General features: G+C 45.5%; 3 protein-coding genes across 7 annotated transcripts; all 3 read right to left on the reverse strand.

The window, feature by feature from the left end:
- Positions 1-22,144: 22,144 nt before the first annotated feature.
- GP2 (glycoprotein 2) lies at positions 22,145-40,386 on the reverse strand. 2 transcript variants are annotated; one of them, XM_057300044.2, is made up of 11 exons: positions 40,045-40,094; positions 38,916-39,045; positions 36,394-36,834; positions 35,447-35,557; positions 32,840-33,051; positions 32,198-32,346; positions 30,768-31,013; positions 29,794-29,956; positions 28,537-28,621; positions 27,237-27,281; positions 22,145-23,846 (listed from the first exon to the last, which is right to left on the reverse strand). In XM_057300044.2, exons 2-11 carry the CDS (start codon positions 39,007-39,009, stop codon positions 23,788-23,790), a joined length of 1,605 nt encoding a protein of 534 aa, XP_057156027.1. In that variant the 5' UTR covers positions 39,010-39,045; positions 40,045-40,094; the 3' UTR covers positions 22,145-23,787. The 2 variants fall into 2 exon arrangements, with proteins under 2 accessions (XP_057156027.1, XP_008954254.2); XM_008956006.5 differs by lacking the exon at positions 36,394-36,834 and having other exon boundaries at positions 40,045-40,386.
- A 3,221-nt stretch (positions 40,387-43,607) lies between these two features.
- Positions 43,608-63,364, reverse strand: UMOD (uromodulin). Of its 3 annotated transcripts, none has more exons than XM_055100230.3 (11): positions 63,175-63,301; positions 60,953-61,729; positions 60,740-60,847; positions 58,642-58,850; positions 56,626-56,774; positions 55,005-55,145; positions 53,687-53,932; positions 49,889-50,051; positions 49,244-49,325; positions 48,077-48,118; positions 43,608-45,959 (listed from the first exon to the last, which is right to left on the reverse strand). In XM_055100230.3, exons 1-11 carry the CDS (start codon positions 63,260-63,262, stop codon positions 45,898-45,900), a joined length of 2,067 nt encoding a protein of 688 aa, XP_054956205.2. In that variant the 5' UTR covers positions 63,263-63,301; the 3' UTR covers positions 43,608-45,897. The 3 variants fall into 3 exon arrangements, with proteins under 3 accessions (XP_054956205.2, XP_054956206.2, XP_003830593.4); XM_055100231.3 differs by lacking the exon at positions 55,005-55,145 and adding an exon at positions 62,306-62,404 and having other exon boundaries at positions 63,175-63,262; XM_003830545.5 differs by lacking the exon at positions 55,005-55,145 and having other exon boundaries at positions 63,175-63,364.
- Positions 63,365-70,774: 7,410 nt separating this feature from the next.
- Positions 70,775-117,649, reverse strand: PDILT (protein disulfide isomerase like, testis expressed). 2 transcript variants are annotated; one of them, XM_008956003.4, is made up of 12 exons: positions 117,393-117,649; positions 112,017-112,225; positions 97,372-97,578; positions 88,832-88,965; positions 87,578-87,715; positions 85,771-85,881; positions 85,561-85,686; positions 82,251-82,448; positions 78,235-78,355; positions 75,244-75,422; positions 73,379-73,468; positions 70,775-72,378 (listed from the first exon to the last, which is right to left on the reverse strand). In XM_008956003.4, exons 2-12 carry the CDS (start codon positions 112,216-112,218, stop codon positions 72,130-72,132), a joined length of 1,755 nt encoding a protein of 584 aa, XP_008954251.4. In that variant the 5' UTR covers positions 112,219-112,225; positions 117,393-117,649; the 3' UTR covers positions 70,775-72,129. The 2 variants fall into 2 exon arrangements, with proteins under 2 accessions (XP_008954251.4, XP_063454547.1); XM_063598477.1 differs by lacking the exon at positions 117,393-117,649 and having other exon boundaries at positions 112,017-112,275.
- Positions 117,650-121,896: the final 4,247 nt, after the last annotated feature.

The raw sequence follows: 121,896 nt of genomic DNA on the forward strand, positions 1-121,896 counted from the left end.
AAAAAAAAAAAAAAAAAGAGAGAAAGAAAAAAGTATAGGATCTTATGGCTGAATGCTACAGCCCAGGGGCCCTCAAACTTGAAGGCACATCAGAATCACTTGGGGACCTGGCATGGTGGCTCGCGCCTGTAATCTCAGCACTTTGGGAGGCTGAGAGAGGTGGATCATCCGAGGTCAGCAGTTTGAGACCAGTCTGGCCAACATGGCAAAACCCCGTCTCTACTAAAAATACAAAAATTAGCTGGGTATGATGGCATACATCTGTAGCTACTCGGGAGGCTGAGGCAAGAGAATCGCTTCAATCCTGGAGGTGGAGGTTGTAGTGAGCCGAGATCGCACCACTGCACTCCAGCCTGGGCAACAGAGCAAGACTGTCTGGAAAAAAAGAAGAATCGCGAGGGGAGCTTGTAAAAACAGATTACTGGGTCCATCTACCCTCTAAATCTCTAATTCTGTAGGTCCATGCAGAAGACTGGGTGGGGGCTAAGATGCTGAATTTCTCCCAAGTGTCTAGGTGATGCCATGTTGCTGGTTCAGGGATCACTCAGCATCACTGTTGCCATCTCAGTTGGTGGCATAATCAAAGCACCTGGAGGACTTAAAAGAATCCAATGTATAGGCGTAGTCCCAGACCAATTAAATCAGAATCTCCAGAACACACATTTGTGTGTTGCATTTCCCTGAGAATTCTAATGGTCTAAATCCCAGAGAAGCTGTGACTTGTCTAGGGTCACACAGCAACGTAAGGCAGAGGCAAGACTGGAGCCAGCATTCCAGGTTCTCAGAACAGCGTCTTCCCAAAACACCCTTGTGCACCTGAAATTACTAGGCTATCTTCTGTGTATAAGCTTATAGAATCCTCACTTTACAGATGAGGAAACTGAGGCTCAGGGAAATGAAATCCCTTGCCTAATGTGGCGAAGGCGGAACTGGCAACCAGGGCCACCTGCCTTCAAGTGCTGCTATCTCTGAGGACAGGGTGGAAAAGGCCTGGGCTTGGGAAGCAGAAACACTTGGACTTACATTCTGGTTCTAAAACTTGGTGGAACTTGGTGACCAGGTAAACTTGGCTAAGTATACACTTTATGGACTTCTCTCTAAGTGTTAGTCCCCTCATCTATAAAATGGGGCTAATGGTATGCCACCCTGTGGAAAGGAAATGCTCTGTTCTGTTCTTGCAGGACATCATGTCTACCCCCATCACCTTGCACAGTCTCTTCGCCACAACCTCAGCGATGTCCTTCTTCTTTTTTTGAGACAGGATCTCGCTCTGTCACCCAGGCTGGAGTGCAGTGGTGCGATCGTAGGTCACTGCAACCTCAAACTCCTGGGCTCAAGGCTCAAGGGATCCTCCTGCCTTGGCCTCCTAAGCAGCTGGGTCTACAGGTATGCACCGCCATGCCCAGCTAATTTTTTTATTTTTAGAGATGGGGTCTTGCTATGTTGCCCAGGCTGGTTTTAAACTCCTTGGCTCAAGCAGTCCTGATGTGTCCGGCTGCTTAGGCTCCTCAGAAACAACAACTTCTTCTTCTTCTTCTTCTTCTTCTTCTTCTTCTTCTTCTTCTTATTATTATTATTATTTTGAGATGGAGTCATGCTTTATAGCCCAGACTGGAGTGCAGTAGCACGATCTTGGCTCACTGCAACCTCTGCCTTCTGGGTTCCAGGTTCAAGTGATTCTCATGCCTCTGCTTCCCAAGTAGTTGAGATTACAGGAACACGACACCAGAACCAGCTAATTCTTGTAATTTTTTTAGAGACGGGGTTTTGCCATGTTGGCCAGGCTGGTCTCAAACTCCTAACCTCTGGTGATCTGCCCGCCTCTGTCTCTGAAAGTGCTGGTTTCATAGGTGTGAGCCACCATGCCCGGCTGGACCCAGGGATTTTAAGAGAAATCCTATGTAGCCCCTTTGCACATCAGAGTTGTAAAACAGACTTCGCTTTAAGCTATTGTTCACCTATCATCTCATTTAATCCGTGCAACCATCCTTTAACGTAGATGTCCCCACGCCCAGTTTTCCGATGGAGACACTAATACTTGGGGGGGTTGAACAGCTAACAAGGGGCTGGACCCAAGGAAGAGCCCAAGATTTCTCTTAACAGGCAAGTTTGACACCATGTGCAGGCAAATTTCATTTTCAAAATAAGACCAAAATGTACTCTTTTTTGAAAAACTTATTCAATTTCAAACTAAAGCAGACAGCAGAAGGCTGGCATCCACAGCGCTGTTAGCAGAGCTCGTTGCCTTCTCCTTTGTGCCAGCCCTCTCCCCAAAGCCCCCTTCTTCCTCTCTGCAGGGCCAGCTTGCACCCACAGCCTCCCACACACTGTGCTGGCTCCAGGCTGGAAGCTCAGGAGCTGCTGCCAGGCATTTAGCAGCTTTGAGTTTCTTGGAATCTCTGGGGTGCTTGGGGCACCTGTGTGGTTCATTCTGGTCTCTCCCTCCTTTTTTCAGAGTGAGGATGCTTTCTTTCTCCTCTCTAGAAAAGCCCCACTCTCTGTTTCAACTTCTTGCTTTGATCTGAAATGCATGCGCCTTCCACCCTGCACTCCCCAAGGAGGCCGGACTTTAAGGGAAGTTGGGGTTGACTGCGTGGGGCATCTCTAGATTGTCAAGGTAGGACCTTTGGGTGAAATCCTGTGGCCCTTGCACTAGAGAAAGGAGAGGTTCATTACAGTGGAGCCAGGATTTCTTACTTTTTCTTTTTTTTTTTTTTTGAGACGGAGTCTCGCTCTGTCGCCAGGCTGCAGTGCAGCAGCAGGGTCTCGGCACACTGTAAGCTCTGCCTTCCAGGTTCATGCCATTCTCCTGCCTCAGCCTCCCGAGTAGTTGGGACTACAGGCTCATCCCACCACGCCCAGCTAATTTTTGAATTTTTAGTAGAGACAGGGTTTCACCATGTTGGCCAGGATGGTCTCTATCTTTTGACCTCGTGATCCGCCCGCCTCGGCCTCCCAAAGTGCTGGGATTACAGGCGTGAGCCACCGCACCTGGCCTCACGACTTCTTGCTCACTGTTTTCCCTTCCTTCCTTCTTCCCTTCTTTCCTTTCTTCCCTCCTCAGCTGAAATCAATGGCTCACGGCTCACATCTATTTACCCTTGACGTGTCTGCTTGAACTTGGACTCATTGAGAAATTCTCCTTCTGGGACTCCCACAGTGGAGGTGGACAAAATTGATTTTCCATTTCTCACCAGTCTGCTCCCCACTGCTCCCTCACCCAGACCTCTCACATCTCATGCCAAGATGGTCCCACACCTGGCCGTCCTTGGACAGGAGACTGCTCTACAACTCTACTTGCAATGAAGATTTTGGAGTCAGAGAAACCTGAGTTAGAATACTAGCCTGGTTCCCAACATTTTCTGTGACCTTGGCAATGTATTTAACCTGTCTGAGACTTTGTTTCTTTATCTGGAAATTGGGGATACTATACCTACCAGCATTATTGAGGATATCAGATGGGATATATTAGTAAATTGTCTGGCACCCAGTAGGTGCTCAGGGCTTGTTCCCATCTCTTCGTGATCAGGAAAACCCCTTCCCTATCAGAGCTCATGGTCAGATTCACTCAGGTATGACTAATGATAATTTATAATATTTACATAATGATTTCTGCTTTTAAATATATATATATATTTGTTATCTCATTTAATACCCACAATGTCCCCTTGTAATAATATTCTTCCAAACCCTACCTTTTAAAGGAGGAAACTAAGGCCCAGAGAAGTTGCATAGCTTGCTAGGATCAAAGAGTGAGTCAGTAGAGGGCTCAGCATTTCAACCCTGGTCTCAGAAGTCTAGAGCCTCTGGCCCGTCACCTGGGTACTACGTTAACGCATTGACCTGCCCCTAGGGTATTTGCGTTTTTATGCAAAGCTCAAAGAAATGACTCTCAATAGAATTCTGGGCTTTTCGACTGGCCAGAGGGGACAGCTGTATTGAGGCAGGAAGAGATTCCATGGGGTCATGGCCCTGCAGTCATTCCAGAAGAGTGGCCCCCATCATAAGGCTAACAGGAAAAAAAAAAATCATTGCTTTCAGAGCTGGAAGGAATCTCAGAGAAAATCTATTCCCTGCTGCAGTTTTTCACATCATGAAGAGGGGACATAGAAAGGAATGAACTCACGCCTTGCACCCCCTTTGCAGATCTCTGCATGACGGAGGGGAGGGAGGTGACACTTGGCTCCTGTATCCTTGAGCCCTAGTGACAACAGCTGGGAGGTTTCCTGGGGTCTCCTGGGATCCCTGTTCTCCCTCCTTGTCCCATTTCTTCCAAGTCAAAGGGTCTGGAGGTGGCAGAAGGCTCCCATCTTACCCCCCGCCAAGGCCCATGATCTGGGAGGATGGGGAGACCCCTGTCATCACTCCAGGAGGCTCTAGGGAGAGAGGAATGACCCCTCCCCAGCCTCCCCCACCCTTACACACTCCTCACTTCAGGGGAGAGAGGAGGGGGAGGGAGCTGGCAGTGACTGAGAGCTTCATCCAGCGCCAAGCATCGATCTGGCTCTCCGTGTCACCATGGTAACAGCTCTTCCGCATGGAACTCAGCACCACGAGGCCTCATTCAGCCCCCTAGCTCCCTGCCCCCTACTGTCCCAGACACCTTTCCATCTGCTCTTGACAATTGTCCTATGCTGTCACTGCCGGTTCCCCTCTATCCTGCTCCCCGCTTTTCCCCTCCAAGTGTCCCTGCCTCCCTCCTCTCCCTGCACTTGACCCCAACCCCCCTTGCCCACTTCTTCCTGCCCCTGGCCAGCCATCAGGTCATCACCCCTCCAAGGCTTGGGGTCTCAAGCCAGCTCTGTCTTGGAATCCCACAGAGAAGCAGCAAATGGAAGAGGATAGGATTTCCTTCTGAGCCAAGAGGCTGGAGGCAGCTTCTTCCTTCCAGCAAGCCATTCTCTCCCCTGCTCCCCAGTCTGAACCCTCCCCTGCGGGAGGGATAAAAGTCACTGAACTGTTTTGTCTGCCTGAGAGAACCTGGAGAGAAAGGAGCTCAGACCCTAAGGTCAGATGGACCTGGGGGGGTTCTAGTTCCTGCCTTGCCACTGATGAGCCTTGCGACTTCCAGTAAATGGCAACTTCTGAGAATCAGTTTCCTCCAGTAAAAAAGAAAATACAAGCCTGAGCAACGTGGTGAAAACCCATCTCCACTAAAAATACAAAAATTAGCTGGGCATGGCGTTGGGTGCCTGTAGTCCCAGCTACTTGGGAGGCTGAGGCAGGAGAATCACTTGAACCCGGGAGGCAGAGGCTGCAGTGAACTGAGATTGGGTGACAGAGTGAGACCCTGTTTAAAAATAAATAAAAACTAAAATTAAAATTAAAAAACTAAAAAAGGCTGGGCATGGGGCTCATGCCTGTAATTCCAGCACTTTGGGGGGCCAAGGGAGGTGGATCACCTGAGGTCATGAGTTCGAGACCAGCCTGATCAACATGGTGAAACCCCATCTCTACTAAAAATACAAAATTTAACTGGGCATAGGGGCAGGTGCCTGTAATCTCAACTACTCGGGAAGCTGAGGCAGGACAATCTCTTGAACCCAGGAGGCAGAGGTTGTGGTGAGCAGAGATCGTGCCATTGAACTCCAGCCTGGGTGACAGAGTGTGACTCCATCTCAAAAACAAAACAAAACAAAACAAAACAAAACAAAACAAAAACCCAACAAATACAAGTATGGTAATAGCATCCACCTCACTGAGTAACTGTGAGGATAAAATGAGATGACAATAGTGGGTCCTATTTATTGAGCCCTCGTTGTGTTCCAGACACTGTGCTGAGTGTCTTGGTGCACAGCTCAGTCCTGTGAAGTCACCGCATGCATTGTGCCATTTGCAGCTGAGGAGCTGACTCTGAGAGAGGCTGCATGCTTGGTGAGGCCGCCGGTACTGGAGCCATTCGGATGGTCTTTAATCCTAGGGAGACTGCTTCCAGGGTTCTTGGGTCCAAACTACATTTTCTTGTCTCCAGCATTGGGAAAGTGGTAAGTCAATTGCCTGGCACACAGTAGGTGGTGAATATAGATCACACCTACCCTGACAAGTAATTAATTAAATCATTATTGTGTGCCTAATATGTCCCAGGTGTTAGGAATAGAATGATAAATTATACACAATCCTTGTCCTTGAAAATTGTAATGTACTTTAGCAGGAGACAGATCTGCTGACAGGTAAGAGTAGTGTGGTTTAGGGGGTAGATTCTGGAGCAGCTAGGGCTGAGTGCAAATATCACTTCCCCAACTTACCAGCTGGGAGATCTTAGGCATGTTACTGTGCCTTCACGAACCCTCATCTCCTCCTCTTCTGTATACAACGGAGCATTCAATGCTATCTGCCTTATGAAGTGGTTCTGTGGAGTACAAAAGAAAATGGGCTGGGAGCAGCTGTTCATGCCTGTAGTCGCAGCACTTTGGGAGGTTGAAGCAGGAGGATCTCTTGAGGCCAATAGTTTGAGACCAGCCTGGGCAACACAGCAAGACTCTATCTCTAAAAAAAATAAAAATAAAAAACTTAGCTGGGTGTGGCAGTGGAGTGCCTGTAGTCCTAGTTATTAATACTTGGGAGACTGAAGCAGGAGGATTTCTTAAACCCTGGAGTTTGAGGCTGCAGTGAGCTCTCATCACATCACTGCACTCCAGCCTCGGCAACAGACCCTGTCTCTAGAAAAAAAAAGAAAGAAAGAAAGAAAATGTACAGCATTATGCCCAGAAAAGATTAATACTTTGCAAAAAGGTAAAGTCAGTATTTTTTATTATCAGTTCAGTTACACTGGAACCTGGAGGAGAAAGTGGTCAGTTCTGTTTGGAGGAATCAGGGAAGGCTTCATGAGGGTGGTAAGTTTCATACAGAATCGAGGAAAAATGGCTGTTTGCCAGGCTGTCTGGGAGAGCCAGGTCATTTAAGGCAATCTCTAGGGCTGGAACAAAGGCCTGAGACAGTCTGGTGTGTGCGTGAGGAAGGGCACACAGTGTGCATAGCAATAGCTAGCATTTATGGAGCATTTACTATGTGCCTGGCATTACTTTAGGTCAGTGGCTCTCTGTCCTGGCTGCATGTTAGAAAAACCTACAGAGGTTTGTGCTTGATCTGTTTGAATATGAATGCTAGGCTCCATCCCTAGAGAGTCTTATGTAATTGGTTTGGGGTAGCCCAGTCATCAGTACTTTTTAAAAGCCCCTCAGGTGATGCTAATACAGATCCAGAATTCAGTAGCTCCAGGCTGGGTGTTTTAGAAGTATTAACTCATTTAATCTCCATGACAACTCTATGAAGTCAGTGCCAAGGCTCAGACTCAAAGATCACACAGCAAGAAGTTATAAGGTTGAATCAAGGCAAATCAAACTCCAGAATGCTCTCTTTTAACCACTAGGCTGCAGATGGAGAGGAGGGTGTTTGGGGGCAAAAAAAAGACAGCAAAATGGAGAAGGTGCAAGTAATAGGTGTCAGATGGCAGCTGCTCTGATAGTCGGTTTTGTGTCCGCATCTTCTTTGTCTGGCACCAGGTGTGGGTGCAATAGTCTCACAAGCACCTCATGCATGTCCTTGTAGGCATCAGGACTTAAACCATCTTGTTCCTATCCCCAGCTTCACTGAGTTGGGCACTCAAATTTAAATGTATGTATGAGTCATCTGGGGATTGTATCAAAATGCAGATTCTGATTCAGTAGGTCCAGAATGGGGCCTGAGACTATGCATTTCCAAGAAACTCCTAGGTGAAGTCAGTGCTGCTAATCTGCAGACCACACTCAGTAGAAGTGAATAAAAATGCAAGTATAATGCACCTATTCTGTCTGTGGGAGCCCGTGCATTCTTTTTTTTTTTTTTTTTGAGACAGAGTCTCGCTCTGTCGCCCAGGCTGGAGTGTGGTGGTGCCATCTCAGCTCACTGCAAGCTCCGCCTCCTGGGTTCATGCCATTCTCCTGCCTCAGCCTCCCGAGTAGCTGGGACTACAGACACCTGCCACCACGCCCGGCTAATTTTTTTTGTATTTTTAGTAGAGACGGGGTTTCACCATGTTAGCCAGGATGGTCTCTATCTCCTGACCTCTTGATCCTCCTGCCTCAGCCTCCCAAAATGCTGGGATTACAGTTGTGAGCCACCGTGCCCGGCCGTCTGTGCATTCTTGAACCTGGAGAGAGCTCCCTTCTTTCTGACCCAGGAGTGACTTCTGCACCTTCTGCATTTCGGAGAAGCCTCACCAGGCTGCAGAAATAACCTGCTTTATTTGTGCTTCCCTTAGGGGATACTACAGTATTATCTCAGTAGTGGTTTGCAAATTTTAGCTTGCATGGGAATCATCTGGAAAGCTTCTGAAAAATGGAGATTGCTGGACCCCATCCCAGAGTTTCTGATTCAGTAGGTCTGCATGAGGCTTGCAAATTTGCATGTCTACCGAGTTCCCAGGTAATGCTGATGCTGCTGTTCTGGGGACCACAATTTAAGAACACTTGTATCGGCTGGGCACGGTGGCTCACGCCTGTAATCCCAGCACTTTGGGAGGCCAAGGCACGTGGATCATGAGGTCAGGAGATCGAGACCATCCTGGCTAACACAGTGAAACCCTGTCTCTACTAAAAATACAAAAAATTAGCCGGTCATGGTGGTGGGCGCCTGTAGTCCCAGCTACTCGGGAGGCTGAGGCAGGAGAATGGCGTGAACCCGGGAGGCGGAGCTTGCAGTGAGCGGAGATTGCGCCACTGCACTCCAGCATGGGCAATAGAGTGAGATTCCATCTCAAAAAAAAAAAAAACAAAAGAACACTTGCATTACAGGAATGTCTCCAGGACAGCATTTCCTTAACCATGTCCATTGTGGTTAGACACACTAGCTTTCTTGCCGTCCCAGTGAAAGGTATGGAGTCCCTAGCTTCAAGTCCTGGCTGTGCCACTAATTCCATTAGTGACCATAACAGCTATGGATTGAGTTGGCTGCATATAAGCGGAAAACCCAAATAACAATGACTTATTCAAGAGATTTATTTTTGTTTCACATGACATAAAATGCAGAGGTAGGTGATCCAGGGTAATTGTGGTAGGTCCAAGATGTCAGCAATATTCCAGATTTTTAACTTTCTGGTCTACTGCCTTTAATTTGTGGCTTTCATCATCAAGACTGCCTCATAGGCATAGAATGGACAACTCTGGCCTTTGTGCTTGAATTCTAGAAAAAGAAAGGGGGAAAAAGCAAAGGTTTAGACCAAGCTTGTCTAACCCATGGGCTGCATGCAGCCTGACAGCTTTGAATGTGGCCCATCACAAATTCATAAACTTTCTTAAAACATTATGAGATTTTTTTAGGATTGTTTTCTCTTAGCTCATCAGTTATTGTTAGTGTTAATGTATTTTACGTGTGGCCCAAGACAATTCTTCTTCCACTATGGCCCAGGGAAGCCAAAAGATTGGACACTCTGGTTTAGACCTTCTTTTAAGGGGATTTTTCTGGAAGCCACACTTATATCTCCACTCTTACTTACATGTCATTAGCCAGAACTTAGTCCATGACCACCTTTCTCTCACAGGGAGGCTGGGAAATGTAGTTTTTCTAATTGAGCATATGACCACCACCAACAAAATTTGGGTTCTGATTATAAGTATCTATTCTTTACTACTAGTTAGAATGAAGAAGAGAATGGCTGTTGCTAATTCTAACTAGTAGTAACAAGTAGTTCCTATCACAATGACCCTGGGCAAATGTCTTCCACTTTTGGGCTCTATCTCTCCCAATGTAAAATAAAGTTGGTCTTAATGATCAAAGAGATCCTATCCAACTATAAGGCAGTTAGATTCCATGGTTCTGTCCCTAAATATGTTTATCAGTGATGCTCAGTGGAAAGGAAAACGACCTGGGTATTGTCCTCATGCAGTACCCCTAGTGTGCTCAGCCTGATGAGATGTCAGAACATATCCTGTACTTGTCTGTCTATTCATCCATCTACCTGTTAAAAATACATTTTTTTTGAGATGGAGTTTCACTTTTGTTGCCCAAGCTGGAGGGCAATGGCATGATCTCGGCTCACTGCAACTTCTGCCTCCTGGGTTCAAGCGATTCTCTTGTCTCAGCTCCTGGGTAGCTGGGATTACAGGCGCCCACTACCACACCTGGCTATTTTTTTTGTATTTTTAGTAGAGACAGGGTTTCACCATGTTGGCCAGGCTGGTCTCAAACTCCTGACCTCAGGTGATCCACCTGCCTCCACCTCCCAAAGTGCTGGGAATATAGGCATGAGCCACCACACCCGGCCCCTGTTAAAAATATTTCTGAGTACTACTACCTGATAAGTACTAAGGATACAGCTGTGAGTTTAAGCAGACATGGTCCCTGCTCTCCCTGTCCTCTTAGCAGTTTAGTAGGTAAGACAGATATAAACAAATAATGATGCAAATGTTCAACAAAGTGCTATGATGAATGTTGATGTACTACACAAGTGTTATAAAGAAAATGTGTGTTGGGGGGTGTAATTTAGGTGGGGTGGACAAGAAGATTTTCCCAAGAATTTATTTTGAAGCTGACACCTGAAGGAGGGGTCAGACATGCAAAGAGTCAGAGAAAGTGCACTCTAGGCAGAGAGAACAGCAAGTTCAGACACAGGCCCTGAGGCAGGAAAGAGCTGGGCTCATTCTAGGAAATGAAGGATGGCCAGGGTGTCCAGACATCATCAGAGAGGGGGAGGCTGATGTGTAATGAGGCTGGAGTAGTCACTGGATACCACAGCTTGCAGGGCCATGTAAGCTCTGGGAGGGAAATTGGATTTTATTCTAAGGGTAGTGGGAAGGCATTGGCGTGTTTCAGGCAGAGGTGGGGGCAAGGGTGACATGATGAGATGTGCATCTTCACAAAGATTTCTCTAGATGCTGAATAGGACCTGAACAGGTTTGGATGGGGGTGGTAGTGAGCAGTGGTCACATTGAGAGTTGTATGGGTTTCACCCATCCATTCACTCATCCATCAACCTATTCATCCACCCATCCATCTTTTCATCCAGTTATCTTTTCACCCATCCACACATCCATCCATCCACCCACTCGTCCATCCATTGAACCATCCACCTATCCATCCATCCATCCATCCATCCATCCATCCATCCATCCATCTATCCATCCATCCATCTGTCCGTCCATCTGCCCATCCATCCATCCATCCATCCGTCTGTCCGTCCATCTGTCCATCTGTCCATCCATCCATCCATCCATCCATCCATCCATCCATCTATTCATCCATCAATCTACCCATTCATTCATTCAACCATTCACCTATCCATCTATCCATCTACCCATTCATCCTTTCATCCATCCATCCAACCATCATCCACCTACCCATTCAACAAACATTCATAAAGCATCTTTAACTGCCAGCTTCTCTACTACATGTGTTGGGTGAATAAGATGGTTCATTTTCTCAAGGAGTTTACCAGTTAGAAAGGTAGAGAGACACACATAAACAAACCATCATGGTTGAGTGCAGGTCCTAACAGCAGTAAGCTCTAAGAAGGGTGGGAAGAGATTCTTAGCAGTGGTGAACTGTTTGCCTAGTGCCAATGGCAGGTGAAAAGCCACCATGTGATTTGCCACTCTGGCTGCCAAGAGTGAGGACTTTTCTGGGTCACAGGGAAATAAACACATTTTAAAGCAACAGCAAGACAAGGGGAAGTAACAGCCTTGGAATTTAGCTTAGGGTTAAACAAAAAATCTTGGGAGATGCTAGGATGTAGACACATCCAGAATGGATGGAATTATCCCATGAATCTATTCTATGGTGTCCTCAGCATGAGTTTGAAGATTCCTTGTTGGCATCTCATTGATTTATTGGCTGGATTCTGGCAGCTGTTGGTGAGAGCAAGATTGGCTGCTCCAGGCATGAAACAAACCATAGAGGAACAAGTTCAAACTCTTTTCAGCTGTATGCAAACAACTTAACCTCTCTGAGTCTTAGCTGCTTCAACTCTAAAATGGTAAATAGCATTGAGCTTGAGAAACCCTGGAATAAGATGGCTGAAGCCTAAGTTCAGTAACTGGTTCATTGTTAGTGGACCTGAGAAACTGACAGGATAGATGCAACTAGGGTTGAAAAGGCACATAATATAATGGTTAACGGTGTGGACAGTGGAACTTTGCCTCCTAGATTCAAATCTTCCAATTTTCTCTTCTTTCTGTTCCACTTGTATCTGTAAACCATGTGCCCAGTCATGGCCCCACAGCTGGGCAACGCCATTATGTACTCCTTTGACCACAGCTCCAAGACCTTCAGAGCATCTTGTGAGGCTCTTCTCTCCAGCAGATGAAGGGTTATTATCCTCCCTTAGATTTGGTAACTGAGGCCCAAAGGAATCAAGAACTTTGGCCAAGCACGAGTCCCCATTTTACAAAGGGAGAAACAGCCTCAGAGAGTTTCAGTAATGAATGCAAGTCCACAATGCTAGTAAGTGAATGAGCTGGGATTTGAACCCAGACCTATCTAGCTCCAGAATCCTTCTTTCATGGAGTTCAAGTCTACCAGAAGGAGGGGAGGAATTGAAACAGATGATAGATAAGTAGATGAGTAAGTAAGTCTAACGATTATAAAAATAATTATAAGATCTGCAAAGAAAGTAAACTGGCTGGTGTGATAGAGAGGAAATGGGAGAAGAGCAATCTTTTTCAATCGGGAGATCAGGGAAAGACTCCCAGAAGGGAGGTAATAAACCCTAAAACCATTCTTGGTAATGCATGTAGTGCATGCAGTATGATATTTGGCACCTAGAAAGTTCCAATAATTGGTAGTCATTATTAAGGAAAGTGAAATGCTTTCTCAAAGATAATTGTAAAATCAAAGGGATAGTGTGTGTTTTGTCCTACTTCCAACATCTAGAGCCTTTCTCTCACGGAATAGGAGGGAGGGAGGAGAAAACTGAGGGCAGTGATAGGCTTGGCAAACAGGGGCCTTGGCCGGCTCAAAGCTTCAGCACCTGGGGCCAGCTGCCTCATTCAGTGCTTGGCAACGCCCCCGCAGAGTGGAGAATGCCAAGAGGGTAAGAGTCATCTCCGCTCTCCACACAGTAGCTGTGTGACCTTGGGCAAGTCACATCTCCTGTCTGGGCATCTGTTTATTCATCTGTAAAATGAAGGTTTCGGTCTAGATGGGTTTTTCAGATCCCTTCCGGCTCTAATTCTGTGTCATCTGAACTCTGACCAACGCCTCCCTCCTTCCGCGGACGTGTTCCCACAGTGCCCTCTATTGGCTGTTTAGTAGAGAGCAGGTACCACACATGCAGCTCCGGGGACCGGGAGAAATGGGAACTGCCAGCTGCCCTTCTTCTGTGAGGGATTTAGAACCCTTGGGGCACATCAGGATCCGCACACAGGATAAGAGTTAGGCAGTCTGACTTCCTAGAGTCACAGAATTTTGGAAAGGGAGACTTAAAGACTATTTATTGCAACAACAGCAGTATTAGCTAACATTTGTTTAGGGCTAACCATTTACTGAACATGGGCTTGATACTGTGCATAAAGTCATGAGTATAACAGGCACAGGGCCATCCTGAGGGTGGTAACGTGTACACGGAGACCCAAAGAGTGAGGACTTGCCCATGTGAAGATCAGCTGGAAAGATTGTAACAGCCAAGAGAATAGCATGTGCAAAGGTCCTGGAGGAGAAACAGACAAGGGTGTGTTCGGAACCAAAGGAAGTAGAGTCAATTGTTACTAGATACTGGAGGCTAAAGAATCTTGGAATGTGAAAACCATGATGACTGGTGTAGTTACAATCACTTTGTAAAACTGCTTAGCAGTATTTACCAAAGCTGAATATATACACTTCAGGAAGATGAGCTTATGCGCTCACCAAAAAGGCATAAATAAGAAAGCAGCATGCTTACCGGTAGCTGAAAGCTGGAAACAGCCCACATGTCCATCAACAGTAGAATGGATCAATAAATTAGGCTTTATTCTTCCCATAGAATCATGTCAGCAATCAGAATGAGATCCAAGTATAATTAAACTCAACAATATGGATCAGGTTCACAAAGAGAATGTTGCACATGTTAGTAAGAAACTGAGTTCAAATGATATATATTCCTTTTATATAAAGTTCAAAACCACCGTATGGTGCTAGAAGTCAGGATAGCAGTTGCCTTTGGGAGATGTAGGAACTGGAGGGGCAAGAGGGGGCTTCTGGGAGCAGCCACTGTTGTATTTCATGAACGGGGTGATGGTTACACAGGAGCGTTCATTTTGTTAAAATTCATCAAGCTGTACTTGTGATGTATGTGCATGATCTGTATATTATATGCCAATAAAATATAGTAAAAGCATTATGTGGTTACCAGGTCACATCCACTTGTTCATCACAGTCTCATTTACTGTCACCACCAGTAGGAGCAACACAGACAGGAATATTTTGAGAACAAGATTCTAAGTGCTACTTTTCCGCCTGAGGAGCTCCAAGTAGAGGGTAACCCTTGACAAGATAGGCCAGTTCCTCGGAGTCCTTGAAGAGTGGAGAATGACTGGACAAGGAGCTGGCTCACTGGGCTCTTTAGAAAGAGCCAGAAAGAATCAAGGAAGGGAAAGTTTTCACTCCCAAGGCATCTCAGAGTCTGAATCAGCTTCCTGCTTAGCATTTCAGTACCAGAGAGGCACTCTCCCAGGTTCTGAATTTGCTGGAGGGTTCTGAGGACAAGTTTAGCAGTGGGGATTTGTCTTGAGACTGCCTCAGGCTGGGTAAAAGAGGGCGGTTTTAGGGCCAGAAGGTTTGACATCCATACCTTGTCAACAGCGAAGTCACAGGTCATCAAGTATAACAGAGGAGGTATCATTATCTTAATTTACAGATGACCTGAGGGAAGTTAAGTGCAGTTCTTGAACTGCTCACATCAGCAGAAGTCAGGCTGAAATATGAATTTCTTGATTCCTGGTTCAGTGCACTCTGAGTGTCAGTTTCGTCGTGGACACAAAGAGGGAGTTGAATTAGATCATCTGTAAAGCTCCTCTGTGTGTCCCAGGTCCAGTGACTCTTCTGAGTTCTTGCTGAAGATAAAAGGACCTTAACAATTTCTCAGGAAGAATGGATGCAGTATCATTTACCCTTGCCTGCGTTAACTAACAGCTGTCAGCACACGCATACACAAAGATGTGCACATATGGGCACACATGTACACACAGGCACATGTGCACACTCATGCACACATGCATACACACATACACACTATGCACGTTTGTATGCTGTCATGCACAGGCACACATGTACACACACATCTTGCCACAGTTCTGAGGTAGTTTTTTTTATTGTTGTTTTTCTTTTTTCTTTCTTTTTTTTTTTTTCTGAGGCAGAGTCTTACTCTGTCGCCCAGGGTGGAATGCAGTGGCGCGATCTCAGCTCACTGCAACCTCCACCTCCTGGGTTCAAGCAATTCTCCTGCCTCAGCCTCTCTATACTAGCTGAGATTACAGGTGCCTGCCACCTCGCCTGGCTAATTTTTGTATTTTAGTACATTCGGGGTTTCACCATATTGGCCAGGCTGGTCTCAAGCTCCTGACCTCAAGCTGTCCACCCGCCTCGGCCTCCCAAAGTGCTGGGATTACAGATGTGAGCCACCGCACCCAGCCTGAGGTAGATTTTATATTTGTCATTGCCCAGCATCAAGCGTCAGGCAGGGAGGCAGAAAGAGCACCTGTATTACATTTAAGCGAATCCAAGTTTGAATCTTGCATTCTGTCACTTCCTAACTGTGCAACCTAGAGCAAGTTCCCTAATGTTTGTCTCTTCCTTCCTTATCTGTGATTTGAAGTGCTGACTCATCTGTAGGCACTAAATAAATGGCAGGCAGGTGTTATCTGTATGATGTCAAGGAGTTCCTTAAACCTCTCTGTGCATGTATCTTCCTCTGTAAAATGGAATAACAGCCCCTATATCAAAGGAAGAGGCTGAAGCAAAGTATATGATGTAAAGAGTTTATTTGAGCCAGGATAAGGAAGATTCAGACATCAGTCACCTTGGATATGAGCTCCACTTGGCCTTTATTACAGGCAGATTTTTAAAGGCAAAAAAGGAGGGGGACAAGGATTGTACTGATACAAAGTTCTGCTGTGGATTCTCATTGATTTACAGAAATAACATTGATTAGTGATTGACTACCCATTGTTAAGCCTTAGAGTGTGGGATGTTGTGTCCAGTGAGGTGTTATTAGGTTAATTCATAGCTACTTGTGGCAATAGCAGGCAGTTTTGACAGATGAATACATAGCTCTAAAGGGGGAGAATAAGATGTGATTGCCGTATCATTTGAATGCTTCTCTGGGCCTAATAATTTGAAAGAGCCCACATTCCTCGATAAAAGTTCTTTTCTTTCCTTGGGATTAAGTTAGATGATAAATTTACAATGTTTAGCATGCCGATTTATATGTATTAAGTATTCATAAAGTGTTATTCCATGTGCTGAGCGAGGGGAACACCCTCCCACGTGCTCCCATGAGCCCTATTTCTGGCAGATGTAAAGATTTTTTTTAAATGGCTTTTTTTGGCCACATCTAGGAAGTAAGAGGGAAAATAAAGAGAAGTGAGAAACAGCTTAGTCCATGAAAATGGTAATAATGGTAGTAATGATGGTGATGAGAATGCTGCAGTTTTCTTCTGTATGATTTTTTTTTTTTTTTTTTTTTGAGACAGAGTCTCACTCTTGTCACCCGGGCTGGAGTGCAATGGCGCTATCTCAGCTCACCGCAACCTCCACCTCCCGGGTTCAAGTGATTCTCCTGCCTTAGCCTCCAGAGTAGCTGGGATTACAGCCACGCACCACCACTCCTGGTTAATTTTTATATTTATAGTAGAGATGGGGATTCACCATGTTGGCCAGGCTCGTCTCGAACTCCTGACCAGGTGTCAGGTGATCCACCTGCCTCAACCTCCCAAAGCATTGGGATTACAGGCATGATCCAGTACGATGTGTTTGTTTGTTTGTTTGTTTGTTTTTTTATACTTTAAGTTCTAGGGTACATGTGCACAATGTGCAGGTTTGTTACATATGTATACATGCGCCATGTTGGTGTGCTGTACCCATTAACTCATCATTTACATTAGGTGTATCTCCTAATGCTATCCCTCCCCCCTCCCCCCACCCCATGACAGGCCCCAGTGTGTGATGTTTCCCTTCCTGTGTCCAAATGTTCTCATTGTTCAATTCCCATCTATGAGTGAGAACATGCGGTGTTTGGTTTTTTGTCCTTGCGATAGTTTGCTGAGAATGATGGTTTCCAGCTTCATCCATGTCCCTACAAAGGACCTGAACTCATCCTTTTTTATAGCTGCATAGTATTCCATGGTGTATATGTGCCACATTTTCTTAATCCAGTCTATCATTGATGGACATTTGGGTTAGTTCCAAGTCTTTGCTATTGTGAATAGTGCCACAATAAACATACGTGTGCATGTGTCTTTATAGCAGCATGATTTATAATCCTTTGGGTATATACCCAGTAATGGGATGGCTGGGTCAAATGGTATTTCTAGTTCTAGATCCTTGAGGAATCACCACACTGTCTTCCACAATGGTTGAACTAGTTTTTATGCATTGCAAAGTGACTACACAAAGTGACCTATCCCTTGTCTCCTTTATCTCTCTAGCAACCCTCCGGTTATTAGGGCAGCTACTACTCTTATCTTCCATATAAGAAGTGGGAACACTTTCATGGATGTTCTGGGACCCACAGTCCAAGTCCTGGTTCTTAGCGAGTTGGATCCAGAGCCTGTGTCTTGTAGGTATATAGGTATATGTTTATGCATTGAAATGAAATATGTACAACTAGGTCCTTCCCCGTCTCCCCTATAAAGCCTATAAAGTCTTCTATGAAACAAAGTTAATTCCATTCTCAGACAGAGGCTCCCAGAATCCAGTGTTTTGGTTGGTCTCCGCTACAAATGCTTTTTCTGATATTTGTGTGTTTGCAAGTCCCTCTCTAAGACTTTCTAAAATTTGATTGTGAATTGGCTGTTATATGCATGAAGTTCTGGACTTGGTGTCCCAAGCTCTTTATAGATTTACTTTTTTTCTCCCCCTCCTGCCATTAAATAATCACCCTTGAGCTTCTCTCAACTTACTCTCCATCAATAACCATTGTATTCGTTCCATTACAGCCCTCCTTAATACAAAACAATGACGACAACAACAAACCATTCAAACTTCCAACCAACTTCCCCTGAAGGCACAGAAGGTGAGACCTAAGGGAAAAGAAATCCACCCTCTTTAACATCAGCTAACAGCATAGGAGTAAATGCCTGGTACAGAGCCCAGAATTCCTATTTCACATTCTGATTTGGCACTTTCACCATAATGGGAAAATCTCCTCTACTTTTCCTGTGAAGCTGTTTCTTCTCCTTCTGGAAGATAACAGCAGGATGATAGAGGAGGTAAAAGGATAAAGAGAAAGGATGCAGCCTATTTCTTCATTTATTTGACCAAAAATGTTTGAAAATGATGAAGTCCTTGTCCTCAAGAAACTAACAGCCTGGGGTGAAGGGTGCAGGTGGGACAGATGTAAAAACAATTTCAGATGCAGATGCTACATGTGATTATCAAAGTCCGTAGAGTGGCTTATGCCTGTAATCCCAGCACTTTAGGAGGCTAAGGCAGGCAAATCACCTGAGGTCAGGAGTTCGAGACCAGCCTGGCCAACATGGTAAAACCCCATCTCTACTAAAAATACAAAAAATAGCCAGGTGTGGTGGCAGCCACCTGTAATCCCAGCTACTCGGGAGGCTGAGGCAGGAGAATCACTTGAACCGGAGAGGCAGAGGTTGTGGTGAGCTGAGATCGCGCCACTACACTCCAGCCTGGGCAACAAGAGTGAGACTTCATCTCAAAAATAAAAAAAAAATTTGTAAAGAAGAGGTCATAAAGTAGGGTAGTAGTTTTTTAAAATATATATCTTCCTTTTCTCTACTTATCATGCTCATGCTTTTCTCTACTTTCTTGAAAAAAATGGAATGTATTTTTTAAACTGTGTTGACTTTCTGGTCTGCTGATTCTATTATTTGTCGTTTGTGGGTCTATTTTCTATTGATTGATTTGCCTACTCTACACTAGACAGGGGGATCCAGGAAGCCTTCATAGGAGAAATCACCCCAATAAGGGGAAGTGTCCTCCAGGCAGCAAAACAGCACACGAAAGTAGGGTAGAGTGCAATAGAACAGCTCAGGGAGCCTGAGAAATTCCGTGGCACTGGAAGCTGGGTTATGAAGGGGATATGTTTAAGGGCTAAGGCTGGAGAGGCAGGCAATGGCTCAGATGGTGAAGAATGTGATCTGTCAGGTAAGCAGGCAGAACTCATCCTATAGAAGGTAAAGCGCCTCTGGAGCAATCTAAAGGAGAAAGTGTCTTTTGTTTTAAATGTTCACTAGCTGCAGAGTAGAGAATGGATTGAGAGAGGTGAGCCTGAAGAAAGGCCACTTAAGAAGCTATTATGGTGGTTAAGGTGAGAGATGAAAGTAGCCCGGAAAAGATCAGATTCAATGGGGTTGAAGAAAAGTGGATGAATTTGATAGACTTTTAGAAGGGAGAATCTAATATGATAGAAAATATGAAGGTGATTTCTGGCCCTTCACAGGAGAAAGAGGCTGAAAGAGAGGAACGGAGTGAGGAGAGATTATGAAATGAGTTAGGACGGGTGGGGTGTATCCTCTGGGGTTCCCATGCCAAATTTCCTTCAGGTGACCAGTTTTACCTTTCTCCTTGCCCCCTTCATCCCTGCCTGGTCATTAAGGATGGACATGCCACTTGTCTTTGCTGGACCTTAATTTCCATCCATGAAATGAAGGGACTGGGATTGAGCCCTTCCCTCTTCTCCCAGGCTGGGCTGAGCTCTCCCTTCTCTGAGTCTTGCAATATCTGTCTCAGTCTTACACTACTAAGCTTTTGCTGCCTAGTATCTGCATTCTGTTTCCCCAAGAAGAGTTGAAGTTCTTGGAGGGGAGGGCACCTTAAGCCACTCGGTATCCTCTACCAGCTGCTTGCATAGGCTTCTTCAAACCTGAGAGGCCAGTCTTCCTGGGTATGGAAGACTAGTCTTCAGGTTGCTTCTGGCTATCCCCAACATCCTTACTCTCCAGAACTTTCAGATGCTGGGTCCAGGGCCCATTTTACTGAGCCCTCTGCAGCTGGAATTTATCTTGCCCCAGAGCCCAGCTGAACAGCACTGGGGGTGGGAGATGTAAGCTGATGGGAGAGAAACATGGCAGGAATCCTGGTTCTAGGAGAGTTGGATCCAGATCCTGTGTCTCGTAGGGATGTATGTGTGTGTTTATGTGTATATATGTATGCGTGCATGTGCAGACATATGTGTGTGCACATATGACACATTGGAGTGTCTCTGTGGGTTTTTTTTTTCTGTATTGTTATATGTGAAGTTCCATTGGTGTGTCTGCACTAAATCATGATGCATAAGTCAGTGCACACATGTCAACATCTACATGCCCATGAGTATTAATGCCTGTGTATGTGTGAGGGCCTTTGCTGGAAAATGCATGTGTCTGTCCACATACCTGTTTGCAAGTGGGTGCATATATGTTACACACATATACGTATGTGTGTATATGGGTGCCGCACTGTGTGTGTGTGTTTATGTGTGTGTGTGTTAAGTGTTAAATATAAATGGAGGCAGGATACAGTGTCTAGTTAAGAGCATTTGCTTCAAAGTCTGGCTACCTGGGTTCAAGCCCTGAAATCAGCATTTAAAAGCTATAGGCCTTTGAGTAATTACCTTTTTAAAGCACCGGTTTACTCGTCACTAAATTGAAGGTAATAATAGTGGCTACCTTCAATGTCTAATGTGAGGGTGGAATGATATAATGCCCAAAATGCACTTAAAATAATGCCTTATACATAGGGGGTGTTAAAAAATATTGGTTGTTACAAAGCAATTCATGACAATAAATATGTAAGTGGCTGACTTGAGGGTCTCTGAGGCTTTCTGCATGTGCATCTGTGCCTTTGGGCACGTGAGGTTGATATGTGTGTCTGTTAGAATGTGTGTGTTGGTGTGGATAGACGCCTCTGGGTATACAGGCCTGTTGGGGGGGGGGTAAGTGGGCGTGTGTGTTTGTGGTTTGCCTGTGAGTGCCTCTATGTGAGTTTGTGTTCTGCCAGGATTGTGAACATTCCTAGGGAAGGGATTGTGTCTAATTAATTATTGTACCCAGGCCCTTGGACCCAGGACATAAAAACTGCTAAGCAAATTTGTGTTGACTGAATGAATGAATGAATGAAGTGGACTGGACATTCAGAGATTGTTATTCAGACAACATGCCCATTTGTAGAAAACAAAAAGGTGTAAATAGCTAGCTAGCTAGATGATAATTGAGTAGGTAGGTATGTAGATGATAGGTAGATAGGAGGTAGATGATGATAGATAGATAGATACATACATACATACATACATACATAGATACATAGATAGATACATAGATAGATAGATGATAGGTAGCCAGACAGATAGATAGCTGAGATTGGCTCTAAGTGGAATCCTATGTACTTTCTCTTGGAAGTTATATTAGAGTTCATATGTCTCAGGGTGCTCCAAAACATCGGCTCTGGCAGCTCTGTGAGTTATTATGGAGTTGCTTTGAGGGCCTTCAGAGGAAGGAATCACAGAATGGGAGAGCCAAGCTCCCCACCTGACATCAACAAGAATCTATTTGCTTTTAATCTCTGGTTGTCCACGTCGAATTGTAAAGTTTCACTACTATAAATTTTTGAAAATCTTGTTACAGACCAACCCCTTTTATTCTACAGAAGGGAGCAGCTGAGCCTCAGAGAGGGGAGAAGGTTAGAACCTGACCTCTCTTTCAGGCCTGTTTCTACCATGCCACCTGCCTTGGGATGTAGTAGGTATGACTCTGCTAACTCACTGGGAAACAGAATGCAATTCTTCTCAGGAACCCGTCTTTTAGAGAAGCCACTATCATAGTGGCCCTTGGGATGTCTGTCCAAGAAATGACCCCATTTGTGTCAGACCTGCCCCATTAGGTCAGCCCCTTTGGCTATGTGCTAGATGGTCCCAGTCCCCTGGCCCAGACTATTGGACCCTGACCCAAACAGCAAAATCAAATTCCCTGATGCAATTTGGAGGTGGGATAGCAACCTGCTAACCAGTCTCTGTTGGTCCCTGAATTAGGAAGTGATGTGAAGCTAGAATGTCCATATTTAATCAAGGGATGAGTGAACAGGAAAAGCTGGCTTCAGAGACATAAAAAGAAAACAAAAACGATGCAAAGATACACAGTCATAAAAGGCTATGTGGCTTCAGAAAGAGGAACAGAAGGCAAGACAAACTTTGGTTTCTTTTGGCTTGCCAGGCCCCACTCCCGGAGCTTGTACAGCCTGGATGTATCTCTTGCACTTGAACTTTGTGCTCTTATGTCCTGATAATTAACTCCCTTTTTGCCTGAGAAATTGTAGTGGATTTCTGTTTCTTGCAACCACACCATCTCTGAACAAGGCAGCACATTGGAACGTCTCCTCCAAGCAGATACACAGGCTCGGCACCTGCTGGTCCACCTTGGTTCCTGATGTGTCTCTGAGGCCAACTTTGCGAGGCCTTATCTGTAGCTGTGGGAAGGGCGTAAGTCAGTGTACACATGTCACCATCTATATGCCCGTGAGTATTAATGCCTGTGTATGTGTGATGCCCTATTTGCTGCATCTGTGTCGAGTGCTTTGAAGTACTCATTAAAGATCTCCAGAAAGGGCCTTCACCCATCTCCTAGGCTTTGCAGTTTCATTCCCATAGCAGGACTGGTGCATTGCTTCTGTTGGGACTTCTTGCTTAATCCTTCAGAGCAAGCACAGCACTGTTTACAGTGAGAGGTACTCCCTTGGGTGATGGAGTTTCTGCATCAAATTAAGTCATTCCTCCAGCTTCTAGGTCCCAAGGATGTTTGTGTAGTTCTCTAAGTCACAGCATGTCTGTGGTATGGTGGGGGATAGGGGAGCTATGGGGACTAGTTCTTCCTGGAGCAGAGTCTCCAAAAGTGGCCCTTTGACATGTTCCCATGGCAATTTTTGGAAACCATGATAGAAACAATCAGAGGAAGCAGAGTGAACACAAGGGTCAGTTTCTTCAATTCATGAGCAGTCAGAACAGGAGATGCTTAGGAAGGAATCGTGGCTGGTGCCTCTTCTCCATGCTCATCCCATACCCCAGTGACAGGATACCACTTCCCTGAAGTTAAAAACATGCACCACACTTCCAGTAAAGGCTGGAGCCACAGAGGGCACCTAGCAAGCTTGCTTTCAAGGTCCCATCAACAAATGAGAAGGGCAGCCAAAGACAGATTGACAGAAACCCCACTATGTTGCTTTTCTTTTTTTTTTTTCCTGAGACAGAGTCTTGCTCTGTTGCCCAGGCTGGAGTGCAATGGCACAATCTCAACTCACTGCAACCTCCACCTCCTGAGTTCGAGCAATTCTCCTGCCTTGGCCTCCTGAGTAGCTGGGATTACAGGCGCCTGCCACCATGCCTGGCTAATTTTTGTATTTTTAGTAGAGACGGAGTTTCACCATTTTGGCCAGGCTGATTTTGAACTGCTGACCTCAGGTGATCCACCTGCCTCAGCCTCCCAAAATGCTGGGATTACAGGCATGAGCCACTGTGCCCAGCCGAGAGTTTTAAAGAAGGTGAAAGCTCTTCCCTTTCCCTAACCTAGCCTGGCCTTGATTCTGTTAATACCAAGACTGTGTGAATTGGAGTGGAAAGCAGAAGTGCTGAAGGGAGCCATTGCCAGAGGGAAGAACACAAACTTCAAGGCCAGATGCTCAGCGGAGCTCTCAGAACAGCCAAGCCGGGAGGACAGTCAGGAGGACCATAGGCCAGGCCACCAGGAACCCTGAAATGCAAGAAAGATGACTGTCAAGTGTTGGGCTTTGGGAGTCAGGAGCAAACATAAGTTGTCCTCTTTGTCTTTCACAACACAAGGATGAGAAAGGCAAAGCATCTTTGATATCTGGCCTAGTTATAGTCTCTGGGACTCACATGGTAGAGGCAAAGCTATCTAATCACCAACCATTTTTTTCATTTTCCTTTGGACACACAGGAATGCAATTTTTCCCAGTGTCCTTTGCAACTAGGTGGGGCCATGTGACCGAATCTGGCCAATAAAATGTGCATAGAAGTCATCTGTGCCATTTCTAGGTCTGATCCTTAAAGCCTCCTATATATCCTGTTGCTCTCTCATCAACCATCTAGGGAGCAGATGCAGAGGATCCAAGATAGGACTTGCAGGGGATAGTGGAGTTACCAGAAGTTACCAGAAGGTAGTAGAAGCCCGAGCTCCTAACGACTACATGGAGCAGAACTGCATCCTCTCCCCCAGTGATTTAGTGGGAAACAATACTGTCGTATAAAGACACAGAAGACTGGGGACTGTTTGTTATAGCAGCTAGCATTACTTACGCTGACTAATACTGAAGGGGCAGAAAGACACAGAGGTTAAAAAGCACTGCCTCTGATGCCTGATTACTTAGCTTAGAATCTCAGCTCTACACCTAGCTGGGCAGTCCCAGAATAGTTATTAAACCTCTCTGCCTGTATTTTCCTGTATGCCAAAGAGAAATATTAATAGCACCTGTGACTTCACTGGATTTTTGTAAGGCTTAAATGAGTGAGTTCATATTAAGCATTGAGACCATTGCCTGGCACACGGTAAACACTATATAAATGTTGGTTTTAAAAGCTAGACTCTAAGATCTAGTTCTGCTGGGATTGTATCTCTTTGGCACATCACTATGTACTCAGTTTCAGTGAAGGACGTGGATCCCAGATGATAATGGTCTTGTATCAGAGGGCCTAGGAGAAACAAGTGAGCCTTCCTGCCATACTACCAAATTATAAAATCTCCCCATTACCCCAATTTCAAAGTAACTGGCTGATGTCCTAGAAGTGAGGAGAGAAATATCATAAATTTCAGAACAGTACATGACAAAAAGTTATAATTATAAAAACAGGTTGATGTTCAATTAATTCTAAAACATCAAAGATGATTGTGACAGCAGACAATGAAAACCACAAGTGCCCTCTTGTAGTGGGTAGGCTGTCTCAACATCAGACTGATCCCCTCCTTGTCCAGAAGCGTCCAAAATCTACCACCCATTCTAGAAATTAGTCAATTTGGCAAACTCTACTGGGAAACCACACTGTTCCAGGCACTGGGCTAACCAGAAAGACTGGCAGAAGGGAATGAGACTTGAGGTTCTTGACTTCAAGCTGCTTTTTTTTTTTTTTTTTTTTTTGATGGAGTTTCGCTTTTGTTGCCCAGGCTGGAGTGCAATGGTGCAATCTCAGCTCACCGAAACCTCCTCCTCCCGGATTCAAGTGATTCTCCTGCTTCAGCCTCCCAAGTAGCTGGGATTACAGGCATGCACCACCATGCCCATCTAATTTTGTATTTTTAGTAGAGTCAGGGTTTCTCCATGTTGGTCAGGCTGGTCTCGAACTCCTGATGTCAGGTGGTCTGCCTGTCTTGGCCTCCCAAAGTGCTGGGATTACAAGCATGAGCCACTGCACCTGGCCTAAGCTGCTTTTAGAATGAGCTCTAACCACTCCTCTCTATGAGCGTGACTTTTCTTAGCATTTTCTGATTGCTAGCACGGAACATAGAGAGTCCATCTTGGACTTATTTGGGAAATTTAAAAACTGCCATCTAAGTTTGGGCTTTGAGGATGGAAAGAACCTTTTCATGTTTGGGTTCACCAATATAGGTCATTTTGTGGGAAAGCAAATCTTAATAGTATGTGCTTTCCATTTTGTCCAAAACATATTTCTAGTACCCTATAAATATGTAAAAAAATGTAAAAATGTTCTCTCTCTGTGTCTCTGTCTCTCTCTCTCCCTCTGTGTGTGTGTGTGTGAGTGTGATATTTCTTTTATTAGTCAGCTTGTTTAGCTCCAAGTCATTCATCAAAACCCCATTCAGATGTTACTACCTGGTGAAATTCTTTCCAGACCTTATCCAATACAGTTATTTAGCCTTTTATGTACTCTTTCTGTACTATCTACTTGCTTGTCATTTATTTGCTCAAGTGCCTGTCTCACCTGTGCAATGAATTGTTGATGTTCCCATGCGTATGGGGCTCATTCCCCTAACATTTACACCTCCGACTCATTCTTCTCATTTGGCTTCAACATCACTTACTCTGAAAGTTTTTCTGACCACTTATCCATTCTGATAGTCATTCTTCCTTCCTACCTTGCTAATTAAGCCATCAAACATTGGTTAGGCACATGGCCCACCCAGCGTAAAGATTACATTTCCTAGCTTTCTTCACAGCAATGTGTGGCATGTGACCAAGCACTGGCCAATGAGATGTAAGTGGAGGTATAAGGTGCCAGCTTTCAGGAATGTCTTTTAACACTCATTGGCTTCTTCCTTGTTCCCTCCATCCTGCTGCCTGGATACAAAGGTTGGAGCTCTGGCTGCCATCTTGGAACATGAAGATGATGGCCACACCTCAAAGATGGTGGAGGCATGAGTTGGAAGGAGCCTGGGTCTTTGACAGCTTTATGGTGCTGCCCCGCTAGCCTTGGACAGCTTGCCTCTAAGCTTCATTTATGTGTGACAGAAATGAATGTCTGTACAATGAGAATACATGGACACAGGGAGGGGAACATCACACACCAGGGCCTTCCAGGGGATGGGGGGCAAGGGGAGGGAGATCATTAGGACAAATATCTAATGCATGCGGGACTTAAAACCTAGATGACAGGTTGATGGGTGCAGCAAACCACCATGGCACATATATACCTATGTGACAAACCTGCATGTCTGCTCATGTATCCCAGAACTTAAAGTAAAATGAATTAAAAAAAAATAAAAAGTTCTTGAGTTTGAAAAAAAAAGAAATGAACTTCTATTTTATTTAAGGCATTATTCCTCTTTGATCACATCACTTTCTTTTATTTCTAAAGTACCGTGTTTACTTTTTTATTTTCTACTTTCCACACTGCTGCATAAGCTCTATGAGGGTAGGCACCTGGGCTGTTTTGTTTGCCATCACATCTTCAGTGCCTAGAAGAAGGCCTGGCACACAGTGGGCACTCAGTATATATTTCTTGTTAAAGGACTACCTCCTCCACTATACTGTGGGCATCTCAAAGGCCAGTCTTAGGTCTGATTAATGTCAGTGTCCCTAGCATAGGGTCTGGGCCATAAAAGGGGCAGAATTGAAAGGAGAAAGGAGAATTGGGAAAGCTGTGGGAAAGGCATGAGAAAATGATGTACCTGCAGTGCTGGGGGTTCCATTCATGACACCGGGAGACTGTGCACCTGTGAACAAGAACAGAAGGGGTGGGTTTCCTCAGTCATGCTCCAGTGACTGCAACACTGTGGCCATAACTGCTTCACATCCTCCTAGACCCGGCCATCGCAACCACCAGCAAGTTTGTGGCCACATTGTGGGGGGCATCTAAAATCTGGCACAGGCACCTTTCTAGACACTTTGCATGCATCTTAGACTTAATCCTCCTAACAGATTTGTGAGGAAAGTATTCTTATCCCCATTTGACAGATGAGAAGACTGGAGCTCAGTGATGTTAAGGGACTTGCCAAGTTGACCTTGCCAGTCAGTAGCAGAGCTGGGATTCAAACCCCAGTATGTCTGATTCAAAAGTGGAAGTTCCTAACCTCCACCAAGTTACCCTGTGATGCCACTTGAGGCTTCAAGTTGAGAGCTCAGTGAAATGGTAGGAAAACTCAGGGCAGAGCCTACTTCATGAGACAGCCTCCATTTGCTCTGGAGAATGGAAATGGTGATAATGCTTACCTCCCTCACCTGCTGTGAGCATTCAAAGTGATCATGTATATAAAGGCATTTGACAAAGTGCCAGGCACAAAGAAAGTATTATTATTACCAACATTACTGCATCTTAAGTCCTTTAGGGGAAAAAAAAGGCTTTCATTCTTCCACGTCTCCATCCTGGTGGAAATAAAAACACTAACTAAACACTACTGTAAACCCATGAGTAGGATGGATGAAAATATGAGGAGTCATTGGAAAGCCTCCCCTATATTATACTCCAGAATACTGTAAATGAATGTTGGAAAACAGTCATTCACCAGAAAACACAGTTGCATTTAGATGGGATTTAGGACTTATGCCTCACCCATAAGGAACTGAATTATGGGGACCTGGAAGCAGGTGGAATAAGGAAAAGGCCACATGTTTTGGAATCAGACTGAGCTGGGTTCAATCCTAACTCTAGCCACTCATGAGTAGGGGGATCTTGGGTGAGTCACTTAATCTCTCTGAGTCCTAGTTTCTCACCTGTAAAATGGACATAGGCATGGGAGGATTAAGTGAATTGATGGATGCAAGAGCTTAGCCTGGTCTCTAAGCACACGGGAGGTCCAAATGACAATATTGTCATTATTACCCAAAGCATCTTAAAGAATAGGTTTTTCAGTAAGGGTCAGACTGAGGTGGTAGAAGAGCCCTGAGAAGTTGAGTTGGTGACCCCAGGCATCTGTGGTTAACTGTCAACACTCAGCCAGCTGGTCTTGTCACTGGGATTTGGCCACTTACCTCTCCGAGTGATGGGTCCCAAATCTAGAACCCGGGCTAGGTCGATGGCCGGTACTTCACTGCGGACTTGACTTCTTGAGCAAGACTGTAGGGATGATGAACTTTTATTATATCAAAATTTAAATGCCTGGATTCTATCTAGACTGCTCCTACAATGGGCAGCTCTGGACCAAGAACTGTGTCCAGAACTGGTTCACGCTATGGCCCTAATTCCGATGCTGTGGTTATCTCAATCTAGAAAATTATCACTGTCATGCCAAACAAATCTGGGTTTGAATCTCATCAAGTAGAGACTTTCTTTTAGCTATATAATTTGGGGCCAATGACTTTGCCTTTCTACAATAACTAAATGATACCTACCTGGTTGTGAAGATGAAAATGAGATGTGCCTGCAACACGTGGGCACAAAGTAAGCACTCGGAAAATGCCAACTATTCACAGGCAGTTCCAAATGCAGGCAAGAGCAGGGGTACTGGAGCCACCTCTCGGCTGGGGCACACCCTGGCTCTGATATTTTCTAATTGTGTGTGGCCCTGTGGGCAAGGACTTCTCTGAACCTCACAGTGGAGTAGGCAAAATAATCTACTTACAGGGTTGTTCTGAGACTTACATTAGAAAATGTATGCAGAAGTTTTAGCATGGTGCTTGACAAAGTGCAAGCACTAAAAAAGTCATCTATGATTATAATCATTTAAAAGATGCCAATGGAATCTAGTAGACAGATTTCTTTATCAAATCTGCCTCCTGGGGACACAAAAATTGCTTAGATATGGGCCTTTAGGAGATCTAGAGTCTATCTATTTATTGTTCGTTCTTCCCTCCCTCCCATCCATACACCTACCTATCTCGTTCCGTCTCTTCATCCTGCTTCCTTCCTTCTCTCCTTCCCTGTCCCTCCTTTCCTCCTCCATCACTCCTGTATTCCTTTCTCCATCCCTCCTGTATTCCTTTCTCCCTCTCTCTTCCCTTTCCCCTCCCTTCCCTTCCCTCCCTCCTTCCCCTTCCTCGTCCCCTTCCCTAATCTTCCCTTTCCCTTTCCTCTTCCCCTTCACCTTCCCATTCCCTTCCCTTCTGTCCATCCTTCCCTTCCCTTCCCGTTCGCTTTCCCCTTCCCCTTTCCCTTCTCTTCCCGTCCCTCCCTTTCCCCTCCCTCCCACCCTCCCTCCGTTTATAATTCCAATAAATATATATGGACAGCCTATCAGGTACCAGGCTCCATGCCAGGCTCTGAAGAGTTCAGTTCAAAGAGACACTCACAGGCTGGCACTGTTCATTAAGAGAATCACAGAGATGAATCTCACAATGCAGGAAAACTAGGTCATAATGTCCAGCAAACATGAACATCTGAACTGAGAACCGGCTTTCCGAGGACCTCCCATTCTCCTCCACGTGGATGGTGGAATCACGTTGATTTGAGCAGCTGGGAGGGTGACAGGGGCAAAGGTGTAACTTCTAAAAACAGCAGTGGAGAAAATTAAAGAGTCCCTCGGGTTCCCTCCATCATGATAACGTGGACTTTTTCTGTTCCTCTGTTTCCTCCAAGATGTTATCCATAAGCTCACATGGCTTAAATTATTTGAGGGCACAGTCTCTGGAGTGAAACAGACTGGTTTTATATTCTAGCCTGACCCACGTTCTAGCTAAGTGATTATGGGCAGGTTACTCATCCTTACTGAACCTTACTTTTCTTGTCTGTAAAGTGGAGACAGTAATATACACTTTATGAGACTGATGTGAGCATTTAATCAGATAATCCACATATATTGCTTGGCACATAGCTAATGTGCCATAGCTCAATGACAAATATTAGCTAGGATTATTACTATAATTTAAATCATGATCTATAGAAATGCATTTTTCCCTTGTTTTTGTCAGCCGGGCATGTTTAATGATATTTCACCCCACAACATTTATCATATTGTTTTCATATTGACCAGTGTTCACTTCTGTGTAATAATCCGTTACTACCAAATTGATTCCCTATTTTTGAACAATCAGCCTGTTGCCAAAGTTATCAACGATATTGAAATGGAAAATATTGACATTTGTTTACCCTGCCCACCTGTTTAGTATTAATATTTTAGGCTAAAATCTCAGGAGTGATATTTCTGGGTCAAAGATTGTGGTTATGATATGTAATACAACTTACACGTCTGCTGGGGATGGATGAGATGAACACTTTCCCGTAAACGTTAGTAAGGCCAAATGATAATTCCAGAATTGTTCGTTACCTGTTTCTGATGATGAAATACTTCACAAGGTCAGCCTTGTCTTCAGTGGGGGTGGCATAGCAGTTCCTCAACACCAGGTTAAACCGGGAGGTGTCCCCTTGTTCCAAGATGGCACCCACATAGAGCACGGACTCAACAGACAGTTCAACTGCATCCCCTTCGTAAGGATTCGTGTAGTTCTGGTCTTGGAAGAGGGCCATCCTGACAATGAACTCTCCATTCCCGTCCACACTGACGTTCAGGGAACTGAGAAAAAGAAAGCCACAAGAGACCTCAGAGAACAACATAAATCAAGCCCTGCACTTCCTTAACACACTTACGAAGGCAAGGACACACATCTTGGATCCTTAAGTGAACTAGTCAATCAGTCGTTTAAACTGAGCATTTATTAGCTTCCAGGCACTAAACTTGACAGACAAGTCTGTCTCTGGGATTTCCACCGATCCTCCCTGCAGGACAGGTTACACATATCTCCCTTGCTGAAGGAATAACTGAGTGTATACCTCCATCTTCTCACCTGCAGAGTGGGGCTGAGAACCAGTTCTGTGTGTTCACGTTTTTTAGCAACAGATCTCTTCCCTGCATTCCACAGTCTTCAGTGAAACACCAATTTTAACAAGATAAATGGCTTTCATTTTGATTTTTTATGAACCAGGAGCCCCAGCACCAAACCATCTGGAAACCACTGAATTAGAAAATGTCTAATCCTTCTGATCCTGATGCTTTGTGATCCCAGGGAGCAACAGGGAATGAGACGGGCACTCTGGATTTTTGACATCTCAGAAAGTCCCCTAGCAAGTCTAGGGATGCTAAGGAACTGATTCAACAGGGCCCCATTTCAGCACAGAAACACAACAAAACAGAGAAAAGCCCCTGCCCAAATTGCTATCTGATGCTATTTCTGCTGGGGACGGGGGTGCCTGTTTATCCGATAAAAGCTGGTCTCTGCTTAAATCTCACGTCTGCAGGGAAGCTGTTCTGTCCCCATCAAACCCACCACCAACAGGGGTCTGGAACCCCTGTTCCCTGCTCCCAAAGCACCCCACATTTCTTTTACGTTGCACTCATCTTGCTTATAAGTAATTATTGGTTTAATTAGTTGTTTAATACCTTTGTTCCTCAAGGTGAATGAACTTTGAACTTGTCCTGTGTTTTTGTTTTCTAGCACATTTAGTAAGCACTGTTTCATGTTGCTGCATTGCCTAGTTATAACAATCTTTAATAGCCACGGAATAGTCTATGTCTGCCTTGTTCATGCTGAACATCTTTAATATACAATCAATGAATACTTGTGGAATGAATGACTGAATGACTGGAGGCTCCTGGAGGAGGCTGGCAGTATGGTGTGGACATCATAGTCTGCACTTGAAGTAAGTGTGATGTGACTATTGCCAGGGTTATGGGTCAAAGGGCAAGGGTCAATGCCATACCTTACAATGGGCTGCAAGGCAGCTTGGAGGCTGACTTTCATGTCCAGTGGGTAGGCACATTGGAAGTTGATGTTGAGGATGGTGTCTCTGATGATGAAATCATTGACCAAGGACAGGGTGTTTTTGTAGATGGCATGGGTTTGATTTCTCTTTGGCAAAAAAACAAAACCACACAGATGTTTATGTGTATGTGTATGTAGGTGTATCTCAAATCCAGATCTGATTTCCAGAGTCAATTTGCTTAACCATGCAGCCACCCTACCTTCTGAGCTCATGGAGGTCAAGGGACCTCCTCCTTCAGTGTTACTGACACTTTATGGGAAGGGGAATGAGGAAATCAGGCAAAAAACTAGAACGATAAATTATTGACCCTTGGGAAGAGTCAGGAACCAACAAGCTTGCTTCTCTGTGCATCCCTCCCCCACCATCCCTAATGGAAATTATCATAATTGTAGCTTACATTTATGAAACTCACATGTCAGACTTATACTAAGCTCTTTATGTAAACCAACTTGTGCACTCTCACACAACCCTGGGGGCTCAGGGAAGCTAAGTGGCTTGTCCAAGATCTCAGAGCTACTATGATAGGTCCCATCAGCCCAACACATACCTTCTGGCAGCAGTGGTGTGAAAGCCACTTACCTCCAGAATGTTCCTGCAGGCACTAGCCTGGACGGGGCTGGTCACAGATACCCAGTTCCTCTCCTCTGTCTGCAAGATGCTGCTGCAGTTTGGGTCTCGCAGGTAGGCGATGACCTCCTCCCCCAAACCCAGGCCTCCCAGCAAACATTTGTCCACCTTCACCTTGATCTCCCTGGGCCCACAGTCTAGCTGAGGCTGCAAACTGTGGACATCTGCAAAGCAGAGATGAAGGCAAGTAGAATGGACATGAGTCTGGAAGCCCACTTTCCCTACTCTTTGGTAACGTCTCCATGACCCAGAAGATTATGTAGACTAGAAGGTCCCTGGGATCCAGATGGAATTCATGCCTAGGCTGGCAGTAGGTGAGATTGGCAAAGGGGGCCCCTCATTCAAGATTTCCAAGTGTCCTATGTGCAGGCTTGCTAAAGTTTTTTAGTCTAGTTCCCCTTGGGGATTGTGTTATTTGGGGAGGCAGAATGGGCTTGCATTCCATACTAGAATCAAAGTTAGATATATGCTACCTTGTTGAGTCAGCACAACTGACCAAGTTCAGAGCTATCATATTTTAACTCAACATTTATTCAACACACAACTTCTTGAGAATCTACTATCTGCCAGGCACTGGGGCTACAATACTTATCAAAACTGAAAAAATTCCCACTCTTATAGAGCTAACAGTTGAATAGGGGAGACAAATAGTAAACTAATAGGAAGACAGTTTCTATTGCATTCATTAATGCATTGATTCAATATATATTTACCAACCACATTATCTCTCTCTCTCTCTCTTTTTTTTTTTTTTTTTTTTAGACAGAGTTTTGCTGTGTTGCCCAGGCTGGAGTGCAGTGGTGCAATCTCAGTTCACTGCAACCTCTGCCTCCTGGATTCAAGTGATTCTCCTGCCTCAGCCTCCCAAGGCTGGGATTACATGCATGGGATTACAGGCATGAGCCACCACACCTGGCTAATTTCTGTAGTTTTATAAAGATGGGGTTTTGCCATATTGGCCAGGCTGGTTTCAAACTCCTGACCTCAAGCGATCTGCCGGCCTCAGCCTCCCAAACTGTTGGGATTGCAGGCATGAGCCACTTTACCAACCACCTTCTCAAATGCTAGGTGCATTCAACACGAAGTAAATAAGGCATGGACTTGGCCCATGAGGATTTCTTGGTCTTGTGTAAACACCAACATATCAACAGTTTATTATACTTCAATATGATAAAGATACAGACAGAAGTATGTACAGATGCAGGGGGAGCAGAGAAGAAGGTCTATCTGAGTCTCTTGGTGAAGTCAGGGAAGGATTCACAGTGGTATGAAATTTGAAACGTGGGTAGGAGTTTTGCAAGTCAGTAAAGCAAGTGAACGCATCCCAGGCTAAGGGAACAGGAGAGGCAAAAGCATGGAGATGGGATAGAGGGAATGGTGCATTTGTGGAATTTCAGAGTTCAGAGGCGCAGGAACCTAAAATGAGAGCAGGGTGTGGGAGAAGGAGATGGAAGTGAAAGTCAGATCACAGAGGGACGTGTCTGCAAGCAATGGGGCCCACTGGACAGTCATCATTGTGCTGGCCACTGATGAAGACTTGAGGCAGGCCACCTGCTCACTCAGTCAGCTGAGACTGTCCTTGGAGCCCATCCAGGTACAGGGAGGGCCTCCTTAAAGCCCAAAATCTGACTCTGTGATGGGCCCAAACCCCAGAAAACCACACTGACTCTCTGGGGCCTTATCCACTCAATGAGCAGAAAGAGTCTTCAAGGAGATCAAGGTTGTTGGTTGCTCCCTACTCCTCATTTCCCAGGGTGCTTCTGCTGGGCACATCTAAGCATCGCCCTGTTCACACTGTGGCTCCGTTTTCCAAATGTGTCATGCTCCTTCTTGTCCTGCTGCCTAGAACACTCTCTCTTCCATAGGGACTTGTAGTGTGCTCAGAGGAAGGCATGCTTGTGCCAAAGGCAAGATCAAAGGCCCTTGTTAGAGTTCAGTGATGGAGGGAAATAATCTCAGTGGGAGGCTCATCCATCCCCTGTCCAGGGCTTAGTGCTTGTTTGTCTATGACATCCCTACCCATGGGACATCTCACTCTGCTTGCTTACCTCCTGGGACGAGAAGTTTATCACCTCCTGAGCCTGCCCAATTGGACTGCTCTGATTTAGTTCTCACAATAGCCCTGTATGGTGGGTATTATTATTACCTTATCCTCATTTTACAGATGAGGACATTCAGGCTCAGAGACAGTAGTGACTTGTCCCCAGAAGTCTGCCCATGTCCCTGACATGAAGACCCTGTGGCTATGAAAACATAGCTCCTACATTAGCAGAATTATCATCTTCAGTGTCTTCATCCCTCAGGGGTCAAGCCTGCCCATGTCAGAACCATTTCCTGAGGCCACGGCCCAGCAGCTGACCTGGAAATTTGCTCCAACCCTGCCCTCCTATCCTTGCAAACCCACTGGCTTTACAGCAAATGGATTGGAGAGCCCACATTCCCTTGACCTCAGGTCCATGCCCCTGACTCTGCTTTATACCTTATCTTGACCCTCTAAAGCTCCCTCCCTCCTGCCCTGCCCCCTCAGGATGGTAGTTACTTGCCCAGTGAGCAGCTCACCAGAGCTATTGAGGTCCTGTCTGCAGAAACAGCCCCAGGTGCTGTTGAGGGCAAGGCACTCCTCCTCGGGGCGGCAGGCCTTCTCACACTTGTCCTCCACAGTGGATGGGTCTAGGTGATGGGGCATGGAGAGAGAAGATCAGGATGCAGTGCAGGCTGGACTTGAGGCCCCCAAGTCCAACCCTTTCATTTCACCGGGGCACAAGAATCTTGCCAAGGTTGTGTGATACTTAGTGGAAGCATCAAGCCTGACTCCCAGTCCAATGGGATAAGTGAGAGCCCTAAAGCTGCCACCTGAACACTTACTACAGGCAAGACTCTATTCTAAGGACAAGGAATGTATTAGCCTATTCAATCAAAATGAGAAAGGACAGCATGGTGGTTAAGGCCATGGATGCTGGAGCTAGAATGCCAAGTTCAAATCCCAGCTCTACCATGCTCCAGTTCTGTGATACTAGGAGAGCCCCTTAATCTCTCTGTGCCCCTAATTGGGGTAATTAGGTAGCACTTATCTCGTGGAACTGGGGAGAGGATCAAATGAGTTAATACATTTGAAGTACTTAGGATAGCAACAAGGACATTGTGAGCATTATGTATTAGCTGTTATTTTTGCTATTACCCCCCCTTTTTTTTTTCAGATCAGAACACTGAGGCTCAGGGAGGCAAATTAAACTTCTCAAATGGAGCCAAAATCGGAACGAGCATGAGTTCTGGATTTTATGCTACACACATTTATAAACTAGGAAATTTCACCCTTGAATGGGAATTTCTGGCTTGAAATGTTGGAAGGTCTCAACCCGTGTGTTGAGTTCTCACTGGGCAGGAGCTGAGTCGAGGCTGCTCTGCATCCTCTCCTGTCTCCTCTTGACTTGCTCTACTCACTCTACTGAGCCTGGGAGGCATCTCATTGGCTGTGTAGCTGCCTCCTCCAGGGCTCTGCTGCTCACCTGTGCAGTATCTCAGATTACACCAGGGAGTGCCTTCCAACCGGTACACATGGTACCCGCCTGGGCAGGCCTTCACCAGCACCTCTGTTTTCCAGAAACAGCAGTTGCCACTCCAATGGGCACAGGCAGTGTGGTTGATGATGCCATCCCCAAGGGCAGGGTGGGTCCCATTCAGCCACATGGGAGCGTCTGTCTGGCATCGGTGCACCTGGACACAGGTCTCCGACATCCTTACTCCTCCTTCCCCTACAAAGCGGTACCAGCCGCTCATGTTATTATCGCACCCCTGGGACCCTTCTGAGTTCTCTGTGCTTCGGAAGGGTTCATCCAGGAGGGTGTAATTCTGACAGGGGTCAAAACAGACATGAGCCTCTGGGGTGCCAGGAGCTCCGCAGTCCAGGTCCAGCCCATACGAACTGGCTTCAATGGGGTTTCCGTAACCTGGGAAAGTGACAGAGTGCAGTTGGGTTTACTGAGCAATGCCAGAACCTACAGGATTTTTTCCCCTCCATGCTCTATTTTGGCTGTGCTAAGGACTCCAATGAGGACAATACACACACGATCCATTAATTAAACATCAACTTCATCACCTTGGGGGCAGAATAATCAGTGAGGACCTTCTGTGGTATTTTACAGGCATTGAGGACATCAGGGCTACCATCCTGCACAGCCTCCCTCCCTGCCTCAGAGTAACAAAGTTCTTTCCAGTGCATCATGCACACAGCAGCCTTGTTTGACCAATATTTGTTTTTCTCATTATAAATGTAATACAGGCTCACTGAAAAAGAACCTCAAACATCATTAAAATTAATAAAGCAGAAATGAAAGTTGTCATAAGCCCATCTCATCCCCAGAAGTAACAATAAATTTGTAATATAGCCTTCTTCTTAGGCAAGTTTAAAATATATTGCTTTCTTAAAAATAAAAATAAGTTTAATTCTGTGCAACATCTTTTTTTCCACTTGCATTTTTTACTTAATATAACATAGACATTTTTCCATACCAGTAGCACAGTCTATTGCAAGAACTCCCAACCTTGGCACTATTGACATTTTGGCTAGGTCATTCTTCACTGGAGGAGCCATCCTGTGCATTATAGAATGTTTAGGAGTATCCTTGGCCTCTACCTACCAGATCCCACCAGCATGCCCCAAAGTGGTCTCCAGGCATTGCCAAATATCTTCTTGGGGGGCATCGCCCCCAGTTGAGAACCACTGATCTAACAAGACCATTTCTGATTGTTGATCTACCATTTTTAAAAACAGTTTTAGAAACTGTGATGTATGAAGAGGCAGAGAAGTGAAGGAGGAAGACCACAGGCTGGTCAGGCTGAGTTTAAATCCAATTCTACACCTGCTGGCTGGGTGACCTTGGCAGGTGACTTAAGTCCCCTGAGACTCATTGGCAAAACCACACCTGTGAACCAGTGGTTCTCAAACTTTATCCGTTCCTATGCTTTGGGTCATGACCTTTGTCATACATGTGTTTGCCTGTCCTATTATTGACTTAAAATGTTTCTTTCAATGATTATCTTTTAAGAATTAGTTTCATCTTAAAGAATAATATCTGTGATAACATAGATATCATGTGCTAGTTATATTTTTTACATGTGCATAAAAAATAAACATACAGCCATTAAAAACTTGTTAAGAGTTTGCCAGGCACCCCCAGAACCATCTTGGAATATATACACCTCATTTGGGGAAAGAAAGCCTTAAATGATTGTTAGAGGATTAAATGTGATAATATGTGTAAAATGCCAAGCACAGCACCAGGGTCAAGCTAATTGTCTTCTCTAGTTCTGTTTTGTTGAATGCTGTAGATGCCTGAAGAAGGAGCTAAGTGCACACACAGGATCATGTGCTTACAATACACATTAAAGGGGCTTTCTAAAAAAAAGAGATTTTCAAGCTTTGCACATGCTTATAATACACATTAGAAGGGCCTTTCAGAAAAAAAGATTTTCAAACTTTGCTTATGCATGTACTTATTTTAAGACAAGGAATCACTGCATTTGTTATTCTTAGATTGTATTTTTCCACTGGAGGCCTCCAATGAGCTCAGTACCCTCTCCCACCCTCCTCCAGGGGCTGAAATTTGCACTCTAATTCTAAGCCTGAGACTCCTTTCTGCAAGTATCTGAATTGCCCACTTCATAAAGAGATCACTTAATCTAGCCCTTTCAGGAAAAGGAGAAGGCACTTACCAGCACAAGGTGACTGAGTTATGTATTTCTTGATCTTCTTTAATCTGGGGTCTCTGATCTCCCAAAGATATGGGCATGGGAAATTATGTTAACTGGCTCCCACTGCCCTTTCAGAGGAATTTCTGATTAGGCTCTTTGAGAGATTGTGACTTGATTTCCATTGTTTCTCATTATGTTTCCCTTGACTTCTAGCTCTGAGTTTTTGCTTTAGAACTGCCAATTCCTCTTCCTTACCTGAGCCACCTTCTCTGCACTTCTATCCTCACTTGCTAGGTCTTCCTTGACATCTGAGATGCCAGGTGAGCAGAATACTTACCTCGCTGCACTGCAGATGCCTGGGTCAGAATGCAGGAGACCAAGGCCAGCCACAGGAGGCCAGAGCCCACCATCCTTTCCATAAGGTGAGGCATGCAGGTCACTTTGCTGTATGCAGACTTCCCATGCAGCTATGGGAAAGAAAAGACCAAGATAAGATTAGGGCATAGGTCTATGTTCTTAGAAACAGATCCGTTGACTTCCTTCATAAAGAGCTGCATTGTTTCAAAGTAGGTGTGACTTATGGACAGATAGAGTGAGATAATGGGTGATAAAATTGATAGTAAGCAAACCAAAGGCAAGCTTAGAGCTGGCTAGTACTGCAGAATGTCCTAGAAAGGTCTCAGGATGGTCCCTGCTCAGGTGGAAGTAGAGGCTCTTTGGAGATTGGATAGAGAAAAAGGGATATGGTACCTGTGAATACCTGCACACAAAAGTAATGACTGCCCTTTCTTAGTTTTATGCATTGGGTGCTGCTAAGAGCCCCCTGAAATGTCCTCTATGCATGTAGATTTCTGTGAGTGTGGAACCATGTCAAACCAAGCCCCATGTTCCTAGCTCCTAGTACAGAATCTGGCACACAAAGAGTACTCAGTAGAGGATTAAGGATGAATAAATAAATCAATGGGGGTTGGGGGCGGTGGCGAGGCAGAAAGAAAGAGCTGCAAAAAAGCCTGCCAGCATTTGGATGGCATTTACTTTTCTGGGAAATACTTTCCCTAAATGGCCAAATATTTGGATAACTTCCTACAACCTCTGGAAGACTTCAGTGGAAAATAGAGATTGGTTTCGGGCAGGGATATCATGAGTATGCTATGAGACAGCAGGGATAGGGAAGCACCCAGGATTGGTGATTCTTAGAGATGAGATCCCAATAGAGACCTAGTTCCCTGGTGGGAATATCTGGGACAAGGAAGAGGGTGGCGTCCGTAGGCCTGGAGCATCGCAGATGACTGGAAGCATGACTGAGTTGGACATAGAGTGGTACCTGGAGCACTTGACAATGGCCAGGGTCCAAAATACTTGCTGGGTTCTAAAAATTTCCAGAAACAAAGAATCCTAGCATGTCCAGTAGATCAAGATTTCCCAGGATTAGGAGGAAGCCTCCTGGGGCTTAAAGCAGGACTTACCTCCGATGAGAACACAAAGCGTTCCTCCTCCTCTGGCCAGCCATGGGAATGCAGCCTGCTGTGGGCCGTCTTTTTATTGCAATTTCCCACCCATGTGTCTCTCCTCAATTGGTGCATAGGTATGATGGGAGTTCTAGGCCATACACTGGGCTTGTTGAGTGGAGGTGAGATAAGCCATTTACGCAAAGGATGGTGAAAGAAGGGCCCTCCCCTCACAATGTCAACCCTTCCAGCTGTCTCAGCATTGTGCGAATGCTTTCTACAAACAATAGTGCTGTGTGCTGAATGCTGAACATGCTGGGCACTGCTTTGCGTTCTTGACTTCTCACATTTAATCTTCATAATCAATCAATGAAACTGGTGCCATATTTATTACCAGAAACCAAACACGAATTGAAAGGAAGCTTAATACCCAAAGGGAAGTGAAGAGAAAATCAAACAGGCACTTGTTTGCACAATGGATTTTCAGTTGTACCTTGTGTTCCTAGCTAATCATCTTGGAACATTTCTGCTTCTGTCTGAAGGCCACTGAGCTTGGGGCCAGTTAGACTAAGAGGACACATAGGAAAGGAAAGAAGGGAGTGTGGATGTTTTGAAAAATTCCATTTATTGGTCCATAGAATCTACCCAACTCCGGATTTCTAATGCTGAGCAGTTTTGGAATGGCTAATTTGGTGATGATGGATTTTGGAATGGCAAAGGACAGACAAAGGTTCTTGGACAAAAGAAGCACCAGAGTAGCCCCTGTAAATCCCTTTTGATATCTAGGCTGCCCTAGAGATTGGAAGGCATGAGACTGAGAAGAGGCTGTAGAGGATCTTGGACTTATTAACTCCAGGCTTGGACCTGGCTTTCATGACACGGTAGAAATCATGGACTTCATAAAAGAGCCAAAGCTTTTGCAGAAAAAATGGCCACTGCTTCTTCTCTGTCACTCTGGGACTCCTTAAGGAGCCAAGGCAACTGGAGTCAAGGGAGCAGGAGGGTCTTGGCATTGGTAACACCTTCTACAAAACCTCAACCTGGAAAAAGAAAAGGTGCTACAAGCCACCTTCTCTACTCCCAGAGCAACTGGAGAATAAATAGTCTCTAAAATGTGGAACTTGTGACAACTGGGCCCACTAAATCACCCACTGATCCATTCAGTCTGGCCAGCTGCCCATCCCAGTCTCCCCAGTGGCCACTCTTAACCTTCCCATTCCTCTTAAATGGTCTCTGCAGCTATTATCACCCACTCACACCACCTTTCTCAGCAGATATCTGGTACCCTACTTCAAAAACAATTTAGGCCACAACACCTGACCTTGCTCCTTCCCCTATAAACATATAAATACTGGTCTCCATCCTCCACCCCTTCCCCCTCCAACTTCTGATAAGGCGATCTTCCTCCTTTTCAAAGTCAGTTCCTCCATCCCTCTTCTGGCTTCTCCATTCCAATCTGAACCATGTAGCTACAACTTTATAGCCAAATCCACTGGGTAGTTTGTTTCTGCTCCTTTGTGATTGGATTTGCCTACTGCTTGTTCCGGGTACCTTGCATTTCCTTGACTCCGCATGTTCATATTTTCTTGATTCTCCTGTTTCTACCTGGAGATTTCTGCTCTGTTGCTACAAGATCCTGTCCCTAAGAATGCTGGTTAGGTCCCATTTTCCTTTTCACTTCATAAACTCTCCCTGGGAGGTATCAAGTTATCTCATGGTTTCACATACCATCTCCAGGCTGGTGAGTTCTGAATCCGTATCCCCAGCTTTCGCTACTCCCTTGAACTTCAGTTCCATCTACCTATTGATTGCTGGACCTCTCACTGCCGCTGAGATGCTTGAGACACCTCAAACTCAGCAAGTGCAACTCTGAGCTCATCAAGTCCCCTAAATCTCCTCCTCCTCATTGTATGATCTATTTTAATCAAAGGTGCCACTTGCCTCCCAGTCATCCAAGCTGGAAACTTGGCCTCTTCCTTTCTAAGCTCCTTCCTTTCTCCCTCTGCTCCCATTTCCAATAATCCTTTCTTCTCCATCTCCACCTCACCAATCCAAATTCGGGCCACCATTCCTTATGAAGGTAATTTTTTTTTTTTTAGCAAGAGTCTTGCTCTGTTGCCCAGGCTACAGTGCAGTCACGTGATCATAGGCTCACTGCAGCCTTGATCTCCTGAGCTCAAATAATCCTCCCACCTCAGCCTCCTGAATAGCTGGGACTACAGTTGTGGCCCACCACATCTGGCTAATTTTTAAACTGTTTTGTAGAGGCAGCATCTTGCTATGTTGCCCAGGCTGGTCTTAAACATTTTGGCTTAAATTATCTTCCTGCCTTGCCCCCACAAAGTGCCAGGATTACAGGCCTGAGCCTCTGCGCCCTGTCCAGAGTCATTTTAATAGCTGCCCAACAGGTCTCCCTGCTTTCATTCTTATTTTTGTTTGTTTTCTCCCCTGCAGCCAGAGGCCAGTGTACCATCTGTCAGCATTATCTCCCATTCCCAGCGCTTTATGCTCCCTGGGATCTGACCCCTCTTTACAGTTCCAACCTCACCTACGACTTCTCCACCACACATTGCATGCTCCAGCCAATCTGTGGTTGTCTGGCCTCTTCCTCATCTTCAAGCCTTTGCATACGCTATTCCCTCAGCCTGCATCACTCTTCACCCAGCCTCCTCCTACGTTATCACCTCTTCCAGGAAGCTTTTCCTTTTTCTTTTTTTTGAGGTGGAGTTTTGCTCTTGTCACCCAGGCTGGGTGCAATGGCATGATCTTGGCTCACTGCAACCTCTGCCTCCTGGGTTCAAGTGTTTCTCCTGCCTCAGCCTCCCGAGTAGCTGAGATTACAGGCACCCGCCACCACGCCCAGCTAATTTTTGTATTTTAGTAGAGACAGGGTTTCATCATGTTGGCCAGGATGGTCTCAAACCCCTGATCTCAGGTAATCCACCTGCCTCAGCCTCCCAAAGTGCTGGGGTTACAGGCGTGAGCCACTGTGCCTGGCCCAGGAAGCCTTTCCTAACTCCACAGGTACTCCTTTTCTCTGCTCCTAGGCCTCTCAGGGCTGCTTCCAATTACACTCACCTGCCAACTTATCTGTCTCCCTCTGAAGGCTGTTAAGACCTTTGTGGACAGAGGCCAGGTGTGGTGGCTCATGCCTGTAATTCCAGCACTTTGGGAGGCACTTTGGGAGGCCAAGGTGGGCGGATCACTTGAGGTCAGGAGTTTGAGGCCAGCCTGGGCAACATGGCGAAACATCATCTCTACTAAAAATACAAAAATTATCCGGGCATAGTGGTGCATGCCTACAGTCCCAGCTACTCAGGAGGCTGAGGCAGAAGAATCGCTTGAACACAGGAGGTGGAGGTTGTAGTGAGCCGAGATCACACCATTGCACTCTAGCCTGGGCAACAGAGCGAGACTCTGTCCCCCCCCCCAAAAAAAAGATGTTTGTGGACAGGAAGCCTGTCTCTGCAGTCCTCATCAGTACCTAGTAAGTATTTCTTGAGTAAACACATGGACAAATTCATAAAATGCATCCCTAGACCCTCTGCAGTGAGCAATTCTTCAAACTTATGGCTGTCCAAGTGTAGGCAGTCAGTCTTGCAGGAAAGACATAAGATCCTACCTCAGGACTTTGCACCTGCTATTCTGACTGCCTGCAATGCTATTCTTCAGATATGCCCCTGGTTCACTCTTTTACTTCTTTTAGCCTCTGCTTAGCAGAGGGACTTTCTCTGATCATTTTATGTCAAATAACACCCACATTTCTCTATCCCTCATCCTTGTTTTTTCATCCTCCTCAGAACTTGTTGCCGTCTATCACATTACACATAGTTGTTGTTTAAATGTATCTGCCTTTTAAATGTAAGCTCTCTACCAGCAAGGGCTCTCTTTTGGTTATTTGATGTTTCCATGGTACGTATAAAATTGCCTGGCATTGAATTTATGCCCCAAATATCTGTTGAATATACTGAGCTGAATAATCCATAGAAAACAAGAAAGGCAAAGAAAAAGAACCGAGGGACTGAAGGAGTAATTCTGTTGTGCTTTTTTTTTTTTTATCCCAGCTCTTGTCTTTGGTCCTTATCTTTATTGATCTTGGCCCAGATTTTTCCTTTATGTTCTGTTGTATTGGAGTGCAAGCACAGATGGATGTGTACACCATCAGCCACTGACTGACCATGGCCTGACAGTGGACAGGGGCTGCGATCAGCCCATAGTCTTCCGCCACAAAGCTCTTATATCAATGTTTTCTGTGCATGTCTGTGTGATAAGAGGCCCTTGACTTAAGACACACTGTCCTAGCAGCCCCCATTTGCTGATACACACGTGTGGATTTCCCTGGGATCAGAAAGTTCTAATAATGTACTAAGGAGGGCCTTGGACTCTCCTGAAAAGCTACAGATGGAGTCCAGGGAAGCAGCTGGTAGCAGAGCAGACAGTTCCCATCGAAATTGGCTTTCTTCTAACCACTTGGCGCAGACGTCCAGAGACCCGTGGGGCATCTGGGTCTCCTGGAACCAGCTGCCCCATCCTGGAGGACCCCCATACCCCACAAAGCATCCCCTACCAATGGGGATCATTGATCTCTTCTCCACTGTTGATGTATCCCTGGAAGTTGGTTTTCCAGGGAATCTTCTGGATTGTGAGGGAGATGTTCAATGATTGGAGGGAGTCCTGCGGACATTGCAGGCACCTGACCTTGACTTGCTTACTCCTTATTACCCCTAAGGACTGGGAGACTCCTGGAAGCAGGGACTTACTCATCAGTATTTAATTGTCTGTCTTATTCATCAGTGTTTCCCAGCACCTAGAACAGTGCCTGGCACATATGACATGCTCAGATAAATGTTTCTGGAACACTGAAGGAACCCTCTGAGGACGTCACTATTGTCTCCATGATACAGAACCAGCAGGCCCTGGTACCCCATTATTTATTTTTCCTTTTTTTTTCTGATGACAGAGTTTTGCTCTGTCACTCAGACTAGGGTGCATTGGCACAATCTCAGCTCACTGCAGCCTCGACCTCCCAGGGTCAAGAGATTCTCTCTCCTCAGCCTCCTGAGTAGCTGGGACTACAGGCACGTGACACCATGCCCAGCTAATTTTTAAAATTTTTTTTGTAGGGGCGGGGTCTTGCTATGCTGCCCAGGCTGATCCAAACTCCTGGGCTCCAGCGATCCCCACCGCCGACTCGGCCTTCCAAAGTGCTAGGATTACAGGTGCGAGCCACTGCACCTGGCCTATGCTCTCATTTCTGAAATGCCTGACCTACTTAGAATTACTTGTTCAAGTTCCCTCTCTCCTACCAGACAGGAAACTCCAAGGAGGGCAGGGATTGTGTCTGGCTTGTTCATTGCTATATCCCCGGCAGCTAGCACATAGTAGATGCTCAGCAAATACGAATGAATAAATAGATGAAGCTCAGAGACATTGTGTATCCTATCTAAGGTCACACAGCAGAACCCAGTCTCACTGAGCAGACTGTGAACTCCATGAGGACAGTGTGGGGGGTTATTTTTTCCCACCGTAGGATCCTTAGCACCATACATAGTGCCTACATGGTAGAGTTCAGTAAATACTTGTTGAATGAATGGATGACTTCAAAGACTGAGATTTAAAAATCATTATTTTGCCACACTCTTTAAGGAGATGGGGGCCTCAGGTACACCGTCACAAGTCCCACTTTGAGGAAAAGCAGCATTTAAAGACACAGGCTGTTTCTCGACAGCCAGGATTGAAAGGGAGAAAAGAAGGCAGGCTGAACAAAGCATGAACTTTCTTTTCTGGGGCTGGAGCACTGGCCCACATCATGCCCCCTGCCCAGCAGGAAGTGAGATGGCAGCCATGGAGCACAGGGCTTTCCGCTGTCAGTCACTGAAAAGTCAGGGTCAAGGTGGCCGAGAGGAGCAGAGGCAGCCAGACTTTCAGGAGCCCTGAAAAGAAAACAGTGACAGGGCAACTGCTAGTACTGCTGTACTTCTGTGCAAATTAACATAAGCTGCCTCGTCTAGGCTGACCAATCAGAAGAGGACACCCTCTCTGGGCTGCTCTCCTAGAAAAAGGAAGCTTCCTCCTTATCTGCCCTGAAAAAGGTGGACCGATTTGCAAAGATAATCTTTCCTCTGGCACTAGGCTTGGTACCTCCTCAAAAGGGCAAAGGGCATTCTTGTGAAGTGCCCAATCTATTCAACCATCCTTAGAGACCTTGGGGGATAGTCACAGAGGGCAAGCCTCTTAGGAGTGCTGTGACTCTCCATCTCTGAGCTCACCAGTACTGGGCTGAACTAGTTCAGGTCAAATGCCCGGTTAGCCGGGTGGGGTGGCTCACACCTTTAATCCCAGAATTTTGGGAGGCCAAGGCAAGCAGATCTCCTGAGGTCAAGAGTTCAAGACCAGCCTGGCCACACAGAGAAACCCCATCTCTACTAGAAAATACAAAAATTAGCCGGGCGTGGTGGTGCACGCCTGTAGTTCCGGCTACTGGGCAGGCTGAGGCAGAAGAATTGCTTGAAGCCAGGAGGCAGAGGTTACAGTGAGCTGAGATTTCACCACTGCACTCCAGCCTGGGTGACAGAGCAGATTCCATCTCAAACAAACAAACAAACAAACAAACAAAAGCCAAGTTAGTGTAAGAACCTCCTTGGATCCAGGTACCAGTAGCTGTTGCATAGATTTGCTTTTCACCTAGATTTTTAGACAATTCAGTGCCATGAAAACCATGGGCCATAAAAATGCCACCTGTCCCTGGCCTTTGTGGTCAGAAAAAGGAAAGAAGCAGAGAAGCGGGGGTTCTTGTTTGGCCGTTGTGTTCACCCCAGCACTAAGCATGGTTCTTGGCACATAGTATTACTCAATGAATATTCATCACCTATTGAATGAATCTAGAAAAAGGTGTTAGAGAGGAGCCTTGGAGCTTCAGGAAGTGCCCAATATACAGATCTGGGGTATGATCATATCCTTTGGGTACAGGCTTCCAATAAGTGTGTGTACATCTGCACACCCAAATATGCATGCAGACAATTGCAGCTTTCTGTGCATCTGTACATGCAAATATAAATGCATGTATGTGACCTTGTGTGTGTGGGTAAACATGTCTGGATGACCTACATTCTCATGTGCTTATCTGGGCATGCCTGTGTCTGTGTGCACATATGTACTATTGGGACACAGCATAGGTATGTGTGCATGTGTACAGCCCTAAGTCCAGGCACTCCAGGCATTTCCATAGATACAGTTGCCTCTTCAGAGCTCAAGCCCAGCCCTCCAGCACACCCTGGGACCTCAGGGAGTTAGAAGAGCAAAGAAGCAGAGAAGTGGGGTTTCTTGTTTGTTGTGTTCACCCCAGAACTAAACATGGCTCTCGGCACATGGTAGCACTCAAGGAATATTTGTCACCTATTTTTTTTTTTTTTTTGAGATGGATCTTGCTTTGTTGCCAGGCTGGAGTGCAGTGGCGTGATCTTGGCTCACTGCAACCTCTGCCCCCCGGGGTTCAAGCCATTCTCCTGCCTCAGCCTCCCAAGTAGCTGGGAGGCGCGTGCCACCACACCCAGCTAACTTTTGTATTTTTAGTAGAGATGGGGTTTCACCATGTTGGCCACGATGGTCTCAATCTCTTGACCTTGTGATCCGCCCGCCTCAGCCTCCGCAAGTGCTGGGATTATAGGCGTGAGCCACTGCGCCTGGCCTATTTGTCACCTACTGAATGAATCTAGAAAAAAGTGTTAGAGAGGAGGCTTGGAGCTTCAGTAGGTGCCCAAGATGCAGATCTGGAGTGTGTGCATATCCTTTGGGTACAAGTTTGTAATAAGTGTGTGTATAAAATAAGTGATCTGTATACCGGGGCACATGTCCCAACTCTTACAATTAATAGAGAGATGCATGATCTCAGTAGGACCACTCAGGTTCTCTGAGCCACTCTCCTCATTTAGAAAATGGAACTAATAACAACTCCCTTACAGAGTTGCTATGAAGCATTACAAGTTAACAGATAGAAGCCCCCCAGGAGAGTTCTGGAACAGGTCCCACTGCAAAAAGGACCTGAACTTACCCAAGCTGCTAAAAGCAGCCCTTGAGACTGTGGCCTGGACACCTTTGGAGGAAAACAGAAGGATCAGTGAATAAAGAATGCATGAGATTTGGCAAGCATCCTGACAGAAACCCCTTCAATCTACTTTTCACTTCGCAGCCAGACTGATCTCTTCAAAACCCAAATCTGATCATGTTACTCCCCTACTTCAGACCCATCAGGGGCTCTCACTGCTTTCAGGAGAAAGGCCCCAACCCTTAGCAAGAACTGCAAGGCCCCACAAGGTCTGCAGCAGCTCATCCCACACAACTCCTCTGGCCTTCTCTGGGTTCCTTTAACAGGCCAGGCTCCCTCCTGCCACAGGCCCTTTGCCCAAGCTGTACTCTTGAAACGACCTTTGCAAAATTATGACTGAGACAGTGAAAGAGAGCCAACCTAGACAACCCCATTTTGGTTCTAACTTTTAAGCTGTCCTTGTTCCTTCCTGGGTGTAGGCTGAACTAATTTGGAAGGAACTTAGTTTATAGTTTAAAACAAAGACGATAACAGCCCTTTCCAAAAACAAACCTCCTTCTTGCCTTGGGGGCTAGACTGCCTTTGTAGAACTAAGAAATTAGCTACAAGATTAGAAATTAAGGTTTAGGAGTCATGCAGCTGGAAGCCACAAGATTCTGACCCTTCCTAAACCACTCCTAAGATCGGTGCTTGAGATATTTTGCAGACCCTGCACTTAATGGATCACCCAGATCCTACACATCTACAGGGGATTATTCAAATGGCACCTTCTTCACTGATTCACAAGCTCCATGGGAGCAGGGCCATCTACTTCTGCTCATCACAAGACCTCCAGACACAGAGTAGGCACACATCTACTACAAATATGAATATATGTTTGTGGCCTCATGTGTGTGCAAACTTGTCTGGATGATCTACATTCCTACCTGCCTGTCTGGCCTCCCCTGTGTCCTGTGTTACATTCAGCTACAAATCATATTTGTCCAATGAATGGGTGTATGAATGGGAATAGTGAAAGGAAGGCAGTCTGTATTCCACCTTGCCCCAGAGGATCCACTTGCTCCCAGTTCTTCAGAGCTCAGTAAGGTGCCAAGGTGCCAGGCTCTGTTATCCCTCTTCCTCTCCAGAAATCTTTCCCAGCCAGGAATGTTGAGGAGCGAGTGGCTCTCTTACCTTTCCGTGTGATGGGACCCAAGTTCAGGACACGGGATTGATCTATGACACTCCCACTTCGGAATCTGGTCCCAGAGCAGGTCTACAGGGAGAGGGCAATAGAAAAACACCCTCCATGAAGGAGCCTGAATGTGGTTCTGCCACTTGGAGTGGACTGCCCACCTCACAGGTGCCTTCCCCTGCCCCAGGCAGAAGTTGTTAGGAGACCTGTATACTGGGGCTCATGCAGGTCCCAGCTCTGCCATTTGTTAAATAGATGCATGATCTCAGGCAAGCCACTGAAGTTCTCTGAGCCCCTCTCCTCATGAGGAAAGGGAACCAGTAATACCTCCCTTATAGAGTTGCTGTGAAGCATTAAAAGCTAACACAGATAAAGTGGGCACAGTGCTTAAAAATGTCAGCTCCTGTTATTTGAACACAAGCTTGCAGATAAGCCAGAGCTCTTACCAGCCTGCCGCACTTTACTGATCCCACCTGATTTCCCCTGCAGCTTAGGTTTCCTGCCTAGCCACGCCCACCTCATCTTATTGCTCATTCTATCCCTCTGGTAAAAGAGGGAAACAGGGAAGAAATATTGATTTTTTTTCTTTGTGGCCAAATGTCTTTGGTTATAAGAGATGGGCTGGGGGAGGGGAGGCGACTCACAGGCTTGCACTTTTCATTCATGGTGTCACAGAGATAGACTTCACAGTGCAGGTAGACTAGGTCATAGTTTCCAGCAAACCGGAACATCTGGACGGAAAATCGGCCCTGGGAGGACTCCCCATTCTCCACCACTTGGATAGTTGAGTCTGTAGTGTGTGGGCATCTGGGAGGGTTACACATCATTTAATGTGGTTGGTTAAACAAAGATTCTGGAGTCAGACTTCCTGGATTCAAATATTGCTCTGTCACCTTTCAGCTGTGTGACCTTGGGCAACTTATTTAATCTCTGTGTACCTCAATTTCTCCATCTGTACATAAGAAATGATCGCAGCCCATGTGATAAGATAGCTGTAAGGATTAAATTCGTTAATTTCTCAAAAGTGCGTAGAACTGTGTGTAGCATGCCATAGGTGCTTTATATATTTGATACTAAAGTGAAACTGTCATCAGTGCAGAGCTGAAACTATCCAAAAGTCAGCACTTCCTGATTTCCCAGCAATGACATTCAAAAATTATTAGCTGCTATGTGCTATCTACAATATGCCTGGTATAATTATAACAATGGAAACCTCTGGGTACCGAGAGCCACTGATGAAATTGGAGTGTGTGCACCCATCTGCACATATACACAATTGCACCCAAACACAGTTAGAAGGAGGAACCCGAAATAGAGCATGCAGAGACTCCCACATGTGCTGGGCTGGGTCAGGATACCCATAGGCATTCTGGGGAGGCAAACTGGGCACCCTCTCTGCCATTCCGCACTCTTTCCTCAAAGTTGATTTCGGAGGGAGGCTGAACACTGACTGCAAAACTGAGAAGGGACCTTCTGGGAGTGTTTTTCACTCTTAGCTCTGTGTCTCCCATAATTCAGATCTGGCTCCAAAAGTGCAGACTCCACCTGGCAAGAGAAAAGCCCTGAGGTTAAGTGGACTCAACTCCTGAAAGGCAGACAGTATGGCCTGTGAGGGCTCCACGTGCTCAAGCCAACCTGGACATCCATGTGTCCCCTCCAGTCACTTTCACTGTCTCCCCGACTTGTCTCCTCTTTTCATGCCTTGTGATGTTCTGACACCTATCCTACACTGGTAGTTCTCACCCCAGCTCCCACACACACCCAGATGGAAACTTATAGACACACCCTACATTTTTTCCTGCTTCTTTTTCAAAACTTTCCAAGTTTTCCGCAATGTCCCTGCTGTACTTTTATTTTATTTTATTTTTAGATGGGGTCTTGCTCTGCCACCCAGGCTGGAGTGCAGTGGTGTGATCTTGGCTCACTGCAACCTCTGCCTCCCAGTTCAAGCAATTCTCCTGTCTCAGCCTCTTGAGTAGCTAGGATTACAGGTGTGTGCAATCATGCCTGGCTAATTCTTATATTTTTAGTACAGACGGGGTTTCACCATGTTGACCAGGCTGGTCTCGAACTCCTGACCTCGTGATCCACCTGCCTCGGCCTCCCTGCTATGCTTTATTTTTATTTTCTTGAGGTAGAGTTTCACTCTTGTTGCCCAAGCTGGAGTGCAATGGTGTGATCTTGGCTCACTGCAACCTCTGCCTCCTGGGTTCAAGCAATTCTCCTGCCTCAGCTTCCCAAGTAGCTGGGATTACAGGCGCCCACCACCATGCCCGTCTAATTTTTTTGTATTTTTAGTAGAGATGGGCTTTGCTGTATTGGCCAGGCCAGTCTTGACCTCCTGACCTCAGGTGATCTGCCTGCCTCAGCCTCCCAAAGTGCTGGGATTACAGGCGTGAGCCATCGTGCCCGTTATACTCACGAAAAACAAGTTTTAAAATCCCAGCATAGCAGGTATTATTTATCCCCATTTACGTCTGAGAATAGAAAAACCCAGAGAGATGAGCTAACCTGTTTCTTAAAGCTAAGAAATGGCAAAGCCAAGATTTGAACCCAAATCTCTGTGATACTCCAATCAAGGTCATGCCAACAGTTTCCAACTTTCAGTTCTTTTTTTCTTTATTGAGATACCACTTTTATGAGCGTTTTCCTGTGTGTCCCAACATCTGTATTATTATTTACTTACTATTTTTCTTTAAATCCACTTGTATTTTTTACTGAAATACATTTACTTACTAGAAGAATCTTTAGGTCATGAATTCAAATGGCAGACAAGTATCACTTGCCATAAATAGAACAGGACCATACAATGAGGACAAGATCAACAAAAGAGTTGTATTAAGTTTGAGTTAGACTCTGTTAATTGCAAAATGCTCTGAAACAGACTTCTGCTTTATTTGTATTGCAAAGGGAGATTCCAGATAACAAAGACGTGTGAACATCACATTGGCACTCACCTGAAAATATTCCCTTGGTGTAACCAGGCAGAAACAGACCACTGTCTCTCAGGAATGCTTTTTCTGACAATGCAATTAAAATTGCAAATGTCTTTCTTCTCCTGCTTTGTTTCTTCTACAACCTCTGTCATTAACATACTATATATTTCACTTTCATTTAATCATTGGCCCTCCCCCTTTAGAATATAAGCTGTGTGAGGGCAGAGGTTTTTGTTCCTTCTATTTACTGTGAAATCCACAGAGCCCGACACACAGCAAGCTTCCAAAATATCTTTTCAACTTATGAACGAGAAAGTGAATCACCGTCTCATGGTAAGGTTCATAGTCATCTAGTGCCTCTTGAGTAAAAGGTAGCACACTTGTGTCCTAGTTTCAATTGGCCCTTGGCTAACCATGCCCATGTCTTACTCCTCCCCCAGGTGCTGGGCTGCCTGCTGCCCTGGGCAAGCCTTTCCATCAAGTTTCTTACCATTTTTTGAATTATAAACCCTACTCAGTTCTCTGGTGAAGCTTGTACATCCCTCCTCAGAAATAATATTTTTAAATGCCTAAAATAAAATATTTAAAAGATTATAAAGGAAATCAATTAAATTGAAGCACCATTCTCAAAATATTAAAAACATTTGCTAGCTGTGTATGGTGGTGTGTGCCTGTAGTCCCAGCTACTCATGAGGCTAAAGCTGGAGGATCGCTTGAGCCTGGGAGGTTGAGGCTGCCGTGAGCTATGATCAAGTCACTGTATTCCGGCCTGGGTGACAGAATGAGACCCTGTCTCAAAAAAACCAAACCAAATCAAACGAACAAAAAAAAAGACATTTGAAATACAAAATGCATTATATCTTTGTGTGTGTGTGTATATATATGTGTGTGTGTATATATATATATAGATATAATACATAAATATATATTTGCCAATACATATGTATTGATAATTCATTAAATAATAAGGTCTAGTGAAAATTCTAATGCTATAGTAACTAAAAAGTACTGATGACTATAAATGGCTTCACACGACCTGCTAATATTTCTGTAGTTTGTTGCCTGTATTTATAATGGATGGGAATGCTAAGGTTCAGCTAAAGGATAATGAATATAAAGATGCAATTTTTCAGCCAGGCGTGGTGGCTCACACCTGTAATCCCAGCACTTTGGGAGGCCAAGGGGGTGGATCACTTGAGGTCAGGAGTTCAAGACCAGCCTGGTCAACATGGTGAAACCCCATCTCTACTAAAAATACAAAAATTAGCCAGGCCTGCTGGCCTCTGCCTGTAATCCCAGCTACTCGGGAGGCTGAGGCAGAAGAATCACTTGAACCCAGGAGGCGGAGGTTGCAGTGAGCCGAGGTCACACCATTGCACTCCAACCTTGGCGACAGAGCAAGACTCTGTCAAAAAAAAAAAAAAAGATGCAATTTTCCTCCATCCAAGTCCAAAGACCCCCTCTGAATTCTACCCATGAGTTCCCATGTAGGAACCTTTGCCTTACCTGTCCTGGATGATGAAGTACTTCAGGGGGTCCGTGGCATTGCTACTGGGTGTGGCATAGCAGTTGGTCATGAGCAGTGCAAATCGGGACAGGTCGCCCCCATCCAACATGGTGCCCACGTAGAGAAAAGCCTCAGTGGACAGTGTCACGGAGGAGCCTTGGTAGGGCTGCGTGTAGGAAGGGTTCTGGAAGAGCGCCATCCGCACGGTGAACATGCCGGTCCCGCCCACTCTGATGTTTAGAGCACTGCCAGGGGAGAAGGGTTGGTGAGAGGACCGGGCTGAGAACATCTGCAGATAGGCCACCTTCTCTGATTTGCATTCCTAGGCAGTCCCTTGCAGTTATTTGCATTTTTATCCAGCAATAAGAGTGGAACCTACCAACTGTTGCTTTGCAAACCGCAATAAGTACACACAGGTCAACTTGGGATCTAGATAAAATGCAGGCTCTGATTTGGTGAGTATTGGGGTGGGGCTCAAGGTCCTGCATTTCTGACAAGTGCCTGGATGCTGCTGATGCTGCTGGTCTATGGATCAATCACATCTCAAGTAACACGTCCAGTCCCTCACTTGCTACTGCTATAGCCTTTGCTACCCCTGTAGCTTTCAAGATGGCAAAAAAACAAATTATTGACAGAAACACCTGGATTCCTTCTTTGGTCTCAATCTAGAACAGGTTAAAAGGTATTGAGCTATGATGAGGCCTACAACTTGCGTCCTGGCCTCCATCGTGATGTACTAACATCTATATCAGAAGATTGAGGTTTATAAATGAGTTATTTTTAACCACACTGAAAACAGCCACACTGATGTGAACTTCACTGGATGATCCAACAAAGGACATTGTAAGGCTGATGCCTCATGAAATAAGGCACATGAGAAATACTCCGAAATGTGGAAGTCCATTTTACAGATGAGAACTGAGTTATCAGTGAAGACTGGGGTGAGATGTCTAACTCGAGACAGAGAGAGGGACCAGGTGCTGTGGCTCACGCCTGTAATCCCAATACTTTAGGAGGCATATGCAGGAGGATCATTTGAGGCCAGGAGTTTAAGACTAGCCTGGTCCACGTAACAAGACCCTGTCTCTATAAAAATATTTTTAAAAATAGCCCAGGTTGGTGGCATGTGTCTGTAGTCCTAGCCACCTGGGAGACTGAGGTGGGAGGATTGCTTGAGACCAGGAATTTGAGGCCGCATTGAGCTATGATTGTGCCACTGCACTCCAGCCTGGGTGACAGAGTGAGACCTGGATTCGTAACAAAACAAAACCATAAAACAGAGAGATGTGGGCACACTTGTTGTTCCCCAGAGCCTACCAGGCCGAGGACGGGGCCACATTGCTCCAGGACACTGCTAGGCCAGGTGAGGCTCCAGCCAACAGCTTGCAATGAGCACCCTTCTTCCTCCAAGTCAGCTGTGCACCCTCATCAGTGCCCAGCATCCTTTCCTGAGTCTGGCTGGCCAAGAGAGCAGAAAACCATGGGCAAGCTTCGAAGGGAAGGTCATGGTCAAGTGGAGGCTCTGGACCTGATGTCTGAATCCCAGCTCTATCACTTGCTAGACTTTACAGCTTTGGGTAAGTCACTCAAACTTCTGTGAGCCTCAATTTCCACATCAGTATAATGGGAATAGTAATAATAATGATACCTTTATCTCCTAGGGCTGCTGTAAGAGTTTGATGAGATGTTCCAAGCAGAACACTGGCTATAATGCCTGAGATATAGTAAGCTCTCAATAAATCTTAGTTCTTGGCAGGGCACGGTGGCTCACGCCTATAATCCCAGCACTTTGGGAGGCCGAGGTGGGTGGATTGCCTGAGGTCAGGAGTTTGAGACCAGCCTGGTCAACATGGTGAAACCCCGTCTCTACTAAAAATACAAAACTTAGCCGGGTGTGGTGGTGGGCACCTATAATCCTAGCTGCTTGGGAGGCTGAGGCAGGAGAATCACTGGAACCTGGGAGGCGGAGGTTGAAGTGAGCCAAGATCATGCCATTGAACTCCAGCCTGGGCGACAGTACGAGACTCCGTCTCAATAAATAAATAAATAAATAAATAAATAAATAAATAAATAATCAATAAATCTTATTTCTTATTACAACTATAATTTTCCATCATTGGCCTGTGATTCATCCTATTTGAAGATTTTCAATTTTATTTAGCAACAGATTCCTTTTAAAAAAATAAAATAAAATATTACGTGGCACCCAGTATGAATAGTTTACCCCTGTAGGCACTCTGCCAGGGCACCTCCCTTGGCCCCTACCAAGACACTTGCAAGGAGCGTAATTTTTAAAATCCTCTTTAATCAAATTCCTTTCATTCACAGAGAAGGAAAGAAGTTGAGGTCCAAATATGAAATATGATTTGCCCAGCATTCCATAGCAGTCTGGACTGAGACCATTCCTGCTCTCTGGCACAACCACCCTGCCTCTTTGAAAAGTAGAGACTTTAATATTTGATTCACATCTGAATCATCTACATCAGTTTAATGGTTGAATCTGATTCACATCACAATCATAGCTCTAAGCAGCCTCAAATTCCTGGGCTCAAGCGATCCTCCCATATCATTTAATTCTTAGAGTACTATTAAACCCATTTCACAGATGAAAATATTGACACCTAGAGAGGGACTATCAATTTCCCAAAGCCAGGCTTAATAACTCACTCAAGCTCATACAACTAGTAAGTGACAGAGCTGGGGCTTGAACCAGGCAGTGCTTTGACTCTGTCCCCCACTGGCCAGGGCATAACCATCATTTATGACAAAGTCTAGATTTGAACCTGGGCTCCAGAATTCCTGGCTCTTCCATTGGGCAACCCAGATTCCCAGCCCTCACTCCCAGCTCCCTGTGGGTGGCAGTTGACAGGGAAGCTCATGGTTAAGGGGTTTGGGGTTAGAACCATCTAGGGGCCCCAGGGACCCTTTCTGGCCACACCTGACCATTGGCTGTAGGGCGGTCTTCAGGCTGACTTTCATGTCCAGGGGGTAGGAGCATGCAAAGTTGATTTTGATGTTGAGGTCACGGATGATGATCTCATCTGCCAGGTAGAGGGTGTTGCTGTAAGTGGCGTGGGTTTCATTCCTCTGTTGCAGGGAATGGGGGTGGAGGGTGGGGATGAGAGAAAGGGGCATGAGAATCTGAGTAGGACTTCAAAGCTAAATCTGCTGGTCTCATGTCTGGCTACTTGTGAGCCGCTCTCCTAGTCTCCTTGATAAAAAGCTGCCTGTGGCCGGGTGCATTAGCTCACGCTTGTAATCCCAGCACTTTGGGAGGCCGAGGCAGGCGGATCACCTGAGGTCAGGAGTTCGAGACCAGCCTGTCCAATATGGTGAAACCCTGTCTCTACTAAAAATACAAAAAGTAGCCGGGCATGGTGGTGGGTGCCTGTAATCCCAACTACTCGGGAGGCTGAGACAGGAGAATCGCTTGAACCTGGGAGGCAGAGCTTGCAATGAGCCAAGATCGTGCCACTGCACTTTAGCCTCGGCGACAGGGAGATTCCATCTCAAAAAAAAAAAAAAATCCCACAACAGTTAAAAACTCCCTGTGCAGCCTGAACAACGAGCCAATTAATCATCTTTTCTTTATAAATTAGAAAAAAAAACTTACAACAGCAATGACCATTCATGCGCATATGTCATGTGCCAGACCCCGAGTGGAATACCCCTCCTGAGTCATAGCATTAGTTCCTTCAGTGACCCTAACAAGAGGCGCTGCCACATCCCTGCTTCCCAGACAAGAAGACAGAGGTTCATAGTAACAGAGTCACTGAGGGATTGCCCACAATATGTGACATCTCACAAGACTAGACTGTTTTCAGCACCCCGTGCTTCCTCTCTTGAAAACTGAAAACCATATGCCAAGTCACCATCAATGGAATTTCAAATGCCATCCTTGGAAAATGACATTAATTATTTCTTTTTGTTTGTTTGTTTTGGGACAGAGTCTCACTCTGTCACCCAGGCTGGAGTGCAGTGGCGCAATCTCGGCTCACTGCAACCTCTGCTTCCTGGGTTCAAGTGATTCTCCTGCCTCAGTCTCCCGAGTAGCTGGGATTACAGGTGCCCACCAACAGGTCCAGCAAATTTTTGTATTTTTAGTAGAGAAGGGGTTTCTCTGTGTTGGCCAGGCTGGTCTCAAACTCCTGACCTCAAATTATCCACCTGCCTCGGCCCCCCAAAGTGCTGGGATTACAGGCGTGAGCCACCATGCCCGGCCAACATTAAATCTTTCTTTTTCTTTCTTTCTTTCTTTCTTCCTTCCTTCTTTCCTTTCTTCCTTCCTTTCTTTTCTTTCTTTTTCTCTCTCTCTTTCTTTCTTTCTTTCTTCTTTCCTTCCTTCCCTCCCTCCCTCCCTCCCTTCCTTCCTTCCTTCCTTCCTTCCCTCTCTCTCTCTCTTTCTCTCTTTCTTTCTTTCCTTCCTTCTCTTTCTTTCTTCCTCTGGTAATGAGAGAGGTGGCAGGAGATAATGCTCCACTCACACAAACATTTACCTCTGGGTTTCATTTGAGGAGGCCTCTGTGGGTGAGGTCCTGATTCTCTGTACATTAAGGATACAGACCTTGCCTTCCAGGACCACTGGAGACAAATAGACCAGTTTCTGAACCCAATGCTGATGCCTACTGGCTGAGACAATCCCTACTATGGCCCTACTTTTCCCATCTGTAAAATGGAGAACTATCACCATGAATTGCTTTCTTTATTTGAAGCTGATGTTTATTGAGCACTTACTGTGTGCAGTCACTGTCCTAATCACTTTAACACATTAACTCATTCAGTCCTCTCAATACACCTGTGGAGTAGGTACTATTATTTCTCCACTTTACAGTTGATGAAACTGAGGCACAGCCAGGCTAAATAACTCCCCAAAGCTTCTATAACTAGGAAGTGATAGAGCTGAAGCTTGAACCAGGCAGTGCTCTGGTTCTGTCCCCCACTGGCCAGGACGTACCGTCAACACTGTCCCACAGGGGCCATCCCGGGCTGGGGTCACTACAGACACCCAGTCCCGGTTGTCTCTGTCATTGAAGCCCGAGCACCGGCTGTCACTCAGGTACATGAAGACCTTGTCGAAGCCCAGACTCTTCAGCTGGCACTTGCCCAGCGACACCTTCATGTCATTGGCCCCACATTCCAGCCTGTGCTCCAGGAGGGAGATATCTGAAACAGGTTAGGTGGGATTGAGGGCCTGTGTCTGTAGCTTGGGGGCCCAGCACATCCTCAGGGGCCAGGTCCAGCTGGCTGGGCTGACCACCATCTGGAAGTGCTCAGCATAGCCTTGAGCTGATCTGTCCCCTCCCAATGTGATGGGGACTCAAGATTGGACCTCTGACATCAATGGATACATCCACTGACCAACCACTCAGTCTTGGGTTCCCCTAAATGTGGGTTATATACCAAATGCAGGAGGGTTTTGGGGGGTTTTGATGTCCCAGCATTAAATAACAATGAATACTCATTTAAAAAAATAAAAAGGCTAGATGCGGTGGCTCATGCCTATAATCCTAGCACTTTGGGAGGCCAAGGCAGACAGATCACTTGAGGTCCAGAGGTCAATTTCCTTGTCTATAAAATGAGAATACGCATCTCCCACAGTAGTAATAGTAGCCAAAGCAGATGATGCAAGTTACATATGTATACATATGTAACAAACCTGCACATTGTGCACATGTACCCTAGAACGTAAAGTATAATAAAAAAAAGAAAGAGAGAAAGAAAGAAAGAAGGAAAGAAACAAAGGGAAAAAGCAAGCAAGCTGCAATTACTTTCTACCCTTTTCACATCAAGGAGACAGTCCCAGCTTGCCACTAATGTCTTTAATGCCATGTACTCACTAACTTCCCTCTCTCTCTCTTTTTTTTGAGACGGAGTTTCTCTCTTGGGCGACAAGCCCAGGCTGGAATGCAGAGGTGCCATCTTGGCTCACTGCAACCTCCGCATCCTGGGTTCAAGTGATTCTCCTGCCTCAGCCTCCCGAGTAGCTGGAATTACAGGCACCTGCCACCAGACTCACCTAGTTTTTGTATTTTTAGTAGAGATGGGATTTTGCCATGTTGGCCAGGCTGGTCTTGAACTCCTGACCTCAGGTGATCTGCCCGCTGTGGCCTCCCAAAGTGCTGGGATTACAGGCATGAGCCACTGCGCCCGGCCCACTAACTTCCCTCTCAAACAGAGAGCAGGCCTCGGGCTCAGAGTTTGGGGCAGGAAACAACATCCAGCCACAATTCTTGTTTAATTTTTTAAAAATTGAAGTATTTTTCTAATTTTTAGTATTTATTTTTTAAAATTTGTTTTATGGAAGTATTACGCAACTGCTGAAATTTAGTAACCTTCTTTTCTTTTTAGTAACTTTTATTTTTACAGTTAACTTTCTGTCTAAGGTAAGCATAACTTGCCACAGACAGATGAAGTCCTGACCATCAACATTCCAAATTTGCTTAAGAGAGTCAGTCCATTAGAAGAAAAACAACTTAATAAAAGTCATGGCACAGGTAACACTTGGATAAAGCAAGTGAACCAGGGTGCCAATTGTAAAGTTGGCACTTGGATGTAACTAAAATCATGACTGAAGTCTGAAAATACTATTTTCATCTTCAATAATTGTACCTATGAGAAATCTGAGGCTTGTGCCTGGCCCAGAGTACTGAGCTGATTGGTGGACTGGTCACCAGGACTGAGCTGATTGGTGGACTGCTCACCGGGCCGGCCCTGTGTTCTGGTGCTGCAGGAATAGGGCTCAGATGGTCTTTGGCTCCCAGATGGCAGCAACGTGTGTGCCCACTGTGGTGTGGGCCTCAGAAAGAAGGCTGGGTGCGAGGAGGTCCCCAAATCTTTGGGAGCTTTGAAGTCAACTAAAGGGAGACTCAGGGAGCCCCAGAGAGCCTCTTGCCGGCTTTAATGGGTATTAGTGGATCTTCTGTTTTCACTCAGGTTGGATATATATCTCCTGCGTCATACCCATATGGCCCAATCTCACAGGGGAGGAATGTGTCCCTCCCCCAGGCAGTGACAGGTTTCTCAACAACCCGCTTCCTCCCCACTGGCCTCACCAGTGATGTTGAAGTCCTGTTTGCACTGGCAGTGCCATCTGCCATTATTCGATTTGCAGTCCTCGTCTATACTGCACTCCTCACACGTCCCCTCCACGGAGCTGGGGTCTGCAGGGTCACAGGGACAGACAGACAATCAATAAGGACCCACCCCCGTCCTCTGCAGTGCCTATCCAGGCCTGGGATGAGGACTGCGGGGAGACTCCGGCTGACCTGTGCAGTACGCCAGGTGACACTCGGGGGGCGCTGTCAGGTTGTAGACGTAGTAGCCGCCGGCACAGGCCTTCACCTGGACGGACGCATCCCACAGGCAGCAGTGGCCGCTCCAGTGCGCGCAGGCCTTGCGGCTCACGATGCCCTCGTCGCTGGACGGATGCGTGCCATTGAGCCACATGGGGGCGGCCGTGTTGCAGCGCAGGACTGGCACGCAGGTCTCGGCCATGCGCGCACCGCCCTGGCCCACGAAGCGGTACCAGCCGCGCAGGTCCGTGTCGCAGGCGTAGCCCTCCCCGTACTCGGTGCTGCGCCAGTACTCGTCCAGGATGCGGTGCGCCTGGCACGGATCCGCGCACACGAGCGCGTCGCCCTCGGGCACGCAGTCCAACCCCGGCCCGCAGGAGCCCGGGGAGCACTCACAGTGCCATCCATCCCCCCGGTAGCCCGCGGGGCATACGCACAAGTAGCTGCCCACCACATTGACACATGTGGCCAGGGCGTGGCAGTGGCTAAGCCCAGGCTCAGCGCACTCATCCACGTCTGTGCAGCCGAGACCGGGCGACAGGCGGAAGCCTTCGGGGCAGACGCAGGAGAAGGAGCCTGGCGTGTTTACGCAGCTGCTGTTGGCGGAGCAGTTGTGAGCTCCAGGAATGGCGCACTCATCCAGGTCCACGCAGGTCAGGCCGTCGCCGGTGAAGCCCTCCTGACAGGTGCACGTCGTAACGGCCTCATCCTCCGTGCAGGTGGCATTGCTGTGACATTCAGAGCACCATCCTGTGGACAGAAAAGCCCAGCTTCAGGGTGTGGGCAGCTGGGCCCAAGGCCACCCAGAGATCCTTCCCTCATTCTCCAGGGAACTCATTATTTTTAAGACTTATTCCCTAGAGGGCTCCCTCCAAAACAAGGAAAGAAGCAAAGAAACAAAACTCCTCTGATGATGTCAAGCCTCCACCGTTCATTCTGTGTTTATTTCATTGTATTTTTTTAACTTTATTTATTTTTTTGGAGAGGGGTCTTGCTCTGTCGCCCAGGCTGGAGTGCAGTAGTGCGATCATAGCTCACCGTAGCCTCCAATTCCTGGGTTCAAGCGTTCTACTCCCTGGGTTCAAGCCACCACCGCACCCTGCCTCAGCTTCCCAAAAAGTTAGGACCACAGGCACGTGCAATCGCGCCCAGCTCCACCATTCATTTTTTGTGTTAAGCATTGCTTTCAAGCTGTCTTCTTTTAAAATAGCCACATTCCCACATTCAGAAAAGTAATGCGCAGAATTCCTATACTTTGGTAGGATTTACGGTGAACCTGTTGCCCCTCCCTTTCTTTGCACATTTTATGTTTTCTGCCAGATCTGCTTCCCTGGCTGGTGAAATCTTCATCAGGACCCTGCTCAGTGTCGCCTCCTCTCTGCGGAGTCCTCCAACTCCACCTGGCAGGGCAGTTGAACTTTGTTCCTCCGTAATAAAAATAACCATTAAAAAAAAAAGAAGCTGTTGTTTATTAAGCAATTACTATATGCCAGGCAATAGGATGTGCACTTTTCACTCACTATCTTGTTGAATACTTCCCAAGGTCCTCGTGAGGTCAGTTTTTTATGTATCCTTATTTTAAAGATGAGGAAACTGAGGTTCAGAGGGATTAAGCCCCTTACTCCTTTGGTAAGAAGTAGAACCAGGATAAAAACGCAGATGGCAGGACCACAAAATATGTGCTTTTAACCAGGACACCGCAATAGTATTCATCGTGCCCCAATGTACTCCAGGGAGAAAATGAAAGTGGGGTGACAGCAAATCTCAACCCAATGGAATGACCTCTTAAGGTTGAAAGGGAAGGTGTTTGGATCCTCCTGCATGGGTTCAAATCTCCTATGTGATAGAGTATGTTTCTGACTTCCAATAAAGGGCCTGCAGGCCTTAGAGATGTTCTAGCCCCTTGCTTTTCAATGTGTGCTCCAGGGACCCCAGTATGAGCATTGCCTGGAAGCTTGTTAAAAATTCAGCATCTCAGGTCCTACTGCAGATCTGCTGAACCAGAATCTTTAGCAAAATTTCTAAGTCAGTCCTGTGCATATTGAGTCTAAGAAATGGACTTAGAATGAAGACAATGCAAGTCTCAAGTGCGATAGGAGGATTGAGATCACCTCTGGCAGGTGCTACATTGCTTCCCCCACACATTCACACATACACGTGCATACACACATAACGCACACACACTTTTCACTTACTTGCTTCTGAGGTGTTAGTGGCTGCAGTTGTGATGAACCAAGAGGCCACCACCACCATCAGCATCCAAGTCAGAGATGGCTGCCCCATCCTTTCTGCTCTTCCCACTACTTCAGGTCTAGATAACACCTGCCCAAAGGAAAGACGGGTTGGCCCTTTGAATTTTTCTCTCTGTCTCTGATGTCTGGTGTCCTGTAAACAGAGATGGATGGGACAAATGCATGATCTAACTCTCCTCCCCACAGCTGGAAGGAGTGCTTTGATTGTACAGTATACAACTCCAGGAGGTGTCACTTATATGGACTAAAAAATTGCATAACACTGCAGCCTTTGTTTTGCTGGGACTTTACCCCTTGTACTCCCTCTCCTTACCTCACCAACATCCCAGTCTTGGCTCCCCAATTCTCAGCACATTGCACATTTTGAAGAACTCAGTCATTTGGAGCAGGAAGTAGCCAGATGGAATAGTGTTCTGGACTCACCACTTTACTGAAGGCAGCTTTGAATTTTAACTGATCCTCTGCCTGGAAACTTTCAATTTGCCTGGATCACTTATTCATTCAACAAACATCTATTGAGTAGCTACATTGTGCCAAACAGGGAGCTAGTCGCCATGGAGAACAATGAACATGGCAGTCTGCTCCTTCATGCAACTCACATATCGTAAAGAAGTGGCTTGAGACAAGCAACTTGAGAGGTAATTAACCTTCACAATGCATTTAAATGTTTCTGGAGTGGTCACTTACTATTTCTTCCAATTGGAAAAATAGTCCAGGGTGGATGCCAGTATTACCCCAGTGTTTATAGCAGCAAAATAGGGTGGCATGTTGGTTAAGTATGTAGGAGCTGCAGCCTGCACCTGGGGTTCAAATCCCTGCTTTACTGATCACTAACACTGTGATGTGGGTATTTCAGTTTACTAAGTCTCCGTTTTTGTCTGTGAAATGGAGATTGTTGCTTTCACAAACTGAATATCTATGATGGGCCAGGCTCAGTTCAAAGACATTCATGTGCTCAAAGGCATTGGGTCCTAGAGCAACGTTTTCCAGATCTTCGTGACCATGATGTACTAAAAGAAAAACATTTTATGTTGCCAGGTGCAGTGGCTCATGCCTGTAATCCCAACACTTTGGGAGACCGAGGGGGTGGATACAAGGTCAGGAGTTTGAGACCAGCCTGGCCAACATGGTGAAACCCCATCTCTAATAAAAATACAAAAATTAGCCGGGCATGGTGGTGGGCGCCTGTAATCCCAGCTACTCGGGAGGCTGAGACAGGAGGATTGCTTGAACCTGGGAGGCAGAGGTTGCAGTGAGCTGAGATCGTGCCACTGCACTCCTGCCTGGGTGACAGAGAGTCCATCCCCCCCTCCAAAAAAAAAGACAGACAGAAAGAAAGAAAAACATTTTATGTCATGATCTAGTGCAGTCGCTTCTGCATGTATGTGCACACACACATAAAATTTTATAAGACAATTGATATCCTTAAAAATACAAAAATTAGCCGGGCATGGTGGTGGGCGCCTGTAATCCCAGCTACTCGGGAGGCTGAGACAGGAGGATTGCTTGAACCCGGGAGGCAGAGGTTGCAGTGAGCTGAGATCGTGCCACTGCACTCCTGCCTGGGTGACAGAGAGTCCATCCCCCCCCACCCCAAAAAAAAAGACAGACAGAAAGAAAGAAAAACATTTTATGTCATGATCTAGTGCAGTCGCTTCTGCATGTATGTGCACACACACATAAAATTTTATAAGACAATTGATATCCTTACTATATTAAGTGATTTAATTCTTACCACAACCCTATGAGATAAGTATTATCCTAGTTTGGAGATGAGAAAACAGGGGGACAAAGAGGCTAACTGCTTGCCTCAAATTTGTATTGCTTACTGACATATTCTATTATATTTAATTAAAAGAAGTCCCTGGATATAACCCACAAAAGGAATGATTTTATGACCCGCTAATAAGTTGCGACCTAAAACACTGCATATTGTCACTGGGATTAACTAAGATGACATATGTCGAGCAGGGCCCAGCACATAGCAAGTTGTTCATTGTTGTATCCCTGGTACCTGGCACATAATAGGTGCATAACTAATATTCATGGAATAAGTCAAAAAATAGTAGTCATTGTTACTAGGACAGAGAGGATCAAAGAGAGGAAAACTAACTTACTAAAGATCATGAAGCCAATAATTGGCAGAATAATGACTCAAATCCAGGTCTGACCCCAGTGTCCAAGGTCTTAATTTCCTCTCCTACTTCCCTCAAATAGGATGGGGAGAAGCTGGGCTAGGAGAAGACAGCTACAGATAGCCTTACCTGAAGCCAGAAAGGTAGAGTTAGTCTGGTCATGATGTGCCTCATACTTATATATACACATTTGCCCCAGGCTGGCAATCTCTCCTCCAATTAGTCTCTAGTTCTGTTTTTTGATATTGTTTTCTTGGGGGTGGAATATTTTTTCCTCCTGGCATAATGTTTGCCTTGTCCAAGCTGTGAGGTTGTTGTTGTTCTTTTTCCTAATAGCTAGAGACCCCAAATGATTGACATTGGGGGGTCACACCTGTGCCCGGAAATACAAGGTCACTGTTTCGCACCTTCTAACAGCAAGAGATTCCATAGTTAGAAATTAACTGGGAAAGCAGTGCCAAGGTGCTGGGCTTCTTCTTGGTCACTGACAAGGGCAGGGTGGGCCCAAGGAGCCAGGCAGAAGCCAGTATCTGAAGCCAGGCTGCATAAGGACAAAAGGGATATTCACTGCCCCAGATGGGAGGTGCACCTGTCTTGGAGAGGGCACCCTTCTGAAGCACCCATTCTCATGAGATCAGCCTTAGAATCCAGACACAAGCAAGAGAGGAGCTGAGAATGGCTGAAAGTCAGAACCAGAGGGTAGTTCAGACATCACTGGACCTGACCCACTCTGTACAACAAAGAATCAGGTCTGATGACTGGGAGGTCCCTTTGGAGGCGAAATAACTTTGCACTTAAATAGACTGACTTTGGAGTCAGTCTGCCTCCTTTATCTGGTGTTTATTGTGTGGCAGTGGGCTCATTTCTTAACCTTCCTGAGGTCCAGAGGTCAATTTCCTTGTCTATAAAATGAGAATACCCATCTCCCACAGTAGTAATAGTAAGCAAAGGAGATGATGCAAGTAAAGTCGTATAGTAATGATTATATTCATGGAAGTCCTGAAAATTCTGCTTTGCTGTTGTGCAATCACTGAGGTAGAAAATGACAGAGCCTGAGTTAAAACCGTGTCTTCAGACCCAGTTCAACATACATGACATTCCAAAAATCAGTGTGAGAGTGGCTGTCATCATGTTGAGAAAAATAAAATATGTGTGAACTTGGGCTGAGCAGGAAAATATCACTATGATAACTGCATTGATCTTTTTTTTTATACTTTAAGTTTTAGGGTACAAGTGCACAATGTGCAGGTTTGTTACATATGTATACATGTGCCATGTTGGTGTGCTGCACCCATTAACTTGTCATTTACAGTAGGTATATTTCCTAATGCTATCCCTCCCCCCTCCCCCCATCCCACAACAGGCCCCTGGGTGTGATATTCCCCTTCCTGTGTCCAAGTGTTCTCATTGTTCAATTCCCACCTATGAGTGAGAACATGCGGTGTTTGGTTTTTTGTCCTTGCGATAGTTTGCTGAGAATGATGGTTTCCATCTTCATCCATGTCCCTACAAAGGACATGAACTCATATTTTTTATGGCTGCATAGTATTCCACGGTGTATATGTGCCACATTTTCTTAATCCAGTCTATCATTGATGGACATTTGAGTTGGTTCCAAGTCTTTGCTATTGTGAATTGCTGTTTTCAGGACATTTCTCCATCCTGTCCCACTCAGTGGTAGGGTAACCACTGGCACTGGTGTTGTCATCTCCTCAGGATTATGTCCAAGGAGTGGAAATTCTGGGTCAAAGAGGTAGCACAGCTGTAGGGATATTGACTCCTCTTCCCAAACAGCACCCCAGAGAATTATTAAAAACTGGTTTACAATCCCATCAACACTACTCACCAGTTCTGAGCATTGGTAACTTGCTTTCATCTTTGCCAAAAGGATAAGTGGAAACGATCTCATTATTGTTCATTTTTGCAATTCTTTGATGAAAAGGGAAGTTATCTCTTCATTTATTTACTTTTTTTTTTTCTGAACTAGTCGTTTTTATCCTATACCTTTTTCATGAGGCCTTGTCTAAACCTTATTATGGGTGTCTTCAAAGGATTAAAGATGGTGACCCCAGGTGGCTTCTGGAGTTTTCTTGACAAAGACTTGGGCAGGAAAATGGGGAGTTTGGGTTGGAATCTATTCATAAGTGTAATGACCATGCTTTCTAGTTTCTGTATTTGGTGCTTGTACATTTTGGGGCCTTACTGATCATGGAGGGACTGCCCCTCCCAGGGCTCAATAATTACTAGAGATCAAAAACAACCTATCTGTGAATGTGCCTTTCCGACTGCAAATCAATCAATCCAGACCACATACCCCCAACCCTTGGCCTCCTTTATGGGGCTTTTACACTTAGGGTCACTACTTGCTGCTTTAGATCACCCCAAGGGACCAGGTACCAGACAACTAGAGACAACTCCTATGGCCCAGAGGTCTCTGAAATTATTCAAACTAAGCCAATCCTAAATCTGCTTACCTTGCCTCTCCCATTCCTTCCTGCAGAAACTACAATAAAGGCTCTTTCCTGCCTTTTCCCTTGCTCTCTTTGCTTCCTGACCGACCCTGGTACTTCCCAGCAGCTCTTCCTCTCCCTTCAGCCCCTCTGCCCAGTGTGGTGTGTCCCCTTCTCTTGGGATCTGTGAGTATAACAAGTTGTCAGTGGCCATAATTTTCTGCTCTGTTGCTCATCAAGTTCACCAAAGACATCCATGTTACCAAATTCAATCAATATTTTTCTCTTTATCTTACCTCTAGGACAGTGCACAATAAATATTTGTTTTTGAACGAACCTTAATCTCTCAGCACTTCCCTCTTGAAACACTCTTCTTTCTTTCTTTCTTTTTCTTCTTCTTCTTTTTTTTTTTTTTTAATGGAATCTTGCTCTGTCGCCCAGGTTGGAGTGCAGTGGCTCAGTCTTGGCTCACTGCAACCTCCACCTCCCAAGTTCAAGTGATTCTCTTGAATCCTTGAATCCTCAGCCTCCCGAGTAGCTGGGATTACAGGTGCACACCACCATGCCCAGCTAATTTGTGTTTTTTTAGTACACATTGGCCAGGCTGGTCTCGAACTCCCGACCTCAGGTAATCTGCCTGCCTCGGCCTCCCAAAGTGCTGGGATTACAGACATGAGCCACCACAACCAGCCTGAAACACTTTTCTCTCTTAACTTTCAAACATGGGTAGGAGACTTGATCTTAATAATGCTGAGAACAATCACCCACTGAGCACTTCTCTTGGGTCAGACACTGTGCTCGGTGCTTTTGCCTCCATTGTCTCAAACAATGAAACACAGCAACCCACGTCACAGGGAAGAAGACAAGTTCAGAGAGGTGGAGTAACTCCCCCAAGATTACACAGCTAGCTAGTGCTAAATCCAGACTAAAACTCAAATCTCACTCAGATTTACCTGCATTCCTTGGGTTACAGAACATTCCATGCTCAGCCATGACAGGGTCTTAGAAGGATAAGTGGTTTTAGGTAGTTTTGGAAAGAGTGAAACTAAAGGGTGGAGAGTTTTGAAAAATTGATCAAACAGAACACAAAAAATTAGAATGAGAGGTTGGTGTGTGTCAGAAAGCGGCAAAAAATGAGCCAAGGGAGAAGATCCCCCAAAAGAGGGGTATCACCTGTCCCACCTACCTCTCTGAGCACACACCTCCTGAGGCTCCAGTTATGCCTGGGGGACCTGGAGGTGGCACACCCATTCTCTGGCTCGTGGCCTGTCAGGGGCTCTATGCCACATGATCTAGTCTAGGCAGCCCCCCGTAACCCTCCTTCAACTGGCAGCCACATGACCTCAAGGCCGAGGCAGGTGAGCCTTACACCGTGTCCTGAATACTAACACCTGCTCCTGTTGGGGAATTCGGCTCAGGTGAGTTCCAGAGCCGCAGGCTGTTCCCTGCTTCCTCTGGTTGTGGACAGGCCAGGTTCAGGGTGAGGGGCATGGGAGCTGTCTCTGGAGGTATGAGAAAGCACAAATAGCCTTTGCCTTACATGACAGGTGAGGAGTGGAGAGACCCAGGTGGTTTCTAGAGACCTCAATTTCTAAAAGAATGCTGCCCTTCTTTTCTCAAGAGAAGGCCTGGCTGAAATGAATGACACAAATCCATGAGTTAAATCTGTGGTAGGCTGAATAATGACCCCCAAATACGTTCACCTCTGAATCCCCAAACCTGTGTGTGTTGCCTTTTATGGCAAAAGGGACTGTGCAGTGTGATTACAGATCCTGAGATGGAGAGGTTGTCTGGGCAGGCTGGATGCAATCACAGCGGTGCCTATAAAAGTGATGCAGGAGGAGTCAGAGGAAGTAGGTGTAAGGATGAAATGAAAAGTCAGAGTGATTCTAGGACAGAACCATAAACCAAGGAATGCAGGGGCCTCCCAGAAGCTAGAAAAGGCATAGCAGGGAATTCATCCAAAAGGGACTAACTCGTGAATTTAGTCCAGTGGAATTGATTTCTAATTTCTAGCCTCCAGAACTCTAAGAGAGTAAGTTTGTGTTGTTTTAAGCCACTAAGTGTTAATTTGTCAGATCAAAAATAGGGAACGAATACAGATTCCAGTTTGGATCTGGGGACAACACTGTCAGCACCTCTGCCTTTTGGGATGACTATGAAATTATGTATTTCTCACCTAAAATGGAATATTTGATTGATCCATGAGCATTTATTGAGCATCTACTATGTGCCAAGCAGAGTTCTAGGCAAAGGGAATACGGCAAGAAAAAAAAACAACAGATATATCTACTTTCGTGGAGCTTACATATTAATTGGAGAATCAGGCAATATATCATTGCACAACAAAATAAGATGCTTTCAATTATTGGTCTCCAGGAATGCCTTTTGGAGGTGGTGACAGGTGAGCTGAGATTTGAACCAAGAAAAGAACATGGCTATGTGAGGAACTGGGGGAAATGTATTTTGAAGGGAGTGCATTTAGGCAGAGGGAACATGAGGAGAGAGTGAATTTGGCTTGTTCATAGAGTAGACAGGAAGTGTGGCTGGGGTCTAGAATGTGAGGGGGAGAGGGAGAGGAGGAGATCTGTGGGGCCAGACCTTTCAAGGTGTTGAAGGCATGGTAGGCAGACTAGATTTTATTCTAAAAGCAATAAAGATGCCATTACAGCAGCAGTCCCTAATCTTTTTGGCATCAGGGACCGGTTTCCTGGAAGACAATTTTTCCAGGGATGGGGGTGGGAAGGTGGAGGGGGTAGGAGGGTGTCGTGGGGGGTCAGGAGGGAAATGGTATGAAACTAGGAAATAAGAAATGGGATGAACCTGTTCAATGACACAGATCTAATGCCAGATCATCAGGCATTAGATTCTCATAAGGAGCCGGCAACCTAGATCCCTCATATCCCAGTTCACAGTAGGGTTTGGGCTCCTATGAGAATCTAATACCCAGGTGGAGCTCTGGCGGTAATGCTCACTCACCCGCCACTCACCTCCTGCTGTGCCGCCGGGTTCCTGACAGGACACCTACCCATACGGGTCAGCGATCCGTTCTGCATTACAGAATTAGACAAGGTGATGTTGCAAGCGCTTAAGGCTATGGGTTTTTAAAAGATAGCCTCAGTGGTTGTATGGAATATGGAGGGGTTTGGGATGGGGGTTGGGAGGGAGGCACAGAGGGGCAGCAAAAAGACCGGTTAGGAGACTTCAGCTGAGAAATGGCGGGTGACAGTCAGTGGAGATGAAGGGAAGTGGGTAGAATCACATGGATGGATAAGCTACTTTTATGATAGTAAAAGAAGGCAGTTGAACCCAGCATTTTCGGAGGTCAAGGCAGGTGCATTGCCTGAGCTCAGGAGTTCAAGACCAGCCTGTGCAACATGGCGAAACCCCATCTCTCCAAAAATACACAGAAATTAGCTGGGCATGGTAGTGCGTGCCTGCAGTCCCAGCTACTTGCGGGGCTGAGACGGAGGGATCATTTGAGCCTAGGGGGTTGAGGCTGCAGTGAGCCATGTTCATGCCACTGCACTGAGTGGATTGATTCCAATAAAAGCATATATCATTGTGGTAGGGTAGGTGGGTGGCTGGATAGGGTAGCCTGGGTGACAGAGCGAGTCCCTGTCTCCAAAAAAAAAAAAAAAGAAAGAAAAAAGGAAGAAAGAAAAAGTCAGTTGTTGATGATTCTGGAGTGATTGCTTGAGTGAACGGGCCACTTACTGAGATGTGAAAGTCTGAGGACAGGTTTGGGATTTGATCGTTTTCTTACTGTGCCCAAATGCAGTGTAAGCCAATCAATCCACCTTATTTGAAAGACAGCCAAACTCTGGGGACACCTAACCTGGTAGGAGATGGTAGCATAGTGGTTAAATGCACAGTCTTTGGAGTGTGATTGCCTGGGATTCGTTGCATCTCAACAGCTTTCTACCTGTGTGATCCTGACTTGTTGCTTAACCTCTCTGTGACTCAGTTTTTCCCATCTATAAAATGGGGATAAGGAACCCCAGCTCAGTGATGGTGTGAGAACTAGATGAATGCCGAGCATGTTGCACACACTCATTGAATGTTGCTACTGTGGCTTCCCTTGCAGTCCTGTCTGAATTCTAGGTCAAACAGTTCTTCTAAGACTGCACCAACCAGGAAAAAGAGGTCATGAGTAAAACAGAGCCAAGGACACTCAGAGGCTTTATTATCCACCCCTACCCCTGCCCCACCTACCCTACCACAATGATATATGCTTTTATTGGAATCAATCCATTCAGAAAATAATGCCAGGATCTGGAAAATGAGCATCTTTTTTCCTGGTATTGGAGAAGCTAAAGTTCTTCCTTGACTTTTGGTTTCTTCTTTTGCACTGGAGGTCCCTTTGGCTTAGCCACCACCACCACCACCTCCTTAGATGTTTTCTTCTTCCCAGCGGGCTCTTCCAGCTTGGATACATACTTGGTCATGTTCTCCAGCTCAGGCGACTGCTGTTCAGGTAACTCTTTCTTCATCATAGGCACCTCCTTTTCCTCAGCTAACACTTCCTCTTCTATCACTTCATTTTGCTCAACAGACAACAGCTATGAAAGCAAAGGTGGAAGGAAGAAGGGAGGGAGGGAAGAAAGGGAGAAAGAAATAAAGAGGCAAGAAATATGTGATCATTGTGGTTGTAACAGTCAAGTCTACTTTTTCTGAAAGTGCCCAGAGAGAATCAGTCTTTGGACTGCAGGGTTTTCACAGATGCTAAAGATCCGTTTGGTTTCAGTGGTAAAGTGCCCAGCTGTGGTTTCACCCTTCAGGTAAGAGGACCTTTTGGGGAACGAAAGGTTCTAAGTCTATAGATGTGGCTCCTGCCCCACTAGCTCCAGGACTGGACAGGTGACCAGTCTTAGCTAATGAGATCTCTGTCCAGGACATTTTCTGGGACATCTAAGAAGTAGATGCTTGCTTTCTAAACTGGGAGGATGTTAGTTTGGAGCTGTGGTGTAATCTTTGAACTTCTGTGGGGAAATGACTACTTGAGAATGAAACCAACATAGAGGAAAACAGAGATGGGAAGACAGAAAGCAAGTCTGGGTTCCGGATCCACCCACACCTGATGTTCTACCAGTTATATGGGATAAATTCCCATTGTTGCTTAAAGCAAAGAGTAGTGTCTGAAATTTCCAGTGGAAGTCTTAATTAATACAGAGGGCACCGTCCAGCAGAGGGCCTCACTGAGGCATGGCTAGGGGAGAAAGGGGACTGTGGTCCTATGCATCAGGAGAGTAATGCCAGAGGGCAGAATCCCACCAAGACATCTGGTCAGTCCCAGGGGAGCGGCCCAAGGCAAGGAGCTGTGTGTTACCTCAGAGCCTTGGTCTTTCTAGATGTTTCTAAAGTTTGCCATTTCTGCTTCCCATAGTAAGTGCCTTTGAAATAAAGGTGACTAGTAGAGTCACCCAACCTGGATGCTTCTCCATCCATCCTCAACCATCTCCCAAGATTATGGAACTCCAGCCATACTCTTTTGTTGTCCATTAAGTTCCTAGGGATTCTGTGTGGGACAGAATAATCCGGAGTGTTTCTGTTGCCCCTTACCTCATCCTCATCCTCCATCTTAGTTTTGACGTGGCTTTCCAGGAAGTCAGAGAAGCCCTTCAGGGTGTGTTCTCCCTTATACAGGACAGCCTAGGACGAAAATGGAACAGGGTCAGGATGGGATCCTCTTCCCGCAGAGATGCTGGAGGATTGCTACCTAGGTAAACCCAGGGTCAAATTCCTAACAACCCCGGGTATGTTATGCAGGTTCTCTAACCTCTGTTAACCTCCAGTGCCATGGCTCCAAGGGAAGGATAATAAAAATGCCTCTGACATAGGGTTGTTATGTAGTGGATCAAAGCATGGACTGTAAAACCACACAGCAAAGCCTTAAACTTTGGCTGCATTACTGCAGTGTGGTCTGCTTATTTAATTTCTCTGACTCACTTTTCCTATCTCTAATATGGAGACAAAATAGTACCTACCTTGTAGGGTTGTTATAAGGATTAAATGAGGTAATGTATGTGAAGTATTGAAAACAGCGCCTGGTTCATGATGAGCACGATAGGCGTTTGTTATTATTATTATTATTATTATTATTATTATTATATTATTACTATCATAGCAACAATAATAAGAGGAAGAATAGTTCTTTTCAGAAGCATCTGGTACATGGTCAGTGCTCCATTATCACAAGTTCCCTTTCCTCTTTTTTTTTTTTTTTTGATATGGAATCTTGCTCTGTCGCCATCCTGGAGTGCAGTGGCGCGATCTCAGCTCACTGCAACCTCTGCCTCCCAGGTTCAAGCGATTCCCCTGCCTCAGTCTCCTGAGTAGCTGGGACTACAGGCATGCGCCACCACGCCCGGCTAATTTTATATTTTCAGTAGAGACGGGGTTTCACCATGTTGGCCAGGATGGTCTGGATCTCTTGACCTCGTGATCCAACTGCCTCAGGCTCCCAACATAATGAGATTACACGCGTTGAGACACCACGCCCGACCCCCTTTCCTCTTTAGGAAAGTTCAGAAGCTGCTTAATGCCCACAGGTCGCCTAAGCTTCTTTTCAGATAATTTGAGATTACTACCTTAGCCTCATCCTCTCAGCCCAGCCTCAGTAACACAACTCCCCGACATGCATCCTCTGCAGTGCAGACTGAGCAAAGAGTGGGTCACAGTGGAATCTTGCCACAGTGCTGGGGTCACCCTTCTGCCCACCTCTTTGTTCAGACCACACTTCCTACCTGTAGTACACAGTCCCTCCTCTAACCTGATTTAAGTCCCCACCATTCTGCAGAGTCCTGGGTCTGCATGGAGACTTGCAGCCATATCTGCCCTCCAGAAGCTCTTCCTCCCCCTTGATTTCAATTGCATTCATCCATACTCTTCTAAGGAGCAGGAACCTGGGCTCACATTTCTTTGACTGATGCTCTTTCCCATGCATGGACATGGCATGGAGTGTGGGTTGTATCAACACTGGTTATGGCCGATGACTGTAATCCCAAGGTGGAAATGACATTGTTTGTCTCTAGCATGTATTTTTGCCTTCACCTGGTAATACCCCACGTCCAATATTCTCATGGAGATTCCTCCCACCTTATTTCATATAGTTAGGGCAGAGCTCAGCCCCATATAAAACTAGGAACCATATAAAACTAGGCCTGCCCATCAAAACACCCACATCCACTTGGCCACAGTGGTTGGGTCAGGGATATGCAAGCTACACCCAATGATAGTGAGTCTCAGGACTTTGGTGCAAACTACTGGAAAATAATCTTTGAACTTGAATGTGAGAGGATGGATAGTGGCTACAGCTGAGAATAAAACTGGTTTGGTAGAAAGCGCAGCTGGAGGTAGGGAGAAACTGAGTCCCTGATAATAACATAACATTGTTTTCAGCTATGTGCATCCCAAGAGCCCCTCACTTGTTGAGAGTCGCTGGGGAACAGCCTGAAGAATGGGTACCGGTCCAGGTACATCAGCTGAATGTCATTTGCTGTGACATCGATCTTGGCAATGATAATTGTGGAGTGGTTTTGATACTTTCTGCCCAATTCCTCCAACAGTGGGAACAGCATCTTGCACTTTTTAGACCAGGGTGCATCTGGAAGAGAAGGTCCATGGCTCAGGCTCACATTGATGAAGATCCAGAAAGCTGGCGCCACCCTACACATGGAATCGCTGTGTTCCACTTGTGGTCCTGCTGTTTTGCCAATTGCACTCCCTCCTTCTTTTAATCATATATTAGATTATTTTTACATTTCAGCAATAGTTCCCAATTGTTATTCGATAAATTAGAAAAAAAATAGTTTTGGCTGGGTGCAGTGGCTCACACCTGTAATCCCAGCACTTTGGGAGGCTGAGGCGGGTGGATCACAAGGTCAGGAGTTCGAGATCAGCCTGACCAACATGGTGAAATCCCATCTCTACTAAAAATGCAAAAATTAGCCGAGCATGATGGCGTGCACCTGTAATCCCAGCTACTCGGTAGGCTGAGGTAGGAGAATTGCTTGAACCCGGGAGGTGGAGGTTGCAATGAGCCGAGATTGCGCCACTGCACTCGAGTCTGGGTGACAGAGAGAGACTCCACCTCAAAAAAAAAAAAAGAAAGAAAGAAAAAGAAAAAGAAAACAAAAAGAAAAAAATAGCTTAGCCCTCTTCCACCTAAATACTAACACTTTTAGTGTGTTCATGTTTTCTTCTATTTTTTTGTTTTGCTTTTTAGAGGCAAGGTCTTGCTATGTTGCCCAGGTTAAGCTTAAACTTAAACTCCTGGGCTCAAGAGATCCTTCCATCTCAGCTTCCTGAGTTGCTGGGACTACAGGCTTGTGCCACTGTGCCCAGCTTGCTTTTTTTCTTTTTTTCAAATTCCTTTCTTTTAACATAGTGTTCCATTCTAGTAGAAGAAGAAAGCCAAGAACAATATTTACGTTAGATGACTTTAATGTTCTTCCAAAAAGTGTGTGTGTGTTTTTGTGTATGTGTGTGTGTGTGTGTGTGTGTGCATATGTGTTGCAGCACAGGGGGGTTTTCACAATAGAGGTTTGGGAACTTGCCCAAAGCTATGCAGTAATTGCACTTTTCAGACCAGAGTAATTAAGCAGAAGAAGTGGGGTTTAAAGACAGGCTGCTTTGACCTGTGACCACTATACCACAGGTAGGCATTAATATAACATAACATATAGATATTATGTTATGTTATGTCATGTCATTTATAGGTAATTACATGTCATGTCATTATACATATATAATTCAGAGGAGGAGAACATCCCCAAGAAGTGTGACAGGTATAATTACTCTTGGACAGGGGACACTGAACTTTCTTGTGGACAGTTCTTTGGTCTTTGAGTGTGGTCCAGGCTCCTGGGCCTCTGGAAACCAGAGACCAGCTCCAACCCAAGGGAAAGAAAATCTTACCTGCTTTCCTTCTACTAGAGCTCAAAGCTCAGTTTCTGGCTCTGTAAGAGAAATGGCCTCAAAAGACCCCAGACACGCCACTTTTGGATGATCATACCCCATTTACAAGCCAAGTGTCTCCATGGCCATCCCCCCTGCCTGCAGCATCTCTGGCAGCACCCCCTACACTCAGCGGGTCCTGGGTCAGAGCAGGAGGGGGCATAATGGCTGCAGCCCCAGGGGGCCAATCCCGTGGCCCTACTTCCAAGAAAATGAAGCTGCTTTTGCCTTTTATCAAAATGAAATGGACAGTCTTACAACTCTGGGTGTGACGTAAGTACAGAACAGCTGCATCTAGCCTCTCACTGAAAGGCAGCGGATCTTGGTGATTCAGCCACAGACTTTAAGCGCCTCACTCTGTGAATAAGAGTCCCTTTCAGAGTGATTGTAAAAGGCCTGCATGATGCAGTGTAGCCCTTGTCTTACCCTCCAGAAAGTAATAGCACCAGAGCTTGTGTTAAACTTCTTGTCTTGCTACTTACTGTGTGACCTAGGGTAAGATCATTAACCTCTCTGAGGTGGGGTTCCCTGATCTGTGACATGGGGAAAACCACCATACCTTCCTCACAAACTTGTTACACAGCTCATTAGAGCAGGTGTGTCAACAGCAAACTCACGCTTGACTCATTGTAAGGGCTCATTAAATGTTAAAATAAAAGAAATGTCTGAAGGAACTTCAGTATCACCTTTCTCTGTGTCTCAGGGTGGGAGAGCACATCTCTGGCTTTGTCTCCCACGTGCAAATCAGAAACAATGGGAAAAGGGCAATAGTCCTTAAATAAGCCCTGGAAGTAATTATAATAATAGGAATAACAACAGCAGTAGCAATTGTCACTTATCAAGTGCTTACAATATGCTAGACGCTGTGCTAAGTACTGTACATGGAGGATTGGGGTCCCCACCTCCTATGGGCCATTTGATAAGTCATCTAAAGCCAGAAGCAAAGAAATCCTGTACAGCAGTTAGGAGTGTAGGTGCTGAAGTCAGATGTCTAAGTTCAAATCCCAGTTCCAGCACTTACTGACTGCAAGATAATGGAAAAATGTCTTCTCCTCCCTGAGACCCTATTTAGTCATCTGCAAAGTCTGAGCAATAAAAGTAGCTACTTTCAAAAGGATGTCGTTAGGATTAAATGAGATAATGTATGCAATGGCTTAGAATAAAGCCCAATATACTACAGCATCCAAGAAAACATTGTCAGCCATGAGCATTATTGTTTTTACAAACAGCTATAGGCCTGGGTTATGTGGAAGGCATTGCATACATTCCAATAATTACATTTCTGGGGGAAAGAGTTGCATTGTTCCTGATAGCACCTTGAGTCTTTGGGTATCTGAAGACCATCCTTGGCATGGTGCATTGATGGGTTTTAGAGATTTCAGTGCCCAACAATTCAGGAGAAACACTTGAAACATAATTTTGGCACCCGTTGCCTCAGAACCCCTCTTGGAGGTACTTACAGAACATCACAAACACGTCCTTTTCTTTGTCAAAGACGACTATGTTGAAGTTCTTCCCCACGAGCTGCTTAACCAGTCCCTGGTCCCAGTATTTTGGAATCTCTTCACTGGATTGATGTTTCTAGGAAGCACATTTGAGAGGCCTAAGAGTCTTCATAAAGGGTCTCGAAGTTGTGGGGCTCCCCACCCTGATTGGAAACCACTAAAGGTTTTCTCGTGTTTTTTTCACAAGAGGCTTAGGAAAGGGTTTGAAATACTGAGATGGATCATGAGCTTGATGTCAACCCTGGATGGTTCAGGGCAATTTGGGGTCAGGGGACTGAGGAGCAGACAAAGCTTCAAACTTGGATGGATTCTCAGATTTTATAAAAAGAAGATTTAAGCCGGGCGCGGTGGCTCACGCCTGTAATCGCAGCACTTTGGGAGGCCGAGGCGGGTGGATCATGAAGTCAGGAGTTCGAGACCAGCCTGGCCAACATGGTGAAACCTCGTCCTACTAAAAAAAAGAAAAAGTACAAATATTAGCTGGGTATGGTGGCATGCACCTGTAATCCCAGCTACTCAGGAGGCTGAGGCAAGAGAATTGCTTGAACCCAGAAGGCGGAGGTTGCAGTGAGCAGAGATTGTGCTACTGCATGCCAGGCTGGTTGACAGAGCAAGATTTTGTCTCCAAAAAAAAAAAAAAAAAAAAAAAATTAGTTGTCCTCAATTACTCTAAGAATCAAGATCAAGACCATTTGCATGACCTATAAAACCTTGATCACACTTTGATTGGTTCCTACAATAAAGGAAATCCTCTCTTTTCTTTCCTCAGCCATGTTGGTCTTCAGCTTATCCAAATGGCCAACCTTCCTCCCAGCTCAGGCCTTTGTTAATGCTGTTCCCTCTGGCTGACAGGCCTCCCCACTCCTGATTCCTACTCTCCCTTCTTCATCTGGGTAACTCAAAACGTATGCCTCAGAATGACCCAAGGGAGGACTTCCTTGACCCTCCCCGCATCTAGATGAGGACTTGCTGCCATAAATTCTCATAATGCTCAGCACTTTTTCTTGTATCACTTATTCATGTTTACTATTTATATTTATTTTTCTAATTATTTGATTAATGTGTCTCTACCATAATAGATGGAATGTCATAAGAGATTTTTCTTTCCTCGCCATTGAGCATCCACTGCCTGGTACATAGTAGATCCTCAATAAATGTTTTGCAACTGAATGAACAAAAAATGAGCTCAGCTTTCGCTTCTTTTTGAAGTAAGTGTTGGAAACCTCAAAACATATTTTTTATCTACAACCATTGCCTCCTGAATGTCTCCTGAATCCACATCATTTTCTCCATCTGTGTGGTTACTTACCAAATCCAGGTAGCCTCCATCTCTCATCTTGATTGCCAGAAGAGCCTCCAGATGTTCTCCCCCCGTCTCCTCCCAATCCTCCCACACCTTTATTCTCTATAAGCAGGGCTCTATTTCTACCATGCAAATCTGGCTTCTCTCATTGCTCTTAGGAAACCAAATTCTTTCCTTCCTTCCTTCCTTCCTTCCTTCCTTCCTTTCTTTCTCTCTCTCTCTTTCTTCTTTCTTTCTTTCTTTCTTTCTTTCTTTCTTTCTTTCTTTCTTTCTTTCTTTCTTTCTTTCTTTCCTTTTGAGACAGAGTCTCACTCTGTCACCCAGGCTGGAATGCAGTGGTGGGATCTGGGCTCACTGCAACCTCCACCTCCCGGGTTGAAGCGATTCTCCTGCCTCAGCCTCCTGAGTAGCTGGGACTACAGGTGCGTGCCATCACACCCGGCTAATGTTTTGTATTTTTAGTAGAGACGGGGTTTTACCATGTTGACCCTTGCTGTGCAGCCTCTGTCTGGCTCACAGCCTCTTCTTCCACAGTGTCCTCCCTCACCACACCCGCTCTAGCCTCTGGAAAGCACTTAAAGATTCTTTCAGTGGGAGCACACATGGGGTGGCCATGGGGCATGGGAGATAGAAAATGGTGACAATTGTGGGGAATTGGGAATGGCTCAGATCAGGTGGATCTCATAGATCTTGTAGAGGATGCCCATCTCTGCTCTAACAGCATAAGAAGACATGTTGGCCTTTGCGAGGGAGACAGACACCACCTCAGATCTAACTGCAAGGAAGAGAGAGAGGATAGGTAGGATTTTAGATGTGGTAATGGAAAGTGAGGAGGCCCCCACTGTGAAGACATCTATTTTCTTAGTGATCTAGGGGTACAGTACTCGGCTGAGAGTGAGTGGGAATGGGATATGAGGAGAGAGAGACTCTGAGATTTAAAAATGAACACACTAACTGAAATTTCCATATGGATGCCAGGACATTTTTCAGAGTCCATGGGAGCCTGGTTTGCAATGCCATGAAGCCAGTCACCCTCGTGGTGATGTTGGTCTGGAAGCAGGGAAGTTAAGGGGGTTCAACCAGAGTTGGAACTTGCCTGGTGAGTACTATGGGGTATACAGGAGGTGGAAGATGGAGGGGATAAAGGAGGTAAGGGAATCATCATCAGAGCAATGAATGATGGAATGCAAGTTCACAGAGGGGGCACTAAAGAGAAATGGAATCAGGAGGGTGAGGGCAATGAGAAGGATGAGGAATCGTAGCCACGTGTGTCCTGGAGGGAAAAATCAGGCATTGGGAGGTACTGCAATCTCCGGGTTGTGGGCATGGGAGCAGGGAGCTGACATGGCATGGACACATCAGCTATTGGAGAATAGAGACCAGGGTCGTAGACACTGACATCTCTGGAAATGACAGCAGAGTTGGGGCTAGGGAAAGGCTGCCATCAGGAGCCTAAGTCCTCAGAGAGTGAAGGCAGATAGTCAGAGGACAGCAACAAGGAGGTGGGAGCACAGGGTCAAAAAGCATGGGATCCAAGGCATCTGGGGTTTCTGAAGATGAAAGAAGGAAAATGGGTTGGAATTGGAAAGAAGGACAGCAGCCTCACCGCTCAGCCCATGAAAATGCTGTGCACAGGAGACAGCTTCCACAGAAAAGGCTACAGGGGCAGCTGTGTCTCTGGGAGAATGGACAAAAGGCTGTAGAAGACTCAGGTAAGGGGACCATCATTTGGGTTTGTCTGGAGTCTCGATTTACTTCTATTGTTCCAGACTTTTTTTGGGGGGGTGGTGGTGGACAGGGTCTTCCTCTGTGGCCCAGGCTGGAGTGCAGTGGTGTGATCGTAGCTCACTGTAGCCTTGATCTCTAGGCTCAAGCAATGCTCCTGCCTCAGCCTCCTAAGTAGCTGAGACTACAGATGCACACCACCACACCTGGCTAATTTTTAAATTTTTTGTCAAGATGTGATCTTGGTATGGCCTCGAACTCCTGGGCTCAAGTGATCCTCTCGCCTCAACCTTGCAAAGTGCTGGGATTACAGGCATGAACCACCGCACCTGGCCCATTCCAGAATCCTTTACTCCCATAATGTCCCAATTTGGAAAATTAATAATATGGTTACCTTACTCAGCAGAGTAGCTGTGGAGACATAGACAGTGGGTGACTATGTGTTCCATGTGTTTCTGCAGCCTCTCCTTCCTGTCAGCGAAATAGACTAGGCCCCTTCTAACCCCATCCAACCAAAAGATCCCTAAAGCTTTTAAGGCTACATCCTGATTGCCCTGTGGCTCCATCCCCCTTCTCCTCCTCAAAGCAAGCATCTACTCTTGGACCAAGTAGATCTTTCACATTGGAGGTGATAGGAGAAGAAGAGCCTCCTTTCAGAGTGCAAGTTAACACTACTGAGTGCCTGCATTTCTATTGTGAATTCCTGCAAAGGAAATGCCTCCACTTTACAACTAAGAATAAGTGGAGGAATTAAAGGCTTGGGATAGGTCAGAAGTTGGATAGATTTGAGGTGGGGAGATGGGGGATTTCCCCCCATTGAGCCACAAAGTTGATCTTTATTCTGCCTCCACATACAGGTGAGGAGAATTATCAAGGCCAACAGAATTATGAGAAGGAGATGATTTTGAGGTTCTGGATAAACCTTGTCCAAGAAAAAACCTACTGTGGCATTTTTACTCAGGAAGCTGCGGCCAAATTTCTTGAGGCTTTCGTAGGTTATGTCATCTGAAGGCATTTTGTACCTGGCGTCAGAGCTCAAGTTTAGGATTTGGACGGATGGGATATCGACCTCTGTGACCCGGAAGTACTTGAAGACACGTCCATTTCTGGGTTTGTCTGCATCCACAAGGATGAAAAGGATCTGCCAAAGAAAACAAAACCCTTGTCTCTCTGGATCCTTTGCCAGTGGAGAAAAACTGCTGAAAGGCTGTGGACTAAGGGGATGCACATGGTGGGGTCTGTGGAGCACCTCTGCAAAATGTAACAAAGGCAGGTGCAGCTCTGCACCGAAATGCATGGCAGGCAGTAGCCACCAGCCTGGCTTCAGCCTCCTTGTGCTGTGCTCCATCCACACAGTTTCAGGAGGTCAGGAAGTCCTGAGCTTTCATTCTGTTTCAAACTGTTTCATCAGTTTCCTGATCTGTAAAATGATTATCATAGTGCCTATCATAGGGTTGCTGTGAGAATTAAACAGGACAATGTATGGAAAGGCTTAGTTCAGGGACTGGCTGGTAGAAAGTGTTCAATACATGACAATTCTTATTATTTTTTATTTGAATAATTATTAGTCAAAATTATTCTATCAAGGAAATTCATGACTTCATTCACTCATTCATTAAACAAACATTCATGGAGTGTCTACTATGTGTGAGCCATTTTACTCAGCACTGAGGACACAACCCTGCCCAAAGCAGACAAAATCCCTGCCCTCAAGGAGTTTATGTTCTAGTGGAGAAGACAGGCAACAAATGAGTGAATGAGCTTACAAAGCCAAACAGCAATGAGTGCCAGTTAGACAATAAAACAGGGCAATGTGATAGAGAGTAGCTGCCCCGATGGGGTAAGGTAGGGGCTCAGGATTAGGTAGGGTGGTCAAGAGGAGAACCTGAGGAGGTCACATTTCAGCTGGGACATAGTTGATAGTAACAAGTCATGGAACAGTATTCCGGGTGGTGGAAACTGCCAGTGCAAAGGCCTGAAGACAAAACAAACACCTAGAGAGCTTAGAGTGTTCTGGGAATAGAAAAGAAAGGTCAGTGTGGCTTTGTCAGAGGTGTTTAAACCAGAGCAACTTCATCTTGAATACAGGCTGGGTAAAATGAGGCTGAGACCTACGGGGCTCCTTTCCCAGATGATTTAGGTATTCTTAGTCACAGAATGAGATAGGAGGTCGGCACAAGATACAGGTCATAAAGACCTTGCTGATAAAACAGGTTGTAGTAAAGAAGCCAGCCCAAACCCACCAAAACCGAGATGGTGACGAGAGTGACCTCTGGGCATCCTCACTGCTACACTCCCACCAGCACCACGACAGTTTACGAATGCCATGGCAATGTCAGGAAGTTACACTATATGGTCTAAAAAGGGGAAGCATGAATAATCCACTCCTTGTTTAGCATATAATCAAGAAATAACCATAAAAATGGCAACCAGCCGCCCTCGGGGCTGCTCTGTCTATGGAGTACCCATTCTTTTATTCCTGTACTTTCCTAATAAACTTGCTTTCACTTTACAGACTGGCTCTGAATTCTTTCTTACACGAGATCCAAGAACCCTCTCTTAGGGTCTGGATCGGGACCCCTTTCCAGTAACAGCTTCAGCACCATGAGGGAGAGAGACAAAGGAGAAAAGGTCAGAGACTGTCGAAGATGAGGTCAGAGGTCCAGTAAGGAGCTTGGGTTTAGTCTGAATATAATGGTGGGCCACTGAAGGATGGTAAGCTAGAAAGTGACATGATAATAATTTTGAGAAGGTCATTCTGGTTGCAGAGAAGAAGCAAAAGTGGAAGCAGGGAGATGAGTTAGAGGCCACTGCAGCCACCTAGGGTCAGATACTTGCAGTTCATTCATTCATCAGAAGATTAAAGGCCTCACTGTGTGCTCCTCTTCTAGGTGCCAGGGAAATTGAAAAACACAGCAAACATATTAAAACCATCCTTGTGTACTTTCAATAAATATTTGCTACCTTCTGTTGGCACTGGAGCACAGAGGTGAACAAGATAAGAGGTGCAATCTGTTGAAACAGTATTAATTCAACTGTTTAGCGTTGTCTGTGAAATGGATCACAGTCTATAAAAGGCATTTGGGGAATTCACTAGGGTGACTGAAACTTAGAACTTCATCTTCTGATGTAAGCCAAAATAAATACCAGGGAGATTGAAGAGTTAAAAAAAATGGAAGAAAATAATGGCTAAGCATTGACTACTGTAAAATAGGAGAAACAGAGAAAAAGCAATCAGGTTGCAATCAATTTAACTATATCCAAAAACTTAGAGTAAAATTGGAAAAAAAAAGACCCCCAAGAAATATATTTAACAAGAGGAATTATTTCTGTGATTTGAACCATCTTTTTTGAAAATAATGTGGTGGAATGTAGCATGACCATTACATGTGTTATATTCTAGTGGCTTTCTTTATTTTAGGTTACAAAGTTCTCAATTGTTTTATTTAATTTCAGATTAATTTTTTTAAAAGAGAAAAAAGACCCTGCCATGATTATACTTCCTATAAAGATGAAGAGAAAAATTAATCAACTAGCTTCCATAGTTCAGGTACTTCTAACTACCTTAAATACAGGAACAGCGCTTAGGGGAAACCTTTGTTTCTAATGGTGATGATGATAATAATAAAAAGCACCATTGATTGTAAAGCTCATTGCTTTACATATATATTTTCTAATTCTTACTACAACAGTCCATTTCATGCATGAGGAGACCTCAATATGGGGTTAAGAAACTCACCTAAGACAGTGTAGTTTGCCAGAGAAAGAGAATTTGAACTTGGGTCTGCACAATGTTAAAGCCCAGAATCTTAGCAATTACTTGCCAGACAATCTGTGCTACTCCCCACCTTCAGGCTTTCATAGTCCTTGACCTCAGACAGCAGTGGTCTTTCCTGCCCCCACCTCCAGGCCAAATGATACCACTCTTAGTGTGTGGAGTCCACTTAGTGGTCCATCAAAAAAGCAGGCAAGCCTTCATGTTCTCAGAGTAGACTCATTACAAAGAAGAGTGAAGAAGTGTAGATTTGGCATGGAAGAGACACTGGGCAGGAAGAATGGAGAAGGCATATTTAAAATTAAATAGTAAATGATATGTGGCATTGACATGCAAATCAGAAAACTGACAGGCAATTGCAAGTGCCAATCTTTCCTGATTCAATTTATAATAAGCAGGGCAGGCAAATGGGCTCAGGGTCTGCAGGTCTTGGATCCTCATCCAGGAGTCCCAGAGAGCAATGGCGCACTCTACAAACCTTGTTTTGGAATTCCTTTGATGCCAGCTTATAATGCTGAATTATGATACCATATGACTCCGAGCTTTTGGAGACAAAGAGCAGCATGTGACTCATGATGTGCAACTCGGAAATCAGATCCTTATTCTGAAATGACCAGGAAAATATGTCATCCCAAGCACACACAGTGGCCCCAGCTCCCCTTCCTCCAGGGACCATCTACTCACTGACCTCAGTGTTGTATTCGATCACAAAATCTGTAAGGTGCTGTTTTATGACACGATTGAGTTCCTGTTTGTTGGTACTGTCATTAATAAGCTTTTGGCGGTTCACAATTTTTCCCTTGTACAAAAGGAGAAACATATTGGAGGACAGTAGCTTTCATGATATAGCCACTTAATAAATATAAATAGCACAATTTTCTCCTTGGATAAAAGGAAAGCACTGAGGAATGGTATCAGGTGTAGTCTGTAATCTAGGTAGTTAATAACTAGGAGGGGCTGGCCAGATTAGTCAGTGGGTAGAATCTGGGTAGGTGACAGCCATGAAAATCTCAGATCTATGGCAGGCCACAAGGAGTGTAATTGACTTAACAGCCCCAGCCATTGTCATGCTGTGTAATCAATCAAATATTAAAATATCTGTGCCAGGGCTGAGAAATTTCTCACATACTGCTCCAACTAATGATTGACGGCTCATTCATATTAAGACAAACCCAGTCCCAGGAGATTCAGGACTTCTCTGATAGGTGTTAAATCAAGTTTAGCATAAAGCTGCCTACTTACATGTTTTAAGTTCAGCCTAAACTTTTCACTATACATAGTGAACTATAATCTAAATGGAGGTGTAACTAGACTGTCATAGCCTACACTTGTGCCAATCACTGAGTTATGGCCAATCAAAGGTGGCCAACTGTTCAATCATTGTTAAAATAAGGCAAACACTGAGCTGTAACCAATCTAGCTGTTTCTGAACCTCACTTCTGTTTTCTGTACATCACTTTGCTTTTTCTGTCCATAAATCTTCCACCACTTGGCTTTGCTGGAGTCTGTCTGAGCCTACTCTGGCTTGGGAGGCTGCCTGATTCATGAATTGTTCTTTGCTAAATTAAGCTCTTCAATTTAACTTGTTTTAAGTTTTTCTTTTATCTTTATTATTCTTTTTATTTATTGTCTTTCTTTTTGAGACAGGGTCTTGTTCTGTTGCCCAGGCTGGAGTACAGTGGTTTAATCAGCACACTGCAGCCTCAGCCTCCCAGATTCAATCCTCCTGCCTGAGCTTGCTGAGTAGCTAGGACTGCAAGCACTTGCCACCATGCTCGAATAACTTTTTTTTTTTTTAAAGATGTAGTCTCACTATGCTGCCCAGGCTGGTCTCGAACCCTAGGCATAAGGCTTCTTCCCTCATTTTATACTGTTGATCTAGGATGGTATCAATAAAGATAGAAATGAATGGTTAAAGAGATATTTTGGTTATAAAATCAGTAGGGTTGTGGTGATGGATTGCTTATGAGAGGTGAAGGAGAGGGAAGTGTTAGGATGTTGCCTGAGTTTTCTGGCTTGTTTAACTGGATGGGAGAGGTGGTTGCATCATTCCTGGAGCAAGAGAAAACACTGGGAGAGGACCTGGAGAGGAGATTATGACTTTGGGCTTAGCCATTTTGAGATGCCTGGTGTTGCACATAAAGGTCTGCAGATTAGAGAAATCTCACTGGAGATGGATATTTATAAGATGTGTGTATAGCATAGGTGGTAATTGCTGATGAAGGGTAGAAGGGGAAGCATGGAGTAGAAGAAAAGAGGGCATAGGATTGAGCCTTGATGAACTGCATTTACTAGTTAAGTAAAGAGAAGGAGCTTAAGATGGTAAATGGCTAGAAAGGTTGGAGCAACACTGGGAGACTGTGACTTCACAGAAGTCAACTAGTCCAATGCCACTGAGCTCACAAGTGGCAGAACCAGAATTTGTACCCAAAGCTCATACGATTCCACTACTTTGAACCAGAGACCCCTCACTAGCAATAGGATCAAAATCCTACCTTTTTGAACACCAGGACGCTGTCAAGGGTGACGTGGAAACGCCCAATGACATTGCCAATCGTTATGACTCCAAACGTTAGCTCTGGAAAGTCTTTGATCACATCATAGAACAACTCTGCTACTTCTTCCTCTAAATCCTATTTGGGAAAGGATGTTTGGAAAGGCTTTGGTAGAAATCAAGGTGCCTGGTTTATATAAGGGAAAGACGGCAGTGGTGGCTGATTCGTCTCTTCACTTTTTCAAGTTCTGGGGTTTGCCTGGGTCACCCAAATCCTCTTTCATGAGTATTTCATACTCAAAATGCTTCTCTGGCTATGAATAAAGCCAAAATAGGCAAGTCCTCAGAGATCAACGGAGAGAAATGATAAATGTGACCTTTTCCAATCACTAGAGTAAAGGGTGTTCTAACCCAATGAGACTTTTAATATTTATTCCTTAGTTACTTTCAGAAGAGGCAATTGATTTTACCACATGTAATACAAAATGTGAACTTAATATCAAGAATTTCAGCCTTCATTCTTTAGCTTGAAAGAAAATCAAGGCCAAACACCTCTCAAATAAGTAACAAGGGGTGAGGGAGAGAGGCAGATAGTCTCTCTGTGTTAAATATAATGCCCAAGTTCTGCCTTCTACTGGGAGAAGGAGAGAAGTCACCAACTTATAGCAAAAGAATTAGGACACATTAGAAACTCATTCTCCTAAAGCAAAAATAATTAGCAAGTTATTTATAAGCATTAAAAAATCTACATGTAAGGCTATTATGAGACGTTTCATGATTGTATCTAAGTTACTTATGTTCTTCCCCAAACATCTCCTACTGCACCTCTAAGCGTTGGTGTATTTTCGAATGAGTGCATGTTTATCCTGTGCTATCGGTTTTAATATATGAGGATGCTTGGAAAGAGGTTAGGGAGAGAAACTGGCCTGGCCCAAGCATGGCTGGTGGCCTTCAGATTCATAGAGAACAATGGCTCTGAAACCAGAAACTAAGACATCCTTTTATTAAGTGATGTTCTAAATGGACCCCTAAAATGATTAACCACACTGTTAAAACCCATTAAGTATAGATGCCAATCTTCTCTCTTTTCTCTCCATTCCTGTCCATTTGAACCCTTGGAGCTTCCCCTAAAAACCAGATCATTGGATGGAGAAAATTGGGCAATCAAAACAGAAGAGTCTCCTCACCCCACCCCCTCCCAGACACAGCACTTCTTACCAGTTGAAAGCCTCCTCCCACCTCTTGGTCCCAGTACCTGGAAGAAGCCAACGATGACCAAGGGCCTGGATATCACAAACTCTGCCACCTGCTCACTGCTGTTGAACAAAAATGCTTTCTGGCTAATTTGTCGTCTCAACCAAACGACTAAGGCAGCAGATTCAACCACTCCTGGAGAAAGACACAGTTAAATAGATACCAGAGAAGTTTCCTCTTGAACCAAAGCAAGAAGCTGGTCTTTCTCAATTTTAATGCATAGAAGCTTCTTGTCTCAGGCTCTCACCCCTTGAAGGCCAAAGTCAGTTCCTCCATTATCCTCTTCCCCAAGCTCCAAGCACGAACATTAACAACAGCAGCTAAATGTTACTGAGCACTCACCAAGGCCCAGACACTGTGCTGAACGTTTTGCATATATTAAATCTTCACAACAATCCTATGAAATAGACACTTTTACTCTCCCCATTTTGCAGATGAAGGAACCAAGGTTCAACTGCCAACAGGCACCCAACTAGAGAACGTGAAGATCAAATTTAGGAGGAGGCATTTCCAGACTTCTTTTCTTATGAACTCTCCAAGGTGACAGGAAGATTGATTTATATTTTAAAATCTCAATAAAATATAACTGGAAAGACCACATAGCTCTGTAACCTTGGGAAAATCCTATTATCTTCCTGCAGCCCCCATTCCTCAGCTGAGATCCAAATGCCCTTTAAGGTCATCCACTCCTGACTGCCATTTCTCAGCTATAGCATGGTTGGTGTCAAGCACACAAAAGTCTTAGCTTCCAAAATTAAGACACATATATTATATCTGGGAAGACAAATTGGTGAGCCAGAAGGTACAGAAGGCTGTACACAGGCGAACATGTGTTTTTCTAGGATTATCAGTTTCACATGATGGAAAGTAATGTAAAATATTATATATTTGTATCTGCTATAGAACATTAAAATTGAACATTTTAAATGAGTTTATGAGCTAAGCATGGTGGCCTATGCCTATTTCCCAGCACTTTGGGAGACCAACGCAGGAGAATCACTTGAGGCCAGGAGTTTGGGACCAGTCTGGGCAACATAGCGAGACACTCAGGTCTACAAAAAACAAAAGAAAATTAGCCAGGCATGGTGGCATGTGTCTGTAGTCCCGGCTACTTGGGAGGCTGAGGCAGAAGGATTGCTTGAGCCCAGGAGTTCAAGGCTGCAGTGAGCTACAATCAGCCTGGGAGACAGAGTGAGACCTTGTCTCTAAAATAAATAAATAAATTTATGAGATAAAGCAATATTCGTTGTGAGTAGCTTTGAACTACATCCACAGACTGTTATTCATTTACTCACTCATTTATTTCTTCCCTCATTTATTTACTTGGCAAATATGTATCAAGTGCTTACTATCAAGTGCTGTACTCAGCCCTGGAGATATAAGGATGAACAGAAACAAACACATTACCACCATTTCACAGCTCTCATTCTGTCGAGGAAGACAACAATCAAATAAATGCATGAACAAGGGCATCATTACACCCAAAGGAAATGTTTGAAATCAAAGTTCTGCGAGTCTGTAGCAAAGATGCCTGACTTAGACTGTGAAGTCAAGGAGGACTTCCTGGAAGAAACTATGGATGAGCTGTAAAATAAAGAATGCACTGGGCCAGGCGCAGTGGCTCATGCCTGTAATCCCAGCACTTTGGGAGGCCGAGGCGGGCGGATCACAAGGTCAGAAGATCGAGACAATCCTGGCTAACACAGTGAAACCCCGTCTCTACTAAAAAAACAAAAAATTATCCAGGCATGGTGGCACACGCCTGTAATCCCAGCTACTTGGGAGGCTGAGGCAGGAGAACCGCTTGAACCCAGGAGGTGGAGGTTGCAGTGAGCCAAGTTCGCACCACTGCACTCCTGCGTGGGAGACAGGGCAAGACTCTGTCTTAAAAAAAAAAAAAAAAGAAAGAAAGAAAGAAAAGAATGCTCTGGAGTTAACTAGGAGGCATTAAGGAGAGGGAAAGTCTTCTAGGAGAAACAGCCTATACAAAGTCCTGCAGCAGGACAAATTGCTACCTGAGGCTGGATGAATGCACCCTGAGCTACTAAATCAACTGCAAAGGCTCTACCTTCGTTATATTTGTTTTATTTCATGAGAACACGAAGGCTTTTCAAAAACTTATAATAAAGTATATTTACATGCAGAAAGGTGCATAAATGATAATGTATGGTTAGATGGATTTTTACAAAACGAACACACTTGTGTAACTACAACCCAAATCGAGAACTAGAACATCACCAGATCCTCAGCAGTCCCTGTTGTGCCCACTCCCAGCCTCTACTCCCCCCAATCCAAAAGTAACCACCACTCTAACTACTTCTTCTTCTCCTTCTCCTTCTTTTTATTTTACTTTAAGTTCTGGGATACATGTGTAGAACATGCAGGTCTGTTACATAGGTATACATGGCCACGGTGCTTTGCTGTACCTATCAACCCATCACCTAGGCTTTAAGCCCCGCGTGCATTAGGTATTTGTCCTAATGCTCTCCCTTCCCTCGCCCTCCACTCCCAGACAGGCCCCAATGTGTGATGTTCCCCTCCCTGTGTCCATGTGTTCTCATTGTTCAACTCCCACTTATGAGTGAGTGTGTTTGGTTTTCTGTTCCTGTGTTAGTTTGCTGAGAATGATGACTTCCAGCTTCATCCATGTCCCCGCAAAGGACACGATCTCATTCCTTTTTATGGCTTTGTAGTATTCCATCGCCACCTTAACTTCTAACAGATTACATTAGTCTGCCTGTTCCTGAACTTCATATAAATGTTCTTGGCTCTGGTTTCATTATGTTTGTGAGATTCAGCCACAGTTTTTCATGTACTTGAAGATTCATTTCCACTGCTGTGAATATCCCACAACTTCTTTGTCCATTCTCTGCTAATGGGCATTAAGTTGCTCTCATTTTAGGGCATTTTTTTTTGAGACAGTTTATCCTTCTGTCACCCAGGCTAGAGTGCAGTGGTGTAGTCGTGGCTCACTGCAGCCTCGATCTCCCAGGCTCAAGCCATCCTCCCACCTCAGCCCCCTGAGTAGCTGGGACTACAGGCATGTACCACCACACCTGGCTAATTTTTATTTTTTGAGACAGAGTCTTGCTTTGTTGCCCAGGCTGGAGTGTAAGGGCTCAATCTTGGCTCACCGCACCTCTGCCTCCTGGGTTCCAGCGATTCTCCTGGCTCAGCCTCCTGAATAGCTGGGACTACAGGCACGTGCCACCACACCCCACTAATTTTTTAGTATCAGTAGAGACAGGTTTTCACCATGTTGGCCAGGCTGGTCTCGAACTCCAGGTGATCCTCCCGCCTCGGCCTCCCAAAGTGCTGGGATTACAGGCATGAGCCACCATGCCCAGCCCACACCTGGCTAATTTTTAAGCAATTTTTAATAGAGACGAGGTTTTGCTATGTTGCCCAGGCCAATCTCGAACTCCTGGGCTCAAGCAATTCTCCCACCTTAGCCTCCCAAAATGCTGGGATTCCAGGCATCAGTCACCATGCCCAGCTGGGGCTATTCTGAGTGAATTCTCATGCATGTCTCTGGGGCACACTGTATGCACTTCTGTTGGGTGTATAGCCAGGAGGAGAATTTCCGGTCATAGCAGATGCCATGTTCAACTTTAGTAGATATAGTTAAGGTCATGTGAAAAGCCACAATGAGTCAAACCTATGGAAATTCATGTGAGGCTGATATGCTGGCTTCAAGAGAAGAGAGAAGGAGGAGGCATCATGCCACCCTCAGACCTTGGTACCCCACCTCTGCTGTAATTCCCTCCTCTGAGATATCAGCCTCAACACTGAGTTTCTTTACAGTGTTTCCAGCCATCTTTAGGTAAAAATAAGGCACACTTGGAAACAAATGGTTTCTCTTATATGCATTTGTCTGGCAAAAGTATATTGTAAGTGATCCAAAAGGAATTGATTTACAAAATCTGAAAATATCCAAAAAAGGAGAATAAAACCTGCCAAATGAATTTAAATTTCAGGTCATCAGAACCATTGCTCTGATGTCACTTTGTGCCACCCTCTGCCCTTTCCACACTCCAACGCTACAGTTATCTTCCAGAACACTGGCTTCAGCCTTGGCTTGTCCCTCCTGATGGGCTGCCCTTTCCTCAGCTCTTCAAGGGCAGTGCCTTCTTCTGCCTGTTCAACTCTCAGTTGGTTCTTCTTTTCTTTTAGCCAATCACTCTATGTCTTATGACCTGTTCTATTTTCTTTTCTTTTCTTTTTTTTTTCTTTTTTTCTTTTTTTTTTTTTTGAGATGGAGTCTCACTCTGTTGCCCAGGCTGGAGTGCGGTGGTGTGATCTCAGCTCACTGCAACCTCTGCCTCCTGGGTTCAAGCAATTCTCTGTCTCAGCCTCTGGAGTAGCTGAGATTACAGGTGCCCGCCACCACGCCCAGCTAATTTTTTGTATTTTTAGTAGAGATGGGGTTTTACCATCTTGGCCAAGCTGGTCTTGAACTCCTGACTTCGTGATCCACTCACCTTGGCCTCCCGAAGTGCTGGGATTATAGGCATGAGCCACCGTGCCCAGCCGAGCTGCTCTATTTTCTTCATTGAGTCTGTCCCTTCTTGAAATTATTAGAATGATTTTTCACTAGCTTGTTCAGTGTGAGCTCCCAGTAAGCTCCTGTAATGCCTGGCACATAGTAGATGCTTAAGAAATCTTTCTAGAATGAATGAATGGGCTGAATGAATCATCAGGGAAGCTGGCTTGAGGAAACTTGATCTTGAGCCATCTTCTTGGGGATGTGTGAGCTCCATTTGCCCCTCTGGCCCCTGTGGGACCGAGGTAGTTATGAACTCTGCAAATTGTTGATTCCTTTGTGCCTGCAGATCAGGCACTGCCCTTGTCAGGGACCTCCTTTGGTGCTTGGCTCTGTGCCAGAGGACACGGTGACAACTGAGGTGTGAATGCAATGTCAATGATTGACTAGGACCAGCACTGGGCTGCATATTTCCAGGCACAAACTGTGGCTGCATCATTAATAGAGGCCTAGAGGCAACCTGAGTCTCCCTCCTTCCAGAGCAATGGCCATGGCCAAGTCTCCTGCCATCAATCCTTGGAGATTAGATGAAAACGGGACTGGGGCTTTGACTCTGCAAGGACTAAATCCCACCAGCGTCCTAAGAGGAGTTTTCATCAAAGTCACATTGCAGAAGATGCGTAAATCACTGTCTCCTCTCAGCTCAGAGGAGCCCTGGCAAGTAGGCAGAACTGGCCTTACTCATCCTGTTTAGAAAATGAGAAATTGGGCCAGGTGCGGTGGCTCACACCTGTAATCCCAGCACTTTGGGAGGCCGAGACAGGTGGATCATGAAATCAAGAGATTGAGACCATCCTGGCCAACATGGTGAAACCTCATCTCTACTAAAAATACTAAAAATTAGCTGGGAGTGGTGGCGTATGCCTGTAGTCCCAGCTACTCGGGAGGCTAATGCAAGACAATCACTTGAACCCGGGAGGCGGAGGTTGCAGTGAGCCGAGATCGCACCACTGCACTCCAGCCTGGCAAAACAGTGAGACTCCATCTCAAAAAAAAAAAAAAAAAAGAGAGAGAAATTGGAAGCCTGGTTGTAAATGCTCGTTGAAGTTCCCATGGCTACTGCTCATCCTAAAATCCAGGCATCCTCAATCCCTGTCCCAGCTTCATCCTGGCATTCCCTTTGCCCTTTCTCTGGTTAGAAGTAATACTGAGGAAGCAAGCCCAGCAGAAATATGGGTGGGTACTTTACCCTATGCCCACCTGCAGTGGGTGCTTTCAATTCCATTGTATTCAAAATCTAAAACTTTAATTATTATTATTTTAAAATTTAGAGACAGGATCTCACTCTGTCACCCAGGCTGAAGTGCAGTGGTGCAATCATGGCTCACTGCAGTCACAAATTCCTGGGTTCAAGCAATTCTCCCACCTCAGCCTCCTAAGTAGCTGAGAATACAGGTATCTGCCACCACACCTGGCTAAGTTGTAAGGTTTTTGTAGAGACAGGGTCTTGTTATGTTGACCAGGCTTGTCTCAAACTTCTGGGCACAAGTGATCTTCCCATATCAGCCTCCCATAGTGTTGGGATTACAGGTTGAGCCACTGCACCTGGCTCAAAAACTATTTGTTAAGAACTTAATTGTTCCAGGCATTGGACTAGAATCAGAAAACTAATAGTCTGATAATAATAATGAACACATCTGCCTCTTCCTTGGAGTACAGCGCAATGTAAAGCGGATTTCAACATACTATAGCCTGTAGTCCAAATCTGGCCTGCTGTTTGAATGTATAAATAAAACTTTATTGGAACACAGTCATTCCCATTTGTTAACACGTGGCTGCCTTCACATTGCATCAGCAGATCTGAGTATTTACAACAGAGACTGCCTGGCCTGTAGGACCTGGAATATTAATGATCTGGGCCTTTGCAGAAAACATTTGCTGACTCCACCACTACTCACTGGGCAGCTTTGAGGAAGTTATTCTACCTTTCTGTGCCTCAGTTTCTCCATCTGTAAAAGCACCTCTTATATTGGGGTGTTATGACATAGGAGAAGGGTCTAGAACAATGCCTGGAACACAGTATATGCTACAGGTATGTGTCAGGCCCTGTGCCTTGCAAACATCATTTTATCTTCCCAACAGTGTAGAGGGGTAGATCTTTTCACCATCCCCATTTAACAGATGAAAAAACTGAGATTTGACGAGCGGCAGTGATTGTTTCTTAAGCCTGTGGTAAGGATTTGGATGCAGAGGGGAGTGCTGTCAATTCTGGCAGTCTCTTTAGAGGACCCAGGAGTGCAAGTGAGATCAGCCACTGCCCTTGTGATGCTCTCTGTAGAGAACAAGCAATAAGTAGCAGATGTAATTCTTTGAGGCGAGGGCCTTGATGGGGAAAACACAGATGCTGTGAGGCCACAGAGGTGGAGCAGGCACCCTGGCCTGGGCAGTCAGGGGAGACTGCCTAGACGGGGTGATGATGAAGCTTCCCATATGGCAGAAGAGGTCCCAGGCACTGGTTTCCCTGTTGAAGGGGGCTCAGAGGTCAAATGCCTTGGGGACCTTCTCTGCTAGTTTCACCCACAGTCTGGAAGTTGCCATATTGTTACTTTGTCGCCTCTAAGTGGAGTCAGATCTCTCCTGCCCTTCAGGAGGGAAGGTCATTGCAGCACCTGGGCCACTCCATTAGCAGTCATGGGCTCCGATGACCTAGGGCCTCTCATTTCCTCACAGCTCTCCCCAGAGCAAACACATCACAAAGGGCTCCTTGCTGGTGTCAGCGAGTCCCCCTTGCTGAGGGTCATCCCCTGGTATCTATAGGAAACAGCATCCTCTGTTGCTTCTCTCACTGCTCCCGCCCTCCCTCCCCATCTCTTCTCTGGCGCCCGCAGCCACCACCCTCCCACAAGCCTGCTGGGAGCTGCAGCCCTGCCCTTAGGTGATTGCTCTGAGGTTCTCTTGTGGCGCCTTTCTCTGGGTCTATCCTGTGTCTCTCATGCCCTCTTGGGTCCATTCTGAGAACTGCAAAGCATCCTGCAGCCCCTGGATGTGTGTTTCTTGCAAATAACACTGAATCCAGCTTATTGGAAGCTGGCTATACACCAGATCCAGTGGAAGGCAGTTTCTGTTACTCAAGACTCAATAATTTAACATATATAATGGGAACATTCTACTGGCATGGCTGTTACAGGCACTTCTGTGTTCATCAGTTTTGTTACTTCCATCCTTCCATCCATTTATCCATCCTGCATCCATGAATGCCTTCATACATGTAACTTTCTAAAAGTTGGGACTACCATATGTGCCATACTAGCACCTTATTCTCCACACATCCTCAACATCAAGATAGGGCTTGGCACATGGTAGCTTGTCAATAAATGGATGCTGAATAAATGAATGAACGGGTTAATCAATGAATGAAAAATATGATAGAACGTAAGGTGTTTGGTAAACATTGCATCCCAAGCCTGTCTTTTTCCATCATCTCCCAATTTCCCTTTTGGCTAACTAGTGCTTCCCTAGTCCTAGGACTCTGTCAAATCATTCTAAAGTCAAAGATTGGGAGTGGGAAGTGGAGTTAGAACTTAATCTCTGGTGTCTGGTAGTTTCTAAGCCATGCACCCCACCCTCCCACTTCTTGGTGTTTCTAGGGCCCATCAGCTGAGCTTCAAGCTGTAGTAGAGGCAGCCACATATTCACTAAGCCCATTTTCTTTCTAAAGATAGAGTTGAAGTGTATTTCTCAGCCTTTCTTGCAGTTGGTTCGGGCCATGTAACAGAATTCTGGTCAATGGGATGTGAATAGAAGTGATACTTACCACTGCTCATGGCCAGGGCCATGAACAGTACCCGTGGTGACCTTCTACCCCTTACCCCAACTGCTGGCTGGATACAGAGGAAAGAGCAGGTGGCTCCAAGGCCCTAGAGAAGGGCAGAGTCACAAGCTGGAGGATCCTGGGTCCCCGAGAAGCTGCATGGAGCAGAGCCTCCCACCTTTACCCTACAGCTGTTAAGTGGACTTTCCATGAGCATGAAACAAGTGTGACACACAAGCACCATTACCTTTGCAGCTGATGGGCTCTGACCTGTTGCCCTCAAAAAACAGCTTCAACTCCGGGGCCTTGGTAATCCCAAACTCCTGCTGAAGCTCCTTCTCTACAGTAATGTCCACTTTGCCAAAGCCGATCCCATTCTTGCCTTTGCCCATGATCTCCGCAGCTTTGCCCAGCTCTTCCGCCAAGTTCCTGGATTGCTTTGAGGATGGGTTGTCTGAAAGAGTATAAAGACAAAATTTGAGAGGCCTTTCCTCACTCCCCATCTCCAACGGTAGATTATTTGTTGGGCCTGCTTAGCTCCCGGAACCTTTCTTGTGCTCAGCGGTTAATGGCTGAATTTTCATAAATGTGACAAGATGTGAGACACAATGGTTCATGAAATTAGACAATCTGGGAGATGTCTATCAAGGTTCTTTGGATTCAGTAGCATTGGAAACAACACAACCATGGGCAACTTTACTCCATCTCTCTGAGCTCCACTTCTCTTGTGTAAAGTGGGTGAAAATAATAGTGGTTACTTCAAGGAATCATCAGAGTTAAATGAGATTTATGTCACAACCAGCTATAATTGCTTATTGTTTTCTAAGAGTTTTACATGCATTAAGCCATTTACTCCTCTCTATAACTCTGTGGGATAGGTATTATTATTATCTCAATTTTATACATGAGGAAACTGAAGCACAACAAATGACTTACTTGTGCAAAGCCCTGTGACAGTGAGAGGTAAGGCCAGGACAAGAGCCCACTCCGTCTGGCTGTAGAGTTCTTTTCTAATCTCCACTAGGCATGTAAAACACTTGGCATAATGCCTGGCACAAGTTAAGTACATGGTGCATTCTTACTACTGCTTCCATTATTATAGTAAAATTTCTGTGGTCAAAGCAGGACCCAAGCAATGATTACACAAAGGCATGCAGAGTGGTATAATGGACATTGGAGACTCAGATGCGGGGAGGCTGGGTGCAGGGTGAGGGATTAAAAAAAACTGCATATTAGGTAGAATGAACATGACTAAGGTGATGGGTGCACTAAAATCTCAGACCTCACCTCTACACAATTGATCCCTGTAACCAAAAGCCACTTGTACCCCCAAAGCTATTGAAATAAACAAAAACAAACCACTCAATAGCATAGACACGATGATCACATTTATGGAATTGTTAAAAAGTGTATGCCCAGGGCAAAAGAAGTCTAGAGGGAAATTTTCCAAACTATTAAAATTTTTTGTTTTAAAAAAATTCTGTGGTCAGAAATTATGGAGACAGAGAGGAAGCATGAGAGCTCATGAGCGCCATCTGGTGGAACGTCCTGGAGCTAACAGGCCAAATTGAGCCCCTGCAGTTGCCCTGCATGTAATTGGACAGGGGACTTTGGCAGGTAAGGAAAACCAGGTGTGGGAAGGGCGGGGATAGGGGAGGTTGTGGTGTTCCCTTGAGTCCACCCTCTTGTCTCGAAGAGACCTGGAACTCTCCATTAAGAGATCTGATCTGGACGCCTTGGCCCCTCACGTTGCTGGGCAGTGGGGAGGGACTGGGGGAAGCCCTTTTCTGGAAGCGGTATCAGGGAGCTGGCACGTGACCTTGGCAGTGCAAGAGGCTTTTCTGGCTAAACGGAGGGGACTAAAAGGCGCCCAAGTTTGTCTTTCTTCCTCCTGATAACATTGTGAGGCTGCAGGTTCCTGGCTACCCCATGACTGAGGAAGGGGGCTGAGCCAGGGCAGGGGGTCATTGATTGTCTTTCAAGCCAGAACATTTTATCTTTTTCACTGCCGCCCACCCCCTTGGTCCATCTGGAGCACTTGGAGAAAGTGCAAATGACCTCTGCTGCAGAGGGCAAGTTCCAAGTCCAACAGAGAGGTCTTTTGTAAAGTGCCGCTCAGAAAGCAGGGCCCCGGGACAGCTGGCGCGGGCCCCGCTGCTGGTCAGCACGCCTGCTCCTGCAATGGGATCGGAAAGTGAATGATCGCTTTCATTAAACTCCCGGTCAGTGGACCGGAAGCGGGGACTTTGTGCCTCCCTCCTGGATCGATGCCCCTCCACTGCCTGCTTTGTCACCGTCATCGCCTTCTATATCCCCTATCCATCATCACCAGCATGCACTGGCCAATTGCTGGCTGCTCTGGTCCATGGGGCTCTCCCCGGCTTCCTCGTGGATGTGGCCATGCTGGGCTCAGGATTGCTGATTGACACAGAATCCGAATCTGAGTTTCTGAGGGCGGAAGCTCAGGGCAAGAGAAACACTTGGAATGATTGTCCAGATGGTAAAGCAAATTTTAGAGGTTCCACACACAACCCAGTGCCCCTGGGTGTCTGAAATGGACACCCAGAGAGAGCTTGTGGCAACCGGAGTGCTGGGGTCTGAGAGCTAGATTGATGGGGCCTATGATAATAGTAATGGAGATTCATTCATTCATTTTATGCATTCATTCATTTATTCATTCATACAATGAAACTTTTAGGATATGCCATGTGCCAGGCACTGTCCTAGGGATTGGGGATATAACAGTGAACAGATAAAAACCCCTGCTGTCACTGGAAAAGGCAGAAAATAAGCAGAATAACAAAGTAAAATACGTGCTGTGTTAGATAATATGTGCTTTGGAAAAGAACAGGAGAGTTAGAGGTTGGGAGTATTAGGGAAATTGCAAGTTTAAGTAGGAGGCTAAAGATGGCTCACTGAGAAGCAATGTTTTAATAAAGATGGAAAGAAATGAGAGCGCAAGCCATGTAGACATCTAGCAGGAGAGAATTCCTGGTAAAGGGCCAGTGTATGCAAAGGCCCTGAGGTGGGGCATGTGTGACATGTTCAAGGTATGACAAGAAGTCCATTGGGTCTGGAGCAGAGTGAGCTGGGGCCAGGGGACAGGTGATGTAGGGTCTCGCAAGCCACTGAATAGACTTTGACTTTTCCCAGAATATGGAATGGTACCAGAGGGTTTGGAGCAGAGGTGGAGGTGATCTGAGTTACTTTTTTTCTTTTCTTTTTTCTTTTTTTTTTTAGACGGATCTCGTTCTGTCACCCAGGTTGGAGTACAGTGGCACCATCTTGGCTTACTGCAACCTCCACCTCCCGGGTTCAAGTGATTCTCCTGCCTTGGCCTCCTGAGTAGCTGGGATTACATGCATGCACCACCAGGCCCTGCTAATATTTGTATTTTTAGTAGAGATGGGGTTTTACCATGCTGGCCAGGCTGGTCTTGAACTCCTGTCCTTAGGTGGTGATCTGAGCTACTTTTTAACTGGATTTCTCTGAATATTATATGGAGATTAGACAAAAAGGGAAAAAGAAAGGATGCAGGTAGACCAGTCGGAGGCTACTACAGTAATCCAGGCAAGAGATGGTGATGGCTTTGGGCCAGGAGAGTGGTAATGGAGGGGCTGAGAAGTGATTCCATTCTAGAGAGATTTGGGAGGAGGAGTTTGGATATGGAACATGGTGAAAGAGAAGAGTCAAGGGTGTCTCTGAGGTTTTTATCTGAGTGACATAGGATTATGTAGGATCTTCTATGGAAAGATGATGATGATGTCACTATCATCGCCATAATGATGATGATATTGATGGTGATGTTGATAATGAGAATAGTAATAATAACAACACGTATTGATCCCTTACTGTGCTAAGTACTTTGCTTAGTGTTCCATGCATTACCCTGGTTAATCTTCAGAACAACCCTGTGAGTTATCTGTGATTACAAGCAGGAATATCACAGATAAGGAAATGGAAACCCAGAGGTCTTACAGCTAGTATGCAGTTAGGCTGAGAGTCAACTCGAAGGCTGACTGGCTCCAAGGTTCATGCTCTAAATGACCAAATTGGCCAGCTGGTCTGAAAAATCTTTTTCTTGGAGCAGATTAATGGGGGCATGTTTTTCATTTATTCTGTTCCAGGTGGTTCCCATCAGAGCAGAGACAACCTACACAGCCAACGCCACTCTTTAAAATTTAGAGTCCGATTTTCTGGCTTCTTTCTTTAAAAATTTTGTAAATTGGGCCAGGCGTGGTGACTCCACGCCTGTAATCCCAGCACTTTGGGAAGCCAAGGTGGGCAGACCACCTGAGGTCAGGAGTTTGAGACCAGCCTGACCAACATGGAGAAACCCCATCTCTACAAAAAATACAAAATTAGCCTGGCGTGGTGGCACATGCCTGTAATCCCAGCTACTTGGGAGGCTGAGGCAGGAGAATCGCTGGAACCTGGGAGGTGGAGGTTGCGGTGAGCCAAGATTGCACCATTGTATTTCAGCCTGGGCAACAAGAGCAAAACTTCATCTCAAAAAAAAAAAAAAATTGCAAATTGGTTTTCCTTCTGGGCTCTGGAACCTTGAATTCCAAGTTTGTAGGTGTGAAATGAATGCATACACTCCTCAGGTCTCAGCATTTACATTCTGCCCTGGTCAACTGGAAATGCCAGTTTGGCCAGGTATGGAGACAATTCACGTGTATATTGGCACTTAGGCTGAGCAGTGCCCAGTGGGCTGTAGATAGACAGAGGCCAAGGATGCCCATGGACCCAACTTCTCTCAGGCCCTAGCTCATTGTCTGCCATATACTAGACGCTCAATGAATGTGAATTCCTTAGGCTATCTCATCAAACAGAGGCAGTTATGGTGGTTTACTTTCCTTGTGGCCCAGGAAAGTTGTTTTTATTTTTTTAAGTCTCTGTGACTCAGTTTCCTCATTCATAAAAAGTGGGGTTATTAATAGATCCTACATCTCAGAGTGATCCTACAAAATAAGACAAGGTGTGCAAAACTTTGGTACAAATAAACATTAGCTATTTTGATGACATAGGTGGAGACTCTTTGGTCTTGCTCTGACCAGATTCTCTCTGGGAAGGGAGGGTCCCATGGCAATGTCAGGAACCCCAAAGATCTTCCAGCTACTGATGAAAGGGAACAACAGTGACCATCACCAAACCATCCACCACAAGTTCTAGGCCTATTATGGAGCTCTCACATGGGTTTCAGAGTAAGCACATGGGACTCAGGGCCATGTTAGAATAGGCAGTGGCTCCCTGACTGTCTGCTTGGTGTGTAGATGTGTTAATGGCTAATGGACCTAGAATTAACGTTTGCCTGGTCTTTAGTAGAAAACCCCAGGTTTCCTTCTCTGAGCAGTGAAAGTGAGTCAGAGGAGGGGCTGATGGGTGATGGGGAGGTGATGAGTATAGGGACTGGAGTTTGATCCCAGCACAAGGAACTTGAATCTGCCTTTCTTTAGACCAGTGGTTCTCAATGGCGGACATTTTGCAAGGTCTGGAGGCATTTTTGGTTGTCACAATTGGAAAAAGAGATGCTACTGGCATTTAGTGGGTAGAGGCCAGGGATGCTGCTAAACATTCTACAATGCTCAGGACAGCCCCCAGCCCCACAAGCAAAGAATTATCTAGTCAAATGTCCATAGGGCTTAGGATGAGAAACCCTACTTTAGATCCAACTTCTGATCAAGCATGAAAAAAATATTCTGAGAATAACCCTCTGCCCATTCCATAGGGCCATGTACAGTATACAGAGGTACTCACAGCTGATAGGGACTTCAGGATTGTCATCAATCTCTTCCTGTTTCTCAGGGGCCAGCCACCAATTTGTTCTGACCATTGCAATGGCCTTTAAGTTTTTAAAAGATCTGTACCTCCCTATTTTTCTGGCCTCATTTCTTAGTCCTCTTCTCTTCAGAAACCCTATATCTTTAGCCAAATGGGCACAATCTCCCTCACCCCAGGGTATTTTTACTCTCTGTTCCTTCTGCCCTAAATCTGCATGGATCACTGCCTCACCACCTTAAGATCTTTGCTAAAGTGTTACCTTTCCAGGGAGGCTGTCCCTGGCCATCCTATTTAATACTACAGCCCCATCTCCATCCACCCCATGCATTCCCTATCACTCTTGTGTATTTTTCTCCATAGTACTTTTAACCATAGGAAATACTATATATTTTACTTACTTATTTATCTTTTGTCTTCTCTCACTAGGATGTCAGTTCCAGGAGGGCAAGGATGATCACCTGTTTTGTTCACCACTATATCCTCAGTGCCTACAATATATCTGGCAAATAACCAGTATTCAATAAATACTGAAGGAATGAAGGTTCCAATGATCAGCACAGTGCAAGAAGATGAATTTAGCACCAGTTTTGGTGTCAAGCTTGGTCTCAAATCCAGTCTTCACCACTTACCAGTTGTGTGACCTTGGGCAAATGATCTAACCTTTCTGACACTTACGTGCTTCATATACAAGATGGGGACAAGGTTTTCAAGTGCAGTGCCTGAAACACAGGTGCTTGATAAATGGCCTTTGTTATCATCACCATTGTTGTCATTATCATCACCATAACCATCATCACCAGCACCATCATCACCACTGTCATCACCATCACCATAACAATCATCATCACCAGCACCATCATCACCATTGTCATTATCATCAGCATAGTTAATAATCATTATTACCAGTACCATCATTGCCATTGTCATCATCACCATCATAACAATTATCACCAGCACCATCATCGCCATTGTCATGTCATCACCGTAGTTAATAATCATGATCACCAGTACCATCATCGCCATTGTCATCATCATCATCATAATCATCATCACCAGCACCATCATCGAAATTGTCATCATCATCACCATAGTTAATCATCATCATCATTAGCACCATCATCGCCATTGTCATCATCACCATAGTTAATCATCATCATCATTAGCACCATCATCACCATTGTCATCACCACCATAGTTAATAATCATTACCATCACCATCATCACCATTGTCATCATCATCATCATCTTCATCATTTTTCCATCCACATTACCATCTCTACATCATGCTCACCATCATCATCTAAACTACTCCCAGGACAGAATCTTGTCACCTCTGCCTTAGGGACAAGTGATAAAGGACCCTAGACAGCTCCTAATCTTATCTTGACCTCTCTCCACTAATGGTAGTTAGTCCTTCTCTCCTTGATTCATTCAAGTTAATGTAGATGGAGAAAATTATGGGCCAAAGGAAATCTCATTCATTCATCTATTCATTCATTTAACATCTATGGAAGCCTACCATGCTCCAAGCACAATGCTGAATGTTAGGAATCAGGAGATGAATAAGATTTGGCCCCCAACATCATGCAATGTACACGATGAAAAGCAGTTTTGATACCATATAGCGAATGCTGAGAGAGAGGGGTTAAAAAGAAGGCAGTGGGAGCATAGGAAGGCCTCCCAGCCAGACTAAGTGGGAGTGAAGGTGGGTACAGCCTACCAATGAGGGGCATAAACTTCACAATCCAGGTGAAGGAGTGTAGGAAGGATACTATGGAAGCTGCAAGTGCAAAGGCCCAGAGGCTGTAGCTGTGGGCTAGTTCAAGCAGAAGACCTTAGCTACTGAATGACCTGATCAGATTTGCATTTTAGAGGAAGTCTCTCTGGATGCATTGCAGGACAGCATTGGAGAAGGCAGGGAGACCATCTCAGAGGCTGCTGCAGTGGTTCAGGTGAGGAATAATGAGGCCTGAACCAAGGCAGTGGTGGTGGGATGGGGAGGCTGCTGCAGTGGTTCAGGTGAGGAATAATGAGGCCTGAATCAAGGCAGTGGTGGTGGGATGGGGAGGCTGCTGCAGTGGTTCAGGTGAGGAATAATGAGGCCTGAATCAAGGCAGTGGTGGTGGGATGGGGAGAACAGAGATTGCAAAGGGATTTAGAAAGTGGCATCCACAGGACGTGGTGATGGATTACATGTGAGAGTAGAGGAATCAAGAACAACCTTGAGGTTTCTGACTTTGATACTGAGTGGATGGTGGTACTGTCAGTGAAAGCAGGACATAAGAAGCAGCAGATTGTTGGGACCAAATCAAAGATGCTGAGGTCTGTCGTGGACATGTGGCAACGTCCACATGTGGACAATGTGGGACTGCAAAGAACATTGAGAGGAAAGCTCCCCCAACCACTGGCTCTTGGCCTGGAGTTCTCAGACAGAAGAGAAAGCTGGTCACCCATTAAGGATCTGAGACTGGGGTGGTCCCTGGGGGCAGTGTCTGAAAATAATCTCTTTTGCGAAGAGCCCATTTACCCTTGAAGAAAGCTTTCATAGTGCTTTCCCCAAGTGATTTGTTTTTCCAAAGGCCACTTTAGAAGGCCGGCTAGTTTTTTTAAGAACTCATTTTGAATTTAATTATGTATTGGCAGGAATCAAAGATGCAAATGTAATGAGATTAATTGAGTGTCCCTTTTAGATAAGAAAATTTCTGCTGTTGTTGAGTTCACTGCTTTGGAATACCTGCTAGTGGAAAGGCTTTAGGTTTAAAGTATGCATGTTGGTTGTGTCGAATGCAATTCAAGAATGTGAAATTGATTGGTTCCCTCTGTAGCCTCAGATTTAGTGTCAGTTCTTAAGTCATAAGAATTAAAGAACCACGAACTCACCCTTCTGCCCTGGTTAAAACAGAGCAGAGCCTTCTATTCTCATGTGGACTGGACAGGTTTCCCAGCCTTATCCATCCACTGCACCATTTTTGGAAGGGGAATGTGTTGAGGTGTGTTATGTGGTTGTGTAAATGTATGGCTCTAAGCCTTTTAACACCTCCATTGAGGGTCTCAGATTAGAAATTAGGGCTGCAGCAAAAGAGATGGTTTGGATGTTTTATCTATGTAAACCATTAGTTTACCAATTCCACAGCAAGTGGAGTGAGACTGCAAGTTTCTCTGCTCTTCCCTGTAAAAGTTACCATGAAATAGATGCACAAGTGCTGGCCTGAATTCTAGTGTGGATGAGGGATGTGCAGAACTAGCTGGAGGAGTCTTTCAGCAAAGTGGAAATGCCTGCCCTGCTCACAGGCTCATGTAAAGAAAATGGCCTAGGCTGGATTTCTCTTACAAGGTATTGCTCGAAGGGCTTTGAAGTAAAATCAAGCTGGCATCCTGAAGAACAGCCTGAGTTAGAGGGAGGTCACAAGCTTGGAACTACATTGATGAAACTTCAAGCAACACGCATGTTCAATATTGGATGGAGGCAAAAATGACCCAATTGGACATTCCTTGTGGGAACTATAAGTGTAAACGGTAGAAAAAGAAGGTGATTCATGCTTCTATGAAGTGGCAGCGTAACCTAGCAGGGGAGGCACCAGGACTCAGGGGGGCTGAGTTGTTGATGCTCCCATATCCCCAAATTTCCTCATTTAAGTGGCACCACTCACAGAGTATACCTCAAATGAGAAGGACAAGGATTGAGGAAGGAGCTTTGGAAGACCGAATTTCTGGCAGGGGACATAGACTCAAATGTCATGGGGGTAAAGCAGAGAGTGTGACAGTGTGAGGTTGGCTGGATAGGAATATGGCAAATTGATAAGCATGTTCTCTGACCACAAGGAAAAATCACAACTCAGCTTCAGCCAATTGTCACCTTGCAGGACTGTGGGCCAGTGCTTCCAGGTCTTCTGATTTTTTGAAGAGCTGATGCACATTCAGTTTTAACTGTGACATGTTTCATTTCTTTTAAACACTGCATGGGCCAGCTGCCAGCTCATGGGCTCAGTTCCTGGGCTTCCTGTTATATCCTTAGTTTCAATGTTATGGGAAAGAGGAGGAGTCATAGAAAAGAACTGTGAAAAAGGAGCCAGAGAGATACACAGGAACCAGAAGAGACTGAGTTCACTGAAACCAGGCACTAGGGGGTCTTGGCATGAATATGCAAAGAAGGTCAAGGAAGGTGAGGGCTGTCCAGTGTCCACGGGATTTGAGAAACAGCTGTCCCTTGAAAGTTAGCCTGAGCCAAGGCAATCTCTTGGAGAAAATAGTTTTTGACATTCCTGCCCAGAAGAGAACTCTTTTTCTGGTGGTTCACTGTCTGAAAGAGCTTATTCCACCAGGCTGCCTCTCAGCCTGCCCAGCTTTGAGTTGTTTCTGAACAAAGGTCATTTCAAGGCTTTTATAGCAAAAAGCAGGTGCAATGTGACTAAAGGAAGGCAATATTGTGGGTTCCCCAGGCCTGGTTTCTTTTTCCTCTTGGTGTATACAGCCATACTACATTTCCCAGCCTCTCTTACAGATAAGCACGGCTATAGGGCAGTGATCAGGCCAATGGAATGTGGGTAGAAATGATGTACACCAGTGCTTCTCACACTTTAATGTATGTGAATCACCTGAGAATCTTGTTAAAATGCAGATTCCGATTCAGTGCTTCTAGGATGAAACCTGGGAGTCTGCATTTCTATGAGCTCCTGAGTGAAGCTGACATTGCTGGCTTATGGCCAACACATTGAGTAGCACAGATGGGCATCATTTCCAGGCCTAGCCTGACCCAGAGGCACATCCTCGTCTCCCTCCCACCTTGCTGGCTGGAGGCAGAGGTTTCTGTGGAGTACTCTAGGCCCTAAGGGATGGCTGAGGTCCTAGGTAGAAGGAGACTGGTTGCCTGAATGATTGTATGGAGCAGAGCTTCTCTGCAGACCCACCTGGGACTAAGATGATATGGACCCTTATGAACCTAGATTTGGTGATTGTTATAGCAGTTAGCTTTCCCAGTAAACACAGTGATCTTTAAGATAACTAGTCAAAATTAGAGCAAAGAAGAAGTTTGAGTATTAAAGTGGGTAATACATATATAATTTATTTCTTTAAGGGATTTCATTGATCTCATATTAATTGACCCCATGATATGTAAAGAACTAATAAGACACTTGACACATTTAAGTTAGCCTATAACCTTGGATCTTATGGCAAATACTGAGAATCAGCCATTTATAACCTCCTTTTGTTTTGCTTTCTCAACTAAAGAGGTTGGAAACCTAAAACATTCACCATTCCAGACTTCTCAGTTAGAAACATCCATGGGCCCAAGTTCTAGCCAATAAGATGTTACCAAAGTGATTGGGTGCAGCTCTGGGAAAATTTGACTTTTTTAAAGGGACATAGGTGGCTGACGTATTTTATCCCTTTGTTGTTTGCCCATCCCTTTTTGTTTCTAGCTGGAACGTTCAGTGCAATGCAAGAAGCACAGCAGCCATCTTGTGACCATGAGTGTAATGTGTCAAGGATGAGGGAGTAAGAAAATAGAAGAAGCCTTGTCCCTGGCACTGTGGAGCTGCTATGTCAGGCATTGACTGCCTATCCTGCCTCACACAGTGTGTGATATCAACTCTTGGAGTAAGCCACCTTCTATAGTTTGGTTAGTTTGACTTTCTTTAAATGTCATGTTGAAATTTGTTCCCCAGTGTTAGAGTGGGGCCTAATAGGAGGTGTTTGGGTCATAGAGGTGGATCCCTCATGAATGTTTTGATGCTGTCACCAAGGTAATGATTGAGTTCTCACTCTATTAGTTTCTGCAAGAGCTGGTTGTTGAAAAGAGCCTGGCAGCCGCTGCTCCTCTCTCTTGTTCCCCTTTCACACGTGATTGCTGCACACACCAGCTCCCCCCTTCACCTTCCACCATGAGTAGGAGCAGCTTGAACCTTTCATCAGATGCCCAACTTCCAACCAGCAGAGTTGTGAACCAAATAAAGCTTTATTGTTTATAAATTACCCAGCCTCAGGTATTCCTTTGTAGCAACACAAACAGACAAAGACATCACCATTAGCAGATTCTTAATTACTTGTAGTTGAACTCTGTCTTAACTGACACAGGGTTGATGAACTGCATTTGCCTCAGTGCCACAGGGTAAGGGAGAATGGGAACTCATGTTTATTGAGCAACTTCCACATGTCAGGTAATAACCTCTCGGTTAATCCCTATAATGACTATACCACTTTCAATATTCTCGCGTTACAGGTGAAAGTGAGACACCAAGAAACTCACCCAAGGCCACATATCCAGTTTATGGAAGAACTCGGCTTTACGCTCAGTCTTGCCTGGATCCCAATGTACGTTACACCAAACCTTGATGTTGCATAAGAACCAAGATGCATGAGTGATTCAGGTTAAGAGAGATTCTTTAGAACTTACTAATGCTTGGCATGAGGTCTTTGATTAAATATTGATATCAACAACCATAAATTTCAATGACTTCTACTAACTCTTTGGCTTTGATTATCTATCACTGGGCATTACATGGAAGCCCAACAGATGATGTCTCTCACTTCAAGGCAAACTTCAAGCTTCCAGATGCATTTGCATTGGCCTGGGAATCCCTCGTGCACTCAAAGACATGAGGGAGCAGGAAGCAAGCCAGAGAACGTCACTCAGCTGCTGCAGTTGGAAGAACCACTTCTGAGGACAAGTTCAAACCATTACTTCTCCACTTCAGAGCACCCAAAGTATACAGTTTAGACTATTTTAATTGCATGACTTTATCACACTTTGTTTTAAAGGGTTTCTCATGCCTTGTGACATTCCTGGCTTAAACTGTAAAGTCCTTGAGAGCAGAAACCAAGACACTCATAGAGCCCACCCATTGCCTGGCATTGAGCTGCATAAATGTGGGGTGAATAAGAACCCAATGGTGATAGCTTCTGCCTGTGGAGTGCCCCCTGTGACAGGGGACTGCATATCTGAGCCCACTTTCATCACCACAACAACCTGCAAGGGAGGAATTATTAACCTTGTTGTACAGGTGAGAAAACTGGCGAGGATGATGATAGTGGAAGCCAACATCTTCTTAAGTTCTTATTACGCATCAGTCACTGTGCTAAGCACATTATTTCACTTAATCCCCACAATAACCCTAGGAGTTATAAATTTTATGTATGTACATATTTATTTATTTATTTATTTTGAGACAGGTTCTCGCTCTGTCAGCCAGGCTGGAGTGCAGTGGCATGATCACGGGTCGCTGCAGTCTTGACCTCCTGGGCTCAAGCGATTCTCCCACCTCAGCCTCCCAAGTAGCTGGGATTACAGGTGTGTGCTACCATTCCTAGCCAACTTTTGTATTTTTCTTTTTGGTAAAGATGGGGTTCTGCCATGTTGCTCAGGCTGGTTCTTGAACACTTGAGCTCAAGAGAGCTTCCCACCTCGGCCTCCCAAAGTGCCGGGGTTACAGGCATGAGCTACCATGCCAGGCCTATAAATGTTATTAAATTCCCCATTTTACAGTCAAGTAAACAGAAGTTCAGAATGCTCAAGATCACCAGCCCAAGGCCACCAGTCCAGTAAGTGGCAGAACTCAGCCTTTGAACGTAGGACTGTGAACCCCTGAAGCTGACCTCATCACACTACATTGCACTGGTTGGACTAGAAATAAAAGGGAGTCTGTAAATGGTTCTGGTCAGAGGGCAGCACACAGAGAAGGGAGAAAGGGCTGTCTCAGAACAACAGCCGCGAGGAGGAGCATAGGGGAGTGTGGGTGGAGGGGCAGCTTGGGAAGCAGGTGAAAACCAAGAAGGGAAAGGCACCCTGCCTCCCCTGCCCTGCTCTTCCCTGGAACCTTAGGCTCTGCCTAGCCTCTGGGAACCTGGTGCTGGTCAGGCACGTCCTGGAAGCAGGCCTTAGGGACTGACACGGAGTCAGCAATTTTCCAGGAGTGGCTCTGAACACAGGATTCCAAATCCAGTGTTCACACCTGCGGTCTAATTCTCCAAATCCTGCCATACAGAACATGGGACAACATGGGGTCTGTGGCCGCCACTTGTGCTGTGTGACCTTGGGCAAATTGCTGATCCTTTCTGAGTTTCTGTTTCCTCAACTATCAAATAGGGAGATGACTAGTACCCATCACATGGGGTTGTGAGGATCAAATGATGTCACATTTAATGAAGCGCTTAGGACAGTGCCAGGCACACCATGAATGCTCACTATGGGGAAGTTGTTATGAAAATCCCTTACATTCTGTCCCAGGGCATGGCTTGGTCCCAATGCCTCAGGAAGAAGCAGCCTGCTCTGTCCCCCAAAATGTCTGCTGATGCAAAATGTCCAAAGAACAAAAGTGGCCATGCAAATCTGACAGCAAGAGTGATGGTCTCGGCCGGGCACAGTGGCTCACGCCTGTAATCCCAGCAGTTTAGGAGGCTGAGGTGGGCAGATCATTTGAGGTCAGGAGTTCGCGACCAGCCTGGCCTACGTGGTGAAACCCTGTCTCTACTAAAAATACAAAAATTACAAAAGTTAGCTGGGTGTGGTGGCGGGTACCTGCGATCCCATCTACTCAGATGTATGAGGCATGAGAATCGCGTGAACACAGGAGGTGGAGGTTGCAGTGAGCTGGGATTATGCCACTGCACTCCAGCCTGGGAAACAGAGCAAGGCCCTGTCTCAAAACAAACAAAAAAGTGACGGTCTAAAAACTGTCTCCAGAGCTTGCCCCAGGCTGCCATCATTTATTTCTCTCTAGTTGTGTTCCAGGAACTTATCACATCTCATTTAATCTTCACTATAATCCAGTGTGTCATTAGGTTCACACCCATTTTACAGAGGAGAAAGACTGAGGCTCAGAATAATACAGACACCTCGGGTTAAAGCCTGACTCCTCTTCAGTGGGACAGAGGAGCCACATACAAATCCAAGACTACAGGGATGGCATAATATATTGCAATTTGCTTAACCTCCCTGGAGTATTCTCATCTGGAGATTGGAGATGATGCTGTCTATATATATTAAATGTCTGTTTTAAATAATATGTGTTCTTATGTGTTTAGCAATATATAAAACTCTTCTGGTCCCCACACACAAGGAGGCAGGCCTCATCCCATCTATCATCCATCACCCAGGATGGGGGCACTCACGGAAAAGCACCATGAGGAAGCGGGTCTGGTTCAGCATCTGGGTCAGGCCAGCGGGCGTTAGCACTAGGAGATTGCGTTCCTCCAGGATGTGCACAGGCTTGGTTATGTGGATGCTGGAAACACCGGCGTTAACCTCTGGTGAGCTGTGGACAGCAGAGACACAAGCGGCCACCAGCAGCAGGGGCATCCAGAGTAGGTCCATGGCTGTCCTGCAGGGGCCGGAGAAGGAACAGAGACCTTATCAACACAGGTGGTGGAGCCCCACGTCATCACCCCCACTTCCTTGTCCAGCTGGTCCATGTAGGGTGAATGTGGCCTGAGCATTTCCTCCCAGCAATGCCTACAGCTTGGCAGCAGCCCTGGAGAAGAAGCAAAGTATTAGGTTGACCTCAGGCCCAGTAGTGACTGTATGGGGAAAGCTTAAAGCAGCAAGAACCCACTGGGAGCAGCTGGATGCTGAAGCAAACGCAGACCACTCAAGCCCACTGACTTCCCAGCCACGAGGTGAGACTTGTGCAAAGATAAGGTCCCATTTCAGAGTCCTAGGGTGAGCCTCTGGATCTCAGAGATAACTGGTTCAATCCCCCATCACAGCCCCCCAGGAATCCCCCTGCCTACAATGCCCCCACTTCACCCTCCTCCAGCTCCTGCTTGAATGCCCCTGTGAAGGGAAGCTCACTACCTGCAGTGTACCCTGTTTAATTTTTGAACAAATTTTATCAAGTGTAAATATTTAAAAAGTCATAACTATAATACACACTTGTAAAAGTTTCAAGCAATACAATACAAATGTCAAGAAGGAAGTAAAAATCTCTCCCATTCTCTCACTGCTGAGAAAGTGACTCTTAGAAGTATGGAATGAATCCTTACAGATATTGAAAATACCTATGTAAACATACCTTTGAATATATCTCTATCTATCTATCTATCTATCTATCTATATATATATATTTTTTTTTTTGAGACAGAGTTTTGCTCTTGTCACCCAGGCTGGGGTGCAGTGGCACAGTCTCACCTCACTGCGACCTCCTCATCCTGGGTTCCAGAGGCTCACCCTAGTGATCCTCCCACCTCAGCCTCCCAAGTAGTTGAGATTACAGATGCCCACCACCACACCTGGCTAATTTTTGTATTTTTAGTAGAAATGGGGTTCCACCATGTTGGCCAGGCTGGTCTCGAACTCCTGACCTCAAGTGATCCGCCTGCCTCAGCCTCCTAAAGTGCTGGGATTACAGGCATTATCCACTGCACCCAGCCTGAATGTATATTTTTAAATATAAATGGAATCAGATGATACTTTTTTTTTTTTTTTTTTTTGCGGCTTGATTAGCTCTTTTTAACCCTGGATACACATGAAAATCCTCTGGGCAACATTTAGGAGAATATTGACACTCAATCTCACTCCAGACCAATTAATTCAGAATTGCTCAGGATGGGGTCTGGATATTTACATGTTTCAAAAGCTCCCCAGATGATTCTTTTGTTTTATTTCAACTTCTATTTGGGAAATTTTGAATATGTACAAAAATAGAGAGATGGTACAAGGTACCCCCAAGGTACCCATCACTCAACTTCACTTATTGTCATGACCAATGTTATTTTATTTATATTCTTGACTCTCTGCCTTGGATTATTTTGAATCCATTCCGGGAATCATGTCATTTCACCCATAAATATTTTATTATAAATATTTAAAAGGTAAGAATTTTTCAAAACAACACAACAACCACAATACTATGACCATACTTAATGAAATGCACAATAATGTCATCATATCATCAAATATCTAGACAGTGTGCGAATTACCCTGATGGCCTCATAAATTTTAAGTCTGTTGAAATCAGGACTCAAATGAAATCCATGAATTGTCATTGCTTGTTTTGTCTCCTGAGCCTCTCCCAGGTAAATCTATCATTCAGTTTGTAGCTTGAGAAGCACGTGGTCAAATGAAACCAACAAAGGGCAAGTGGAGAAAAGGAAGAAGGGCAAGTGGATAACCTGGTTTTCTGGACAGCTAAATGATACAGACCATTTAAATCTGTGTCTCAGCCAAAGGGCTCATTACTGTCAGCCCAGCCTTGAGTCCTTGATGATCTCAAGGTCCCAGAATTCACCAGGTGTCATGCCACTTATCAGCCCGGACTAAGTCTGGTACAGCGTGATGACTATTAGGTGGAACCCTTGTTCTTAGAAATAATTTACTTCCTTGTTTATTTGTTCTTTGATTCACTTACTTGTGAGAGAAACGGCTGCCTAAGAATTCTTTGCCCAGCTGGAGACATCAAATACTAGAGAGTTAGTTTTTATTCTACAGAAAATCACTTGAATAACCCCTCCTTTGTGACATAAACGTAAGGTAGGGAGGGTCACCCAGAACCGTCCTAGGCCTGACAGTCCCTTCAAACCTTCCAAACCTCCTCAGTGCCCAGAATCCCTTGCCTGGCAGGAGGGGGCCAGATCTACAAAAGCCTCAAGGGGCCTTCAGAGAAGAAACCTTGAAATTCAAGATTGTGAGACCCTCTCTGAGGGGTGTGGATGGCACTTGCTGGAGGACAGAGGACACTGGGCCAGTGACCCTGAGTCAGCTGGACACCTTCAGGGTACAGAGCTGAACCATGGGCCCAGCTCAGCCACCGTGGAGGGCTGAGCCTCTGAGCAAAAGCCAGGTGGGAGGAGCTACAGTGGGCTCCCTCTCATGTCCTCGCCTCCCAGGCCTTTGGCAGAGTGTTCGCCCTGAGTTCCTGATCAAGGAAGGGGCAGTGGGAGGTGTCAGGTTTCCTGCTAACCTGGGCAGGCTGGATCATAAGCCTCAAATGTTTCCAGTGATTCATGTCCAACAGGACGGAGATCAAGCCCCACTGGCTGGTGAGCAGAGCCCTCCACGGTCGGTCAGACTCTGGCCACCAGGCTTCCCTTTGGCTCCACGGAGCCAGCCACAGCTCCTCTTTACTCACTTGCTCACTCATTCATTCACCAAATATTTTTGAAGTCTTAAAAAATGTTAAGTACCATTCTAGGTGCTAGGGATACAAACAATATTCCTTACATCTTAGTAGTGGGAAATGCAGTGAGATAAATAGATGCAATCAATGGTGTGTCAGATGATGGTAATGCAAAGGAGAAAAGGTGGATAAGAGAAGATTCAAAAGTGTTGGAGTCAGGGAGGAGTGTTGATCTTTTCTTTTCTTTTCTTTTGAGACAGGGTCTCGCTCTGTCGCCCAGGCTGCAATGCAGTGGCGCGATGTCGGCTCTCTGCAACCTGCGTCTCCCTGGTTCAAAGGATTCTCCTGCCTCAGCCTCTGGAGTAGCTGGGATTATAGGCGCGTGCCACCATGCCCGGCTAATTTTTGTATTTTTAGTAGAGACAGGGTTTCGCCATGTTGGCCAGGCTGGTCTGGAACTCCTGACCTCAGGTGATCCGCCCACCTCGGCCTCCCAAAGTGCTGGGATGACAGGCATGAGCCACTGTGCCTGGCTGATATTTTAAAATAGGGTGACCATGGGAAAGCTTCATTTAGAAGTTGACATTTGACTAAGGGAAGCAAAGAAGTGAACTACTGTATTTGCATTTCTGGGAGTGTGGGAGAAATAGTCTCTCTCTGCCCTGCTCCTGTTTTTTCTCCCAATCTCTCCCACAATACCTGGCTCAGCTCTGCAGCATCCCAGGGCTCCCCTGAGACTGTAGCATCCACCCTGTCCAGCCCTGGGACTGTGCTCTCAGCCATCCTGCCTGCAGCCTGCCCTGACCTGCCCCTTTATTCTCTCAGCCTTGGCCCTTGGTTCTGCCGGCACCTGCCTTTCTAGCCTGACACCACTGTGGCTCCGCTGTGTCCCCCAGCCTCACAAAGTCCAAGCTCAGCTCCAACATCAGCTCCCTACCCCCTACTCAGAGGAGAGTGGCTGTCATGGGAAACTTGTATTAATGAGAATAGCCAAAATCGAGGGGCTGGTCACCAGCCATATTGTGCTGAGTGTCAACTGTGTGCGTTCCCTCCACATTCTCCCTGTGTGCATTCTCCCTGTATGCCGTGGAGAGACCCCATGTCCCAGCCACCGTGGTTTCCCGCCAAGAGGGTGTGGTAACCTCCTTACTGATCCTGCCTCTGCTTCTACTCTTTGTGCTTCACCTCAACCCATTCCCCACGCAACAATCAGACATTTCCTTTATTTTTATTTTTATTGTTTGAGACAGAGTTTTGCTCTTGTTGCCCAGGCTGGAGTGCAATCACATGATCTTGGCTCACTGCAACCTCCGCCTCCTGGGTTTAAGCGATTCTCCTGCTTCAGCCTCCCTAGTAGCTGGGATTACAGGCACCCGCCACCATGCCCGGCTAATTTTTGTATTTTTAGTAGAAACAGGATTTCACCATGTTGGCCAGGCTGGTCTCGAACTCCTGACCTCAGGTGATCCACCTGCCTGGGCCTCCCAAAGTGCTGAGATTGCAGGCGTGAGCCACCATGCCCAGCAGAGATTTCCTTTCGACACAGGAATTCCATCACACCACTCTGCCTATCAAAAGGTGCTCACTTTTACATGGTGTGCAAAAAAAGCTTCTGCCTCTTTTTTTTTTACAATCCATTCGCAAAACCGCACACCAGCCAAACTGCTCTCTGTGGTCTACCAGGCCCCACTGGCTCTGGACCCATCTGACCTTATCGCCCTCCTCTCTCTCCTCCCGCACTCTGGGGAGCCACACTGGCCTCTTCCCTTTCCCAAGCACACCCTACCTGGGGCCTTTGCCTCTGTCTGGGGCACGCTTCCCTCACATCGTCAGCCTTTTCTGGTTCTCTGGGTCCTGGCTCGAATCCACACTCATCAGAAGGGTCTTCCCGGGCCGCTTTGTCTCACCCCATCTCAGCTTTCAGCACTCTCTGCCATATCACCATTGTTTGCATCATATTTTGTATTATTATTTATGAGTGTACTTTGTTGTTGTTGTCATTTTGAACTTTTTAATGTAAATATCATTGTTCACAGCTGTTTTCTCCCCTCCAGAACAGTGCATGTACCAGATTTGGAACTCAATGAATGTTTGTTGAATGAATGAATGAATGGCCTAATTTAACTCTTACAGCAAACCCCATTGGTTCATTTCAGTGGTTCTCAACCATGACTATGCTGAGAATCTCTTGGAGAGTTTAATAAAAAATACTGATGTTCAAACCCAAACCCAGTAGGTTCTAATTTAATTGATCTGGGGTTGGGTGAGTCTGGGCATTATTATTATTTTTTAAAATCCTCAAGTTGATCCTAATGTGTAGCCATCTATACACCAAAACTGACACTTAAAACTTAAACTGGTGACTCCTGGTAGAGAAAAGCCTCCCAAGGCAGAGCCCATCAGTCAGATTTCCCATTTTCACTGAAGCTCATACCTGCAGGAAGCCAAGGCCACTCCCAGGGTTCCTGGGGCCAAGCTGGGGCTGTGCTGGGGGTGGGGCCACAAACTCTGTGGCCCTTAAGAAGGGAGGTTGTAGCCTGAAGAGGAGGCTCCTGGCTTCTCCTTGTGATCAGTGCAGGACCCGCAGACGACTGGGCATTCTAAAGAATCCACAGGCAGAAATGAAGTCCCTTCCTGGGCACACAGAGGCCACAGCAGCCTCAGCAGCAAAGTTCTGAGTTCTGGGGTTCTAGAGGACCAGGGGTGACCTGTAGAAGAATGGGCCATTGTTGAGTAAGAGGGGACCCTGCCTGGCAGCCCTTGCTGAGTTCGCTTGAAGGGCTAGAAACAAAACTCAGTGTGGGGTGCTGGGTATGGCCCAGGAGGGCTCTGAACTCAGTGCCTATAGATTGGAATTTGAATCCCAGCTCTGTCTTGAACAGCTGTATGGCCTTGAGAATGTCACTTACTCTTTCTGAGGTTCAGTTTCCATGCCTGTTACATGACATCTAACTCATAGGGGTGTTGTAAGCAAAGTAAATTATGTGGAATTTAGAAGATAATTAATGATATGAAGAAAAATAAAACCTGGAAGGATGATGAGGAACGCCTGAGCAGGGGATGGGGTAAAATAAGATGATTTATGCAAAATGAGCAGCTCAGTACCTAGAAGGCAGGAGCCCCCTCACCCATCACTAATCACCCTGGCCTCATCTCCTAGGAGAGAAAGATCTCCACTCACCCTGCTCCAGCCACACTGGTGTCCCTGCCAGTCCTCCAATACAATGTCAGGGCCTCTACACTTGTGGTTTCCCCTGTTAGGGAGGCTCTTCACCCAGGTGGACTCAGGGTTCACCCCTTAGCTCGTTCCAGTCTTTGCCCAAATGTCACTTCCACAGTTGGGCCTTTCCTGGCCACTTTGTTTAAATTTGTAAGTGCCCCATCCCCCTCTCAGGCGTTCCTCATCCTCCTTCCAGGCTTTATTTTCCTTCATAGCATTAATTTTCTTCTAAACTCCACATAATTTACTTTGCTTACCTGGTGATAGGTGCTCAATAAATATTTGTTGAATGAATAAAGAAAAGGCTGTTGATATTATTAGCATCGTTATTACTGTCAGAGTTTGCAGCCTTTGGCTATCTGCTGCCCAACTGTTATTAAATACTGATGGAGATGACTAACATTCATTTCACTAAATTTTAACATCTGTGGGTTTTAGTCCTAGCGCTTTGCTCTTCTCTTTCTTTTCTTTTTCTTTGAGACAGTGTAGTGGCGCGATCTCCACTCACTGTAGCCTTCACCTCCAGGGTTCAAGCGGTTCTCCTGCCTCAGCCTCCTGAGTAGCTGGGACTACAGGCATGCACCACCACGTCTGGCTAATTTTTGTATTTTTAGTAGAGACGGGGTTTCACCACGTTGGCCAGGTCGGTCTCAAACTCCTGACCTCAAATGATCTGCCTGCCTCGGCCTCCCAAAGTGCTGGGATTACAGGCGGGAGCCACGGCATGCGGCCCCACTCTTCTCTTTCCATACTTAACTTCCATACTTTTGTTGGCTTGTTTAAATGCATGACTTCAAATACACCCCTTTATAAGTTACTCTCTTATTTACTCTCCAGGATTTGATCAATTGATTACATTTACTATTAAGACCGTTTTCCATCTGCCTATTAGAAAAGCTCTTTTTGGTTGAACCACACTCACTGAATACCTGAATGTCTTAATTTGAACTCATCATGTCCCTTTCAACTTTTCTTGGCAATTATTCCTTTTCTCGATGTTGTGTTTGCAAATAATTCCTGGGATGTGTTTGACTCTTTTTTCTCCCAGGCCTAAATCAACAATCTAGTCTGGCATATATTATTTTGACATCTTTCACACTTGTCAACTGTTAGTCACAAACTGAAACACTTGGGTTATTATCCCAAATGTCCTTCATTCTTTTTCCTTCACTCTTGCACACAGTTGTTTCTTGACATAACATAGGCACTTTTATGATGATACTCATTTACTGATAAAGCTGCTGCTGCTTTTTTTTTTTTTTTTTTTTTGACAGAGTCTTGCTCTCTTGCCCAGGCTGGGGTGCAGTGGTGCAATCTTGGCTCACTGCAACCTCCGCCTCCTGAGTTCAAGTAATTCTCCTGCCTCAGCCTCCTGAGTAACTGGGATTACAGGCATGCACCACCACGGCCGGCTAATTTTTGTATTTTTAGTAGAGACGAGGTTTCACCATTTTGGCCAAACTGGTCTCAAACGCCTGACCTCAGGTGATCCACCCACCTCGGCCTCCCAAAGTGCTGGGATTACAGGCGTGAGCCACTGTGCCCGGCTTAAAGCTTCTTTTTATAAAATAACATTAATTTCTTTCTGATTAGAAAAGAACAGGATTTAATTTCTAAAACATAGAACATACAGAAAAAATGAGTTAATTGAAATCATACATCATCTTACTTAGAGAAACATTCATATTTTGTTACGTATGGGATTAATATATACTTTTTAAAAATAAAATTGTGATTATATTGTCTATAAAGTGTATCCAGTTCTTTCATTGAACATTTATGAAACATTTGTCATGACTTATGATTATATATTCTTCTAAAAAGTACTGATTGAGAGTAACGATATTGAGATTAGACTGCCGGAGAAATAATGTTCAACAGTCCGTCCACCTCTCTGAGGGTAGAGATTGTATCTTTACATCTGGCTGCAGATTCAGAGATGAGGTTGTATCCTGGGTCACAGTAGAGGACTGAATGCTGAGCAAATGGACATTGAGGGCTCATAAGATGGTTCCCTGTGGCCAAGCTTGGCGGCAAGGGAGAGGAGCTGCCTGCGTGGAAATGGGCCAAACTGGCCAGGCCAGGAAATGAGACAGAGTCACTGGGGAACAACATACAGTGATGGATAAAAATCCAGGGTGAAGTTTGAATCACTGCAAAGATAGGCAGTTAATGGCTCAGCATCCTCTCTATAGGACACCCGTAACCCTGTCATTTGCAACAACATGGATGGAACTGGAAGTCATTACATTAAGGGAAGTAAGCCAGGCATAGAAACCAAACATTGCGCGTTCTCACTTACCTGTGGGAGCTAAACAGGAAAACAAATGAACTCATGGAGACAGTAGAAGGACGGTTACCACCAAAAGAGAGCCCGCATCGCCAAGTCAATCCTAAGCCAAAAGAACAAAGCTGGAGGCATCACACTACCTGACTTCAAACTATACTACAAGGCTACAGTAACCAAAACAGCATGGTACTGGTACCAAAACAGAAATATAGATCAATGGAACAGAACAGAGCCCTCAGAAATAACGCCGCTTACCTACAACTATCTGATCTTTGACAAACCTGAGAAAAACAAGCAATGGGGAAAGGATTCCCTATTTAATAAATGGTGCTGGGAAAACTGGCTAGCCATATGTAGAAAGCTGAAACTGGATCCCTTCCTTACACCTTATACAAAAATCAATTCAAGATGGATTAAAGATTTAAACGTTAGACCTAAAACCATAAAAACCCTAGAAGAAAACCTAGGCATTACCATTCAGGACATAGGCGTGGGCAAGGACTTCATGTCCAAAACACCAAAAGCAATGGCAACAAAAGACAAAATTGACAAATGGGATCTAATTAAACTAAAGAGCTTCTGCACAGCAAAAGAAACTACCATCAGAGCGAATAGGCAACCTACAACATGGGAGAAAATTTTCGCAACCTACTCATCTGACAAAGGGCTAATATCCAGAATCTACAGTGAACTCAAACAAATTTACAAGAAAAAAACAAACAACCCCATCAAAAAGTGGGCGAAGGACATGAACAGGCACTTCTCAAAAGAAGACATTTATGCAGCCAAAAAACACATGAAAAAATGCTCATCATCACTGGCCATCAGAGAAATGCAAATCAAAACCACTATGAGATATCATCTCACCCCAGTTAGAATGGCAATCATTAAAAAGTCAGGAAACAACAGGTGCTGGAGAGGATGTGGAGAAATAGGAAGACTTTTACACTGTTGGTGGGACTGTAAACTAGTTCAACCATTGTGGAAGTCAGTGTGGCGATTCCTCAGGGATCTAGAACTAGAAATACCATTTGACCCAGCCATCCCATTACTGGGTATATACCCAAATGACTATAAATCATGCTGCTATAAAGACACATGCACACGTATGTTTATTGCGGCATTATTCACAATAGCAAAGACTTGGAACCAACCCAAATGTCCAACAATGATAGACTGGATTAAGAAAATGTGGCACATATACACCATGGAATACTATGCAGCCATAAAAAATGATGAGTTCATATCCTTTGTAGGGACATGGATGAAATTGGAAACCATCATTCTCAGTAAACTATCGCAAGAACAAAAAACCAAACACCGCATATTCTCACTCATAGGTGGGAATTGAACAATGAGATCACATGGACACAGGAAGGGGAATATCATACTCTGGGGACTGTGGTGGGGAGGGGGGAGGGGGGAGGG

This window comes from Pan paniscus, chromosome 18 (genome assembly GCF_029289425.2).
Source record: "Pan paniscus chromosome 18, NHGRI_mPanPan1-v2.0_pri, whole genome shotgun sequence".
NCBI lineage: Eukaryota > Metazoa > Chordata > Mammalia > Primates > Hominidae > Pan > Pan paniscus.

What these genes read in the sequence shown, in the direction of transcription:
- GP2 (XM_057300044.2), bottom strand. Translation starts at nt 39,009, where the DNA reads ATGCCTCACCTTATGGAAAGGATGGTGGGCTCTGGCCTCCTGTGGCTG. An exon ending in GGCATCTGCAGTGCAGCGAG is followed by an intron (nt 36,835 to 38,915) that starts GTAAGTATTCTG and finishes TCACTTTCCCAG; the next exon opens with GTTACGGAAACCCCATTGAA. An exon ending in TGGAACCCCCAGCACTGCAG is followed by an intron (nt 23,847 to 27,236) that starts GTACATCATTTT and finishes CTTGCATTTCAG; the next exon opens with GGTTCCTGGTGGCCTGGCCT.
- UMOD (XM_055100230.3), bottom strand. Translation starts at nt 63,262, where the DNA reads ATGGGGCAGCCATCTCTGACTTGGATGCTGATGGTGGTGGTGGCCTCT. An exon ending in TCACCTGGCGTACTGCACAG is followed by an intron (nt 60,848 to 60,952) that starts GTCAGCCGGAGT and finishes GTGACCCTGCAG; the next exon opens with ACCCCAGCTCCGTGGAGGGG. An exon ending in TGAATGAAAAGTGCAAGCCT is followed by an intron (nt 49,326 to 49,888) that starts GTGAGTCGCCTC and finishes CTCTCCCTGTAG; the next exon opens with ACCTGCTCTGGGACCAGATT.
- PDILT (XM_008956003.4), bottom strand. Translation starts at nt 112,218, where the DNA reads ATGGACCTACTCTGGATGCCCCTGCTGCTGGTGGCCGCTTGTGTCTCT. An exon ending in CTTCCTCATGGTGCTTTTCC is followed by an intron (nt 97,579 to 112,016) that starts GTGAGTGCCCCC and finishes ATACTCTTTCAG; the next exon opens with ACAACCCATCCTCAAAGCAA. An exon ending in AGATGGAGGATGAGGATGAG is followed by an intron (nt 72,379 to 73,378) that starts GTAAGGGGCAAC and finishes TTGCTTTCATAG; the next exon opens with CTGTTGTCTGTTGAGCAAAA.